General features: G+C 42.5%; 5 protein-coding genes and 33 non-coding genes across 46 annotated transcripts; 16 read left to right on the plus strand and 22 right to left on the minus strand.

The window, feature by feature from the left end:
* Window positions 1–1,721: 1,721 nt before the first annotated feature.
* tti2 (TELO2 interacting protein 2) lies at window positions 1,722–10,588 on the minus strand. The gene is made up of 10 exons (XM_070834064.1): window positions 10,490–10,588; window positions 8,547–9,036; window positions 7,144–7,334; window positions 6,842–6,899; window positions 5,712–5,840; window positions 5,507–5,599; window positions 5,198–5,391; window positions 4,955–5,098; window positions 3,757–3,916; window positions 1,722–2,832 (listed from the first exon to the last, which is right to left on the minus strand). Exons 2-10 carry the CDS (start codon window positions 9,033–9,035, stop codon window positions 2,746–2,748), a joined length of 1,545 nt encoding a protein of 514 aa, XP_070690165.1. The 5' UTR covers window position 9,036; window positions 10,490–10,588; the 3' UTR covers window positions 1,722–2,745.
* Window positions 10,589–12,937: 2,349 nt separating this feature from the next.
* On the minus strand, window positions 12,938–43,658 carry cntrl (centriolin). Its single transcript, XM_070833368.1, has 37 exons — window positions 43,617–43,658; window positions 42,435–42,513; window positions 42,235–42,344; window positions 41,915–42,045; window positions 41,288–41,429; window positions 40,544–40,730; window positions 40,251–40,444; window positions 38,784–38,906; window positions 30,229–30,346; window positions 30,024–30,112; window positions 29,272–29,394; window positions 29,032–29,178; window positions 28,626–28,721; window positions 27,782–27,996; window positions 25,092–25,434; window positions 24,888–24,959; window positions 24,479–24,658; window positions 23,721–23,933; window positions 23,383–23,533; window positions 23,068–23,300; window positions 22,563–22,675; window positions 21,677–21,806; window positions 21,485–21,573; window positions 21,252–21,389; window positions 20,805–20,868; window positions 20,333–20,443; window positions 19,468–19,585; window positions 18,370–18,776; window positions 17,899–17,993; window positions 17,545–17,660; window positions 17,255–17,328; window positions 17,049–17,129; window positions 16,359–16,458; window positions 16,025–16,221; window positions 15,829–15,927; window positions 14,958–15,020; window positions 12,938–13,839 (listed from the first exon to the last, which is right to left on the minus strand). The coding sequence occupies exons 1-37, from the start codon at window positions 43,656–43,658 to the stop codon at window positions 13,708–13,710; spliced, it is 5,115 nt and encodes a 1,704-aa protein (XP_070689469.1). The 3' UTR covers window positions 12,938–13,707.
* Window positions 25,950–26,022, plus strand: trnaa-agc (transfer RNA alanine (anticodon AGC)). Its single transcript has one exon. It is a non-coding gene; the product is annotated as a tRNA-Ala (tRNA).
* trnas-gcu (transfer RNA serine (anticodon GCU)) lies at window positions 26,804–26,885 on the plus strand. The gene has a single exon. It is a non-coding gene; the product is annotated as a tRNA-Ser (tRNA).
* Window positions 27,591–27,672, plus strand: trnas-gcu (transfer RNA serine (anticodon GCU)). The gene has a single exon. It is a non-coding gene; the product is annotated as a tRNA-Ser (tRNA).
* On the plus strand, window positions 30,658–30,730 carry trnaa-ugc (transfer RNA alanine (anticodon UGC)). Its single transcript has one exon. It is a non-coding gene; the product is annotated as a tRNA-Ala (tRNA).
* On the plus strand, window positions 32,303–32,375 carry trnaa-agc (transfer RNA alanine (anticodon AGC)). The gene has a single exon. It is a non-coding gene; the product is annotated as a tRNA-Ala (tRNA).
* Window positions 32,961–33,033, minus strand: trnaa-agc (transfer RNA alanine (anticodon AGC)). The gene has a single exon. It is a non-coding gene; the product is annotated as a tRNA-Ala (tRNA).
* trnaa-agc (transfer RNA alanine (anticodon AGC)) lies at window positions 34,684–34,756 on the plus strand. Its single transcript has one exon. It is a non-coding gene; the product is annotated as a tRNA-Ala (tRNA).
* trnaa-agc (transfer RNA alanine (anticodon AGC)) lies at window positions 35,335–35,407 on the minus strand. Its single transcript has one exon. It is a non-coding gene; the product is annotated as a tRNA-Ala (tRNA).
* Window positions 35,835–35,916, plus strand: trnas-gcu (transfer RNA serine (anticodon GCU)). The gene has a single exon. It is a non-coding gene; the product is annotated as a tRNA-Ser (tRNA).
* trnas-gcu (transfer RNA serine (anticodon GCU)) lies at window positions 36,673–36,754 on the minus strand. Its single transcript has one exon. It is a non-coding gene; the product is annotated as a tRNA-Ser (tRNA).
* trnaa-agc (transfer RNA alanine (anticodon AGC)) lies at window positions 37,531–37,603 on the minus strand. The gene has a single exon. It is a non-coding gene; the product is annotated as a tRNA-Ala (tRNA).
* Window positions 43,659–44,975: 1,317 nt separating the features above from the next.
* Window positions 44,976–79,117, minus strand: c5 (complement component 5). The gene is made up of 42 exons (XM_070833458.1): window positions 79,047–79,117; window positions 76,510–76,705; window positions 76,245–76,398; window positions 75,257–75,327; window positions 75,040–75,137; window positions 74,250–74,332; window positions 74,046–74,136; window positions 73,842–73,950; window positions 73,502–73,634; window positions 73,243–73,358; window positions 71,853–72,041; window positions 71,304–71,507; window positions 70,998–71,210; window positions 69,849–69,998; window positions 69,639–69,765; window positions 69,484–69,549; window positions 68,669–68,860; window positions 67,832–67,916; window positions 66,672–66,754; window positions 56,201–56,340; window positions 55,805–56,032; window positions 54,679–54,739; window positions 54,466–54,555; window positions 54,051–54,263; window positions 53,885–53,960; window positions 53,387–53,540; window positions 53,163–53,267; window positions 52,874–53,045; window positions 52,054–52,178; window positions 51,709–51,789; window positions 51,468–51,620; window positions 51,284–51,346; window positions 50,152–50,239; window positions 49,750–49,789; window positions 48,670–48,772; window positions 48,047–48,121; window positions 47,574–47,679; window positions 47,130–47,213; window positions 46,922–47,011; window positions 46,255–46,347; window positions 45,312–45,450; window positions 44,976–45,227 (listed from the first exon to the last, which is right to left on the minus strand). Exons 1-42 carry the CDS (start codon window positions 79,115–79,117, stop codon window positions 45,086–45,088), a joined length of 5,052 nt encoding a protein of 1,683 aa, XP_070689559.1. The 3' UTR covers window positions 44,976–45,085.
* trnas-gcu (transfer RNA serine (anticodon GCU)) lies at window positions 56,680–56,761 on the plus strand. Its single transcript has one exon. It is a non-coding gene; the product is annotated as a tRNA-Ser (tRNA).
* trnaa-agc (transfer RNA alanine (anticodon AGC)) lies at window positions 57,448–57,520 on the minus strand. Its single transcript has one exon. It is a non-coding gene; the product is annotated as a tRNA-Ala (tRNA).
* On the plus strand, window positions 57,807–57,888 carry trnas-gcu (transfer RNA serine (anticodon GCU)). The gene has a single exon. It is a non-coding gene; the product is annotated as a tRNA-Ser (tRNA).
* trnaa-agc (transfer RNA alanine (anticodon AGC)) lies at window positions 58,333–58,405 on the minus strand. The gene has a single exon. It is a non-coding gene; the product is annotated as a tRNA-Ala (tRNA).
* trnaa-agc (transfer RNA alanine (anticodon AGC)) lies at window positions 58,587–58,659 on the minus strand. The gene has a single exon. It is a non-coding gene; the product is annotated as a tRNA-Ala (tRNA).
* Window positions 58,946–59,027, plus strand: trnas-gcu (transfer RNA serine (anticodon GCU)). The gene has a single exon. It is a non-coding gene; the product is annotated as a tRNA-Ser (tRNA).
* trnaa-agc (transfer RNA alanine (anticodon AGC)) lies at window positions 59,472–59,544 on the minus strand. Its single transcript has one exon. It is a non-coding gene; the product is annotated as a tRNA-Ala (tRNA).
* trnaa-agc (transfer RNA alanine (anticodon AGC)) lies at window positions 59,726–59,798 on the minus strand. Its single transcript has one exon. It is a non-coding gene; the product is annotated as a tRNA-Ala (tRNA).
* trnas-gcu (transfer RNA serine (anticodon GCU)) lies at window positions 60,085–60,166 on the plus strand. The gene has a single exon. It is a non-coding gene; the product is annotated as a tRNA-Ser (tRNA).
* On the minus strand, window positions 60,611–60,683 carry trnaa-agc (transfer RNA alanine (anticodon AGC)). The gene has a single exon. It is a non-coding gene; the product is annotated as a tRNA-Ala (tRNA).
* On the minus strand, window positions 60,852–60,924 carry trnaa-agc (transfer RNA alanine (anticodon AGC)). Its single transcript has one exon. It is a non-coding gene; the product is annotated as a tRNA-Ala (tRNA).
* Window positions 61,211–61,292, plus strand: trnas-gcu (transfer RNA serine (anticodon GCU)). The gene has a single exon. It is a non-coding gene; the product is annotated as a tRNA-Ser (tRNA).
* On the minus strand, window positions 61,991–62,063 carry trnaa-agc (transfer RNA alanine (anticodon AGC)). The gene has a single exon. It is a non-coding gene; the product is annotated as a tRNA-Ala (tRNA).
* trnas-gcu (transfer RNA serine (anticodon GCU)) lies at window positions 62,350–62,431 on the plus strand. Its single transcript has one exon. It is a non-coding gene; the product is annotated as a tRNA-Ser (tRNA).
* trnaa-agc (transfer RNA alanine (anticodon AGC)) lies at window positions 62,876–62,948 on the minus strand. Its single transcript has one exon. It is a non-coding gene; the product is annotated as a tRNA-Ala (tRNA).
* On the minus strand, window positions 63,130–63,202 carry trnaa-agc (transfer RNA alanine (anticodon AGC)). The gene has a single exon. It is a non-coding gene; the product is annotated as a tRNA-Ala (tRNA).
* On the plus strand, window positions 63,489–63,570 carry trnas-gcu (transfer RNA serine (anticodon GCU)). Its single transcript has one exon. It is a non-coding gene; the product is annotated as a tRNA-Ser (tRNA).
* Window positions 64,015–64,087, minus strand: trnaa-agc (transfer RNA alanine (anticodon AGC)). The gene has a single exon. It is a non-coding gene; the product is annotated as a tRNA-Ala (tRNA).
* On the plus strand, window positions 64,628–64,709 carry trnas-gcu (transfer RNA serine (anticodon GCU)). The gene has a single exon. It is a non-coding gene; the product is annotated as a tRNA-Ser (tRNA).
* On the minus strand, window positions 65,154–65,226 carry trnaa-agc (transfer RNA alanine (anticodon AGC)). The gene has a single exon. It is a non-coding gene; the product is annotated as a tRNA-Ala (tRNA).
* trnas-gcu (transfer RNA serine (anticodon GCU)) lies at window positions 65,513–65,594 on the plus strand. Its single transcript has one exon. It is a non-coding gene; the product is annotated as a tRNA-Ser (tRNA).
* trnaa-agc (transfer RNA alanine (anticodon AGC)) lies at window positions 66,039–66,111 on the minus strand. Its single transcript has one exon. It is a non-coding gene; the product is annotated as a tRNA-Ala (tRNA).
* Window positions 79,118–82,595: 3,478 nt separating the features above from the next.
* Window positions 82,596–88,237, minus strand: prdm12b (PR domain containing 12b). Its single transcript, XM_070833459.1, has 6 exons — window positions 87,982–88,237; window positions 85,981–86,046; window positions 85,290–85,414; window positions 83,899–84,054; window positions 83,214–83,328; window positions 82,596–83,071 (listed from the first exon to the last, which is right to left on the minus strand). The coding sequence occupies exons 1-6, from the start codon at window positions 88,235–88,237 to the stop codon at window positions 82,596–82,598; spliced, it is 1,194 nt and encodes a 397-aa protein (XP_070689560.1).
* An 8,282-nt stretch (window positions 88,238–96,519) lies between these two features.
* On the minus strand, window positions 96,520–121,462 carry LOC139203487 (far upstream element-binding protein 3-like). Of its 9 annotated transcripts, none has more exons than XM_070833255.1 (19): window positions 121,354–121,462; window positions 114,678–114,786; window positions 112,960–112,990; window positions 112,658–112,704; window positions 111,843–111,914; window positions 111,151–111,208; window positions 110,891–111,053; window positions 110,155–110,253; window positions 109,647–109,748; window positions 109,018–109,135; window positions 108,371–108,471; window positions 108,136–108,274; window positions 103,975–104,135; window positions 103,265–103,335; window positions 102,788–102,873; window positions 102,135–102,203; window positions 101,604–101,675; window positions 100,369–100,466; window positions 96,520–99,691 (listed from the first exon to the last, which is right to left on the minus strand). In XM_070833255.1, exons 1-19 carry the CDS (start codon window positions 121,444–121,446, stop codon window positions 99,683–99,685), a joined length of 1,698 nt encoding a protein of 565 aa, XP_070689356.1. In that variant the 5' UTR covers window positions 121,447–121,462; the 3' UTR covers window positions 96,520–99,682. The 9 variants fall into 9 exon arrangements, with proteins under 9 accessions (XP_070689356.1, XP_070689353.1, XP_070689358.1 ...); XM_070833252.1 differs by having other exon boundaries at window positions 112,658–112,707; XM_070833257.1 differs by having other exon boundaries at window positions 109,018–109,120; window positions 112,960–112,993.
* Between the last annotated feature and the right edge of the window lie 434 nt (window positions 121,463–121,896).

Here is a 121,896-nt window from a genome sequence, read left to right on the forward strand (position 1 = left end):
CATTTTATACCTGTATTATTCTATTTTAGCCTGTTTTTATTCTCTGTTGTCTCTGATTTTTATTGTATTCAAATGTATAATTTGCACTTTGCTTTTATTGTTTCATGTTAAGTACTTTGAATTGTTGTATTTCTACACTGTGGTATTAATACTTTTACTCAAGTAACAGATCGAAGTATTTCTTCCTCTACTGCATTTATTTAGTGATATTTAATCATTATTTAATCAGCAGTTGTAAAGATGTTTAAATGTTTGATCTCTAGCGGAACACTTCCGGGGTAGGAACCTTTAACTGAGATATTTACAATCCAGAATAAAAGAAAAAAGTTTATAATAATATGTACAATATATAATTTGTTAAAAACTGTAATAAAGGTGTGTAGAGAGCACAAATAAAACAATAACATATTGCACAGATGAACTAAATGTGTCAGATATACTTTATTTTGAAGGTTGAACCATCAAATATTTTACTTGAAAAACAACTTAACCGACTTATAAATGATTTGAACAGTTAGTGGTTCATTTTCTGTCTGTTCTCTAATTAATTAATTCCTGCAGATTTAGTTAAATTAACATTTGGTGGATGTTTTAAACTCATTATATTTTTAAATCTTATTGGAGTTTTAGGCCAAAACATCAGTGAGGAGAAAACTGTAAAACAGCATTTAAAGCTTCATGTTGGAAATAAAACTCACAGGACTGATAAACAAAGACAAATATATATTTTTAAAGATCCAGGACTTTTTTTGTGTCTGATTTTTGTATTTTAAAAACTATTTGTCACTAACACTCCTGTGACATTTAATCTTTGTGTCTTTGAAGCAAAACAGAAAATTCTCTGTGGCTGAAAAGACTTTTCTTTAGAAAACACGAGGGAACTGAATGATGCTTTGATCTGAATTTTGGACTTTATTTTTCTTCACTTGTTTCTTATATTTATTTTATTTTGTGTCTTTATCTCAGAGGCCAAAAGAGATTTAATGGTTTTATAGAAACGTTGTGTTTTTATTGATTATTTGGCTGAAAAGACTTAAAGATTTAATCCTTTTTGTCTCCATTTAAAAGAAAACTGTCAGACATGTTTGAATGAGCAGAAATTGTTCACTGATGATTAACTGTTGATGTTTTTCCTGTTTCATTTTCTCTCTTTTCTTCCTCCTCTCCTCCTCCTCCTCCTCCTCTTCAGCATGGAGCTCTCATCTTTACTTCATGACCTTCATCTCTCCTCCTCCTCCTCAGAGCAGCCCCTCCCTTCTCCCTCTCTTCCTCCAATCACAGAGCTCCTGCTGGGAACTCTGGGAAACGTAGGCGGTCGGCCTGGTCTGCTGCTGGCTGTGGCTCCGCCCGTCTGTGTGTTCGCTGTCACACATTTCCAGGTGAGTCTGGAGTCCTTTCTTCAAACCTTTTTATTAAAGGCGTCTAAATCTGAGGAGGATTTGACAAAACTTTGGAGACTAGTGGCCTCATTTAAATCATGTTCACAACATTTAAACTGGTATAATCAGTGATCAAAGCAGTTTGTGGGATAAAAAACTGTCCTTAAATGATCAACTAAGTAAAAACAAAACAAAATAAACTCATAACTAAACAATTAACAAATAATGAAATGGTAAACATTTTAGTTTTCTGTGTCTTATTATTAAGATGTGTGTAAATCTGTTTAAAAGATCAGAAGTAAAAACATGATTGAAAAGTAAACAAAGAATTCTATACAAATACACAGAGATATTTATTTATTCATTAATTTATGCAGCAAATTGTGTTTTCATGTACTCATTTGTTTGTTTATGTATTTATGTTACGTTATTTTTCAGGTGTAAAGACGGTTATACAGCTGACGGTGTGTGTTTTCAGGAGGAGAGACGACAAGATGGACGACTGAAGGTAAACAAGGTTATTGATTTTTACATTAACACAAAAAACGCAAAAGTCCAGAGAGTCAAAAGTGACTCTTAAACACTCATCTCTAATCTCCTGTTTTAGCCTCCATGTTTACATCAGTATAAAATCACCTTCTCTGCTTCACTTGAGTCATATTTTCATTCAATAATACTTCCAATAACTTTTAGTTTCCTGTTTATTTCAATAGCTGTTAAACTTTCAATAAAAACCGACACTTCCTGCAGATGTTTCACATTAAAATCCTTCCATTGTCTGAAAGGACGTCATCCCTCCTGCTTCTGATGATCTTTTATTGTGAAAGAGCTGCAGGAAGTGTTGCATAGATAGCTGCATGATGGGATAAGAGCTGTGGAAGCATTAAACATTTCACTGAATCGTTTTTATGAGTCAGAAACTGGTAATTACGGTCACACTCATAACACATGAATGCAGCATTAATGTTACCGTTTGTGATGTGAACATGAATCCTTGTGACTGGATAATTCTGAGGTCTTTGAATGCAGCATTTGTGAGAAAACAACATGAAGCACTTAAAGAGAGTCGCCGGCTGGTGAGGATAGCAGAGCAGTGCATTCTGGGTGTTGTAGTTTTTCTACCTTTTGAGCAAAAAGGGAATATCACAGCCTTTTTTTTCTGTTTTCTGTTCATGTTGCACCAATTTCAAGATGTTTGTGCCTCTCTGCTGCTTCGACAGCACAGTTTGATTTAAAGACGTTCTTTCCAGTAGTGAAGTACTAATGGTGCCTTCATGGAAACATGGAAACGTACAGTAAATGTCCTCCACTCTGCTCTCACTGTGTTCGCCACAGTCTGACGTCCAGGTGTTCCAGGTGTGCGGCGTCACCCCTCTGCCGTCACAGTTACTGTCGCCAGGCAACGGAGCACCTCAGAGCTGACGCAGCTGCTGTCGACCTGCTGGAGGAGAGGCTGACAGACAGACAGACAGACAGACAGACAGACAGACAGACAGACAGACAGACAGACAGACAGACAGACAGACAGACAGACAGACAGACAGACAGACAGACAGACGGATGTAAACAGAGTTCTGAACACGGATCCAAAGTTTGGGAGTGAAGACGACGCGAACATCTAGGTCAGTCTTCTATTTATATTCTTTAAAGAAGGTGTGAATGTTTCTTCTACACAGATGAGTCATAAATTCAACTGAACTACATAATTAATAATGTTAATGAGAAACCAACCACAGACTAATAAGATACACGTTAATATGACCTCATTATTAGAAATAATTTACTCAGTTCGTCATTGATGCTTTTTATAAAGGTGTCGACAGTATGAGGTTACTTTTGTGACTTATGCAATCAAACACAACAGGTTTGAGGGCAAAACGTTCCACACTCTAAACAAAACATGTTTTATTTCAAGTAAAATGAAGTTATTTAAAATGTATTAATGCAAATCCAGAAATCTGAATCCAAAACTTTTACTTGTTTACAGCTGAATTAATTAATACATTTTTTTAATCACATTTATTTTAGCTGTAATAAAACAGTTTTACATTGTGGAGCATCTGTTTGCATAATAAAGACACAAAAGGAACCTCACACACGTTTGGTCTCTGGAAAACCTCCATCCTGGCCCCACTTAGATTACATGATTGCTTGTGAAGGAAAGTTTTATTTGTGAATTGTATTTACTACGTCCCCTGAACGCAGCATTAAGTCACTGTTTAAACTAACAGCAGCCGAACTGCAAAATACTTTGTTGATTTACAAAGAAGCTAAAGTTTGTTCTAGTTTCACTCTGAAGGAAAACAGATCTGAACAATATTCCCACTGTGTGTTCTGATCCCCAACAGACCAGGTGAGACTGAGCAGGTAAACACACCTGCAGGTTTCCCTGAGAGCAGCCGTCCAGAAGTTTGATGCAGAGAGTCGTTTGATTCATCAGCTTCTGTCTGACAGAGTCACTGAGCTCAGAGTCTGAAGACACGTCGACGAGCAGCTTCAACAGGCAACGAAGCAACACGTCGATACGACACGCCATCCTGAGAGAGAGAGAGAGAGAGAGGGGAGAGAGAGAGGAGAGAGGGGAGGGGGACGAGAGAGAGAGGTGTTGGCCTTGTTGTCTTTGCACCATAAAACAAGCTTCCTTGTTTCTATCTTAAAATTGTACTTTAACTGTTTAAATGTGCTTCAGGAAGTTCAATTAAAACCAAACTTTTGTTGGACACAGTTTCTTTTCTTTAATCTAAATTGCAATTATTTTGTATTTTTGATGCTTTAGCACCATTTTTCTAAACCTTTTGTGTCTCTGAACTGAACTGAACTGAACTGACTTGCTGTCCAGGACAGCAGCAGTTCCTCTGTTTGGCCTCCAGGGGTCACAGTCGACCTTTTCACTGAGTTCCTGTTTAGCAGCAACACTTTCAAACCATCAGCTCGTCTCTGAGGCAGTTTGGTCGTCACATCATGACCAGTAGCTCCTCCTCCTCCGTTAGCTTTCTAACCAGATTAGAGCTTCAGGGTGCAGCTGTAGCTTTAAGGCCCCAAAGTAACGTCTTCATCGTGTAATTTATGTAATGAGTCCAGACTGAATAGAAGAAGTGGACGTAGCTTCCAGGTCTGAACAGTGAAGCTGAAGTCTGATTAGATGGAAGTGAATGAGAAAAAGAGTCGACTTCTCTCCTGATTTATCAGCTCAGTGAACATTTTCCTGATGAGTTTATGGTCTCATGCTGTGTTGAAGAAGACTGTAAACTAGCAACTGTGGCCATAAACTCATCAGGTAAATGTTCACTGAGCTGATAAATCGGCTCATTTTCTCATTGACTTCCATCCAATCAGACTTCTGTTGCTGCCGGACATTAGAAAGAATGCAGGTTGAGACTTGTGAGCTACGTCCACTTTTACTCAGACTGTTTGTATGTTTCAGACGTGGTTTAAAGGGTTAAAGTCAGATCCTGATCCTTTCAAGCTTAGAGATTTTTTTTACCCAGTGAATTTGTGTAAGTGTGTGAGTGTGTGTGTGTGTGTTTGAGTGTGTCTGTGAGTGTGTGTGTGTGTGTGTGTGTGTGTGTGCTGACCGTGGCCAGGCGGCTCTGATGGTTTTCTGCAGCGCCTCCAGGATCTTCAGTCGACTCGTCTCTTCAGGTGGATCTCCGACCTCCAGGTATCCCAGCACTACCCGCTCCACCCGTCGCAGGTGTCTGCACACCGTCACGCCCATCCTGGCCGCACACGCAAAACAAACACACCCTGAAACCCCGCCGCAACCCGACAAACTCCACCCGCCTGCCGTACGAGGGGGAAATATCAGGCTCTCCTACCTGTCCACGTACGGAGGCAGAGCGGAGGCGTAGACGCGTCTCAGCGCCACCTTGTGCTCCGCCTCCATGTGCGTCAGGACCAGACGCAGCACGTCGTCATGGCGACAGGGCTTCCTGCGGGAGGAGGAGGGGGCGAGCGAGGATGGGGGCTTCTCCAAAACCAGCAACAGGTCCAACAGACAGGAGAGGACCGGCTACAGAGACACAGACACCTTCGACTTCAGGCTTTTGTTTTGTCGTCTGGTTTCAAAGAGAGAGTGAAAAGTGTGTGTGTGTGTGTGTGTGTGTGTGTGTGTGTGTGTGTGTTACCTGTATGACGGCAGCCTCTGTGGTGTACAGGTGTTTGAATAAAGCCTGATAGAGAACTTCAGCTCTGTTGAACTGACGGAGATCTGCAGCAGGCTGAACACACACATCAACAAAACATGCATATTTTCCACTGTGCTGTTAGAATAAATGAAAATGAATGTGTGTGTGTGTGTGTGTGTGTGTGTGTGTGTGTGTGTGTTCTCACTGTGTTGAGCACAATGTGGTGCAGACAGCGAACTCCCAGCATGCAGTTCTCTGGTCTGTAATGGTCGTTGAGGAGGAGGGAGGGAGGAAGGAGGTGGGGCAGGTGAGGGGACAGAGAGGGACGAGTCACCTGCGTACACACACACACACACACACCTGAAAAGAGGCGCTGCCTTCCCACAATCCCTTGCGTCACCAACAGAGGACTCACAATGTTGGCGATCCACATGATTAAGATCCATTCAATTAAGAGAGTTTTATATTGTACTTTATACTCCACAACACGTCATACATGTCAGTTCAAGCAGTCACAGATCAATAATCATCTTGCTGAGGTCACAAACAACCAATTTTTCCAAGTACTGCAAGAATCTATAAACATTTAAGAGCATATAATTATTATTCTAAACGATGTAAAGCTGCTCTAGTAGGACCTAAAAACACAAGTATGAGATTGAAAATGATCAGAATATGAAATGTTTAAGATTTTAAATACAGGACTCTACTTTTAGAGGAGTATTTTCACAGTGTGTATTAGTACTTTTACTTAAATATTAGTACCTGAATACTTCGTCCACCACTGAGCTACACCTGACAGTGATGTCAGAGTGCTGAGTGCACCTTTACATCAAAAACAATATTTTCAGCTACTGTTAACTCAGTACTCTTTAACTCTCACAGACGTCTTCCTGTTTAATCAATGATCAAAGTTAATAAATGTCCACAGATGTTGAATCATTTTGACAGACTGACTAATAAAGTTAGAATCAATATAATAAGTTAGTTTGCATGTGGTTTGACTGACTGCTGAGTGTTTTAAAGAGGTTCTGCACACTTTAATGTGTTTTTTGAGCCATAAACTAAATCCTATGACTGTACGGTGATGTTGACATTTCTTACCAACTTTATTACAAAAAAATCATTGTTTCCTGAGTTTAAAATGACCCAACAGGTCCCCTACTGATTTAAATCAGCCCTGAACCCTGTGAGGCCGATGTGAACTCAATTATGTCAATTTATATAAAAGAATATTAACACCCTCTGATTAGATCGACAGACTTATTAACTTATAAAACCTTATCAAACCTTTGATGGCATCATCACTCAGTGAAGGTCAAAGGTCAAACTGACCTGCAGGAGAGTCCACGCAAACACCAACTTCACTGCTTCACAACGCTGCCACGAGTCCCTGCAACACACAACACAGACCTGCATTCTTTCTAATGTCACCTGATTTATCAGCTCAGTGAACATTTTCCTGATGAGTTTATGGTCTCAGTCGCTAGTTTACAGTCTTCATTTAGTAAATTATGGTCCCATTTAGAGGAAAATAGACCACATTGGGACTAAACAATCAAGAGAGAAGGAGAGAGAAGATGTTTTAGCATTAACAGACAAACTCCCTCCTCTGACGTCCAGAAACTGATTCTCACTTGGTCAGTTGAGGCTGCAGAACGTCCAAGATTCCTCCCAGAATTCCTCTGCCCTCCTCTCCCTCCTCCTCCTCTTGACTCCCGCCTCCCATCAGGAGGTGGGGGGAGTCCTTCCAGCCTCCCGCCCTCAGCAGCGCCTCCTGCAGGCTCTGGGCCGCCGCTCTGGAGGAGGAGCTGGTCCACACCTGATCCTGAACACACACAAACACACAGAATGAAAAATGTAAAGTAACATTTCAGTTTATTGTCAATACTTTGATTTATGTACTTATTGTGGATTCATTTCCATGTTTTTGTATCCTTAAAAATTATAAGATACGTCTGAATGATACTTGATGTAGTTGAGACACTAAGACTGGAATGGAAAAACACAGAAATGGTCCTTTAAAGCCCACTCTTGTTCTGGCACTTTGAGATCAGTAACGTAAATTGGCAGCCAATCAAATCTGGTAGATGAAGTGTAAATTTCTACTGTTGTGTGCAGAGTTTGGGAGATCTGAAACTCAAATTGGACAGTTCAGACCTTTTCTACCTTTAGCTAACGCAGTGTGATCTATGGATGTTGGTGTCTGTTGGTGATTCCTCTGAACTATTGGATCAATTCTGATAAAATGTGGTTCAGATATTAATACTCTGACATTTAATTCAGCTCCATCATCGGGTCGACATTTAAATGTGGTTTTAAACACGCTACATTGAGGTGTTTTCAGTAAACACTATACCTGCTATGCATTAGCATGTTAGCATTGTCATTGTGTGCATGTTAGCTCAAAGCACAGCAGTGTCTAAGTGCAGCATCACAAAGCTGTTAGCATGTTAGCACTCTCAGTCTGGTTTAAAGGGCCAGTGTGTCAAATTTAGAGGCATCTAGTGGAGAGATGCAGACGTCTCTCCTCTCCCTTTACCAGCCTGTAGGAGAACCTACGGTGGCTGGCGAGGACTCACACTCCCTTTGCTTTTTCTTGTCCTACATAATAAGCACGACCCTCCATTTCTCACAGCACTAAATGGTATTCCTCTTCTTTTCCTCCAACAGGTGCATTCGCACCACCAAACTCAAGCTGCCACTTCTATGTAAAAATGTGGGAAGCCGTCGGACCAACTATGGCGGACCTGAAACATGGCGGACTACATGAAAGAGGACCTGCTCATTCTAAAGGACTCATTCTGAGAGAACAAAACACAATGACTCTTAATTTCAGGTGATTATAAACTACAGTTGTGAATACGATACTAATAAGATTCCTCTAACTCAGCACACTGCACCTTTAATACAGGGCGGCCATTGGTCTGGATGGTGAACAAGATTTAAATGAGGCCACTAGTCTCCAAAGTTTTGTCAAATCCTCCTCAGATTTAGACGCCTTTAATAAAAAGGTTTGAAGAAAGGACTCCAGACTCACCTGGAAATGTGTGACAGCGAACACACAGACGGGCGGAGCCACAGCCAGCAGCAGACCAGGCCGACCGCCTACGTTTCCCAGAGTTCCCAGCAGCGCTCTGAGGGCGGAGCATACCGGTCCAGCTTGGCGAGGGACGCTCTGATAGGCTGCAGCGGGCAGAGAGCCGCAGTCGTCCTCACACAGCGGCAGAGCTGCACAGCCAATCAGAGCGCAGACCAGCGAGCTGTACGCCGTCTGGAGCTCCGCCCACCCATCGTCCTGATTGGCCGAGGCCAGGGAGAACAGCCAATGGGGATCTGCCGTTTGAAAGAGCCGCTCCACACGACCAATCAGAGAGCTGGTTTGAGAGTCTGAGGATGCACCAATCAGCTTCTCCCGCAGCCGAGACAGGAGCTCTGTGATTGGTGGAAGAGAGGGAGAGGGGAGGGGCTTCTCTGAGGAGGAGGAGGAGGAGAGATGAAGGTCATGAAGTAAAGATGAGAGCTCCATGCTGAAGAGGAGGAGGAGGAGAGGAGGAAGAAAAGAGAGAAAATTAAACAGGAAAAATATCAACAGTTCATTCAAACATGTCTGACAGTTTTCTTTTAAATGGAGACAAAAAGGATCAAATCTTTAACTCTGTTCAGCCAAATAATCAATAAAAACACAACGTTTCTATAAAACCATTAAATCTCTTTTGGCCTCTGAGATAAAGACACAAAATAAAATAAACACAAGAAACAAGTGAAGAAAAATAAAGTCCAAAATTCAGATCAAAGCATCATTCAGTTCCCTCTTGTTTTCTAAAGAAAAGTCTTTTCAGCCACAGAGAGAATTTTCTGTTTTGCTTCAAAGACACAAAGATTAAATGTCACAGGAGTGTTAGTGACAAATAGTTTTTAAAATACAAAAATCAGACAAAAAAAAGTCCTGGATCTTTAAAAATATATATTTGTCTTTGTTTATCAGTCCTGTGAGTTTTATCTCCAACATGAAGCTTTAAATGCTGTTTTACAGTTTTCTCCTCACTGATGTTTTGGCCTAAAACTCCAATAAGATTTAAATATAATGAGTTTAAAACATCCACCAAATGTTAATTTAACTAAATCGGCAGCAATTAATTAATTAGAGAACAGACAGAAAATGAACCACTAACTGTTCAAATCATTTATAAGTCGGTTAAGTTGTTTTTCAAGTAAAATATTTGATGGTTCAACCTTCAAAATAAAGTACAAAGTTTCAGAGGTGAGAAGCTCCAATGCTTCAATATCTGACACATTTAGTTCATCTGTGCAATATGTTATTGTTTTTTATTGTTTTATTTGTGCTCTCTACACACCTTTATTACAGTTTTTAACAAATTATATATTGTACATATTATTATAAACTTTTTTCTTTTATTCTGGATTGTAAATATCTCAGTTTTGTTTTTATGTTTCTTGATTATGCTCCAGTGTAACAAGGTCAACTTCTTGTAATGTGAAAACTTACCAATAATAAATCTGAATTGTTTTAAATTGTAATGAACTGAATATTGTGTTTGTAGACTGCTGGTCCAAAATAAAAATATATATATACAAAAAATAATTTCCAATCATTTTAAAGGCCAAACAACAACAACAACTAGATCAGAGCAGAAAATACCGAGCAGATGGTTCAGCAGTGAAAACACTGAGTCAGCAGCAGATGATGTTTCTACTCTTCAACACGGTGAAACAAAGAGGATGAATTCAGTCCACACTGAATAAATGTGACTGTGAGGTCGGAGTTAATATAAAGGAGCTGATCACTTTGAACTGGACCCTGAAGGAGCTCCGCTGCTCTTCTTCTGACGGACTGTTTGTCGGTTTGTTCACAGTCTGACAGGTTTCTGCTCCTCTTCGCTCCGTCGCTTCACTTTCTTTCACTTTTGTCCACAAACTCTTAAGCAAACCGACCTGTAATCAGCCGCTTCGTTCACTCACCGAGCCGCTGATGATCTTCGTCCACCGACGGGAAGAAACCGCAGATTTTACTTTAATTCAGGACATTTTAATTCAGACTGAAACCTCCGGAGGTTTTAACAGGACGGACCGTGTGTTCAGGAAACGCCTCCGGCCGGGTACAAGGTCCGCGTTAAAGGTTCCTAGCCCGGAAGTGTTCCGCTAGAGATCAAACATTTTTACAACTGCTGATTAAATATCACTAAATAAATGCAGTAGAGGAAGAAATACTTCCATCTGTTACTTAAAGAGACTTAAAAGACAATATTCACATTTAAAAACTGATGTTCACCATAAATGTGCACCAGAGATTCACAGTTAAAGACTCAAGTGTTTCCTACATGTTTACACAGACACGACCACATCAGAGCTGAGACACACAGGGTTAACACACCTTTGATGAACACACACACACACACACACACACACACACGCGCACGCACACACACACACACACACACACACACACACACACACACACACACAGATCAACTGTGTTTATTCATATTTCAAAGCAGGAGGAAACGTTTTGAAGCTGTTTGTGTGTTTGTGTGGGCTGAAGCTGCTGTGATCTGTTGTCAGAGGATGTGATTAACACACACACACACACACACTGCTCACACAAAAATTATTTGATCAGATTAAAGTCATTTTCCTATTTTAAGTCTGTTTTATTTTATTTTATTTAGTTTATTAGGACAAAATGCTTCATTACTGCTGGTGTGTAGATTAGCTCAGGGTTTAGTTTAGCTAGTAATGCTAATAATTCAGGATAGCTGGAGGTTTAGTTTAGCCTGAAGTTTTACTCTGGTTTTATTGAGACTGAGGGTTCAGGCTAACTCTGGTTTTAATTAGCAGGAGTCTTAGATGAGCTCAGGATGTCGGTTAGCTCGGCGGGTAATTTAGCTTCAGGTTAAGGTAAACTAGAGGTTTAGGTTAGCTTAAGAATTTGGTTAGACTTTAGTTAGCCTTGGGTTAAGTCTGGGTTCATTTTATCTCAGGGTTCGTGTCAGCAAGGGGTTTAGGTTAGTAAAGGATTTTGGTTAGCTAGGCGTTAAGATTAGCTTGGGGTGCAGGTATGAGGTTTAGATTGAATAAAGATTCTAGTTAGCACATGGGTTAGGGTCATGGTTTAACCTATCGTTAGCCTGCTAGCTAAGAGGTGTTGTGTTTCTTTCCAAAGCATTTCAACCAGCACACTGAGTCATTTCATTGTAAAAACGATGAATGAAGCCTGAGCTGAGCTTCTTCTTCTCCTGCCTGAAGAACAGACGTCAGCTGATTTACTGAAAGTTCATCCTGTACGATGTCACAAGCTTTCTATTGTAATCTGACAGCTCGTATCAGAGCTAACGCTAATAATATCAGTGTTCGTGGTTACAGTGAAATGATTCTTTATGAAAGAAAAACGTCGCCTCTCTGAGCTTTTCATCCACTTCCTGTTTACTTTTCCATCTGAAGGAGCTTCTGTCTGTCCTGCTGTAATTTTTCTCTGACGAACAAACGAGCCGCCACAGGAAATTAGAGAGCAGATAAGAGACAGGTGAACACACACACACACACACACACACACACACACACACACACACACACACACTGATTTTTATCTGGATGGCGAAAAAAGTAAACCGCCTTGACAAACCTGCTCCATTTAAACCTGAATAAATATTAATGCCTTTATTTTTTTAAACTCTCTATTATCAATTCAAAGGGTACCAATTGAACATTGTCTTAATATTCTTTCTATTACATAGAAAATTACAGATTTCTCACCTGGAACTTTCTAGGACATTATTCAGGAATTACAGACCCATACTGCTTCAAAATACTTGATTTACATCCAACAGAAGCTGATTAGTGAATTGGGATTAATTAATTTATTATGAGGTGAAAAACGTCTACTTGAACCTGCAAAAATCTATGATGGGAAAATAAAACCAATCTGAGGATAAAAGAGCAGAGAAATCCGGAAAATATTTAATCCAAGAAGAGACTGAAGGAGACAACTGTGAACTGTGACTACAGGCTTTAAAGTTCAAGGTCAGGAGGTCGCGTGTGTGTGTGTGTGTGTGTGAGACCTCTGCAGCCTTTACTTCCAGCTCTGAGTCAAACTGCTGACGACAGCTTCGACCTCCAGGTTTTTGGTTGCGTCACAGGTTTGTTTCCTGCAGCTGAGACTCCATCACTCCATCCACTGTTACTGAATCATGCCTGAATACAACAAATGGCCAAAAGTATGTGGACACCTGAACACATCTGACATGTGACTGTGACACCGCGTCCATTAACGTGCTGCTCCAACAGACGCCACTCTGCTGACTTTTTAGTCGGAGACGTGAGAGAAAAGCTGATGTTCACTTTGAGAAAGAGACAAAACAGATGAGCTTTAACACAAAGAGTTTAATTCAGAGATAAATATCATCCTTCATGAGCTCTGGGTGCAGGCGACAGAGAAAAGTTGTTCATTTGTATACCAACAACTACCAACATTATAATGATACAAAGCTGGTGGAAAATCAGCAAAGTTTCCCTTTAAGTGCTTCATGTTGTTTTCTCACAGATGTTGCCTTCACAGACTTCATAAATATTCAGTCACAGTGATTTATGTCACCAACAATAATGTTAATATTAATACTGCATTCATTTCTTATCAGTGTAATTACCAGTTTCTGACTGATAAAAAGTTTTGTTTGCTGTTAAGAGGAATTAATCCCAAATCTGACGGATGCAGCGACATGTTCAGTTCACAGTATTTTGAACCGTCACAGGACCAACTCTGCTGTCATGGTCCCACGCTGAGTCCCTGTTACGTCCCACAGAAACAGTGTCTCTGCACTGCTGTTTATGGTTGGAAAGTTAACCAGACGTCCATTAACCATACGGTTTTAACCATACGGTTAAAAAAGCCTTCCTTTAAAGCATAAATCTCTCATTCCATCACTGTGCTGGCATCTAAATCAAACCTTTGGAATAACACTGTAGTGTTCAAACATGATTCCCCTTTTTGTGCAGCTTAGGACACTAAATTTGTCCTGCACAGCTGAAAACAACGATGTCTAAAAGTCTGGACACAACATGCAGAGAAGTTTCATGTGTTTGTAAATTAAACAAACCTGAATACTTGGATGTCTTTGGTCTCACATCAGTTAACTTAAATACACAGTACTGTCCCTGTAGGCTGTCTAACATTAGTGTGTGTGTTATGGAGTGTGTGTGAGCAGTGAGTCCAGCTGGTCCAGTCTGTGTTTCAGTCCCAGTAAACTCTCCTCAGTCTCCAGTCGTCTCACCGTCAGAGTCTCCTGCTGATTCCACAAACTGCAGCGCAGACGAGCCTCGATGACAAAACAACAAACGCTCGGTCAGGTTTTAGTCTTTAGCTCTCGCTCGACTGGAGACGACAGTTCAACAAACATTTTGGGTAAAACCTCGAGTCCTCTGTCTCCTTCAGATGGATATCAGTCTCTCTGTGTGTCCAGCACAGAGAGGTCCAGGAGCCGTTAGCCTAGCTTAGCACAAAGACAGTCTCACAACTCCAAGTCTGATTCACATGTCCTGTGTTGTTAGCTAACAGGCTAGTAGCCCTCCATCCTGTACTCAGCTGGCTGACAGAAGAGTTAAAGCACTATGACTTCAGGAGCCAGCTGCACAAAGTTTCAGACGCCCTCACCTGTCTGCTGAACTCTGTGGTGACGCTCCTGTTAAACAAGAGGAGGATGAAATATTGGTGCTCCAACATCAGGATTCAAGTGAGTTCTAGTTTTGTCTTCTTTCCAGAAGTTTAATCTTTTCCTCCTCTGACTAATTTGGTTTTTTTGGTCTTTTTTTTAATCCATTGGCCAACTTTGAGTCATCATGAGGGGAAGTACAGGTAAAACAAAATGGTCTCCATGAAAACTGTAGTTTCACTGCTGTAAAATCTCCTTCGGTGTAGTAAATGTTTTTTTCTTAAATGACGAAACCTTTTCAGAGATTCTGTGCAACACGCAAAGGGAAACTTAAGCCTTAAATATCATAGTTAAGGAGGAACTTAAGGTGTTTTGTGCAGCTGACTCCAGGACTCAGAAACACCTCTTCTCACACTTCTATTTCTACACATGTTAAATAAACACACAACATGTGAATCAGAAGGAACATCTGACTCTGAAGCAGACAGACAGCAAGAGGATTTACCCTTCATCTGTAGTTCAGTATAACTATATTCAGGTTACAAACAGTAACAGGAAACCAGCAGGTAATAAAAAGTCAGACTGGATCATGTGGATTTCATACATTATACTTTATCCCTTTAATTATTTAGCTACTAATTATTTCATTAATTTCTTTGATTAAGACTCACAAACACTTTTCCACTGTTTGTAAATCTAAATCTCTGTGTTTGGTTGGACAGATTCACCAGTCTGAAAGATTCATTAATGTTTCTTGTGAAAGTTATTAATAAAATGTTGTTTACCTTCAGTCGGTCCTCTTGTTGTCTCAGTTTTTCTCTCTGCAGCTCCACCTTCCACCTCTCCTCCTAAAAACACACACAGGCAGCTACCTGTTGAACTGTCCAATATAAAAAGCCCCTAGAGCCCCCCAGTACAGGGCTGCTCACATACTTTTAAACCTGAACAAATCATATAAATACATGAATGAATAAACATATGCTAATTTCATTTCTACACGTGTAAATGTGACTTTATGTATGCATGTACTTCAGGGCCTGTATGTAAGGTAAATGACCACTTATTTAATTATTCACATACATCTACTAATGTAGAATTTAAGTTAAGACTTTACCTCAGCATTTATTCATTCATTCATTCATCTCAATGAGTACTATCACAGGACATTTAATAGAAAAGATACAACAGAGTAGTTTTAGTTAAAGGTGCAGTCTGTAGGATTTAGTGGCATCTGGAGGTGAAGTAGCAGATTGCAACCAAACAAAAACCCCTCAGCTCATCCACCAGAAACCACTTCTTCTTCTTCTTCTTCTTCTTCTTCTTCTTCTTCATTTTACCAAATTCAAGCTGCCACGTCAAAGTAAAAATGTCAAAGGCCGTTGTTTGTCCATTCTGGGCCACTATATAGAGACATGGTGGTGTAACATGGTGGACTCTGTGGAGGACGATCTGCTCCAGAAGTAGAAATAAAGGCTAAACTAACAAAAATATAACCCAAGTTAGCTTCAGGTGATTATACGCAAATTAAAACATAATCATGAAAATTATTTTCAATTTCTGTAAAAAAAAAATCCCCCTGACTTCTACACTCTGCACCTTTTAAGTGTTAACATGTCTGCAGTTGTCAGGCTGATGGGTGTGTCTCTCAGGACTCACCTCAGAGCTGAGGGCTGATCTCAGACCAGCTGTAGACAGGTAGAAAGCTTCCTCCTCCTCCTCCTCCTCCTCCTCCTCAGACGCCTCTCTGCTGTCCTCCTACACACAAACGCACATCACATGAATCAACAGTAGATTAACTAAAAAATTAAAGACTTGTACTTAGTATTATTATTTAATCATTGTGATGCTTCACCAGCTCTTCTTTCTTGTGTAGCTCGTCTTCTTTCACACAAAGCTCATCCTGTTTCTTTTGTAGCCCCTCCTCCTCCCGCTGTAGCTCCTCCTCTTTCTGCTGTAGCTCCCCCTCCTTGTGTTTTAGCTCCTCCTCCTGCTGCTTTAGCTCCTCCTCCTTGTGTATCAGCTGTTTCTCTCTCAGCGACAGCTCTTCCTCTGCTCAGTCACAATCAAACACAAACATTTTTTTCTCACATGAATTTGTCGTCATGTATCATGTCTCAGCTTCTAAACTCATATGGCTCATAAAGTTTTCATAAATGATTGATAGAGAGATTTCTGTGATGACGGACTGAGCTGGTTGAGCTGCAGCTGCTGTTCGGCCAGACGGCGCCCCCTGTCCTCCAACTGACACACTGCAGCTTTAACATCCTCCAGTCCAACACACAATGCCTGACAGAGGGGGAGAGACACAGAGACAGATTATCATTAGACTAATATCACACACACACACACAATTATAAGATATAATAAGAAATACTGTATATGTTGTTTATGACTGGCGGATCAATTCGGATGTTGTATTGATGTTATATTGATGATGTCATATTAATGTATGGGCCTACTGTCCAAACCGTTGGACAAATTACATTTTGTGTTATGTTAAAACTTTCATGCCAAGAAAAGGCCACTGAATTGAAAAGTGAATTCAATTGATAGAGAGAGCACCAGTGAGCACTGGACTGAGATGGAGCTGAAACAATTAGTCAATCAATTGATTAGTAGATCGGCCAAAAATGAACAAGCAACAATTTTGATGATATATTAATTGTTTAAGTCGTTTTAATACAAAAATGGAAACACTTCTCTGGTTTCAGCGTCTGAAATGTGAATATCTGCTGGTTTTCTTGTCTAACTAACTATTTAATATTCCAGAGCTGTGGATGTTGTCAGTTCCTTCAACGATAACGACTTTATACTTTTATTTTGCTTACATCCAGTGAGGATTGTGGCTGTGTGTCTTTGAAGTGTGTTTGTTGTACCTGTCTGCATTCAATCTGTCTGTCCAGCTCCTTTAGTTGTTCTGCTCTCTGCTGCTGCTGCTGACTGGACACACTCAGCTCCTACAGGACACAAACACACTCATCAGGAAAAGCACGTCACACAGTCCAGTCCAGTCTGGTCTTGTCCAGTCCAGTCTAGTCCAGACTGCAGGCCTTAGTGTGTGTGTGTGTGTGTGTGTTCTCACCTGTTCCAGGCTCTGCAGGTGTTTCTTCATCTCCTCCACCCGTTCACTCAGCAGAGACAGCAGCTCAGAGTTCTCTGAAACACAAAACATGAGATGATGTTGATGTGTCTTCAACTCTTTTGTGTCTCTTTTACATTTAAAGTTATTCTGTGTGTAAAAGTTTGTGTATCATAGTAAAATCTGTATTTTATAATATATTCTTATGTATGGTGTCTTCGTAAGTTACAGTCTTAATATCATATTTTTTTATGTGATAGTATAGTATTCATGTTATGGTCTTTATGTGATACCATTAAGCTTCTCGTGACTGGCTGCTGTATCTCTGAGCACTTCCTGTTTGAGACGCTGGGCGTGGCTGTGCTCCTCCCTTTGCTTAGCGAGCTCCATCTCCACTGCTGACAGACTCCTGACACAAACACAAACTACAGTCATGCGTGCAGTCATCAACAATTTCAAAGCATATTAGATCCAGTGTAGAGCAGCTGATGATACACAACACGTGATAACATCATTCATAGCTTTTAACGCAGTGAGTGAGTTTTGTTTTACATCTTTCCACTTCTGAATAACCTGTGGGGTATTTTCTTTATCATGTTTGTATAGACAGTATGTTAACAACTTTTATATATATCATGTGGATGCACCTGTCAGCGTGCCTCCGTCTGGCCTCCAGGTGTTTACACTGCTCCTGCAGGCTGTTCTTCTCCTCCCTCCTCCTGCTCAGCTCCTCCTGCACCTCCTGCACATTAAACATTACAAACAACAACTTATCAATACATATCAATACATCTGTCCCTTGACTTACACCACTGTGAGTCATGGTCTACAGCACCACAGAGAGGTCACTATGTCGGGTTGTGTGATTGGATGAGTACACCGGACTCCAGTGGATTTTACTGTCTTCTGTTTCCAGTTTTTATCCATTGGGGATCTTTAAAGAGTTAAAAAGCTCACATAGTATTTTGATAATATTCCAGTAAAAGTCTCTATTGAAGTATATGTTTTGAATTCAAAGTATAATGTAAAATGTAACTCATTGTATGTATGACAAAAATGGGAAAGAGGGAGACCTGAGGATGTATTCTATAACTGTATTTTAAATATTTTCTACCGACCTGCAGCTCTGTTTGCTGTTGTTTTGTCTCTTGAAGACGGATTTCTGCTTTCTTCTTGTGGGACTCAGCTTCCTGTTGCAGCTCAGACAGCTCTTCCCTTTTCCTATTCACCTCCTCCTGCATTTTGTCCAGTTCCTCCTTCTTCCTGTCCACCTCCTCCAGCTTCTCTTTCAGCTCTTCCTTCCCCTTGTCCAGTTCCTCCTGTGTCCCGTTCAATTCTTCCCTCGTCCTGTCCAGGTCATGCTGCTTCCTGACCAGCTCGCCCTTTGTCTTGTCCACCTCTTCCTGTATTCTGTCCAGCTGATGCTGCTTTTTCTGGAGCCGCTGTTCACGCTGGGTGCGTTTGGTTTTCATGTCCTCCAGCGCCTGCTGCTCTGCAAGTAACTCCTGAAGGACCTGTCTGAGCTCTGGACACACACACACACATATATGTATCATGCTATAGGCTATAACATGAGGTTGAAGATTTGTCTACACTATCTACATCAATATTCTCTATACAGGATCCCAGCATCGCAGACCAATGCAAATGTCCACGGTGTCCTTCCATATCAAATAGCTGTTTAATGCTTTATTAATGTTCAGTATGTTGTGAAGACAGACTTTAAGGACAGAGGATGTTCTACATTGTACAGAATGTGAAGCACCTGTGGGACAAATTTGTGATTTTTGGTTGTAGAAATAAAACCGACTTGACTCGACACAAGGTGAGATGAGTGACCAACAACTACCGTGGCTGAGAGCCAGAGTTTGAGGCAGCTTCCAGTCAAACCTCCAAATATGATTCTCTTTAGGCTTTGACATCTCCTTACGGAGACGCAGACATGTGGAGCTGAGAGCTGAACTTGTGTTAAAACCGCACTGACTTTGTATTTGTAGCAAGAAGATGATGGTTATCTCATTAATTTCTATACAATTTGATAAGTTGTTATTAAAGGAACTGCAGCTCAACACACTTGACCCCAACAATCAGCCGTGAAGCTTGTGTTGATTGGATAACATCATAAAAAACATTTCTCAGTCATGTGACCGTTTCAAACACTGCTGCTTTATTCAGGTGCTCGTGTTACCACATCTGCATGTGTGTGTTTGTGTTACCTGCTCTGTGTGTGTTGAGTTCAGACTGAACTGTGGTGAGTCTCTGTTCGTCCTCTCTCAGAGCGGAGACTGTAGACCTCTTCTCACTCAACAGCGCCTCCTGCTGCTCCAACACCTCCTACACAAACACACACAAACACTCAAATGTATTTTCTTTGTTTCCTGAACTACCATTAAACTATTTCAGAAGCTCTTCTGTCTGCTGGGCCTTTTCCACTGCAGCATCTTTAAAAGCTGCCACCTCAGTTTTCCAACAACACATGAGACTAAAACACATTTCTCATTTAAAAGGCGACATGTTCCAGATGGTGAGAAGGTGAAGTCAGCTGCTGCTGAGGCAGATAACGATAGAATAAGAGTTGGTTGGAGGTTTACTCTAAATCCAGGTGCCTGCTGGGACAGAAACAAACAGGTCGGTATCCAGCATGTTGCACCGCATCATAGTTTTTCAGTTTGCTTCATCGCAGCACTGTGATCCTTCATTTCATATAATTTTGCTTCATGTTTGTAATATTCATCATATTGTATTATAACATCACTCCACTGTGTGGCTTCCTGCTGTATGCCCATTTCTGCAAGACTCATGTCTGTGTTTGCTGCAGTCGTCCTTGTCGTGATTTGACGTCACATCTGCTTAACCAAACCAGATTTAGAGCACTGACAGGACCTGCAATTTGGATTCAGTATCACCTCCTAAGCAGAGTCCAAATGTAGTTCAGTAACTTTCCCTCAAAGTGGACAGAGGACAGCTGAAACAAAAGAATAGACCCTGATGATGGATACAAGTTAAGTTCCTGCAGTGGAAAAGGACAATAACTGTCTCCTTCATCTCCTCCTCTTTTCCCTCCTGCTCTCCTCTGGTCACCTTGACTCTGTTCTGCAGTCTCTGCTGCTCCTCTCTGACCTCCTCCACTCTGTTCATAGCTGTTTGATGCTCCTCCCTCCTCTGAACCAGCCTCTGCTCCTGCTGCTCCACCTGCAGGGAGGACCACAGGGTTTACATGATGTTTTCTAAAACTTTGCCAAGCTCACTGACCTGCCCGAGCTAAAGAACAATGGTCCGGTATCTTCTTCCTTATTTAATTTCAGTCTTTACCTCCTCTGTTTGGCATCTCAAAAAGAGGATTTAAAAAAGACAGAGAGAGAGAGAAGGGCAACAATGCTCTGACAACTATACATAAAAAAACAGGAAAAGATATGATAATATTGACATAGTTAAGTTTATGAGCAGGTGTTGGTTTTAAGAACAAATCCAGAGAATTGCTAAAATCTTAATGGCTACAAGAACAAGAATTTAAGTAAATGCTCATTCATCTGTTTGAACAGTGATAGTTTACCTGACAGTTGAGTGAGACCAGACGCTCCTGAGAGTCCTGAAGGTCTGACAGCACATTAGCTAATCTACACACACACACACACACACACACACACACAGAAAGAGACAGAGAAGTGCGTATCATGTGATAAACTTGTGATAGGTCTGAAAACATATCAACACAAATTCAGACCAACTCTATGAGGGAACATGTTAGCATTCCAAGCTATCATGTGCATAACACCATGTACATCCAGCTGCTTCACAGCGCTCTAAAAACCCTTTTCCGATTCATACTTAGCATTTGTTACACTTCCTGTTCCTGGCAGCTTGAGGGTTTTTACTGTGAAGGGATGTCGGCCGAAGTGTAATGAACTGATATATTAGAATAGAAGGCGAACGGGTAGCTCTGTCACTTTATAATATAATAACATGAACTAAATTCACATCTTTATTTCAGTATCCCTACCTGTCTGTAGCTGTGTGTATTTTTGTGTCGAGTTGTTGTAACTCCTGATCTCTGCTTCTCAGTGCCTCCTCCACCTCCCTCACAGTCTGCTCCACCTGTCTCCTCCTCCTCAGCTCCTCCACCTCCTCCTGCAGCTCTCTGGTGATCAGTTCAAACATTATAATGATGATGATGGTGAAGAATTGCATATTGTTATGAGTGTGGAGGTCAGAGGTGAGCCTGTGAGGGTTTACCTTATGTGCTTTGAGGCCTCCAGCAGACAGGAAACGCTGTCCTGAGCTGTGCACTGTAACTCGTCTGCCTCCCGCTGAGCTGAACTGGCCTGGAGGAGATACGAGGACAGACGGGATTGAGTGTTCGAGTCCATGTCACAGTGATATAATGTGTAGATTTAGAGGAGTGTGTGTTTGTGTGTGTGTGCGCACCTTGTCTCTGGTGGTGTGTATGCAGCTCTGAGCCTCCAGTAGCAGTCGGTCAGCCTGCCGGAGTTCAGCTCGTCTCTTCAGCAGAGTTTTCTCCACACACTCCACCTCATCACACACCTGCATCACACTCCTACACACACACACACACACACACAATGAGAACCCTCATTGACACAATCCATCCCATGATCCCTAATCTTAACCCTAAAACCTTAACTTAAGTCTTAACACTTCACAGCCCTTTGAATAGCTGAGGATAAAATGCTCTCACTGTCCAGGTCCAAAACTCTTTGGAGAGAAGTTGTAATGCCCGTTGAAGTGAGCGAACAATCACGCATTTCACATCTGTCTTGTCTGACAGGTCAGAAATCTGGTTGTCCACCTGCTGTTTGAGCAGCTCCAGGGTCTGATATCCAACATGGCTGTTGTCAAAGGATCTGTTATAAACTGTGGTCAGCGTTCTCTTAAAATTACTGTATTAGTATTTTACACGATGTGTGTGACTGTAGTCTGGACTCAGGCTGTGCTATTTTTTTTCTTTCTGTGTTTCCTTAAAAGCAGACATGCTTGAAGTAAAGCTGCTTTTCTCTCTTTTTGCCGTCTTGTGTGAATAAAACTAACTGTACATGGAAAAAACCACCTGGTGGTTCTGTGTTTAAGTGAATGTGAGCAGCCATGTTGTGAGCGATCGACAGTGTGACCACAGAAGTTGTATATAGTCGTACAGGAAGATTAAAACATGTTGTGTGGGTTGGTGCAGCATACAAGAATAATATAATCCTACTGTCCAGTCTCACAAAGACACACACATATACAAACAATACACAGACCATTAGAGTAGATTAAATGAAAAGGGAGGGGTTGAGTGTGTGTATGTGTGTGTTACCGGCGTCGCCTCAGTGTTTGTCGTAGTTGCTTGGTCTCTAGTCGTAATTTCTTCTTCTCTTCCTCCAGTCTCTCTGTTTCTTTGTGCACACACTCACACACACACCTGTCTCCCTGCTGACACACACATGCGTAGAGTTGACAAATCAGTTCTGCCGGCTCGAATGAATTGACCCTGTGCTATGATCTAAATGTGACTTAGGTCGTAAATGATGCCGTGGTAGCTACGCCTTGAAGAACTATGTGTGTCCAGCAGTATTTAATTCTCCAGATTAACAAAAACAGACATAATTATCTGGTTATTTTATATATGAAGAGGTTCTCACCAGTTTTTACACATATATATTTTCATAGCTGTTATGAAATGAATCTCTGGTTCTTTGGTTCTTTCAGATTTACTGTACTATTTCCAACTGAGAATATGTTTTCCTTCTGTCATCTGCAGCAGGTTTGTGTATCAATGTGGTTCGTGGTAGAAAAGCCTGATTCAGGCTGCTGTCACTGACCATGTCTCTGTGTTCAGGGATGTTACAGTGCAGTGCAGCGCCTCCTGCTGGGGAATTGTAGACGACAGCTGCAGGTGAGCCACAGAGCAGCCAGGCGGGTCCAACCAGGGGCGTCTGATTGTCACAGAGCCCAGGAGAGACAGCTGCAGCTGGGGCAGGAGGTGGCTGAGGAGTCCCTCCTCTGGAGCTCCTGTCAGTGTCACTGCCTCCTCCGCTGTCCCTCCACTCTGCTGCTGCTGGAGACAGTTCACATCAGTCTGATGCATCTACGGTCAGACTCCAAACTTGAAAAACTTCTCAAATGTGCGTGTATACCTGTGTCTGGGTCAGTGTGTGTTGGGGGGATGTAGACCCAGTACCCTCCTCCTACGGGCGGTCTGTCCTGCTGATGCCCCCTGTCAGGAGAACTGAGGTACTGCAACCCCAAACCAGAATCCTGAGTCCCGTGAGAGCCCAGGCTGGGAGCCTGAGAGAGAAAGAGAGAAAGCTTTAGTTCCCATGATGCTCTGAAATTTGTTTTACTCCAAAAAAGAACAACATAGTGGGTGAAAATGAGAATACATGAAAGGCACAAACATCTGAAGTAGGAGTTACTGATAAATATCAGTCCAACGGTGTCTGTGTGACTGGTAAAAAATGCTGAGAAGTCTCACACTGTGTCCAGGAGGTACGAAGCACCACTGTCCTCCATCCGTGGTCCTGATCCCAGTCCTGGTCCTGTTTCTGGTCCTGTCCAGCTTCTGTCTCAGCCTCTGTGTGTGTCTCTGAGCTTTAGCCAGCTCGGCCCTCAGCTCCTCCACTGTGTGAGTGTGTTCAGACTGAACGGACGGTGTGTGAACGCTGCCGTCGAGCTCCTCCACAGAGTTCTGTCAGAAACACATAAAGAGGTCTTGTTACTACAGTTCTGGCTTTTTTTTTCTGTTTTTGTTTTGGATATCATCTCTAATAATAATGATATTGCACTACATTTTAAGATGTTTGGAGATACAAAACCAAAAAATACAAAATATGGTGTTCAGATGAGCAAACCAGAAAAGACTGTTAAATTCTGATGTGTTTAAGTTTGCTAACTTTATCTCAAGCCTGCAACAGAAAGAAAGATGGATTATTTGATTTGTATTATTCTAATTGTTCCCATACTACATAAGTAATGTTAGACAGTGATGATCTGAGGACTGGGCTGTAAAAGACTTTCTGTGTTTTTTACTCCACTTTACTGTGAGTGTGTGTGTGTGTGTGTGTGTGCTTCACATTTTCACACAGGCTCAGAGCTATTTATTGGTCTGATACAACATTTTACTGATCACACTTACGCAGTTTTACTTAACTCTTCGATGCAGGACTGTTGCTTAGAGTGGACTGTTTTACGTGGTGGTATTGTGTGTGTGTAAGTGTGTGTGTGTGTATAGACCTGCTGTGTGTGTGTGTGCAGCTGCTCCACGGTGTCGCTCAGAGCTCTCAGCTGTTCTGTGGTCGACTTCAGCTGTTCAGCTGTTAGCTGATCAGAGTCACACATGGACCTGCTGAGTTGCCATAGTTTCCCGTTCACACGGCCGAGGCTCCTCTGGTGACTTTCGCTCTGTGAATGCAGCTGGACCACAAGACACGACAGTCAGTCCCAGCCTAGAACAACTCGAGAAACACAAGCAGTGAATAAAAGAAGCTTCTGAGTCTCACAAAACAACTGCTGTGAAAAAATTCGAAGGTGGGACTGTTACAATTTTAATAGGTTTACTTTTTTAGCTTTAAAATGTGTTTTTTAAGGACATATAAAATATCAGACAGCATATACTACAATATATTGAGCCCTGTCCTCTGACCTGTTGGCGCAGTGTGTCTCTCTCCTGCTGGACGTCTTGAAGCTGCACACGGCTCTGCTCCAGCTCTGCCTCCTGGACAATATACGCAACAATCATAAATGTAATGAATAGAAATAAACACACTTCTGTACAGTACAGCTGACCAGCTGTGTGTCACACAGTAAAAACTAGTTCTGGACTGTTGCAGACTCAGCTCATACTGACCAGTTTGTGCTGAATGTGTCTGCTTCTGCTCTGAGACCTCTGCAGTCTGTCTCTGAGTCTCTCCAGCTCCTCCTTCAGCCTCCAGTCTGACTTCTGGTCCTGCTGCACGCTGCAGATCATCTCGGCTTCCAGCTGGGACATCTGGCCCTGATCCTGGGCCAGCTGGGCTTCCAAGTGGGCTATGTGGTCTTGATCCTGGGCTAACTGGGCGTGCAATCTGGTTATCTGTTCCTGGCTGTGGTTATGGTCTTGTTGAAGCTGCTCCCTGCTGGTCCTGGTCTGCTGGATCGCACTGTAGAGGTGCTCCAAGCTTCTGGACAACATGTCCTCAGGACTGACAGGACTGCAGGGGGACAGGACAGCTCTTGGACACACTGCTTGTGCACAGAGGCCTTCCAAATCTGCACCTTGGTATTTGAGTTTTCTGTGTGACGAAGTCAACTCATAAAAACACGAGTCGAGTCTGAACTAAAAGCATCACAGCAACATAAGTTTTCAGAATCTTTTACTCTGCAAACAACAAGATTCAGCTCTGCATCAGAATTTTTCTCTTCCTCATTGATATCCTGCCACACCTACAAAGGCAAAACCAATCACTTGCAATCTCACTACACACGTCATTGAACTAAATTCATAAACAGAAGTGGACACTACAACAATCATCCACAGGAGAATTTGCGGGACCAGCCACACAGGAATGTGTTTTATGACCACGAAGCTTCCAGCATGGAACTTTCTTGTAAGAAAATCTGGCCAGACTGCTGCCTTGTGGTGGAGGCAAACTTTAGGGTCTAAGTGTGGAGGCATCAAGCCTGCTACCTTCTGCAGATTTTCTGTGGAGTGTCATTTGCCAAAGGAGGGGAATTAGCTCAAATGGTAGAGCGCTCGCTTAGCATGCGAGAGGTAGCGGGATCGATGCCCGCATTCTCCAAGACACTTTTAACTCCTGCTCCACTGAAAGACGGATGCTACTAAATGTTTCACAGTTTGGACTTAAATACATGTAACTTCAACAGAAGTGAAACCTGATGCAGCAAAATGTCTATGAAGTGAAATATGTGACACCCTGAAGAATGTAGCGTTCTGCTCTGTCTCCATCGCTCTAACTCTCCTCCTAAATGTCAGCTTTAATCTCTCCCTCTGCTCATCTTGGAGCTGTTTGACCAACATCTGCTATTTGTTTTAGGCCACACATACATGGGATTATTTAAAGACAGGGGTTTGCATCTTTAAAAAAAAAAAAAAGTATCAAAAAGAACAGTAATCTAAGTAAAACATTTTTTGACCACGCTGACAGGTGATCTCATTACAGTTGTTCCCCTTCAGCATGCCGTCAAAACAGCTCACTCAAAGGCAACAGCAACAACTTTGTCCCACCAACCAGAGGTCTGACCAGGTTTAGTCCTAAACTGCTTACTGTACATTTATGTGTAAACATATAAAAAGCCTGTTTCCCCTCATGATGTTGTAAACAGAGGAGATACCAGCGCAAACTCTGATGTCACAGGCCAAAAAAGCTCACAGTTTTACCTGTTTGCCACATTATGTGCTCAGTTAAAAGTGCTCGGCAGATAGATTTACCTTTCAATACTTTAAACATTACTTGTAATACAAACTGATCATTTTATCTAAATTCTCACTCTTTAACTGCAAACTGCCAGAACTGCTAGTTCCTAGTCCCTGATACATAGTTTGACCCACTGCAATTAACAGACGAGGTGGCCGAGTGGTTAAGGCGATGGACTGCTAATCCATTGTGCTCTGCACGCGTGGGTTCGAATCCCATCCTCGTCGCTATAAGGTTAACTTTAGCCTGCCATGGTTACATGTCAACAATGTCATAAATCTGTTACAATAACCATAGGTGGCAGTTACTGCAGATTACAGTTAGCTTAAATGAGGTCCATGTTACAACAAAAAATGTAGTTTGTGTTGTGGAAGTGTTTTATGTAGCAGTGACCAGTAATACTGGAGCCAATTTTGATGATATTGTTCCTGAATATAATGTGATTTTGATGTTGACAGAGCTGAACGACTGCAGTATATTATCCTGAGTTCACAGGATCCAAAAACACTGTCCTAGATAAAGAATTAAACAAACAACAATGACTAATTATACAGATTTTCAGTGGAGTGTTCCTTTAAGACAGATGGGAATTAGCTCAAATGGTGGACTGCTTGCCTTGCAAGTGAGAGGTAGTGGCATCGATGCAGAATTTGGTATCATGTCTCTGTAGCTTCAACAGAAGTGAAACGTGGTTCAACAAGAGATGTACAAATTGAAATATGACAGACTGTGGAGAATGCAGCGTCATGCTCTGTCCCTGTCACTCTAATTCTGCTTCCAAAGGTCAGCTTTAATCTCTCTGCTTCAGATACCCAGAGAGAACATGTAGCCTCCACATAGAAAGAGTGAGGCAACACTGCTAACCACCGTGCTACCAACGTGATAGACCATCACTACAACCACATTAGTGACATGCAAATCAGCACAATAGAGACGAGGTGGCCGAGTGGTTAAGGCGATGGACTGCTAATCCATTGTGCTCTGCACGCGTGGGTTCGAATCCCATCCTCGTCGATTGGTCTGATTTTGACATGGATTATCTCATACATAGAAACTTCTGGAAAGCATCCTGTGTGATCTAATTGCATTTCAAAGATACAACAGCAGTAGTTCAGGATGGTACCTGTACTTGTTCTCGTCCAGCTCCTCTGATCCACTCCTCCGTACCTTCTGGGGATTCAACAAAGTAGCTGTAATGTGGTCCAGCTGAATTCCGGTTTGGTCTAGGTGTTCCCTGGTTTCGTTATGCTGCATTCTGGTCTGGTGTAACTGGGCTTTGGTCTGGTCCAGTTGGGCCTGAAGTCTCTGGATCACTTGCTGAAGAGATGATTTCTCATCCTGCACAAAGACAGACACAGAAAACCTAACCAAAAGGTTGGTGCTGCACATGGTTCACATGGAGAGGAGCTACACTGTACACCAACCGCAGAGGGTCAGGAATCATTTACAAACAACATTTTTCCATCAATTTGTAACTTAATGTGATTGCTGATTATGTCTAATGGTACTGATCATCGTTTATCTAAACTATTTTTACTCAGTTAGCAAATTGCTTTCATTGAGAATGCATAAAACAACTAAAGTTAGCCGGCAGCTAAGTTAGCACTCTTTAGCAGCAGCAGAGACATGTATAAAAGTTGTCCTGACACAGGATAACTGCATTTTTGTCCCTGTCCTCTCGTGTTATTCAGGCTTCTCTAACTGTCACCTGTCCGGGTCTCTCTCTGCAACTGACTTGACTTGAATTAACAGTAGGTCCTCCCCGGCCTCCGCCTTGCAGTGAGGGGTCAATGTGATAAAAGTGATGCATCAGTTTCTGTTCTGGACACTGTTATCAGGCGAGAGTGAGTTGGGTTTAACCAAACTAAGGTCCAAACTTCAGGCTGCAGCAGTTCTGGGTCTAGCCGTGGGTGTGTGTTTCATGTTTATGTGTGTGTGTGTGTGTGTGTGTGTGTGTGTGTGCTGACCTGCAGTGTGTCGATGGTTGACTGTAGCTGAGACTCTGTGATCTCTCTGCTCTGTTGCTCTTTGTCCACAACTGCCTGGAGAGCATCATGCTCCAACTAGACACACACACACACACACACACACACACACACACACACACACACACACACATTAGCTGTTTATTCATATTTCAAAGCAAGAGGAAACATTTTGAAGCTGTTTGTGTGTGTCTCTATATTAGTGTGGACTTCTCATTGACAAAATGCAAACTATAACAAAAAAAAAAAAATACTAACCTAATACTAACAACACAGTCTAGAGCAGCATTGTTCGAATCTTTAAAATGATAAACAACTTCGACAATAAATAATTAATAAAAAAAAAAAAAAAGATTTCTAATGAACCATTTCTGACACTACATGTTACCTGTCCTAGTGTGATCTGTCGGGTTAGCTCCTCCCTCAGCTCTGCCTCCAGCTCCACCTGCTGTCTGCTGCTCTCCACCTGTCTGTCCCTCAGAGTCTGGGCCTCCATCCGCAACACTGACAGCTCCTCTTGCAGGACGGACATGTCCTAAGGACGGACGGATAGACATACAGAGTCCACATGCATTACCCCGGGAGATATCAAACACTAACATTTACCCTCAAAGACACACACACTGACCTGCCTGTGTGTCCTGGAGGTGTCCTCCAGCTGTCTGCAGTGTCTCTGGGTGTCCTCTAGGTAGAACTGCAGACTCTGATTTTCACCCTGCAGACTGTGAACCTGCTGATGAGCTTGATGCGCCTGAAACACACACACACACACACACACACGCACGCACGCCCAAGCAATATTAGCAAGTCTTTACTCTTTTACACATTATTACTACTCCTAAAACAAAAGCATCTTTCATACACTTTTGTGTAATCTTTGTTTTCTAAATAAAGATTATATCATCTGAAAATACTCAATATTTTTCCAAGATGAGGGTTTTAAAAAAAGTAATAAACACATCTGTATTATAAACTACTGTACACTTCCACATGTGAATCAAAACAAACACTGTTACAGTTACTTACAGTTTTCATATCAGTTTTCATTGATGACGTTCCCTCAGCCTCAGCTGTACTGTAACTAGCGACTTTCAGTAAACTGTGCTATGCAGTATAATCCATCTAGGGTGCTGCAATAGATCTATTGTATTGCTGATATGTAAACATGACATGCCTAAAGTTAACTCCTTTGCGACAAGTATGGGACTTTAACCTACGCAACAGTCCATCGCCTTAACCACTATTTCACATTCTATAGACGTATTTCAGAGAATGTGGTTCTAGTAATTCCTGGTTTAATTTACATTTCTGGTGGACATTAATCCTATATCCTGAGCTGTAATTGATGAAGTAAACGTTTATAAAGGTTTCAGGTCCTACCTGCTCTCTGAGTCCTCTAAGATACTCCTGAAGTCCAGAGATGATTCCCTCCAAATCCCTCTGAAGAGCTTCATTTGCCAAAATTTGACCTGGAGGACGAGGAGGGGGCGAAGACAAGGAGAGGAGAACAGAGAAGAAGTTATGTCTTGGCCAATAAATGGGCTCCAGTTTAAGATAGACTCTGATTGGTCGGTGGTCTCCTCACCGTCCGTCAGCTGTTGCTCCAGCTCTTTGATCTCCTGTGTCTCCATGGCGATACGTGACAGCATGTCGTCAAGGCGACCCTCCATCTCAATCTGCTTCCGGCTCATCCTGTCCAACATCTGTCTCCAACTGGACAACTGGGTGGTCACATGGGCCTGAGAGAGAGAGAGAGAGAGAGAGAGAGAGAGAGAGAGACAGAGAGAGAGAGACAGAGAGACAGAGAGAGAGAGAGAGAGAGAGAGAGAGAGAGAGAGAGACACCTCATCAGCCAATCAGACCACATTCACCAAACACCACTTTTCTAAAGTTACTTATTATAATGATATTAGAATAATATGGTTACCTAAAGGGTCACTCCACTGATGGTGTCATCAGACAACATACAGACTGTGTTACAAAGTTCAAAGTTCAGTGGAACCTTTAAGATGCAGGGGAATTAGCTCAAATGGTAGAGCGCTCGCTTTGCATGCGAGAGGTAGTGGGATCAATGCCCACATTCTCCAAGGCACTTTTATCCCTTATCTCCCCTATGAGAAATGGTAACGCTCACCCTCCAGTCCGTGTTCTGTGTTCTCAACAGAGAACCAAAGTAAAGACTTGGTATGAATCATCTGCTCAGTATATCTAAGTACTTGCTGAAATATGTACCTACAACATTGTGCGTCTGCTGCAAGTGCAAGAACGTGTCAGAAGCATAATTCAGGCTTCATACTGGAGGGACTGTACTTGTATAGCACCTTTTCAACCACTTAAAGTGCTTTTACACTACATTCACACACTATTACAATTACAATTAAAAGTAATTACATACAATTAAAAGACTCTTGGAGATTATGGCCATCGACCCCTCTACCTCTCGCATGCTAAGCAATGCTCTACCATGTTGAGCTATCTGCCATCTAAAACTCTCCCAACTGACTTGGGGTGCACACCATGGTCGTTTTCCTTCACCTCCCCCTCTCCTTCCTCTTCCTTTCGGTGGATTGGATCATGGTTTAAAAAGTCCACACAGACAGACAGAGACATTTGTCATTTGTCTAACAAAGGACACAATGTTCTATGTAGATTTCATAAGTGATTTTGTTTGTTTCGTCCTGGCCCTGTTTCACATCCGTCCATATTTTTTTAATGCTTTCCTGCTGTGAGCCTTTCCTTTGCACTACATTGAGGGACAATGGTGTAAATCAACAGTACACTCAAAAAACAAGTGGATTTAATCTGCATACTTTTAGTACTTCATGATACTTCACTGTGGTTTAGACATAGAATGGTGTTTGTGTACTCACAGCAGTCAGCTCAGCATAACAGTCCACGACCCCAGAGACCGCACAGGGCTGCTGGGTAACACCATTTATGTCCTCCCTCCTCCTCCCCTTTCTCCCCTTCTATTACTCTTTCAGCTCACAGTAAACAACAGCATCTCATCTCTTCCTCTCTGTTCTAAAAAAAAACATTTACTTCTTCATCTTTCTGTTTTCCTCTCTTCTGTCTTCTCCCCGTTACAAACTTCTCTTCCTCTCCTCCTCGCTCCCCCTTTCTTTGAATCAACACAGGAAATCATTTACCCAGCCAATCAGAGAGAGAGCTGCAGTGACAGGCCATGCCCTGTCCAATGAGAATGAATTAAAGCTGGAAAAAGCTCTGCCCCATAGAGGGGGGTCCTGGGGGAGGGGGGCAGAGGTTCTTAAAGAGACGACAACCTGTTGCTTGCTGTTGTTTCTGCTCTCTGAACATGGATACAGAGATTTTCAACAGGAGTGTATAAGACCACTATTTACTGCCATTATTTACTACTCTTTCACATCACATAACTCCAAATCTGAATATTTGGAGTTAAGGCTATAGAGAGCTTTTCTCCTGTCAGGGTGGAAACAGCTCTGAACCTAAATATAGACTGAATACGTCAACTGCTGATAGTATACTGAGCCTGTGGACATTTTCCTGGGCAATCCCCTTGTTACTGTGCTGCATACATATTTGAGCTGTATATCAAATATGCAGTATTCAAAGTATGTGATACTCAATGATTGCACTGATTTAAGCAGATTTTCAGCAGAGTATTCCTTTAATCTGCAGGGGAATTAGCTCAAATGGTAGAGCGCTCGCTTAGCATGCGAGAGGTAGCGGGATCGATGCCCGCATTCTCCAAGACACTTTTAATCCTGTCTTCTCCCCCATTATCTGATGTGACAGCAGAGACTCTCCAGGCTGTGCTCTGGCTGGAGAATTCATACAATTATAAAACAGAAATTCCATAAGATGCAAAGTGAGATGATGTTGGAATAACTAGGGCATCCTTATATCGTTTGTTTACTTGATATGTTAAGAACTGTGTTTATACACTTAAGAGTATACTTAGAATAAATGGGTAGCGTTGAAATTTACACAGAGGTTGTTTGTGAGGCTGTTCATCAGAGTGACGGCTGTGGGGTAGCCATACATCCAAAGAACTAACCTGTTAGCACAATTTTGATTGATTTGATTTGTCTTGTGTGCTTTTTTTTTAAGCCAGATCCGTTGAGTCTTAAGCTGAGGTAGATAATAATTCACAACCACTCACTGCTTCTCTTAAGATCCCTGTAATACAGCAATATTTAAAGAAACCCGCTGGTGATACTAATGTTGTACTTCTGATTTGATATTAGATGCAGAACTTCTGGCTGGAACAGAGTACACATCACATTTAGTGTTTTCACTGTCACTCATTCAGAGAATATCAAAGGAAAAGCCTTGTGGAGAATGCGGGCATCGATCCCGCTACCTCTCGCATGCTAAGCGAGCGCTCTACCATTTGAGCTAATTCCCCTGTGTCTTAAAGGGTCATTCCACCAAAAAACTTTTTCCATCCATCAATCACTCCTTCCTGTGGTCTTGGAAAGCGACTCTTCTTCAGTTTTTGTTATGTTTGTGTCCTTAAGCGTTAAACTAGTTCAAAAGTTTGTGTTTCTCCTCAAAACTGGACTGACTGACCAGATTGCTCATGTACAAACACTCACACGTTGTGGGTCTGTGGTGTTCATATTCAGCAGTTGTGTCTCCAGCTCTTCTGTCTCTCTCTCTGTCCTCCTGCTCTCCTCCGTCTGTCTGTCCATCTGTCTTCGTGTCTCATCAGCATCGTCTCTCAGCTGCTCCAGGACGGACAGCTTACTGAGTAGATGACACAGCGCCTCCTGCTGAGTTGATAAAAATATTGACACACTCATCTGAAGCGCCTTCAATCTCTGTGTAGTGAATATGTAAATATCAGAAAGTAACTAGAAAGGTAACTACACAGGACACTGTGTGCAAGTTTAAGTAGTGTTACAATACAGATGTTTACAGAGCAGTTCTAGTTTTTGTTATACTTCCATTACTGTGGAAAACACAATCACCGCTTTTAGTGTAACTTGATATTTGCTCGATTGATTTAAAAAAAAAGAAGTTGTTATGTGTGTTGTGTCCTCTCACTCCAAACATGCATCTTTGACTACAGTATTTCTTCTGTTACCTGCGTGTGTGTTTTGACTTCCTTAGGTGCTGCTGGCTGCTGCTCTGTCTGATGGGTCAACCGCAGGAGGTCAGCCTCAGCTAAACACACACACACACACACACAAATAATAAAACATCAATCAGAATATTGACAAAGAAAAACCCAGCACATCAGCTCATTCACCTTAAGTTTATACTGCAGTTTTATGCCATGTCATATTGGCACTTCAAAATTAAGCCCACAGATGGTCCAAGCTATGCTACATGTAGCCAGAATAGAATGTGGTGGGTAGATGCATTCTGTTTTCTGGGAACACTCGACTATGTCTAATCTCTGGTCTTTGGTGGCTCAGTGTCTCTAAAATATCATGGAATTTACAATTCCTACACAGCCCAACTTATTTCAATTCAACAATGATTCTGCCCTCAGTGATAACACAAGATGTCTAGCTATAATTCATGCTAATATCCTCATTAGTTCTCTGTCGAACATACATGTTCTTGCACAAACATAATGTCTTCTTTTGATAGAATGTTTGTAGACCTACACATACATTTTTATTTGTTTTTTTTCTGCAAGGCTGTGGTGACGTATATAGTTTATATTAAATGTAGTTTAGATGGACAAGGATCTTTATCTATGCTATCATATCGCCCCATTTTTCACTAATTATCTCCTCAGGAGGAGGAGAAAGTCTTGTGGAGTCTTGTGGAGAATGCGGGCATCACTGTTAACATCACTGGTAACACTGTTATTAATACACAGCCAGTGAAAATGGACACCACGGACCCACAACAGCGTGTGAGTGTTTGTACATGAGCTGGTCAGTCAGTCCAGTTTTGAGGAGAAACACAAACTTCTGAACTAGTTTAACGCTTAAGGGCACAAACATAACAAAAACTGAAGAAGAGTCGCTTTCCAAGACCACAGGAAGGAGTGATTGATGGATGGAAAAAGTTTTTTGGTGGAATGACCCTTTAACACACAGGGGAATTAGCTCAAATGGTAGAGCGCTCGCTTAGCATGCGAGAGGTAGCGGGATCGATGCCCGCATTCTCCACAAAACTTTTCCTTTGATATTCTCTGAATGAGTGACAGTGAAAACACTAAATGTGATGTGTACTCTGTTCCAGCCAGAAGTTCTGCATCTAATATCAAATCAGAAGTACAACATTAGTATCACCAGCGGGTTTCTTTAAATATTGCTGTATTACAGGGATCTTAAGAAAAGCAGTGAATGGTTGTGAATTATTATCTACCTCAGCTTAAGACTCAACGGATCTGGCTTAAAAAAAAAATACACAAGGCGAATCAAATCAATCAAAATTGTGCTAACAGGTTAGTTCTTTGGGTGTATGGTTACCCCACTAGATCACTGTACAACAAAACGACCAGACAAGAGCAGTTTCTGCCCACAGGCCATCACTCTGATGAACAGCCTCACAAACAACCTCTGTGTAAATTTCAACGCTACCCATTTATTCTAAGTATTATTTTTATATTATTCCAACATCATCTCACTTTGCATCTTATGGAATTTCTGTTTTATAATTGTATGAATTCTCCAGCCAGAGCACAGCCTGAGAGTCTCTGCTGTCACATCAGATAATGGGGGAGAAGACAGGATTAAAAGTGTCTTGGAGAATGCGGGCATCGATCCCGCTACCTCTCGCATGCTAAGCGAGCGCTCTACCATTTGAGCTAATTCCCCTGCAGATTAAAGGAATACTCTGCTGAAAATCTGCTTAAATCAGTGCAATCATTGAGTATCACATACTTTGAATACTGCATATTTGATATACAGCTCAAATATGTATGCAGCACAGTAACAAGGGGATTGCCCAGGAAAATGTCCACAGGCTCAGTATACTATCAGCAGTTGACGTATTCTCCTGGCAGGCGCCAGAGTTTCAGTCTATATTTAGGTTCAGAGCTGTTTCCACCCTGACAGGAGAAGTGCCCTTGCCTGCACACTGCCTCTTCCTCGGTAGCCAGACTGCTGTCTTGTTGGTGAGGCAAACTTTTTCAGACTTGGGGATGAAGTCGGCGAGACTAAATTGTTGCGGAGAAAGAGGGCAGCGAACCTGCCACCTCTCGCAGCCCACGCTGGGGGGTCACTATCACTGGCACACAACAACGACGAGGTGGCCGAGTGGTTAAGGCGATGGACTGCTAATCCATTGTGCTCTGCACGCGTGGGTTCGAATCCCATCCTCGTCGTACGCAGGTTGGCTTTAGCCTGCTGGCTAGGAAAGGTGGCCCCACTCACAAGATGTTTCCTCATCCTGCAGCATACCGAAGTTCCTTTTGAACAATGAGGGACGCTTCCCTGCAATTGGTGGAGGTGAATCAGACCACTCTGGAGCAGTGGTGCAACCACTGGATGAAGAGGCCAGATGACAGGGAAACAACTTACGGAGGAAGTTTTATGGTCAGCGGTGATTAAAGCTGTCCTTTGGAAGCAGAATTAGAGTGACAGAGACAGAGCATGATGCTGCATTCTCCACAGTCTCTCATATTTCAATTTGTACATCTCTTGTTGAACCAGGTTTCACTACTGTTGAAACTACAGAGACATGATACCAAATTCTGAAAAATGAAAAATGTTGCTCTTTGTTTTCTAAATTGAAATCTCCAGGAACACTCCACTGAAAATCTGTATAATTAGTCATTGTTGTTTGTTTAATTCTTTATCTAGGACAGTGTTTTTGGATCCTGTGAACTCAGGATAATATACTGCAGTCATTCAGCTCTGTCACCATCAAAATCACATTATATTTAGGAACAATATCAGTATTACTGGTCACTGCTACATAAAACAACACGCCCACGACACAAACTACATTTTTTGTTGTAACGTGACATTGACGTCATTTAAGCTAACTGTAATCTGCAGTAACTGTCACCTATGGTTGTTGTAACAGATTTATGACATTGTTGACATGTAACCATGGCAGGCTAAAGTTAACCTTATAGCGACGAGGATGGGATTCGAACCCACGCGTGCAGAGCACAATGGATTAGCAGTCCATCGCCTTAACCACTCGGCCACCTCGTCTGTTAATTGCAGTGGGTCAAACTATGGATCAGGGACTAGGAACTAGCAGTTCTGGCAGTTTGCAGTTAAAGAGTTAGAATTTAGATAAAATGATCAGTTTGTATTACAAGTAATGTTTAAAGTATTGAAAGGTAAATCTATCTGCCGAGCACTTTTAACTGAGCACATAATGTGGCAAACAGGTAAAACAGTTTTTTGGCCTGTGACATCACAGTTTGCGCTGGTATCTCCTCTGTTTACAACATCATGAGGGGAAACAGGCTTTTTATATGTTTACACATAAATGTACAGTAAGCAGTTTAGGACTAAACCTGGTCAGACCTCTGGTTGGTGGGACAAAGTTGTTGCTGTTGCCTTTGAGTGAGCTGTTTTGACGGCATGCTGAAGGGGAACAACTGTAATGAGATCGACTGTCAGCGTGGTCAAAAAACGTTTTACTTAGATTACTGTTCTTTTTGACACTTTTTTTTTTTTTAAAGAATGCAAACCCCTGTCTTTAAATAATCCCATGTATGTGTGGCCTAAAACAAATAGCAGATGTTGGTCAAACAGCTCCAAGACGAGCAGAGGGAGAGATTAAAGCTGACATTTAGGAGCAGAGTTAGAGCGATGGAGACAGAGCAGAACGCTACATTCTTCAGGGTGTCACATATTTAACTTCATAGACATTTTGCTGCATCAGGTTTCACTTCTGTTGAAGTTACATGTATTTAAGTCCAAACTGTGAAACATTTAGTAGCAGCCGTCTTTCAGTGGAGCAGGAGTTAAAAGTGTCTTGGAGAATGCGGGCATCGATCCCGCTACCTCTCGCATGCTAAGCGAGCGCTCTACCATTTGAGCTAATTCCCCTGCAGAGTAAAGGAATACTCCGCTGAAAATCTGCTCAAATCAGTATAATTGTTGAGCATCACATACTTACAACACTGCATATTTGATATGCAGCTCAAATATGTATGCAGCACAGTAACAAGGGGATTGCACACTAAAATGTCCAGGGGCTCAGTATATATATATTCATACAGTATTTATATAGTTCTATATATTTTTTTTAAACCTAACTCACATAGTACCTTGCCTCCAGCTGGCTACCTGAGGCACACAGCTGGTTTTTATTTGAGCATGTTTTGAGACTGAATAAACACCACACAACTTAGTTTTCTTTATATGATAACAACATGGGTGTTCAGCTTCCAGACCAGACACCAAGGACAAGATGTTGGTTTCAGTAGATCGAGTTCCCTTTACAGTTTGCCACTAACTGTTTACTCCAGAGCTCTGCTATACCCATGTTCATGCACAAGACAAGGCTGTCCACTCACTCCTCTGATCTTTGTGTCTTTGAATCACTTGGAAATTCTATAAAACAAAACTAACATGTAGCTTTCACAGAGTTAAGAGGTAAAATCTTCATAGATAGATAGATACATATACAGATAGACAGACAGACAGATGTTAATTGATCCCAATTATTTAAACTTTCTCCAAGGTCTTTGGCAAATCAAGGTATATTTCTGCTGTTGTGTGTAAATATTTTCTCTCACCACTGATTACCTTTACTCTGCTCTGTTCTGCAGTCTTCTGGCAGGAGGTGTGACGACCCCATGTTGGTGTGAATGTCTAAACCTTCCTGGGTCTGCAGGGAGGAGGGGGAGGGGGGGGGAGGAGGAGTGGATGTGTTGAGCTTTGTATGGACTCTCAGAGTCGTCATTGTCGACTTCCTGATCAAACAGAGTGTGAACACACACACAAGTCTAATTCAGATCTTTGAGCTTTGTATTTGTGGTTGTTAGAGAATTGAATCAGTATGAAGTATGATCTTAAACCCCATTCATACTGGATATAAAAATGTTTTTCACATTAATATCAAAAATAAGCATCATCCAATATACTGTTATCTGATTTTTCACTCAGATATCGATATCTGCATCAACGTCAAAAATCCAGTGGTGGACCTCTAACACATTACAGCTGTGCTTCCATACAGTCTGAAGTGTGTGTGTGTGTGTGTGTGTGTGTGTGTTATTGTTACCTGTAGGCTACAGAGGTGCGGAGGGCTGAGCCTGGCGTCCTGCTTCTTGTAGAAAGTCAACTCCTGCTTCAGCTCATGCAGTCTGTGAAAGGCTCTGGTCAACTCAGCTGTTGTGTTCTCCAACTGAAGACACACAGAAAAGGCTTTTATTATGAAACAGCTACAGGAAGTTTGAATTAACAAACATTCAAAAAAACACAGCAAACGGAAACTGTTGCTAAATTAGAAGTCAGACAAAATAAGTATGTAAAAAAACATCTAAAATGCAATTCTGTTATGTCTGTTTCTAATGATGGTCAATACCTGGGAACATTATTAATTTCAGTAGTGAGCACATTTTCAGAGTTGGTCATTTCTAAGAGTTATAGCAGACATGCTGAACACTGCAGGTCAAAGCACACAAAGGGCCCATGTCCATATAGCATTTTCTTCTGAGCGGCAGCGACTGTTTTCAGTGGTCTCCAATGGTGAGAGAGCATATATTGTCACCAGATGTAATAGTTTAGGAAAAGTTCCTAAAAAGCAAAGTGACGACACAGTCTGTCACACTGCATTGTTGTAGAAACAAAACCCACGTGAAGTATTCTTTTCTCTCGCTGGACAAAGGTTCCATCCCAGTGCCATGCCAGCCCTTTTCTGCCAGAACAAAACGCTATTTGGACATCAGCTCTAAAGATATCTGATGGTCACACAACACACACACACACACACACTCCATATGAAGCTACCTGGGATCAAACAGCAGGAGTCTGAGGGTCTGAGGGAGCTAGGAGATTAACTGTTAGTGTGATGTCAGAGTACCTGATAGACCACGCCCAGGAGAGAGACAGAAGGACAGGGCTAGATGTACGGAGAGAGAAAGGTGACAAAGGAAAGAACAAGAAGTCACAGCGACAGCAGGAGTTCATAAGTACAAGTTTTTATTACTATATATTATAGTTTTATTAGGGTTGACATATTTAAATGTGACAGCTTTTAGGCAAAAAGGTCCAAATAAAATTAAGGGATTTAGTATTTAATTCAGTGGATAAAATGCTGAATTCTGCGGAAACTTGTCTAATGGGTTGGGTCAGCTCAGTATTTCTAAAATCTAAGAGGGGAATTTATGAAAAAAGAGGTAGGAGGAGTTTGACCCATAGTAGTGAAAAAAGTTGGGATATCTCTGCTGATTGAATCTGTATTTACCAAGAACAACTATTGTTTTGTACTATTGTATTCTCTGTGATGTGAACAGTGTTTTTGACTTTTTGACAGACAGGAAACAATTGAAGGAGAAGAAGAAGAAAATAGGACAGCTCTGGAGAATGACTGAAGGACAGAAGAAGAAGAAGAAGAAGACAGGAGAGGACTTTAGAGGTCAGAGGTCAAACACCTTTTCTCTCAGGAGGTCAGTCTGTCCCACTAATGGATCAAAGGTATAGTTACATACACATTGTGAGTGTGTGTGTGTGTGTGTGTGTGTCCTACCAGCTGGCTCTTGGTGTGCAGCTCTTGCTCCAGCAGAGTGTTCGTGTGTTGTTGTGTCTCTGTCCGAGTCATCAATTTTCGGTTTGTCTCCTCCTGCTGGTGGAGTTGTGCCATGGCGGCCTGATGCTCCCTCTGCAGCTGTCTCAGCTCTGATTGGCTGCCGTCCATCTCCTGCTGTAGACACTCCAGCTCCTCTGATTGTAAACAACCAAAGCAACAATCAAACTATTCTCCTGTTTTTTTGTCAGAGGTTTCAGTTTTCTTGCAGGTTTGTATGATGTCAAATGATGTACCGTCGCTAAAGCGTTGATGGGCGTGTCCTCTCTCCTCCTGGGTGACTGGCAGGTCGTCCAGCCTGTCCAGAGTCCTCAGGTGGTAGAGCAGGAAGAGGCGGGAGTGTGGCAGCGAAGAGGCAGGGTTTCCTGACACGGACAGCTCTGACAGGCTGCTCAGAGAACGCAGTCTGGACACCTCGTATAGCTGCACGCAAAGACACACACAGAAATACAGATACAACTGAAAGTTACCAACCAGAAAAATACCAACCATTATCCATTCTCTGGTTCCAGTTTCTCCAGTGTCTCAGATTTCTGTTTTTCTCACAGTTCATATGAGAAATTATTACATTTCAATGAAATATAATGTTTGTCTTGTGAGGCTTGGAGCTTCATCAAACAAATATTACCACATGTATAATGAGTGAGGTGACGGTTTAAAGCGTCATCTAGTAATTACAGTGGTAACCACATGAGAGGCGTCAAGATCTAATTCAGCTCAGGAGGAGATTGTTCAATCATATCACACTTAACAAGGGAAAAACCTTATCCGATACCTCATATAGTCTAATTATTTTTCTTTCCCCAACACAGTCTGCATCTCGTTGAATTTAGTTTAACATTTATTTTGACCAGCTGGACAAAATGAGAATTATTTGCAGCCGCACTCAGTTTTTCACATTTAACAAATAACTACAACTGAATGCAATTTTCCGTCCACACACACACACACACACACACACAGAGGCAGCCTGTACTCACAGATGTGATGATGTTGTGTTGTAGGTGGAGTGTGTGCAGTGAGTGCAGTTTCTTTCCCAACCACACGGGAATGTGGTCGATTCTGTTGAAGGACAAGTTCAGATGCTGCAGACTGGACATGAGCTCCAGTCCCTCAATCCTCCTACAAACACACGCAGGAGTCACACGTTACACATAATAGTTTTTCAGTATCTAGTTTTAGAGGTACCCTGGTAAGAGTTGGGCAAGTCGAACTTTTGAGCAGTTGGTTTCTCTAGAGAAAAAAAGAGGATCACCAATTTTACCCTCTGAAAACCATTAATGTCTGAACCAAATTTCATAATAATCCATCTGACAGTTCAGTTTAAATGAAACTGAAACTGTTGGTGACCATTCAGATACTGATGCATCTTGTCTCATGATCAATTTAGTTTGTAGAAGACAGGATTTACAGCAATCATGCTAGACATAATGTTGTGTGAAATAGTGTCTTTGTTCTTTCTTTCTGAAGGTTAACTATCATTTTCTTAGTTGTTTGTTGGTTACATTTTTGAGGATGTGTAGCCCTAAATGCACAAGTACACTGTCAATATGTCTAGTGTGTGTGTGTGTGTGTGTGTGTGTGGTGTGTGTGTGTGAGAGTCTCACTGGATGTTGTTGTGGGCCAGCTGTAGCTCTCTCAACTGTATCAGAGCGCCCAGTCTCTCCATCCTCTGGATCATGTTGTTGTTCAAGTTTAAAACCTGCAGATGCTGACAGCCATGGAGGTTCTCTATTAACTGAAACACACAGACACACACAGACACAAACTGATGAACTACTAACTCCACCAGAAGTAATAGGAGCACTAGTAATAACAGTGGTTCTAGATGCAGTATCGGTACTAGTTGTGGAGGTGGCAGTGAACAGTGACAGTAATAGTGATACGGCTGTATCGGATAGCATTTGCTGTCTGACTTTGTTCTGACCTTGATATGTTTGTCTCCAGCTGATGACGACAGATTGAGGGAACGAACTTGAGCCAGAGACTTACAGCCGGTCAGCTTCAACAACAGCTCCTCCGTTATATACCTGATACCTGAGAGGAGAGGAAGAGTCGTGATTGAAAATGGTGTCATACTGTGAGGAATGTGCTGTTACAGCTTTGTATCCAGGTCTCCTCCTCCACCTCCTCTGCTCTCCTGCGAGTCTGCGCCTCCTCCTATCTCCCTCTGCTCCTCCATCTTGAGACCAGACAGCTGGGCAGGCTGAGGAAAAAAAGACAGACAAGAGGGAAAAAAGTACAGAAAAGTTAGAAAACATTGGAGAGAGACAGGTCATGGGCAGAATATGTATAGACAGAGTGGTGAGACTGGTGGATTCAAAAAAAACTTTTTTCTGATAGTAGGATGTTTAGATGCAATTCCTGTTTATCTATTTTTTCTAACTACTATTTCCTCATCATGTAGGTAGTGTGTATTTCATTATAAGAGATGATGTATGTACCTGATATTATGTCTGTATATTCAAGATGCCGTTTTGATGTATTGAAGCATGGCTTTCTAGTGTCGTTTCTGCCCATGCACCTGATTTTATGCACTTATTACTATTGAATTGCCACTGATGATTTGGATGCTTATCACTCTGGGTGTTTAAGGTGGTGAAGCACAGCTTGTCAGCCTGTTGACATCTTTTTTTAAGCATGTTGACCAGATGAATATCCAAGTAGGATCGAAACGTTGTCAGTAATAAAAACATTTCTGTGGTATGGAGCGAGTGTGCAGGCATTACCTCTTTTTCATCTTACCTTAACCCTGACCACAAATAGTTATATCTTTGCCATTCCTGTCTATATCCTAACCCCAATGGGATCGCTTCTTTAGAGCACTTGAGTGTTCAATAACTAACTATAATTAGACATAGTGAAATAAATACTGCAAACATAACACGTAACGATGCACATAATAAACCAATACACATTTTTAAAACCTTTTATGAATGTGTGGACAGCCAAAGTTTGTCTTAATTGACAAAGACATTTGGAAAAATGGAAAGCATAGAGCATAAAAGTTGAGATACAACCTGCTGAAATGAGATAAACATCTCCTGGAAAAACAAATAAAACATTTTGACAGTATTCTCATGATTATTTAGTTCACTATGCCTGAATTATATTGAACGTAGGTCTCCAAACCTATTCCTGTTCCTGGTCAGGTCACAGAATCTGACGGGTCACAGAAAGCTGTGTAACACCTGGTCCATAGCTGTTAGCTAGCAACGGTTAACTGCTAATTAAGACTAGCTGGTTAGTAGTTGGTAAACCGAACTCGTGCTGGTCTTTAAGGGGTTAACCTGCTAACGTGACACTCACACCGACTGACTGAACGCTGCTCTCCTCCTTGTTGGTAGCCATAGTTACTTAGTTAACGTTATTTGGTGAAGTTATCAGATAGCTAATTAGCTTTAGCCTAGTTATTTGGTCACCATAGCAACCCAAAGCTACAAAGCGCTCTGACTGGCGGTAACTTTAAACTCGGTTAGTGTTAAAACACCTCCTGTAACGTTAAGTAACGGTCAGACTGGGCTTCTCACCACCGTCCCTGAAAAGTGATGAACCTGATAACCGAGACAAAGTGACGGTAAACTGTACCTTTACCTTTGCTGCCGTTAGCCAGGTCGGGTTAGTTAATCCTCAGTCACCGCTGACACAAAACAGGATAAGTAACATAAACTATGGCGGCGATTTAAGCAGGAACATCCCCTTCTGCTGTAGACACGATGTGTGTGTGTGTGTGTTTCACGGAGCGACGGAAGAGAAACAATTCAGTTTACAGAGAAAATCCTTCAGTTTTCTGAGAGGTCGAGCTGCAGGTGGATGATGCCTTCAGGGTCTGCTCAGAAATTCCCAACTCCCCTCGTATGTTAAAGTTTATGCTTGCGATACCTACGAGATGCCTTCTGTTTTTTGTTTTTTAAATGAAGACCTTACATCTCATATTGATCACACATTAACATACTAACTCTGCTTTCATAACACGTCACTGTTTTCTCGGATCGTAAATAGCCAGATTGACAGGTGGTTGTAATATATCCGACAGTACCTTAAAGCAGCACGAGTGTACACATCCCTGGTTTCCCTGGAAATAATCTTAATACTGACATATATATATATATATAGTATGTGTGATTACTTATGCACCTACATGTATTTTTAATGCTCTGTCTGGATGAATGAAGCGAATTTATGTATTGCTGTATCCATGCATCCCATTTTAAAGGGTGACCATGTGTTTAATCTTAATTTGCAAAGTTATTATAGTTGTCAGATAAATGTAGTGCAGTCAAAAGTGCAATGCTCTTCTTTTAGAGGTATAGAGTAATATGGAAATACTACCAATACTACCTAAAAATTGTACTTAAGTACAGTACTTGAGTAAATGCCGTTTCCACCACTGAGTGGATGTGGATCAGTCGTCCGTAGTTCATGAAGTGGGAGACTATTTCTGACAATTTTTATTATGTTTTCCAGAAGAAAAGTAAATGAAAACATGATTTTTTAAAAAAATTCATTTACATCCAGGTTTTACTGACTTGAATGAACCCTGTGTTAGGAGTGTAAATATCAGTTAGGCCACACAGTTCATTTATTTTACCTTTATTTGCAGATTCTATCACAGTTTGAACAAGGAGAAATAAAAATTTAAATTTACATTTAAACTGTGAGCTAACAGCCTTTCCTGAGCTGAGTAGAGAAAGCACTATTTTTCTCCCTCGTCTTTATCTTGTCAACCCCCCTTAAGTATTAAATTAAACGGTGCAGTTAAAATCTGGTCTGCTCAGTTATGAGGAGTCAGGGCAGCTGACTAACTGCAGGTCCAGAGCAAAGTCCTCCAGCTGGGAAATGTAGTCCGAACATTCAGGAGAACTACAGTCTGTCGGCCACAGCTCCACCAGCGCCTCAGAGTCGAGAGGAAGACGATACCTACAGGACGAAGCACAGCAGGTGAGATTCACATCCAACTGGAGGAAGAACTCCAGGTAGAGAGTGGTAGAGAGAGACACTGACTTGAAGCCTTGGCTGAGCGTGACCTCTGACCCGCTGGCTCCCATCACCAGGTACTGCTTGTCGTTCTGGATATCGACCGCACTGCAGGTGACCTTTTTCACCAAGTCCACCTCTGTACCTGAACTCACCGCTTCAAACTCTACAAGACACAAAGGGATGAGACATGGTGCAACATAACAACATCATAATGTGAGGTAGTTTATCATGAAGAGGAGGTAACATGAGCTACAGTCACATGACACAAATGAAGTGGATTAAGGTAACAGTAGGTCATTTGACATCATCTGGCTTCTATGAATCTATTATCACTTTATCGTTATTAATCATATTTCTCATTATTAGTCATATTCCTATTATCAGTAATATAGTTACTTCTGTTAGTTTGTGAGCTACCGTACAGACTTTAAATTACACACAGCAGAACACATCCAAAAATCAAAGCTGTCACATGCAGCCATCTGTAATTTAATCTATAACATAAAGTAAAGGGTCATTCAAATATTTATTCATCTGTTTGTTTGTTCTCGGTACTAAAGAAATCAGCAATTTTCTGAAAATACCGACTAAAAAATGATTTTGTTGATGTAAAAATGATTTTATTGCTTCCGCTATCAGAACTGCGTCCATAGCATCGGTCTGTAATACAGAAATAACAGACTGCAGAATATCAGAACCGACCGATCAGAATCAAGTATTCATCAAAGGCATGTAATAAAAAGTTTGATTCCATTTTTACTTAATAACTTGACATAAAACACCATCATACTGTAATTCAAAATCAAACAGTGCAGTTAAAAAGTCAATAAAAAGCTTGATTCCATTTTAGCTAAATAACGTGATGTTTGTTGCCAATAAGCATGAGGCGCGTGAGAAACTGATTTTCATTATTACACAACAGATGGTTTAAACCTGTGTGTGTGTCAGACTGACTGAGGTGCTTCACCTTTATCTGTGTTCTTCAGGACTTCAGCTACGGTGGCCGTGTAGGTCATAAAGTCTCCTTCTGCTGCTGAAGACTTCACCGTCACCCTGTAGGCTGCAGGGAGACGAACACAGAGCAGAAATATTAAGTACTCAGACATATGTGCTTAATCCTTTTTAGATGGAAAGCTCTCCGCCCTCATTATTTTGCACAAAGGATCAAAGAGGTGTTGATGTGATTCACTTTAAATGGATCTCTTAAAATATATTATAGAACCTGGTCTCCCTTCACTGAATATGAGGAGAATCTGTCCTTTCTGCTGATTGCTAATGTCATTCATACACATATACTCTTTTCTTCGTGCTAATAACAATTTATTTTATTGTATTTTTTCTATTCCTAGACTACATTATTTTAGCTATGGATAATTTTATTGTATTATCTTATCTGTGTATATATATTATGTATATATTATATGTGTTGGAACTGTAGCGTCCAACTGAACACTGAATAAATGAAACATTGAAAGGAAAGACAACAACTCCTTCCAATAAAATGGGAATGAGAGTGAATGAGCTCCGAGTGGTGAATTTGAGCGTTGGGTTGTTAAATGTGTCTGCTTATCTGCAGTATTTGATGTTCAAGAGGATTAAATTTACTTCTAATTAATACTGCATCTCATTCTCACCATATTTGATGTGGGGCTGGCAGGTCTCATGGGTACGTTTGGCTGCTGTCAGCGTCAAATCAATGTTTCCTCTGTAGGCAGCGCACGCAGCTGAACAACAACAACAACAGTTATCATTACAAACAGTAACAACTTAAACGTGAAACATTTTCAACATTTGCCATTGGCTGAAACAGCTGGGCTCAGCCAATCAGAGGGCAGACGCTACCTGTCATACACTGACACTGGTCACCCACACAGAGGCGCTGCAGCTTCTGCTCCTCGGAGGAGAACTGTTTGGTGCACATACTGCCTGGGGGAGAAAAGAGGTATCATTTTACCAGAATGTAATCTCGTGATTAACTAAATTTAATCTCCTAATTATTCAAACGTTAAGAAGAGGTCAACATCCACCTTAAAAAGTCAAATAATTACAACTTGTAAAGTCACGGATTGACTTACTATCCAAGTCTTTGTATTTTGAAACTTTGACTTAATGAGTCTTGATTTATTCTTATTCTTTTGGAGCTGTGTGGAACAAAAAGCAATTTCCCCCTGAGGATTATTAAAGGAATTCTGATTCTGATTCTGATTCTGATTTGACATTTTGATTTAAAAACCGACCTGATAGAGACCACAAGCCCCAGGATGCACTGCAAGTCCTGACTCTCACCTTTGTCCTGAGGCTCATAGACGCTGAACAGGGCCTCGCTGGACCCGCTCACCCTGAAGCTGGTCCTGATCCGAAATCCAACACACAGGAAGTCGTCTGAGGGAACCTAGCAACCAGACAGGAAGTTATCACAGGGAACCTAGCAACCAGACGGGAATTTATCATAGGGAACTTAGCAACCAGACAGGAAGTTATCACAGGGAACTTAGCAACCAGACAGGAAGTTATCACATGGAACATAGCAACCAGACAGGAAGTTATCACATGGAACATAGCAACCAGACAGGGATTTATATTAATGCTTTTAATTATATTACCTTAATATAACCTACATAATTTCCCAAAACATACAATTGTTTTAATTTAATTCAGTGAAGAAAACAAACCACATTCATAATCAGTCGTTCAGCAGCCTGGTAATGTTTGTTTTTTGTAGTGTTTGTATTTTTTCTTCAGGAGCTTCTGTTACTCACAGCGTCGCTCTGAATGACCACAGTGTTTCCTTGGAGTTCATAGTGGGAGATGACTGGTTCCATTGCATCTCTGAACTGCAAAACAACAGTTCAGTTATACGTGAAAAAAACTTTATACTTCAACAAACTCTCTCTTAATTAAAGAGTTTGGTCTAGACCTGCTCTTTATGTAAAGTGTCTTGAGATAACGCTGTTATGAATTGGCGCTATGTAAATAAAGATTGATTGATTGAACAAACAGAGATGTTAAAAAGATAAAATAACATCAGCCAAGTTTCCATCAAAAGGTAGCCGAACTTTAACTGAATTTGCAGAAAATTATCAAAAGAAAACATGAATGAATGCTTGTTTCCATCCAGTCATGTTGTGTGAATACAAGTTTATTGGTTGATAAACAACAGGTGGAGCTAAATCCTGTTCAACCATCGCCAGTAAACCATCGCAGAAGAAGAACACAACCAGAAGACGCCACTTAAAGAGCTCCAGTCAAAGCTCAAATGATGGAAAACCATGTGGAAATATAACATTTCTGTTAGGTTCATGTATCAGTGTGAGGAAGACTACAGCCTCATCATCATTCCAAACAGACTTTTGGTTGTATAAAAACATAAGAAGACGTTCACCTGTCTCAGGTCCTCCAGGTAAGCCTCCACACCTGTTGGCATCTGGATCTTCATCACCGTCAGACCGGACTCTGTTAACATCTCGTTAGGAGGAGGCTTATACCTGCAATATACACACACACACACATGCATAGTTCATGTTCACAGTATCTACTATGTCTACGACGATCACTAGCAGAAAGCTCCTGCTGGATATCAGCTACAGAATATTTGGAAGTTTGGATGTTTCTTCATCAAATTCAGAGATTCAATTACTTGCTCATTTACATTATTTCATGGGTTATTTTCCCCCGTGTTGCTGGGGATACTAGCATCCTTTACTAAGTAAAAGAGCTAACACAGCCTGCATCGACCATTATGAATAAAGTACGCTGTGAGAATACTCCACAATAAGTGAAAGTCCTGCATTAAGTATTATCTACAAAATGTACTTAAAGTATGAAAAGTAAAAGTCTTTGCGTTGCAGTAAAATGTTCCCTGTCAATGTTTAATTTTACTGCTGTAGATGTTTAAGGGTGAGCACATTTTAGCTACTTTATATCCTGTTGGGTAGTTTAATCTAAAGCAATGCATCATGGTCTATGAGATCATCATATGTTTGCTGCATCAGAAAAAGTCTGAAAAAACAGCCTGTTTTCAGCTTTGTGAAGATACATTTTCCAGCAGATCTGAGAGGGTTTTGAATAATCTATCTATTTTAAAAGGGGGGAGAATCTTCTCTGTCCGTAAAGGAACTCTTCATCCTTTAGTTTACCAGAAATATCCAAAATCACCACAGATGGAGATACACAGTGTTCACTGAACAGGTAGGAGATGAAAAGTTGTGATCTGTAGAGTAACTAAAGCTGTCAGAGGAGCAAAAAGTACAAAACTTACCTCTGAGATGTCAAGCACAAGTACGTTGAATTACAGTACTTGAGTAAATGTTTTTCATCATTTCCACTACAGCATTTCATAATAAAATGCAGCTCTGACAGGGCTTGAAGATAAAATGATTATTGGTTTAATATTCACTGTGACATAACGGCGTCCATGTGAAGGTCTAAAGTTAAATAATACTCGAGGTAAAAGTTTACGTACTTTGCACAGGCGACCAGGTGAGGAGCTTGCAAACTGGGATCTCCGGAGGAAAAGAAGACATTTACTCAGACAGAAACAGACAGACGGGGACACAGGTAGGCAGACAGACAGGTAGACAGACAGACAGACAGAGACAAGATGCAACAAAGTCTCTACTCCTTGAGGAGGCTGGAGGCCTTAACCTCTAAGACCCTGACCGACGTCTGCAGCAACACCACTGAGAGCATCCACACAGTATTTAAAAACTCTTCTATTCTTCTCTATTTTTGTGTGTTTACAGTGAAAACACTTTCATTACCCCAATAATGTACAATAAGTATTGGTCTGAATAGTTTTTATTATTTTAAGCAAGTTGCACTGTGATGGAATGTAAAGACGATAAAGTTGAATTTGAATACTTACTGGCAGAGTCGGCGCCAGCCACCTCTATGGTGAGGTCAAAGTTACATGTTTCTGTGGACGCGGCGGTCTCATAGTAAACTGTCTTCATCTGGAAACACAGCGAAGATTGTTTGTGATCAAATTATTTGAACCAAAGACATGCGGACATACAATCAGCAAAACAGCAGTGAATAAAAGTAATAACATGAGACACATTATTTATATGGAATGGTCATTAAAGAGTCACAGTAATATTATAGACATCACAATCTTCAAAACTCACACATAAAATGTCACTCTAATCCACTATAATAAAAGCAAATCAACACATATACATACAGACGAGTCTCAGATTGTTATTCTAAGTGTCAGAGCTGTAAGATAAACCTGTAAGATCCTTTTTGTTTGACCGGAAAATGCTATTGTATCGTTTGGTCAAAGCCACCAGACTCCATTGACAAAAACAGTAATTTTACATGGTAGTTGCAGGTCTACTACTGACTCAATTTGTTTGACACTTAATTTGTTTGTGTTATTGTTTGACTTTGGGTTAGTTCCGATCCAACACAATATCTTTGTAACACACAATAATCAAAACAAACCTAATAGATAGAGGCAACAATAGACCAGCCACTCCAGTTTTCTATGAGGTAAAATTACATTTTTGTTGATGGAGTCTGGTACATTCGGAATAGCGGGATACAGTTGTTGTTTCTGGTTAAACCAAAAGGATCTTCCACGTCTATCTCTGTAGGGATCCTTTCCATAATGTTGTCAGACACTTAGAATAACAATCTCAGCTGGAAATGGCAAAAACAAGTACTTTTAGTGGACCTACTGTGATCAGGTGCAGTTGCAGCAAAGGCATTACAGCCATTAGAGCTCATTTGCTGCTTGGACGTGATCTACTAGTTTGAAAACTTTTGCACCAACCAGTCATTTAGAACCACAATATATATAAAGAGAGGGCCCAGGTTTAAAAATGGGAACAGAGAGAGAATTAATGAATAAAATAAAATAAATTTAAATTTAGAGATAAACAGATAAATTCTGGGTCCAAAGTCTTACAGTTTCATCTGTTGCCCCATGGATGCCTGCTGTAGACAATTCCAGATAAACAATCTATCTATAATCTATAAAAGTGAGCACACACCTTCACGTTGGACACCCCCCCCCCATAACCTGTGGACGCGGTGATGTCATCATCTTTCGTCACCTGAGAGGAAAAAAACAAGCAGGTGGGCAAAAAAATAGAAACACAGTTTAGAAGAGCTGCAACCGGGCTTGTTTCCCTCCCCTAAATCTGTCTCCCTTCCCTGAACCCGTCTCACACTCACCTGGATGGGCGAGGCCACAGGTTGCCTCTGGCTGAGCTGGACTCGTCTAAGCGCTCCCTTCCTCTTGTAGCGAACGTTGATGTCCTGATTGAGAACGGCCCGAGGGACGACCCTGCTGTACTCTGTCAAGGCCTCCAGAGTCATGACTGTGTCCTGAGAGACAAACAGACAGACAGACAGACAGGTTGGAGGTCAGTGGTCAACCCAAAGACCAGAGCTGTGTGTGTGTGTGTGTGTGTACCTGAATAGAGTAGAAACCTTCTCCATAGTGCTGATCCTGGGTCAGCCAGGACAGGATGGGGTTGGCGTACTGTATTCTCCCCTTTAGTAACACAAAACAGAACGTCTCATAATCCTAGTGCTTGTTGATGTGAACCCTAAATCTGTAAAACGTTATGAGAGCGCCCTCTGTTCGTTTACGTTTGTGTGGTGGAGTCCATCAGGCTCTCATCAACTCCCATATTTGTCAACTCAACATAATTGTTGTATGTATTAAAACCTCCACATAACAGTGATGTCACAGTGCACTGACATGCTTTCATGCTCACTAATGTAAAAGTTAACGGCGAACAGGAAGCAGCAGCACCTTGAGCAGCACAGTCAGCAGGACATATGCTGTCGTCTCCACCGTCTGACCGCTGGATTGGTCGGGCGTCAGCCAATCAGCTGTCACGTTGGACTCCTGCCAGTATCTGAGCACAGCGGGGTGACCTACACACACACACACACACACACACACACACACACAAAGATTAATGCTTTATCAGAAACGTGTGTAAATAACAAAATGCTGAAACTTGAATTAGTTCAACTAAAGAGAAGAAATCACACAAATAAAAGCAGGAGGCTCAGTTGTCTGACATGATAGACCATTAATATACATCAGTTTAAAACACTTCAGGCAAAAAACGTTTTTCTGGTCAGTTTTGAGTTTTTTGGGCTATTTTGCTTCCATAACACGCCTTTTTTCAGAATAGCGGAAAGAAAATGTCCAAAATACACATTTAGGCCTTTATTTTCACTGCACTTTATGTGGTTGTGTCTGTAGATATATTTTTTAATTTATATCTTTAAAGGCATTTTTCTCAAAATGAGTTTTTCCTCACACCTTTAGCCAGAAACCTCCATTTCAGCAGCACTTACAAACTCCAAACTTTATATTTTTCTATCTGAATCTAAATTCTGAAGGTTTTTACTCAGGGGGTTTGTTCATATTTCCTTCATAGCCTAATTCATATAACATTTTATTCCTAAAATAATGGTTGTTGCCAGCATTTTCTGATTTATGGAGTGATAAAAATAAAAACAAATAAAAACAAACCTTTGGCCTTAAACATGTATAAATCTAACTTTCCAAAATGATTTTCCCCCCGATTGTGATCAATGTAAACAATTTTTGGCGTCACCTTTCTGCCGAGCCAGGCTCTCCAGAGTGCTGAGCAGCTGGGAGGCCGATATGCTGTTGGGGTCGCGGAGGGTCAGAGCGTAGGTCGCCACCGCACGCACATACACGCTCTTCACACCCAGGGCATGCTGGGAAATGTAGCTGGCTGCCGACGCCATGCTGTCATCATGGAACTGAGGGAGGAGAAGATTTAAAGAAAAGTTATGGTCAAGGAGGTAGAGGAGGTGGTAGGATGAGGAGATGACAGGAGGAAGAGGAGATGACAGGAGGAAGAGGAGGTGTGTTCTCACTCGGAGCTGCAGTATTGGGTCTTTGATGCTCGTCGCTCTGTGTAACGCGATCAGCACGAAGGACGTCAGATACACCGATTGGGCGACTGCATCCGTCCCTGCAGCCTGCAGCCAATCAGAACGTAGAAAACTTTCAACGTTACCAAAAACGTACTCTCACCCTGATGAAGAGGATGAGAAAGATTTAACAAAGAAGAGACAGGAGGAGGAGGAGAGTTTCTGGCCTTGTTGGCTCTGAAGGAGGATTTGTCAGTGAAGGATCCATCCGGCTGCTGAGCGTGATGAATCAACCAGGAAACAGACTCTGACAGGGACTGGTGGTCCACAGAGACACTGAGATCAACCAGAGAGAGAGTCTTCACCACCAGAGCCGTCAGCCTGAGGGAGGGAGGGAGAGAGGGAGGGATGAGGAGAGGGAGAGAGGAGGAGAAGGATTTTAAGAGGAAAAATCAGCGTTATCTGTGTGAGAGCTAATATTTTAACTTGAAATGAGAGCTTCTTTTGTTCCTCTTCTGTGAGTCATTTTTGAAGAACAATAACTGCGACATGCTGAATGTCAGAACTATGAAAATGAACACATAACATCTACATCTTGTCAACTCCACCTGTATAAATTTGTCTGAACCCTAAGCGTAACCATGGCCACCAGTGGGCTGGTGAGTTTTAAGATTGGTGTGTGTGTGTGTGTGTGTGTGTTTGTGTGTGTGAGTGTGTGTCCTGACCAGGTGCTGGATTCACCCCTCGACCACATGCTGTAACTGGAGTCTCCACCTCTGAATGAACTGACACTGACCAGACCTGCACACACACACACACACACACACACACACACTGTCAACAAGCAGCACATGGTTAAACTCCACCAGTGTCTCTTCGTCGTCTCCTCACCCTCTCTAATCTTTTGTCTCAGGTCTGCTGCGTTCTTCTGGATGTCCGCTCCCAGGACGTCCCAGCTCCTTGTCGTCTCCAGGTACTGGAACACCTGGGCCAGAGGGAGCAGTCCACCGAGCTCCGCCTCTGCCGACCCGGCTGGCAGATTGATGAGCTTTCTGAGACCTTCAGGGCTGTGCACCACTGTGAGGACGTCACCAAGAATCTCACCTGGTACAGACAGAGAAGATCATACATTTTAAGGCACCATACGATGGCATGTCTCAACTCTGATCCAGTTATTCTTCATTGTAACACACAAGATTTTTCTTTAATTCGTGTTTTAAGAGGTCATGGACAAATATAGACTGTCTTCACCACATGCTGCATTACTTTCTTATCTGCAGCTCAGCACCATGTTTCCACATCTTACCATTGATAGTCAGCATTCTCTCCACAGCCGTGTTGGGAACAATGTTGGACGGCAGTTTGTTCTTCAGCTCCACTATTGTCTTGTCTGAACCTACAACAGCACGAAAACACAGCAACACAGAGCAGAGTGATATCAACAAAGACCACAACAAACAGACCTGATGAAGCAGAGCAGCCTCATTCAGAGCTGCAGATCCTGGATCAGTTAGTGTACCGTAGAGTCCCTGTGGGTCGAGTCTCCCTCCAGAGTATGTCTCCTTCCTCAGTCCCTCGGGCTGGAAACACAAACAAAATAAAAGATAATGGCTGACACATTTCCTGGTTTATGTTCATAAAAGGTTCAACAAATGTTTCAGAAATTTTTTGTGAAATAAGTGTTTCTGCCCACCGACTGGTCCTATTCGTCATGGTGACACATTGCTAATGGTGACAGTCGCCTGGTAGTTTTTTACCTCAAAAATGCTAACATCTAAATTAGCTAACTAAATGACTCAGTGTGGTCCTAGTAAGTGTAAAGTGATATACTTCAGTGACTTCAGGTGAGTGATGAGTCAGGAGGTATAGCAGCAAAAAACTTTGAAAACAAAAACTGTGACTAAATACAAATTTTGTCATGAATTAAAAAATAAATAGTTACCTGAAAGAGATAGAATGAGCAAATGAACTAATTGCTGTTTTAATCTAAAAGACCTGAATGCATGTGTGGAATCAGACACTGTAGATTGTGATTGGTAACTTTATCCCACACAAAACCAAGTTCTTCTTCAGAACTTATGTTACATGATTGATCTGTGGTCCCAATAAGCAACAAGTATTACTTCACTAACATGTATCCGGAAGTAATACTAGCTGGCATTAACAGTTCTTAGAAGGAAAGAAATAACAGATTTATGGACCAACTTCATCAACAATCCTGCTGAACATTAAACAAGACAACAAAGGTGAGCTAAAGTTAGCATTAACCTGAGGCTTTGTGCTGGTGACATCTTTTCTTTTTTAAATTATTTTTTGGGGAATTTTCATGCCTTTATTAGAGATCTGACAGTTTAGAGACAAGAAAAAATTAGGGAAGAGAGATGAGAGCTGTTTCAGTTACCTATATGCATTTTCATATAAACTTATACATTTAAATATAACCTAGATGTATAGAAAACTCTTTTTTCTACCAAATGGACCAGTTGTTACCAAAGTCTTTTGACCTGCAATTTTCCAAATCAGTGCTTTTTGTGGAGGAATATTTTAGCAGGACATCAACCAAACACTGAGCCATTTAAGGGCAGTCTGTTCTTTTTATCTATAGTTTATACTCCATTTGTTTTTTCGTTTATCCATCTACGCACCACCACTCGTAACTTCTTCTCCAGGATGTCTTTGTTTCCTTCACGAGTCTTCAGAGTAAAGGTCAGAGTATGCTCTCCAGGCTCCAGGCCCAGCACAGTGAAGGTCACTTTGTGCACGCCCCCTGCAGACAGGCGGCTCCAGGTGCAGGCAGTTGAGTGCAGTCCCCCAGCAGCCGGCTGGGACTGCAGCAGGCAAACAGCTGGGCCAACTGTCAGCGTCACACAGAACTGAAGAGGAAACAACAAGGAGGAGACAAAGGGACAAACAATGACAACATTAAAATGGAAAAACGATAAAACAATCATTATAATATTAGCTCTCTGTGACGACAGCTGACTTTGACAGCAAACCATTAGCACAGAAACATGGGATATGTTGTTGACTGTGGTTGGTACCGTGATGATGTCAGCCTGCTGGTTGTACACTGAGCCCTTAAGCTCGAGCTGTTCTCCTCTGACAACTTGATAAGGCAGCGGGACGTCCAAACTGAGTGGCAAACTGACCGATACCTGAACTGGCTCTGCAACACACATACCTGCGGGAAAGACACACTGTTTAAGTACCTCAAATCTAATTAAAATAGGTCAGCTCAGATGGTTCTTACACATTTCAATAGAACGGAAGTTTCCAAAAACCTGAGGTCACTCAAAAGCATAGCTGAATCCACATCTAGGTGGACAGCATGAAGAGAAGTGCCCTTGCCTGCACACTGCCTCTTCCTCGGTAGCCAGACTGCTGTCTTGTGGCTGAGGAAAACTTTTTCAGACTTGGGGATGAAGGCGGGGAGACTAAATTGTTGCGGAGAAAGAAGGCAGCAAACCTGCCACCTCTCGCAGCCCACGCTGGGGGGTCACTATCACTGGCACTCACCAACGACGAGGTGGCCGAGTGGTTAAGGCGATGGACTGCTAATCCATTGTGCTCTGCACGCGTGGGTTCGAATCCCATCCTCGTCGTACGCAGGTTGGCTTTAACCTGCCGGCTAGGAAAGGTGGCCACGCTCACAAGATGGTTCCTCAAACTGCAGCATACCGAAGCTGATTTTGAACAATAGAACAACAATGAGGGACGCTTCCCTGCAATTGGTGGACGTGAATCAGACCACTCTGGAGCAGTGGCGCAACCACTGGATGAAGAGGCCAGATGACAGGGAAACAACTTACGGAGGAAATTTTATGGTCAGCGCTGACACTGTTTATTGGAAATGGAAAGACACATTTTCAAAGCCGTAAAACAGAGAGCATTGTAAGCACCTTTCCCAATCGCTGGCTTGCATTGAAGCCACAGTACCACCTCAGAAGGACACAGCAATGTGTGTTCGTCTGTTCAACCACCTCATGTTTTTTGCTGGTTTTCTCCTCAACACAAGAGAGGAAAGTAAAGTCTTGTGGAGAATGCGGGCGTCGATCCCACTGCCTCTCGCATGCTAAGCGAGCGCTCTACCATTTGAGCTAATTCCCCCTTGCAGGGTATTTATACATTTCAATAGAACGGAAGTTCCCAAAAACCTGAAGTCACTCAAAAACACAGCTGAATCCACACAGTACCACCTCAGAAGGACACCACAATGTGTGTTTAACCACCTCATGTTTTACATCTCACTGATTTTCTCCTCAACACAAGAGAGGAAAGTAAAGTCTTGTGGAGAATGCGGGCGTCGATCCCGCTGCCTCTCGCATGCTAAGCGAGCGCTCTACCATTTGAGCTAATTCCCCCTTGCAGGCTTCTTCCACATTCCAATAGAACGGAAGTCTCCAAAAACCTGAGGTCACTCAACAGCATAGCTGAATCCACATCTAGGTGGACAGCATGAAGAGAAGTGCCCTTGCCTGCACACTGCCTCTTCCTCGGTAGCCAGACTGCTGTCTTGTGGCTGAGGCAAACTTTTTCAGACTTGGGGATGAAGGCGGGGAGACTAAATTGTTGCGGAGAAAGAGGGCAGCAAACCTGCCACCTCTCGCAGCCCACGCTGGGGGGTCACTATCACTAACACTCACCAACGACGAGGTGGCCGAGTGGTTAAGGCGATGGACTGCTAATCCATTGTGCTCTGCACGCGTGGGTTCGAATCCCATCCTCGTCGTACGCAGGTTGGCTTTAACCTGCCGGCTAGGAAAGGTGGCCACGCTCACAAGATGGTTCCTCATCCTGCAGCATACCGAAGCTGATTTTGAACAATAGAACAACAATGAGGGACGCTTCCCTGCAATTGGTGGACGTGAATCAGACCACTCTGGAGCAGTGGCGCAACCACTGGATGAAGAGGCCAGATGACAGGGAAACAACTTACGGAGGTTTTATGGTCAGCGCTGACACTGTTGATTGGAAATGGAAAGACACATTTTCAAAGCCGTAAAACAGAGAGCATTGTAAGCACCTTTCCCAATCACTGGCTTGCATTGAAGCCACAGTACCACCTCAGAAGGACACAGCAATGTGTGTTCGTCTGTTCAACCACCTCATGTTTTACATCTCACTGATTTTTGCTGGTTTTCTCCTCAACACAAGAGAGGAAAGTAAAGTCTTGTGGAGAATGCGGGCGTCGATCCCGCTGCCTCTCGCATGCTAAGCGAGCGCTCTACCATTTGAGCTAATTCCCCCTTGCAGGGTATTTATACATTTCAATAGAACGGAAGTTCCCAAAAACCTGAAGTCACTCAAAAACACAGCTGAATCCACACAGCACCACCTCAGAAGGACACCACAATGTGTGTTTAACCACCTCATGTTTTACATCTCACTGATTTTCTCCTCAACACAAGAGAGGAAAGTAAAGTCTTGTGGAGAATGCGGGCGTCGATCCCGCTGCCTCTCGCATGCTAAGCGAGCGCTCTACCATTTGAGCTAATTCCCCCTTGCAGGCTTCTTCCACATTCCAATAGAACGGAAGTCTCCAAAAACCTGAGGTCACTCAAAAGCATAGCTGAATCCACATCTAGGTGGACAGCATGAAGAGAAGTGCCCTTGCCTGCACACTGCCTCTTCCTCGGTAGCCAGACTGCTGTCTTGTGGCTGAGGCAAACTTTTTCAGACTTGGGGATGAAGGCGGGGAGACTAAATTGTTGCGGAGAAAGAGGGCAGCAAACCTGCCACCTCTCGCAGCCCACGCTGGGGGGTCACTATCACTAACACTCACCAACGACGAGGTGGCCGAGTGGTTAAGGCGATGGACTGCTAATCCATTGTGCTCTGCACGCGTGGGTTCGAATCCCATCCTCGTCGTACGCAGGTTGGCTTTAACCGGCCGGCTAGGAAAGGTGGCCACGCTCACAAGATGGTTCCTCATCCTGCAGCATACCGAAGCTGATTTTGAACAATAGAACAACAATGAGGGACGCTTCCCTGCAATTGGTGGACGTGAATCAGACCACTCTGGAGCAGTGGCGCAACCACTGGATGAAGAGGCCAGATGACAGGGAAACAATTTACGGAGGTTTTATGGTCAGCGCTGACACTGTTGATTGGAAATGGAAAGACACATTTTCAAAGCCGTAAAACAGAGAGCATTGTAAGCACCTTTCCCAATCACTGGCTTGCATTGAAGCCACAGTACCACCTCAGAAGGACACAGCAATGTGTGTTCGTCTGTTCAACCACCTCATGTTTTACATCTCACTGATTTTTGCTGGTTTTCTCCTCAACACAAGAGAGGAAAGTAAAGTCTTGTGGAGAATGCGGGCGTCGATCCCGCTGCCTCTCGCATGCTAAGCGAGCGCTCTACCATTTGAGCTAATTCCCCCTTGCAGGGTATTTACACATTTCAATAGAACGGAAGTTCCCAAAAACCTGAAGTCACTCAAAAACACAGCTGAATCCACACAGTACCACCTCAGAAGGACACCACAATGTGTGTTTAACCACCTCATGTTTTACATCTCACTGATTTTCTCCTCAACACAAGAGAGGAAAGTAAAGTCTTGTGGAGAATGCGGGCGTCGATCCCGCTGCCTCTCGCATGCTAAGCGAGCGCTCTACCATTTGAGCTAATTCCCCCTCTCAGGCTTCTTACACATTTCAATAGAACGGAAGTTTCCAAAAACCTGAGGTCACTCAAAAGCATAGCTGAATCCACATCTAGGTGGACAGCATGAAGAGAAGTGCCCTTGCCTGCACACTGCCTCTTCCTCGGTAGCCAGACTGCTGTCTTGTGGCTGAGGCAAACTTTTTCAGACTTGGGGATGAAGGCGGGGAGACTAAATTGTTGCGGAGAAAGAGGGCAGCAAACCTGCCACCTCTCGCAGCCCACGCTGGGGGGTCACTATCACTAGCACTCACCAACGACGAGGTGGCCGAGTGGTTAAGGCGATGGACTGCTAATCCATTGTGCTCTGCACGCGTGGGTTCGAATCCCATCCTCGTCGTACGCAGGTTGGCTTTAACCGGCCGGCTAGGAAAGGTGGCCACGCTCACAAGATGGTTCCTCATCCTGCAGCATACCAAAGCTGATTTTGAACAATAGAACAACAATGAGGGACGCTTCCCTGCAATTGGTGGACGTGAATCAGACCACTCTGGAGCAGTGGCGCAACCACTGGATGAAGAGGCCAGATGACAGGGAAACAACTTACGGAGGTTTTATGGTCAGCGCTGACACTGTTGATTGGAAATGGAAAGACACATTTTCAAAGCCGTAAAACAGAGAGCATTGTAAGCACCTTTCCCAATCACTGGCTTGCATTGAAGCCACAGTACCACCTCAGAAGGACACAGCAATGTGTGTTCGTCTGTTCAACCACCTCATGTTTTACATCTCACTGATTTTTGCTGGTTTTCTCCTCAACACAAGAGAGGAAAGTAAAGTCTTGTGGAGAATGCGGGCGTCGATCCCGCTGCCTCTCGCATGCTAAGCGAGCGCTCTACCATTTGAGCTAATTCCCCCTTGCAGGGTATTTATACATTTCAATAGAACGGAAGTTCCCAAAAACCTGAAGTCACTCAAAAACACAGCTGAATCCACACAGTACCACCACAATGTGTGTTTAACCACCTCATGTTTTACATCTCACTGATTTTCTCCTCAACACAAGAGAGGAAAGTAAAGTCTTGTGGAGAATGCGGGCGTCGATCCCGCTGCCTCTCGCATGCTAAGCGAGCGCTCTACCATTTGAGCTAATTCCCCCTCTCAGGCTTCTTACACATTTCAATAGAACGGAAGTCTCCAAAAACCTGAGGTCACTCAAAAGCATAGCTGAATCCACATCTAGGTGGACAGCATGAAGAGAAGTGCCCTTGCCTGCACACTGCCTCTTCCTCGGTAGCCAGACTGCTGTCTTGTGGCTGAGGCAAACTTTTTCAGACTTGGGGATGAAGGCGGGGAGACTAAATTGTTGCGGAGAAAGAGGGCAGCAAACCTGCCACCTCTCGCAGCCCACGCTGGGGGGTCACTATCACTGGCACTCACCAACGACGAGGTGGCCGAGTGGTTAAGGCGATGGACTGCTAATCCATTGTGCTCTGCACGCGTGGGTTCGAATCCCATCCTCGTCGTACGCAGGTTGGCTTTAACCGGCCGGCTAGGAAAGGTGGCCACGCTCACAAGATGGTTCCTCATCCTGCAGCATACCAAAGCTGATTTTGAACAATAGAACAATAATGAGGGACGCTTCCCTGCAATTGGTGGACGTGAATCAGACCACTCTGGAGCAGTGGCGCAACCACTGGATGAAGAGGCCAGATGACAGGGAAACAACTTACGGAGGTTTTATGGTCAGCGCTGACAGTGTTTATTGGAAATGGAAAGACACATTTTCAAAGCCGTAAAACAGAGAGCATTGTAAGCACCTTTCCCAATCACTGGCTTGCATTGAAGCCACAGTACCACCTCAGAAGGACACAGCAATGTGTGTTCGTCTGTTCAACCACCTCATGTTTTACATCTCACTGATTTTTGCTGGTTTTCTCCTCAACACAAGAGAGGAAAGTAAAGTCTTGTGGAGAACGCGGGCGTCGATCCCGCTGCCTCTCGCATGCTAAGCGAGCGCTCTACCATTTGAGCTAATTCCCCCTTGCAGGGTATTTATACATTTCAATAGAACGGAAGTTCCCAAAAACCTGAAGTCACTCAAAAACACAGCTGAATCCACACAGTACCACCTCAGAAGGACACCACAATGTGTGTTTAACCACCTCATGTTTTACATCTCACTGATTTTCTCCTCAACACAAGAGAGGAAAGTAAAGTCTTGTGGAGAATGCGGGCGTCGATCCCGCTGCCTCTCGCATGCTAAGCGAGCGCTCTACCATTTGAGCTAATTCCCCCTTGCAGGCTTCTTCCACATTCCAATAGAACGGAAGTCTCCAAAAACCTGAGGTCACTCAAAAGCATAGCTGAATCCACATCTAGGTGGACAGCATGAAGAGAAGTGCCCTTGCCTGCACACTGCCTCTTCCTCGGTAGCCAGACTGCTGTCTTGTGGCTGAGGCAAACTTTTTCAGACTTGGGGATGAAGGCGGGGAGACTAAATTGTTGCGGAGAAAGAGGGCAGCAAACCTGCCACCTCTCGCAGCCCACGCTGGGGGGTCACTATCACTAACACTCACCAACGACGAGGTGGCCGAGTGGTTAAGGCGATGGACTGCTAATCCATTGTGCTCTGCACGCGTGGGTTCGAATCCCATCCTCGTCGTACGCAGGTTGGCTTTAACCGGCCGGCTAGGAAAGGTGGCCACGCTCACAAGATGGTTCCTCATCCTGCAGCATACCGAAGCTGATTTTGAACAATAGAACAACAATGAGGGACGCTTCCCTGCAATTGGTGGACGTGAATCAGACCACTCTGGAGCAGTGGCGCAACCACTGGATGAAGAGGCCAGATGACAGGGAAACAATTTACGGAGGTTTTATGGTCAGCGCTGACACTGTTGATTGGAAATGGAAAGACACATTTTCAAAGCCGTAAAACAGAGAGCATTGTAAGCACCTTTCCCAATCACTGGCTTGCATTGAAGCCACAGTACCACCTCAGAAGGACACAGCAATGTGTGTTCGTCTGTTCAACCACCTCATGTTTTACATCTCACTGATTTTTGCTGGTTTTCTCCTCAACACAAGAGAGGAAAGTAAAGTCTTGTGGAGAATGCGGGCGTCGATCCCGCTGCCTCTCGCATGCTAAGCGAGCGCTCTACCATTTGAGCTAATTCCCCCTTGCAGGGTATTTATACATTTCAATAGAACGGAAGTTCCCAAAAACCTGAAGTCACTCAAAAACACAGCTGAATCCACACAGTACCACCTCAGAAGGACACCACAATGTGTGTTTAACCACCTCATGTTTTACATCTCACTGATTTTCTCCTCAACACAAGAGAGGAAAGTAAAGTCTTGTGGAGAATGCGGGCGTCGATCCCGCTGCCTCTCGCATGCTAAGCGAGCGCTCTACCATTTGAGCTAATTCCCCCTCTCAGGCTTCTTACACATTTCAATAGAACGGAAGTTTCTAAAAACCTGAGGTCACTCAAAAGCATAGCTGAATCCACATCTAGGTGGACAGCATGAAGAGAAGTGCCCTTGCCTGCACACTGCCTCTTCCTCGGTAGCCAGACTGCTGTCTTGTGGCTGAGGCAAACTTTTTCAGACTTGGGGATGAAGGCGGGGAGACTAAATTGTTGCGGAGAAAGAGGGCAGCAAACCTGCCACCTCTCGCAGCCCACGCTGGGGGGTCACTATCACTAGCACTCACCAACGACGAGGTGGCCGAGTGGTTAAGGCGATGGACTGCTAATCCATTGTGCTCTGCACGCGTGGGTTCGAATCCCATCCTCGTCGTACGCAGGTTGGCTTTAACCGGCCGGCTAGGAAAGGTGGCCACGCTCACAAGATGGTTCCTCATCCTGCAGCATACCAAAGCTGATTTTGAACAATAGAACAACAATGAGGGACGCTTCCCTGCAATTGGTGGACGTGAATCAGACCACTCTGGAGCAGTGGCGCAACCACTGGATGAAGAGGCCAGATGACAGGGAAACAACTTACGGAGGTTTTATGGTCAGCGCTGACACTGTTGATTGGAAATGGAAAGACACATTTTCAAAGCCGTAAAACAGAGAGCATTGTAAGCACCTTTCCCAATCACTGACTTGCATTGAAGCCACAGTACCACCTCAGAAGGACACAGCAATGTGTGTTCGTCTGTTCAACCACCTCATGTTTTACATCTCACTGATTTTTGCTGGTTTTCTCCTCAACACAAGAGAGGAAAGTAAAGTCTTGTGGAGAATGCGGGCGTCGATCCCGCTGCCTCTCGCATGCTAAGCGAGCGCTCTACCATTTGAGCTAATTCCCCCTTGCAGGGTATTTATACATTTCAATAGAACGGAAGTTCCCAAAAACCTGAAGTCACTCAAAAACACAGCTGAATCCACACAGTACCACCTCAGAAGGACACCACAATGTGTGTTTAACCACCTCATGTTTTACATCTCACTGATTTTCTCCTCAACACAAGAGAGGAAAGTAAAGTCTTGTGGAGAATGCGGGCGTCGATCCAGCTGCCTCTCGCATGCTAAGCGAGCGCTCTACCATTTGAGCTAATTCCCCCTTGCAGGCTTCTTCCACATTCCAATAGAACGGAAGTCTCCAAAAACCTGAGGTCACTCAAAAGCATAGCTGAATCCACATCTAGGTGGACAGCATGAAGAGAAGTGCCCTTGCCTGCACACTGCCTCTTCCTCGGTAGCCAGACTGCTGTCTTGTGGCTGAGGCAAACTTTTTCAGACTTGGGGATGAAGGCGGGGAGACTAAATTGTTGCGGAGAAAGAAGGCAGCAAACCTGCCACCTCTCGCAGCCCACGCTGGGGGGTCACTATCACTGGCACTCACCAACGACGAGGTGGCCGAGTGGTTAAGGCGATGGACTGCTAATCCATTGTGCTCTGCACGCGTGGGTTCGAATCCCATCCTCGTCGTACGCAGGTTGGCTTTAACCTGCCGGCTAGGAAAGGTGGCCACGCTCACAAGATGGTTCCTCATCCTGCAGCATACCAAAGCTGATTTTGAACAATAGAACAACAATGAGGGACGCTTCCCTGCAATTGGTGGACGTGAATCAGACCACTCTGGAGCAGTGGCGCAACCACTGGATGAAGAGGCCAGATGACAGGGAAACAACTTACGGAGGTTTTATGGTCAGCGCTGACACTGTTGATTGGAAATGGAAAGACACATTTTCAAAGCCGTAAAACAGAGAGCATTGTAAGCACCTTTCCCAATCACTGGCTTGCATTGAAGCCACAGTACCACCTCAGAAGGACACAGCAATGTGTGTTCGTCTGTTCAACCACCTCATGTTTGACATCTCACTGATTTTTGCTGGTTTTCTCCTCAACACAAGAGAGGAAAGTAAAGTCTTGTGGAGAATGCGGGCGTCGATCCCGCTGCCTCTCGCATGCTAAGCGAGCGCTCTACCATTTGAGCTAATTCCCCCTCTCAGGCTTCTTACACATTTCAATAGAATGGAAGTCTCCAAAAACCTGAGGTCACTCAAAAGCATAGCTGAATCCACATCTAGGTGGACAGCATGAAGAGAAGTGCCCTTGCCTGCACACTGCCTCTTCCTCGGTAGCCAGACTGCTGTCTTGTGGCTGAGGCAAACTTTTTCAGACTTGGGGATGAAGGCGGGGAGACTAAATTGTTGCGGAGAAAGAGGGCAGCAAACCTGCCACCTCTCGCAGCCCACGCTGGGGGGTCACTATCACTAGCACTCACCAACGACGAGGTGGCCGAGTGGTTAAGGCGATGGACTGCTAATCCATTGTGCTCTGCACGCGTGGGTTCGAATCCCATCCTCGTCGTACGCAGGTTGGCTTTAACCGGCCGGCTAGGAAAGGTGGCCACGCTCACAAGATGGTTCCTCATCCTGCAGCATACCAAAGCTGATTTTGAACAATAGAACAACAATGAGGGACGCTTCCCTGCAATTGGTGGACGTGAATCAGACCACTCTGGAGCAGTGGCGCAACCACTGGATGAAGAGGCCAGATGACAGGGAAACAACTTACGGAGGTTTTATGGTCAGCGCTGACACTGTTGATTGGAAATGGAAAGACACATTTTCAAAGCCGTAAAACAGAGAGCATTGTAAGCACCTTTCCCAATCACTGACTTGCATTGAAGCCACAGTACCACCTCAGAAGGACACAGCAATGTGTGTTCGTCTGTTCAACCACCTCATGTTTTACATCTCACTGATTTTTGCTGGTTTTCTCCTCAACACAAGAGAGGAAAGTAAAGTCTTGTGGAGAATGCGGGCGTCGATCCCGCTGCCTCTCGCATGCTAAGCGAGCGCTCTACCATTTGAGCTAATTCCCCCTTGCAGGGTATTTATACATTTCAATAGAACGGAAGTTCCCAAAAACCTGAAGTCACTCAAAAACACAGCTGAATCCACACAGTACCACCTCAGAAGGACACCACAATGTGTGTTTAACCACCTCATGTTTTACATCTCACTGATTTTCTCCTCAACACAAGAGAGGAAAGTAAAGTCTTGTGGAAAATGCGGGCATTCTAAGCATGCTAAGCGAGCGCTCTACCATTTGAGCTAATTCCCCCTTGCATCGTGTAAATCCATGTTTGCATCTCCCCAAGCTAGCATCCTCCATTACAACCCTCTTCGGAATGACAAGATCAGTTTTTGCATGAGAAATGCTCCCTTGGTAACTGAGGTACTGTCACATCTACGGAGAAAAAAAACAAAACCTATGACTTGTTTCTTCTTATACATTTCAACAGAGCCAAAGTTTGCAAAAACCTGAGGTCACTCAAAAACAGAGAATAAATGGATTAAATAAAGGAAGATAATAGGGTAAGATAGGAAGAGGGAGGGATATTGGAAATTAAAGAGGGATAAAGTAAGTACAGAAACTCACCGTTCTTGAACATGCCAATGGCCTTGATCTCCCAGGTGGTGAGAGTGTCTGGTAGAGGCCTAATGGCAGACATCCGGCCTGGACTAAAAACATTAGAAATACAAAAAACATAAGAAAAGTCTCATCCTAAGTGTTGAAAGGGCTGGAAATTGAATAGTTTAGAAATACATTCATAAGCGTTACCTCCAACCTGTGTCCTTGCAAAGTTCTTTGAACTTTGAGTTTCCTCAATTTGTATGATACAAAGCTGGTTTAAAAGTATGCATTTTATTTCATTGTCCTCTGTTTAGTTGGCCAAATGATGTGCCGATTGACTTTTACACTGTGTTCTTTATCATTAGGCTTTAGTTTGTATTGTTATCCTTTCAAGCTGTTTTCTTTGCTGAGTCAGTTTGATATCCTGGGTACAAGCACATATTGTAGACCCATCTGCCTGCTTCTCTCTCTCTCTCTCTCTCTCTGCATTATTGCTTTTCCAACAATTAGTGGCAGTGCAGTCAGTGACTGGATGAGCTCCGTGCTAGTTTGGGCATCTTGACGTAGTAGCTAACAACACAAGGACAGGACTTAAAGTAATATTACTGTTCTCAAAGTATACATGTCTGTAACAGATGACATTCCTACCACACTATCACATTAAAAAAGAAAGCAGAGCACTTTTACTTCTGCAGATATGCTGCAGTCTCCACTTACACAGACACATCATATTGTTGGAAACACATCGTCAAAAAAAGTCATTGTTTCAGTTTGGTATGTCGTGCTTGCCATGTAGTTTATTCTTACACCATGAGTTGTGTTTTTCAAGCAGTTTTTAGACAGCCATAAATATATTTTAAAAATTTAAATACTCTCAACTATTTAGTGCAAGACACTAAGTCAGAGATGTATAAAGAGACCTGGATACAGCATTGGAGGCTCCATTAATTCCTATGAAAGTTGCTCAGTGACACATGAAGTCAAAAATTTTTGAGCGGTCTACCAAGCTAGCCCTCCGCTATAATGAATGGGAATAAAATTATTTAATTTTTGGTTCTTCTAGACTTCCCAAATGTTCTCTCTTTTGTGGATGCCAATGTCACAAATCAGAATATGGATCAAGGAGTTAAGCTTTTCATCCGAACAAACAAACAGAGATTCTTGGTGTGTTTTATTTGTGTCACCTGACGCGTTGCACCTCCCACATCCAGCTCTCCGGGAAGTAGCTCCGCACCAGAGAAGGAGCCATGTCGAAGTCTGCACCCAGTTCTGCAAACACACACGCACACCAGGCTCTGCTATAATTGCTATAAAGCCTCATTCAGATGGGATTAATGGGAAGAGTCATTGAAAAAAAGACACTTCATAACTTGCCTGAGAATCATGTTTTAGGTTTTCTTCAGTATCAAAGTAACCCAGTCAATTTTGTCTATACACACATGGATACACTGCAAACAGGAGCTGCTATAAGAAGAATTCAGTGTATTTTAAAGGTGCTAATTTCTTAAAATATAAGCAAATATGGGCTAAAAAATGTGGCTGAAAATAGAATAGCAGAACCTTAGCAAAAAAATATGAAAACCCTTTTCAAAAGCCAAATTTCACGCCGAGTTGATACAAGCTTAAGTAATAAAGTAAAAGGAAAAGACCAGCCAGTACACAGAAAAAAAACAGCAGGCCATAGTGGCTGTAATCAGGTTGAAAAATGACCCACATACAAGCTTTGGGCCGGATTAAAAGCCAGTCCCAGTGGGGCTTTAAACCCAGCTGAGTATAAGTTAAATCTTAACAAGGGTTGAGCTGAGCCCTGCTAATGTTAGCATAATCACAGTAGCACCTAGCATAGCTAACAAAATTGACAGCCCCACCTTCAGGTTTTCAACATCTCTGCATTTTGGCGACCCCTAATGACCACAACAGGTAGTGGATTTCATGAAACTGTTAAGGACTTATGTGACTGTCTGTCTGTCAGTCTGTCTGTGACTGTGTGATGGGGTGTGATGCGATAAGTCCACACTGACCATGGCGTCCCAGGACAAGGTTGTGGTCCTGGTCCAGGTGCTGCTGGATGAACTCACAGCAGGCCTTGAAAATCTCTCTGCAGGGAGGGTTTTTACGGACGATCTGGTGGGCAAAGTCATGGCAGCTCATACTCTTTGGGATGTATCTCATTCCATTTTCACAGCATATCTTCTTTGGACCGTAACTCTTCGCTGGACACAGACAAAGACACTCTGTTATCTCCCTGTTTTCTGCTGTTACTATTACCTTTTGTTTATAAAGGATGTAATGTCACAGGGCCAATGTGGGTAATACAAAACTAATGAGCAGAGAGATCCAAACGGTGAAGAACAAAGTTAAAGACATAGTGATGGCTAAAATAATGAAGGGTTCAATCTGAAACATCAAATTAAGTCTAAGCCAGAATAAAAAACAATATTTCTGGGAATAAATTACATTTGGAAAAGTGGGGGTTGCATTAAAGGACCAGATATACAGAGTACCAGTGTAACATTGGCTCCGACAGAGAGTGTTGCATTGTGGGTTGCCACTATCTGTAATATGAAGAAGCGAGAGAGAAGCATGCAGGTGGTTCTGTTCCTGTAAAACTGAGCGTGCAGAATGAGGCTGAAGCATTCATGTCTGGTATTAGAAAAATAATGTGTTTCTGAACGTTAAACCACGTGAAACTGTTCTAGTAGGACCTCCGAATACCTGTATGAACTTCAAAATGAGCAGAATATGGGACCTTTGAATTGATCAGTCACACTGGCTTCATTTGAAGTGATTGGGAGATGGAGAATATTTGCAGGTGAGCTGACAGGTGAAGTCGTACCTTTCTTTGCCTTCTCCTCATCAGTTAGGGCTCTCTTTGGACGCACTGCTGCCGTGCACGCTGCATCTGCACACAGACACAGTGATTTAAACACAAAACAGCAATTTATCACAAAACCACCCAGTTTGTGGTCATTGATTGATTGATTGGCTTACTGCTGGTTGCTGGTTGGGCGTTGGCATTTGTGATGAAGGTGAGGCCGGCCAATCGGAACACGTCTGCGCTGTCTTTGCCGCCGCCTCCACCACATCCCTGGTCACTTCGCTCAATGTGGCGTAGAACCTGCAGGCCATCGTACATCCCGTTACGGTTGCACGTCAAATGCAATTTCCAAATAGTGTTTGTATCTTAGGTATCTGCGTTACCATGGTAACGGGGTCCCTGTAGTTGGGTCGTAGTGTGAAGACGGCGGTGTCCACAGCAGAAAGAGCAACCAGACCCTCCTGATTAGTCTGGATGTCCAGTCGGAGTTTTTCCTTCGGTTTGTAATCCCGTTTACGATGTGACAGCTCAGTCTGAGGCAGACACACACACACACACACACACACACACACACATTCAATGAAAAACATACTTTTTACAGTGATCATTTGCAAAATGTGCACTACAAACAACACGACATAACAAATGTAAATATATTTACCGTGAGAATATAACTTATCATGAACAATACATTCATGTTGATATCAACATGAGAAATCTGATGCTGAAATATAAATCTGGTATCTATGACGGGACTCTCATTAACCTCCATTAAGTGCAGCCACAAGTGGCAGCACTTAACACACTGCTGCTGAGGAGGACTTCAGTGCTGGGCAGAAGATGTATTCCGCCATCTTTGATGTTATCTTTGGTTCATCTTGGGCTGTGGTTGAATAGTCAAAAAGTTACATCCGTGTGTCTTTTCTTCAACACTTTTCTGTGCCCTTGATGGAAAACATCATGATATCGATGTGAAGGAGAATTTAAAGGGATTGAGACAATCTCACTGCACTTACACAAGGCTATGTAATAATGACATGGCAGATGTTATTGATGTGGGTCAGCCAGATGCGCATCGCTCTAATTGTGGCTCCTGCAAGGAATTGTTGGACGTCATTATTTCCTTTTTTCCATAAATGGATGCTGAAGCACCTTTCCTTTGCATTTAGAGAATCCAACCAGCTGTTATCATGGCTTCTGCTCAGACGTTTCTCACACCTTCACACCTGGTTGACATCCTTTCTTTCCACTTCACAGATCCTTAATAAGATCACCTCCCTACCGGTGAGTTCATATGGAACAAATCTTACGAGCCATTCAATGTTTGGAGGCAATGGCATCGGACCATGACACATAACAGGGTGGCCCTAGATCAGGGATATGAATAAAATGTGAGTAAACTTAAAAACGTGGTTATTTAGCAAGAATTAGTATAAATCAAAAGAGTGAAATAAAGAAGTTCTGTCTGAGTTGAGGAATGTCTTGGCTGCCGCTGGCCCTGCTGTCTGTATGTGTGCAGTATCTCATTCTACCTGGAGTCCGTTGACACACTTGTCTCTCACGTCCAGCCAGACGGAGTCGGCCACCAGCTCAGATGTCCCTTCTCCGAACAGGATGTAGTAGACCAGCAGCCTGATGGACGGGGCCATGGAGGACGTCACCTGGAAGCTCAGAGTTTGTTTGTTATCTGAGCCGGAGACGAACTTCTGACTGCCGAAGTCCACCACCGTCCCTTTGGAGAGAATCTGAGGAAACGCACATGGGAGGCACAGTGTCATCAGTAACTATGGAAACAGGACAAACTCCATTGACATGCACCACCAGCTCTGTTTTCCCACCATGTAGCTGAGCGCTTTCACAGGCACGTAGGAGGGCGTGGCCGAGTACACCTTGATGCTGGCGAATCTCCCAACCTCCAGGCCGTGGCTGGGCAGCGGGGGGTCGATGTAGAGGTAACGCTGGTTTGGGGAATGATAGGCCACCGCCTCCAGACTCAGACTGGCCTGACTGGCTGCTGGGAGGGTGAGGTCTGCCGTCTCAAACTGTGTAAACAACAGGAAGAAGGCAAGTAAACAACAACATATAACAGGAAGAAGACAAGTAAACAACAATGAGTACAACAGCAAGAAAACGAGACAGAGGACAAGTACACAACAAGTAAACAACAGGAAGAAGGCAGGTAAACAACAAGTACAACAATAAGTAAAGTACAACACATAAACACCATGTAAACCGTTAAAAAAAACACCATGCAAACAACGTGTAAATAACAATAACACCAATAAGTATGACGAGAATGAGGATGGTGACTACAAAAACAAGATGAGAGCAGAAACACCAATAAAACAGTAAATCTTCCTCCTCCTCCTCCTCCTCCTCCTCCTCACCTTCAGTGCCACCTTAATTCCTTCTCTCGGCGTGTTGCAGATGAAGACAGCGAGGCCGTCTGATTGGCTGTTGGCGCTGTCAGGACAGGGGACTTCCTCGTTCTCCTTCCCCTGTATGAAAAGTTGCCGCTCCACCAGACGGACCGGAACCCGGTTCACCGGTTTGTCCAGGTGATCCTTCACCAACACCTGCAGCGACATCATAAAACTACTGAGTAATTTTGGGGCCCAAAGTTTACACTTGACCTTGGAAACAGCAGCTGATCCGACGGTCTCACCCAAAGGTCCATTTAGCAGCTGTTCTGGAAGCTTTGACTGCATCACAAAATCTTCTTCCATGTTGCCTCAAAAGCTTCGATTATAGGGTGTTTATTTTAATTCAGTCCAAACTTTTATTTGATTTTCCAGTCGGTAATTTGCTTCCATAGCTGAGAGTCGCTAATGATGCAACAGACCACACTGATAAACACCTCGCAGGATCTGAAGTCAATAGGTTGTTGACGTAATTTTCATTTTGGTGAATATTCTCAAAATCTGTGTGTAAGATTTTCTGCCATTAAGCCATGAAGGAAATAGAAATGGAAATGTAATGATACATCAGTGCTAACCTGTTCCTGAGTTTCGCCATTTGTTCTGGTTGCAAAGAAAAGTTCATTACTTCTGTTAAATCTGAGATTTTCCTTCATTTGCATATTTTCTGACTCACTGCAAGGAACTAAAAGAGCAAGAGTGTGGTCTGATTGTGCCTCGTCCTGCTCTTATAGAGAACAAACATGCAGATCCTGATGCCTGATGTGGCTGGTGTCTCTTCGGCCTGTGAGCAACCATTCTGCAGCTCTTCCACAAACAAATTTGGCTTCACAAACTGTTCTTATAAGTGCAGTTAATAAACTACAGTTGCAGTTAAAAACCGCTTCTGTTCACAATCTTGCACGTGAACTCGTGGATCTTAGTGCTACATTTTGTTCAGGTGTGTTCACACCAGACTAAAAAGCAAATGAGCACAGGTGAAGATGTGTCTGTAAAACAAAACATTTGCGTTCATCCCAAAACTGTATGAGCCCACGTCATGAACGCACAGAGAGATGATGTGTAGGAAAATTATGTATCTTTGAAAAATTTGACACACAAACATGATCCACGGCCACAGTGTTGGTGTGTGTTGTCAGCTACAGTTACATATATGTGTAATTCATGGCACAATTCAAATAGGATCAAAAGATTAATTGTTCCTCACCGTTGACTACTATACATATTTTTTCTGGAATAAGGTCCCATGGCGCCCACCAGAAGTGGAGGGACTTTGCCTCCCTGTTTAGCTAAAGCTAATTAGCAACTTTTCATCTTTACACCTGGTTTGGCTGTGTGAGTGTGACGCCCTGACACACACCTGGACGTTATAAGGAAGTCCAGGTTTGATGAAGGGGGGCGTGGACACCAGACTCAGGCTGTAAGGTGATTTGACGAACTTCACCGCGGCAAACTCCGCCTCCTGACTGATACCACCTGAGAGACAGAGAGGAGGGGTGAGGAAACCTGCGGCCATGTATTCCTGAAGTAAACTGACACCATGTGACAAAGTAAATCTTTAAATCTCAGGTTTAAGACTTGGATTAAGCTCAGGGTAAGTGTTGGGGACATGTTCGTACCCATGTCCTCCTGCAGCAGCACAGTGATGTACAAGTACTTCCCCACCAGACTGTTGAGGTCTTTCAGTCCGTTGTGTTTGGACAGGACCTTCTCCATGTTAACGGTCACGTCCACTTCACCTGTCAGGGACAACTGAAGCACACAGAAAATACTAACGCACGCTGTATGTGTACGTGCTGTTTATAACAGTGGCACCCAAAACTGGGTGTTAAATCTCAATATATTTATTTTTTAATAATGACCGAAATCTGTCCGAAGCATCAGCGTCAGATATTGAGAGTCTTTGATCAGATATTTCCAGATACAAGTCGGGAAACTTTAGTTATTTATGTTCCTCACTCTCTCTCTGGAAAAGGAGCTGGGGATGAGAACAGGATTGTTCTTCCCGCTAACGTAGCCGTAGCGCAGAAACACTTCGCCATCAGCCACCGGAGCACCGTGGAGATACCTGAGACAAACACACGTGTGGTCAAATTGACAATTAAGTGTGCTTTTTATTATAATCTTTTGTGGGCTGGACATGGCGTCAGCATGTTTATTCACCTGGCAGAGACCTTGAAGTTGAAGCTGTTGAAACTTCCATAGCTGATGTAGTTCGCTTCTGGCTCCACGAGGATGGAGATACTGGGAAGAACTGACACGAAACAGTTAATGATTTTAACTCTACGGTTCATATGATACGAACCACCAATGTGGCTCAGACCATATCTGATGGAATAGATGAAGTAGGTTTTCTTGTGGTGTTACCATATTCTTTAACTTCAAAGTCCGTTTTCGCTGTTGTGGTGAAGTCGTCAGAGTAGGATGCTTCGATGGACCAAATCCCCAACCTGGAATCACAATAACAACATTTCAAACAGCCTGTATTAACTTTAAAGGCATTAAAAAACAAATAGCCTGAAACCGCATTAATAACATTATAAACAGAATCACTCTAATAACATTCCCAACAGCCTAGAGTCACATTAATAACATTAATGGCATTAATGGGCAGCCTGGAATCACAATAATAACATTAGAAACAGCCTGGAATCACATTAATAACATTATGAACAGCCTGGAATCACATTAATAACATTAGAAACAGCCTGGAATCACAATAATAACATTAGAAACAGCCTGGAATCACATTAATAACATTAGAAACAGTCTGGAATCACATTAATAACATTAGAAACAGCCTAGAGTCACATTAATAACATTATGAACAGCCTAGAGTCACATTAATAACATTATGAACAGCCTGGAATCACATTAATAACATTATGAACAGCCTGGAATCACATTAATAACATTAGAAACAGCCTGGAATCACATTAATAACATTAGAAACAGCCTGGAATCACATTAATAACATTATGAACAGCCTAGAGTCACATTAATAACATTAATCGCATTAAGGAGTAGCCTGGAATCACATTAACAATTTTACAAACACCCCTGAATCAACCATACTAACGTGACAGGCAGCCTGGAATCAGAATGTGTGCAGATAAAATATCTCAGTCGAGGAAAGTTTGGTTTTCAGTTCTCTCACTTTGGCTTAATGGGGATCTTGAAGGGGTTTTGCATTGATGGGATTCCGTTGTTGACATCAATCATCTCCACGGTGTCCACTGTCATCTGATCTGGGTCCTGTGGACGACAAAAGTCACTGACCTGGGATCGCGCTGACATGAAAAAACATTCAGCCTGTAGAAACATGCTGCGACGTGCCGCTGCAGCCTGGCGCTCCTGCAGGTAGTTACACTCACCTTGAAGGTCAGGAAGACACTGCGATTGGCTGGCCTCAGCTCCTGGTTCAGAGAAAATGCCCTCACTTTAACTGGACACACACACACACACACACACACACACACACACACACACATGGGTAAACGGGTGAACATATACAGTGGTTGAATATAACCAAGTTAATGTACCTAAGTCCTCTACATAAATATAATTTTGAGGTGCTTGCTTTAGTTGAGCTACTTTCACGTTACTTCCTACTTCATTTATCTGACAGCTTTAGTGAACAGTTATTCTAAAGGTCCCATATTGTGCAAAATACACTTTTTAATGTCTTTTGAACGTGAAAATGTGTCCCCTGGTGTGTCTAGACACCCTCAAACTATGAGAAAAGACCGTCCTCTCTCTGTTTCTTCTGCTCCATCCTCATTTAGATTTGTCTCCCTTTATGATGTCATAAGGGGATCTGTTGCTCATGTGACCCCCTGCAAAGTTCTTATAAGTTCTTCTCACATGGTTTAATTTAAATAACTGTTTCAGGGCCAAAGAGTTCAAACGCTCATATACTTCACAACAGTTAACAACAGTCTAAAAATTAGAGAAATGTCCAAAAAACTTGTTTGTTTTTATGCTTTCCTTCCCCATTAATCATCCTAAAACCCTTCATTTTATTAATTTCTTATTTCAACTTGACACGTGATCAGTCTGAGGCTGCAACTAACAACTGTTTTCATTACAGACACATTTGCAGATTATTTCTCACTTAATCTGGTACTTAATCAGGTCAGAAAGTAGTACAAATCTTTCTGGAAGTAGAATAGATGATGAAATTTCTGTTGATCTGTCTGTGATTTTATGATGTGACACCGTAGAGTTGAGTCTAAGTTTGTGACTTAGTGAGTTCCCGAACACGCAAACACTATTAAACAGTGTGCAATGCATTGTGGGACACCGAGGATCAGTTATGATATATGCAGTCAGGAGCTGTGGACTTTCAAGACACACTCTCACCGCTCTGATACGGGGTGTACAGCGGTTTGTCAGTCTGGATGAACAGGAAGCCGTTGGTGCGGCTGACAGGGACAGACAGGTGCTGGTTGATCTCTGTTGATTGGATGTGGAGGATCACATGACTCACACTCTTATCCACCTGACCTGGGAGCAGCTAGAGAGAGAAACAGAAACGGAAGCGACATCCCGGTTAAATTCTCACCCTAAGATGAGTTTTGATAGATCACAGTTTTCCAGCTCTGTGTGTGTGTTCTGTCAGACCGACCCGGACTTTGGCGGCGCCCTGGTGGTGGTTTGCGGTGTTGAGGGTCACGACATCCTGAGCCAGAATCACATGACTGGGAGCCATGGAGGTCTTCAGGAATACATGGACAATCACTTCCTGGTTAAAACCAAACAACTGCAGCAACACCGTCTCCACAGCATCCAGGCGCAGAGAGAGAGGAGCTGTTATCAGATACCTGAGAGAGGAGGAGACACGGAATCCTTTAATGTGTCCAACACTTTATGACCAAACACCTGCAGGTAGTCTTCCTCAGTTATCCTCTTCCTCTCCTTTGTAAGCACGTTGCTACTTGCAGCTGAAACCCTCGGCAGGAATGTGTAAATTGCATCTTTGTGCACGAGATGCAAACAAAATAAGAACCTGCTTTTAAAAATATGGCTCGATACGACTAGTGTCCGAAAAGTGCCTTAAACATGCAAACTGTGGGTGAGTTTAGGTGTTAAAGTAAAGAGTTGTGAAGTGTGAGGGAGCTGCAGGTTACGTAAGGTTATGTAAGAAGAAGATACTGGATCCTCTTGTCCATGTCAGAGGCATCACAGCAAAACTAGCACAGTAAAGGAGGCGACAACGTGACCTTTCCTCTTTTTGCCTGCGAGTAAATGTGGTGGAAATTCTACAGTTGAATGTCCTTGGTGAGATATGAGTGAAATAAGATGTTCAACGACAAAGTTGCCTTTTTAATTTCATCAAAGAATCAACTGGAAAATATAAAAGTCTCAGCTGAGAGGACAGACTTCCCACATCAGCTAGTGCTGCAGGAAGCTGTGTCCAAACTACAGTCAGTGTCTGCAGTCAGATATTTCTCATACACTCAAGGTCGCATTACGGTGCCAATTAAAACAGAGTGCATGTTTGTTCCACAGGCAGACGAACAGCTGTGCTCAGTGCCAAAAATCATGGTTTAAATAGGTTTATATATGTGCAATAGACTACTACTATTTATTACTGCCTTTTTACAATTTGAAGTTTCTCCATTCTACGCACCTTGCACATTGTTTTTAATGCACTGTTTTTGTCTGTTTGCTTGTTTGTCTGTCTGTTATTTATTTATTATTACTGACTCAGGGACATGCACAATGAATTCCAATGTACCTGTTTTTAAACTGGTTTTAAGCTTGTACAAATGGCAATAAAATTCTATTCTATTCTTTTTACAACAGGTAGTAAAGGTAGAGCATAAAAAATAATGTGTTGTTGATTTACATTACAGTAAAGACCTCAGACCATCAGACTTTTGATGTGAGAGTGAAAGTGAAGTCACTGTTTAAGAGTCTTAAACCTGCATTTTGCATTCAAACCACTGGCTCCAAACCATAGATTGTATATAGGAAGTGGACGTTGTCACTGTGATGTCACTGGATGGTTTGTGGACCGTTGTTTTGAAGCCTCGAGTGTAGGCTTTATGAGTGTCGCCATCTTGGTTTTTTGGAGCCAGAACATTCATTCCACTAAGGCGTCTGATTGGTTAGTCACAATGTAGTCCCGCCCTAAAGCCTCCCCTGCTTTATCGTCTATTTTCCTCTAAACAGGACCATAATTTACTAAATGAACAACATGCTTTTTTGAAGAGGACTTGAAACTAGCGACTGAGACCATAAACTCGTTAGCAAGGCTAATTTTCTCATAGACTTCCATTAAATCAGACATCTCTCTGCAACCAGCAGAGTCGCCCCCTGCAGGACATGAAAGTTTAAGGCTCTTCAGCGTTGACCTCACTTTTCAGACCCGGAAGCTTTGTCCACTTCTTCATACAGTCTATCTTACAGAAGTCTGATTGGATGGAAGTCTATGTATGTATGAAATGAGCTGACTTCTCACTTGATTTATCAGCTCAGTAAACATTTTCCTGATGAGTTTCTGGTCTCAGTCGCTAGTTTACAGTCTTCTTCAACACAGCAGGATGTTCATTTAGTAAATTATGGTCCCATTTAAAGGAAGATAGACGATAAAGTAGGGGAGGCTTTAAGGCGGGACAAGCTCGTTTAGAAAGGACTTTGATTAATCCACATGTGCCAGATTGGCTATCATCTATTTATTGTGTCAAAATTGCCCTTGTAAGTCACTTTTTGTTCTTCATTCAGCAAAAAGTGCCCTACAAATACAATTTACTTACTTACATGTAACTAACCAGTGAAAGGTGGGGCAAAAAAAAAACCATGTGTCACTTTTGGCTGCAAAGTCAAGATGGCGATTTTGAAAAATGCCAAACTTGGGGCTTCAAAACAGCAGTGCACAAACCAATGGGTGACGTAATGTTGGCTACACTTTTTTTTTATACAGTCTGTGTGTGTATAGCATTGGTGTGTTGGAGGTGGAGGAAGTGTCCCTGTCTGGTTTTCCCTCCTCGATGTTCACAGAGTCTGAGCCCCCCACCAACAAACAGACGCTGGATAAAGATGGAGCAGCGTGGAGCCCAGAGCCCGACTGTTTATTAACCTCCACTCAGCTGCACCACTTGGTTTGATGTTATGGCGTCTACACGTGAAAGAGTTAGAGATGGAAAAAAGTTGACTTACGATCTGGACTCGTCGGCCACTGTCCTCCAACAGAGACAACACAGACACATCAGGACGACACACACCTTCATCCTGAGGGTGAGGAGGAAACACACACACACACACACACAGACTCTGAGCTCTGGAAGCACACCACTGACAGAGAAAACTGCCTGAACAGTTGACAGACAGTGAGTTTTTATTAGTTATTGGTCAACTCAGCTATTGGCAAATACCTGTGAGTCATCAGACAGCAGGACAGAGTGGGAACATCTTCTGTGTGTGTGTGTGTGTGTGTCCCAAAGGTGAGTTTACTCAGCCTGTGTTTTCTGATCTTACCCAACCATGTTGACTCTGAGCTTTCCAGTTATCAGCTCATCAGTCGGTCATCAAAACAGTAGTTTTCTCTTTGCTCTGCAGTAATAGCATAAATATATAGATATATATATATATAAATATCAGGACAGAACATGTCTGGGTCACCACAGATGGTACCGATCACTTGCTAAAGGGTTCATCTTCCCAAATACACTTAAAGCTTTAATAATTGATTTTTGGCCTCTAGGGGGCAGCAGAGCAGCGTAGAAAATAGTTGATGTTCACATGTTGTAAGTTGCACACACACGTTCTGTGATCTGACAATTCTAATTTTGTTTGCATGAATATTGATTATGAATATAAAGTCATTATTAAGGGAAGTCAACAGCTTTACATGTTTGCATTATTTGCATGAGTCAAAGCTAAATTGACGTGAAAAGATAATACAGTGTGTTCTTATTTGGTGTTTATTGCAGCTTTGAAATATTTCTATCAGCCTGTAAGTTATAAAAAACGTGAAATAATATTTTCATTTTAATGGTGTGTATGTGAAATACTACAGTATATGGGAAAAAGTACCATATACTGGCATGTACTGTGTTTGAACCTAGTACAAACATTAGTGAGAGAAAAGTCATGTTAGCCCCAAAATATAAAGTTAGAAAAACACATTTAGAACCTAGTAGTGCAATAATGATACCACAATTTAAAAATACTGTTACAAGCACAATTTTAAGTAAAGCATGTGAGAATTATTAGCAAAATATACTGAAGTATTAAAGTAAAAGTAAAAATGTCAGTGCATACAGTTTGTTAATTCATTCATTTTATATACTGTAGGGTGGCTATATTCTGTTTATAACCATACTTCTTTGTATTTTATGTCTAGTATAGGTTTTTAAAATCTTCGTTCACAAGATAATTAGTAACGAAAGTTACCAGGTAAATGTGGTGCAGTAAAAAATACGATACAGCAGAGTATTGCAGAGGTTAAAGGTGAAGTAATACTTTATTAGGAGTATATAGGCTCAAATACAATGTCCTTTATAGAAGTCAACATAGCATACTTCATATACCGATACATGTATCATATATGACCTTGTACATATACATATACAGAGATAAAGTGACAGCTGAATTATATTCTGGGCATAAAGCACATTTTCATGTTTATATTCACATTCTTTTCTTTAACAGTTTGAAGCTTATTTACATCACACAAAAAGAAAAAAGGCCAACAAACAGCCGTCAACCAAAGAGACTCATTGATTCTTAATTTCTATTCTCATTAATCTGGTTAATTAACAACATGTTTATACAGAAAGAAAGAGTCTGTGGGGGGAAAAATCCTGTAGAAACATTTACAAAGATTAGAAATTTACTAATATTTTCTAACAAGAGTCAACCTGCCTGAGACCCAATTTGGGCCTCAACCCACAGCTTAATAACAACAGACATAAACCAATAATAATAATTATAAAAATAATAATAATAACATATTTTAGATTTTAGGCGCTGCCTGTTTTAATAAGTGATGAGCTTCTTTAGAGGAATCTGGTGAGTTTTTATTTACTGATCGTTCACTCCCACTAACATGTTAGCATCAAGCTAACGTTGCGCAAAGCAGCAAAAATCCCAAAAGATTATTTTTGTTTTTCATTACCGTTTGCATAAAATATCTTTTAGGATTTTGTACCATGCTAATGTTTTAGCTAATGGGCGGGTGACAAACTTTATGTCACGTAGACGGTCGCAGCTACGTAGCAAAGTGTGACAATAATTTGAGCGTTAGCTGCTATCACTCAGCAGCATGTATGCTAACCTGTTAGCATGGTAATAACGGTATGATGGATGTTTCCTCTGAAGAAGCCTCTGTGCTCAGACTGTAGCGCCTCCTAGTTTTCACACACACATTACAACCTTTAACAGAGAACCACTTGCATGCAAACCAAAGCACGACATCATCATCATCATCGTCGTCTCAAAGATACATGATTTATACTGACATGATACGCTGCAGTTACAGGCTAACACTGTCCCATCATGCAACTGTTATATGAATCATTATCATGAGTTCCAGTGTCTCTTCATCCTGGTGAAGAGACACTAAAACCTTTAAATTAAGAAGCAGCAGACTTTAATAGGCGCGTCTCTAAATGTGTGTCCACATGCATATAATGTACAAACGTGTTCAGTTTATATCTGACCCATCTGATCGATTGATTGATTAATGTTTACATAACGTAACTTGTGGTCAAGCTAACCAGAGCTAACAGCAGTCTAGCTGTTGGAGTGTGGAGTCGTCTTTGTAAATTATTACCCAGGTAGCTCAAATCCAAGTCCAACTGTGCCCTGATATATGATCCCAGTGATGAGGAAACCAAACCTGAACCACCCTGAACCAGGGTGCTGAAAATGGTTCATTGATTCAAAGTGTTTTTGGGGACATCTACTGGCCAAAGTTCAGTATTACATTTATCAATAAAGGATTGAATGACCTCATGATGAAACCACTGACCACTTTAAGGCTCCACTGCTCTGAGTTTGGGCTCTGACTCTGGTCCAAAGTCGGCCTGAGTGCCACGAACTGGAGCCGATTCTCAGCCCAGTTCTGCACCCCGAAATCTGAGCCGTATGTGGGCCAGAGTCAGACCAGAGTCAGACCAGAGTCAGACCAGAGGCCCTGATAATCCCCTGAACGTCCACGCTGAGCGACATGGTGGTCGTGGTCGTCTGTTTGGGGGTTATTTTGCTGTAACCAATCAGCAATGACTGAAAGCAGGCAACTGCCCAAAAGTCTCAGGGTCAGTCTTGGTTTTGGTAATTTGATAATTATGAATTTGTTTGGGAATTTGCACCAATAAATGATGATATCCAGCTAAAGTGGGTCCGACACTATGACCTAATGATGACGCCCTGTTCCAAAATGTAGTTTTAAGACATTTTATACTGATCTCATAAGTTTGGTGGCTTTTTTTAGTCACAGTAGTTTTTCGATCAACATTTTAAGAACAAGAAGGCGATGTCCCCCATTCTCAATCGCACTGGCAAAACTCTGATTGGCCGATTGGAAACAGCCACCAGGGAGCTCAAAAACATGCCGACACTCAACCAATCTCATCAAGCTACCTGGGTAACTAGATACACCTGTGTGGGGGAAGGTTTCTGTCTAAGTTTGTCCAAACACTCCAGCTTGTTTTTTAGTTAAAATCTGTCTCTATCTGTCTGTCTGTGTTTTGGTGTTTACCCCCGTCACAGCACCATGGTGGGGATATGGTGAACCAGTGATGCCGGGTGAGGCATGGCGGTCATCTGCGGTGGGTGAGGAGGAGGTGAGTGAGCCGCATGCACCACCACGCTTCCCCCGGCGACCCCGGCGTCTCCGGTGGGCCGGTGCCTGGCGCTCTTCTGGTGCGCCCGCAGGCCGGCCAGCTGCGAGTACGCAGACTGGCAGACGTGGCACTTGTACGGGCGCTCGCCGGTGTGCAGCCGGACGTGGTTCCTCAGCGTGGACGACTGGCTGAAGCGGCGGTTGCAGAAGCGGCAGACGAACGGTTTGTCCAGAGTGTGGATGCGCATGTGGGAGCGCAGGTTGCTGCGGGAGTTGAAGCCGCGGTGGCAGATGACACAACGCATGCGACCCAGACTGACGGAGGTGGTGGAGGAGGAGGAGGAGGAGGAGGAAGAGGAGGACACAGAAGAGGCGCCTTCACAGGTGTGGAACTCATCTGGGAGGAAGAGGAGGAAGAGGAGAAATGATTCAGACTAATGTATGAATGTGGAGTTTGGTGATATCATACAGGCCTCTATATATTTAAATTATTACAGATCTGCAGATGAATTCACACATCAATAATCAATAATATTTACCAGTTTTGGTCTTCTTCGCCTGCTCTTCGTCTCCTCCTGGAATTCCAGGGATTCCCAGGAAGGTGTTGTGGGAGTTTCCGTACCAGACCAGCAGCTCCTGGTCCGGAGGGATCGTCTGAGGAGAAAAACATGGCGGTCACTCATCTCCTGCCTTTAAATCAAAACACCAAAATCTATCTATAAATCTATCAATCTGTCAATCAGTCAATCTATCTATCAATCTATGAATCTATCTATCAGCCAGCAGGGGGCGACACACACCTGAGCTCCTCTGAACTGCTGCTGACAGTAACTCAGTTTACTGCAGCAGTTAAAAACCTTAAAAACTTTTCTACTTTTCCTTCTTTGTGATTTCATCCCTCTTTATGAAGTCCTGCTTTACTGACTCTTGGATATTTGTGGAACTGATTCTGCTGTTTTTACTCCTTAATATTCAATATTGTATTAAGCACATTTACAATATAGATAATTATTATTATTGTCATATATATTAATATATTAAATCAATTAAACGTCTGCAGGATTTTCACCATCTGAGGAAAATGAAGCACCTCAGCAGACCTCAGTTAGACCTTTTAGTCCTTTTGCCTTTGACCTGGTTCTTCATAACCTGAACTGAACATCATGTCCTGTTCTACATCTCCTACATGCTGCCTCAGCAGACAGAGGTGATGCGTTCACTGACCTCCACAGCCTTGTAGAAGATGCTGCTGCCGATCTGAACCACCTCCAGGTTCTGCTCCTGCTCGTTCCTCGCGCACTTGATGTACGTCATCCAACTCCTCTGGTCCTCCTGACTGGCGTCGATGAAATACCGGACCGTCCCGTCCTCGTTAAACACCTGAGGAGAAAACACGACATATCCATTTACTCCTTCGGCTAGAAGTCAGCTAGACAGTTTGTTTCCTGGGCGGTTATTAGGGTGGTTAGTTAGCATGATAGCCAGCTAGTAAACAGTAAGCTAGTGAGTTGGTTATGGTTCAGTCTAGATAGTAACTAGATAGTGTTTAGGGTTGGTCTTAAGGTTATGACTATGGTTCGGGTTAGTGATGACAAACAACACGCACAATGAAGAAGCAACACGTTCAAATCTCACAACAGTCACAAATAAAGGTTATTGGCTATTTAGCTACATTAACCAGAGCTAATAATCAGTTAGTTGGTTACAGCTGGTTGGATAGTTACCTACAGTTCTGTCAGCTAGCCAGTTATTTATTTAATTAGCTACCTGACTGGAGACCAATCAGTCAGATAGGCAGTCTGGTGGTGATGGTAGTCAGCTAGTGTGGTAAAAACCAGCTAACCAGGTTACTTGACAAGTTTGTTAGCATGCCAGCTAGCTAGCAGTCAGTCAGTCAGTCAGTTAGTTAGTTACAGGAAGATGGCTGGTTACCTAATGTTACAGGAGTTGATTACAGATAGTTAACCAGCTAGCCATGCAGTTAGTGACTTAGTTATCTAGTTTGGTAGGTGGCCAGCTAGTTAGTGTCATATAAATCAGCTAGTCAGTCAGGCAATCTATTAATTGATTAGCTAGCAAGTTTTAGTGAGCAAGGTCATTGGTAATTCAGTCAGAAAACAAGCTGGTAGTGCAGGTAGTTGTCTTATTGTAGTTAGTTACATTGTAAGTTAAGTATTCATGGAGTAAGCTAGTTAGGTACTTAGCAAGCTAGTTAGCAAGTTTGTGGGTTCAGTAAGAAAACAAGCTAGCTGGCTAACACTGAGTCAGGTACAGGTAGCTGTCTTACCTTAGTTAGTTAGTTAGTTAGTTAGTTAGTTGGATGGCTAGCAATCATTGAGTCAGCTAGTCAGGTAGTTAGTAAGCTATGAGTCAGCATGGTGTTTGGTTAGTCAGAAAGTGAGCGGGCTAGCAGTCAGTTAGCCAGTAAGCTAGTTAGTATGATAGTTAGCTTCAGTGGCTAATTAGAGCTACAGTCAAGTGTGTAAATGTTTTGTTACTAGTCAGTCAGAAGCAGAAGCAGAGGGCCGACACCATCTGCTAGATGTCCTGTGGTCCTGAATATAAACGTACATGTTGCTAAATGTGAATGAAGAGTTGCAGTGAACTTTGTTTACCTCCCACATGAGGTTGTTGTTCTTGTACAAGTCGATGTGTTCAGGTGCGATGAGGCGTCCGGTGAACGGGCCCATCTCTGTTCCTGCTTTAATCCAGGTTTTAGAGAAAATACCCAAACCTTCTCCTGAAGCACAACAACACGACACAGAGACACACTGAAGTTAGTCAGACTCATCTATTGATCACATTCAACTGCACACACACACACACGTAGGAGCTTACATACACACAACATACACCCCTGAGATTACAGAGAGAAGAAGAATTAAAGTAAGTGTAAAGGCTAACTAACCTAACTAGTTAGGCTAACTCACATTAGTTCTTTGCAGATTTGATCCAAATAGTTAGTCTGTTTCTCGACTGACTGACATTGGACAGAAAAGTGCTTTGTAATGTCGTCTGGATTCAGGCCAGCTACCACTTATCAATACACATCTTATTTTGACAATGATGCAAATGCACAACTCACTGGTGCAATAAAAATGTAATAAAACTTCCTGCACCTGATGAGACTTTACACGACCGATTCCTCTTATTCAACTTCAGTTTAAGTGTTTTAGATCGAGCTTAAATCGCCTCAGTAACTTGAGTTTTTGCTCACTAAATAGAGACAAAGACGAGGATGTAAAAACAAACACAGGTGATGTGTCATCTCATTTAAAACACAGAAACACAGAGAGCGTGTTTTACCTGGGACTGAACTCTGGGCGATGATCACCTCGCTGGGTAAAACCAGACTGGACAACTTCTGCACCTCTGAACACAAACACAATAAAAAATACATTAATGGATTTTTACTTTTAAAGCAAGTCTGACATTGTTTTCTTCTCTTAACAAACAAAACATTGACGACTGAAATCTGAAAACTAGAATAAGGCAAAAAATACAACAACTAACAAACAAAACTAACAAAAACATTATTCCCCCGTGTTGAACTCCATTTAAATTTTTGCAGATTTAACAGCACACCATGACTGCTCAGACTATTTGGCTGCAGCCCGGTTCTGTGAGTTTTATTGGAAAAAGTCCTGATGCTCGGGATGCTGTGAGGGTGAAGTTTCCCACAAACAGTGAAAGCAGCATGAAACTGAGCTGAAAACACAGCCTTGGCAAAGAGAAAAACGGAGGTTAAATGCTCTTTTTTCTCCTTCAGTAGCCGCATTATGTCGACACAATCCCCTCCTGCTGCCCACTGAGCCGCAGAGAAGAGAAATCTTAATTCATGACCGCTTTTAGGAAGCCAGAAAATTCAAAGTGAGAGAGATTTTACGCGTAAAAATCTCTATGAAGAACTGCAGAGAAAGTTTAGGAGATTCCTGACACAATAAAAAGTAAATTAAAAGAATTGAGTTTAACATTAAAATTCAAAGGGAAACAGAGAAATGTCACAACCTGTTTCACGCTCAGGACGAAGCGTGAAACTGGTTGTGACATAAAGGAGAAAAGAGATTTAAATGGAGATAAAAGTGCTGGAAGATTATCCGAATTTAAAACTAGAAAAGAAGAAAAGAAAAACCTCATAAATGCCATCAGGAGAAACGTGAGGCGCGTCGAGAAGTTCAGCGGATTCAGTTCACACGACGGAGAAAACGGATTTAATTTCCCGCGGAGGGAAATAAACCAGAAATAATCCGTTAAAAATTAAACCAGAGGGTCAAAACAGCAGGTTCAACCTCTCGCGGCTTCTCTGAAATTATCTCTAACGAATTTCACCCCAAACGGAAACGAATTTCACAATAAAATGTCATTTAAAAAGATAAAAAAAACGTGAATAAAAGAGAGAAAAAGGCCACAAGTGAAGCTTTATTTTAGTTTATTTGAGCTTCAAAAGCGCAGACAGAAAATGTGGCAATTATTTATTAACATCAGCAAGACGTTCAAACATTTTTAGTTATTAATTAACGATCGTCACATTGCTGATTAATTGATTCATTATTTGATTTTAAGTTTTTTAATGATTTTGTAGTCTGGAGCTCAGTGGCAATCTGACCGGTAACATCAAGCAGTCTAATTGGTTATTAATAGTTTAATTGTTAAGATAATTACTGAACAATAATTGAATGAACTTTGCTTCCAAACAGCCGGGAAGATTTTAAAGATATTGGCCTCAATTAGCCGATTGGTTGATTGAATCTGAAGCTGTTTTATCTGTTTGACTTCAAATAAAAGATCTAAAAGTGATCTGAGGAATCAATTAACAGAAATAAAAGCAACTTGATTTATTTATTAGCCTGTTGTTTAGTAAGGGAACAGAATTAGTTAATTTCTTAATTAATAGTAGATTAATATTTTGAAAGCGTCTTAATGAGGGTTTAAAGAAGAATCAAGATATTTTAAGTATCCTGTTATCAGCATTAAAGGTGAACTGTCCTCCTCAGTATTTACCTGATAATGATTATGGCACTGATGAATAAACAGCAGGATTTTAAGGTGTAATTGTAGGTTATTGGTCGGTAGTTTCACATATAACAACACTTCATAGTTTATTAAAAGAAAATATAGTTTCAAAATAACCAGAAACTATTTTTGAGTAAATATAATGTTTCTCTGTGAAATGTGCAGGTGAGCAGAAGTGATGAAAAGGAGTGAATTTCTCTCTTTCTGAACCTTAGACTGACTTTATTTTAAGGGATAATTAAAGGTGCGGAAGCTCGTGAAGCTTAATTGGTTAATTGAAGTGTCGTCACTGACCTCCGGAGAAGGACTGCGCGAGCACCTCGGCGGTGAACGCGGTCTTGGGGCTCGCGCTCGGAGCGGTGCGGTCCTCGTGCTGCAGGTGATGCTGGTGCGAGTGGTGGTGGTGCTGCTCGCCCAGCACGTGTCTCCAGCGGCCGTACAGGAAGCTGTGCAGGATGTCCGAGGTGATGATGTCCGCCAGGGAGAGCGGCTGCTGCGGCTTGAAGCCCGGCTTCAGGCCCAGCGAGGAGCCGGGCAGCACGGAGCCCATGGCGGGGAAGAGGGAGCCGGGGGCCGGGTAGGAGCTGCGGCGGGAGCCGGTGTCAGGGGACCGGAGGAGACAGACTCCTCCAGGTGAACAAAACTTTTTTTTTTAATTTTTTTTTTTAGAAAAATCCAAAAAACAAAGCGTCAGAGTCTTACTGGAATAAAAGCTCCACTTGTTTTTAATTCTTCTTTTTGAATAAAAGCAACGGAAACTGAAATTTAAGGCATAAAACGGGTCCTTTAATGTCGCTGCAGGTTGTTTCTTCAAATGGTTTAAATGAAGTTAAATTCATGAAAATAAAAAAAAGTGTGATGTGTTAATAGAAGTTATGAGGAGCTGAAATAAACCTGCTGATGGCCGCAGAGTGTGTGTGGGTCTATATACACTCTGTAATGAGCTGTAATCACCTCCTACAGCAGTCTGTAAGGAGAGGAGGGAGGGGAGAGAGAGAGGGGAGGGGAGAGAGAGAGGGGGAGAGAGAGAGAGAGAGAGAGAGAGTGTGTGTGTGTGTGTGTGTGTGTGTGTGTGTGTGTCCTGCACGCGCTGTTGGCTCCGTTTACAGCTCTGGCTCGTGACACCGTAGAGACACTCAATTAGGACTTAATGAGAAAACAACAACAGAACAAACCTCAAACCAGCATTTGGAGACCTGGACCAGGTCCTGGTACTATAGTACTAGTTCTAGTCCTAGTCCTGGTCCTGGTCCTGGTCCTAATCCTGGTCCTATAGTCCTAGTCCTGGTCCTGGTCCTGGTCCTGGTCCTATCATACTAGTGGTCCTAAGCACTTTTACATCTTTCACACATCGTTCATTCAGGAGGAATCGATTCTTTCTCACACTGAAGCTGCTTCAGGAGCCGGGGATCAAACCAGCAACCTTCTCAGTGATGGACGACCCACTCTACCTCCGAGCCACAGCCTAGTTATGGTCCTGGTCCTGGTCCTGGTTCTAGTCCTGGTCCTGTAGTGCTAGTTGGATAGTTAATCTATAATAATTTATTGGTTGATTATATTTTTCAGATTAATAATAAAATAGCTAAACTAGTAAACATGAAGGTGGAAATATGAAAGTAGCCTGAAATTTAATACAAAATACAAAACTGTGCTCAAGTACTTTCTTTGTCTGTTGGTACATTCTTGTCTCACCTGGTCACCTGAACCTACCTGGGCAGGTGGGCGGGGCCATTGTGTCAATGTGTGTGTGTGTGTGTTTCAGTGGCTCCAGCAGCGTCTCCTCTTCATGTGGATCTTAAAGCTGCAGGTCTCTCAGACCTCCTCCAGGCTGGTTAATCTCAGGTGTCCTCTCTCTCTGTCTCAGGTGACATGACTGCTGCTCTCTGATTGGACGAGGGGGAGAACACCTGGCTCTGACTGGACTGGAGGCTCCGCAGGGAACTCAGGTTGCTGCTGGTTGGTCTGTTTTGCTTCCTCTGACTGTGCAGAGGCTGCAGAGGGTGGCGGACCCCGCCAGCACAGGTAGAGTTCGGTCAGGTGTTCATCAGGCGCAGCAGCATTTCCTGTTAGTACAAATTCAAGGTGCTGTGACTTTACGTCCACTCCACCACATCCTTTTCCTCCACTACATTTGTCTGACAGCACCTTTTTACATCACAACTTTTTTTTTTATACATTGAAGGACGAAATGTTCCTTTACGCGTCCTTCTTATTTAAAACCCTTTTGGATCAGCTGGAAAATGAATCGTCACAAAGCTGAAAACAGCCTGTTTTGCTGACTTTTCTTGTGTAGCGACACTACAAACACATGATGACTTCATATCCCACAATGCATTGCTGTTGATTAAACTACCCAACAGGATATAAAGTTGTTTAGAATTAACTTTTTGGGAAAAGAGTTTGATGCTTTTCTCTAAAAAAATAAACAATATTTAAAAAAAAAAAAGGTTAAAAGTCAAATGTGCAGCAGTGGAATGTGAGCTGAGGAGGAGGAGGAGGAGGGGGAGGAAGAGGAGGAGGAGGAGTGCAGTAGTGTGAGTGACAGAGCAGGAAAACAGATTAGAGGACAGATTACCAAAACAGCAGCTGCTTTCTTCATCCCTCCATTCACCCTCCTCCTCCTCCTCCTCCTGTCGTCTCTCAACAGGATTATTATTCTCTCTTTCACTCTGATCTGTATTTATGAGCTTTTAAACATTTATTGTCGACACTCGTGAACGCGACACACACACACACACACACACACACACACACACACTCCTATTGTCGTCAGTCTTTCGGTTGAAACATCAGAATGAATTTAATTTGGTTTCATGCAAAATGTTTTGCGCACAAGATGAAGAAAAAAAAAACTGGACTCGATGAAGAAAAAAAACAGATTAAAAAACAGAAACTCATATAAAGTTCAGTCCAGATGTGACTGAGTGAGTTTCTGTGTGTTAAAAATGGATTTTAAGGATCCTGAAACAGGTGAAATCTTCGATAAATGAGACATGATCGATGCTTAAAGCTGATTAGTTTCTGTGATTTGGGATTTTAAGAGCAGATTCCTCTAATTTCTTCTGAAATGATTCAACCTGTTGATGTTTCTGGATTCATGATGATGGTAATTATCAGAAAAACAGACAGAAAGACACTGCAGACACTGTTGGAATATAAGATGTGTTTATGTGCGTGTTTGAGGAAGAGGAAATTATGTTTTAATCATTTTTTCTCTTCTCTTTCTAATAAATAAGCCTCTAGGTCATTTAATATGAAATACACCAGCGTTATTATAAAGAATATAAGAATACACACACACACACACACACACACACACACATATATATATATATATATATATATATATATATATATATATATGTATATTGCCATGTTTCATGTATTTTTGGGGATGAATTTAATCATCGTGTGTTTTATTTAATCATCTACAGTTTTTTTCCCCCTCCACCGGCTTCCCCTTCACCTCTGCCGGCTTCAGAAGCTTCAGGCGGCTCGGTGAGTCCTCCAGCCGGCTCTCCACTCTCCTCCAGCGGCTTCACCCCCGGCTCTCCCCCGCCGGGCTCCCCGGAGCTCCGTGCGTAACGGATCCGTGCCAAACACGGAGGCTGCGCGCTTTTGTCTCGAGAGACAGAAGAGAAGAAAAGAGAGAAAATCCGGGAATAATGGCAGATTTGCAAATGTTTTTCAATTGATTTGACTCAATGAACGCTGGATTTTCTCTTTTTTTCTGTCTCTTTCTTTCTTTTTGAGGAGCGGAGGAGAGTTTGGCTGCAGCCGCCACGCACGCGGGCAGAGCGGGAGTTTATTAATGGAGAGCCGCGTCTTTATTGAAGGAGGACACGCTTTAATGGGCTTTTTACAACAAAAAGCCCTCAGTGAGTGTGTCCCGGTGTCCTCTCCGCCTTTATACTCGCTCTATACAGCCAATAAGAAACCACTTTAGTCCCGAAAAGACGACGGGAAGTCAGGAGGCGGAGGGAGCGGCAGGTGACTGGCACGCGTAAAGACAAGAGGACAACAGGAGGAGAGGAGAGGAGAGAGGAGAGGAGAGGAGAGGAGAAAGAGTCCAGCGGACGAGCTGCGGATGGACAGGAGGTGAATGGAGAAGAAAAAGAAGTGAGGAGGTGGAGGTGGTGGGAATGAGCCCAAATGGCGCACTAATATTGTTCCGCTAACGTGATTAAGCGCTGCGCTGCGGCCTCATTAGTATTCATGCGGGCCGGACAGACGCAGCATGTGCGCCGCTAATAATCCTCCTTTAAAAAGCCTTTTAATAATCATCAGCAGGCTGAGGGGAGAAAAGCTGTCAGCTGCTCGGGAATCAAAATCAAACGCTCCTTCTTCGCCCTTCTTGTTCAGGGCTTCTGTGTCGTTGTTTTTTCAGCAGCTTGTCTCCGTTTTCTCACCGCTCTTCATCTCCATCATCCTCATAATCTGTTTCAATTAGTCTAAAAACACAGGATGCAGGCTCGCCTGCCGGGAAGACATGTTTTATTTATCACCTTTATTTATTAATCTTTACCTCAGATATCTCCAGCGTGTGAAAAGCTGCAGGACCAAACGTGTTAAAGGATTAAAACAGAGGATTCATATTTATTTGAGGGCAGTTTATTCACAGGATGATGAGAATAATGTGTGAATTATGTAGAAATTACAAGTTAAATTATAAGTGTGCAGACAGTCCTTTATATTTTACAGAGAATATATGACTGTAATTTAAACTTTAGATTCTTATAATGATGTGATGTCAGTGAGCCAATCCGGATAAATATCACCAAATATTCTCTAGACAATAAATCAGTTGTTGGTTTCTCTATTTCTACAGTTTCTTTGCAGAGAACCAGATAAAATGTTTATTTCATGAGTTTGAGACCCAACAAACATCCTCTTTATCTATCTGACTTTGACTGATTAAATGTCTGAGGTGAGAGATGCTGAGCAGGAACATCCAGAGGTGGAGAAAACCACTCAGAGCCTTTACTGAAGTAGACGTACTAATACCACACTGTAGAAATACCACACTGAAAATGTTACTTAAGTAAAAGTATGTGAGTCTAGTCAGGAAAATACTAAAGAGTCCCCTCTGACTGTTGTACTGTCATATGTTCTATCATTAGATTATTATTATGGTTCACGTGGAGCTGATTTTGAACTATTTATTATTTGCTTGGTGAGAACCGTCGTCACAATGAGTCGTTTTGTCCAACCAACAGTCCAAAACTCAACTTTATTAAAAAAAAAACAAATTTAAAATTATCAAAATAATTAAAAGGAAAAGCAGCAAATCGTCACATCTGAGGAGCCGGAAATGTTTTTGAATGATGAATAACAAACAATTAAAGAAACAGAAACCAGTCAAAGCAAATCTTATATGTTTTACAAACAAAACACCCACTGGTTATACTGGTTATACTGGTTAGACTGGTTAGACTAGTTATGCTGGTTATGCTGGTACAGTGGCTGGTGTTACAGATCCAATGTTGTATTAAAGGACTGATTGATTGATTGATTGATTGATATATAGGTAATGTGCTGATGACTAGTGGTTCAAGACCTTTGGCCCGATAGTGGTGAGTGCTGATTATCGGCTGGTCACCAGTAGCTGGTGGCTAATGGCTGGTGGCTGCTGGTTGGTGGAACGTAGCTGGTTATGGTTGAACGTTGACCGGTGGCTGATAGATATCGGCTTGCACACATTTCATCGGTTTCAGGTTCATGAATCCTGATGAATGATGTTTTAGAACATCTTTGGCTTGGCGTCTTTCCAATGAGGACTTTGTTGCTCTTTGTGCAACATCACCTGACCTCCTCCTGTGCTCCCGCTCCAGTTACTACGCCCACTAGAGGTCACGGTGGTCGTTGTCAGCACGAGGACGAGCTGCTTCTACTAGCTGAAACATGACAGGATGTGAACTCGCTCTCTGACATCACGTCCTGTGTATGAATACATTTCCAAAACCTCTTTGGCAAACAGTAAATGAAATATTTTTTCCACCCTCATGAAATGGTTCTTCCTCTGAGGAGCAGGAATATCCACAGCAAATTTAGTTTCCTGATTAAACAGATTTTCAACTTGAAACCTCTTCTTTACTGTCCAGTGAAAAACACAAAAATTGGTGATTTTGGATTTTTCAAAAACGAACAAAAAGATTTAAATGTTACTTTGTTGGTTGAGAAAATGTTTTTTCTTAAGATAACAAACAGTTGGAAGGACGTCAGAGCAGCACGTTAGCGAACACACGTGTCACGTTCACATGTTAGACTGAGCCCACATACTTTTGGCCATTTGGTGCGGTTAATTGAGACGGACATTTTATTGCTTCTGTTGGTCCCAGAGCATCATGGGAAACATTTGGACCTGATCCAGATCACCATCACTTTAATCTTTAATCAGGTCTGAAACACACACACACACAGAGTTCATCTGTACTTACCGAGCTCCTTCCTGTACTTTATGACCACTAACACTCGAGACCGCAACACACACACACACACACACACACACACACACACACACACACACACACACACACACACACACACACACACACACACACACACACACACACACACTGCCAGTAACAGTGGTGTCGACAGCTCTTATTTCCTGTCTGATTTCTCCATCAGTCATTATCTCGTTCTTCATCCCTCCATCTTATTCCTCCTCTCCATTGTCTTCCACAATAAAAGTCCCTCTTCCTCTCCGTCTCTATCCTCTTCATCTCCTTTAATTCCAATCTCTCCATTTTGTCAAAATAAAAGCCCTGCATGCATTTCTTTAACAATAACTGTCTCGTCTGATAGATTTAATCCACCTGCAGAATATAAATACAGTCTCAGCTGCCACTAGAAACTTGGGAAGATGTTACAAGTCCCTGTTTGAGTTGGTGATGGAGGAGAGGAGTCCTGAGCACCCGGTGGGGTAACACTGATTCACTTCCTCAAATGTTAACAAGTCAGTTTACGTGATATGAAATTGTGGAACAGTTGAACGGCTCAAAAGTCGTCTGGAGAACTGGGGGAATGTTCACGGTGAAGAGTCACAGAACAGAAACTGCCATGATACATTTTAGGTGAGTTCTTATCCCCTCGGTTTATCCACAGGGGCTCATGATGCACCTGAGGCTGTTCTGGTCAGCTGTGAATGTGCAACTGTGACTCGACCTGAAGATCGAACTCTCAGAGAGGAAGAGGAGGAGGAAGAGGAGATTTCATCAGATGTAGAACTGAATATCAAATCTGATGGATTCATGTGAGTCACCTGAACACCTGAAGTCACAGAAATCCTGCAGCTCGTCTTCCTCTCTGTCTGTTCTTCATCCCTCAGTGCTGTTTCATTGATCCCCGGAGGTCGGTCAGTCAGTGTGTGTGTGTGTGTGTGTGTGTGTGTGTGATTACAGTAATGCCTTAATGACAGATGACATCACATCATCAGTCAGACCATCTGTCTCCGCTCTGGGAACATGAATAAATGATAAATCCCACTTTTCATGTCATGACATGAAGAGATGCTGTGACGGCAGCTCAGACACACTGACCCCTGAGTCAGCCTACACACACACACACACACACACACACACACACACACACACACACACACACACACACACACACACACACACACACACACACACACACACACACACACACACACACACACACACACAGTCTGTGGTGGGCAGTGTACACTCTGATGGAGGAGCTTCAATAAAGCTAAGGATATATTCTCTGTTCGCTCAAAGATCATCTCTGTCATGACGGCTTGTTATTGGTCAATGGCATAAATTCAAAGTTCACCAAAGTTGGACTGAGTTAGTCTGAAGTAATAAAAAAATGTTCAAGAAAACTGGCTCAAGACATCCTGATCTTTAAATCTGACTTCATGTTTAAAAATGCATTCATTTGCTTTCAGTGTGTTTTCTGGTGGGCAGTTAACTGACAGCAGCTGGTTAGCTTAGCTTAGCTTAGCATAAAGAGTGGAACCAGAGGGAAACAGCGAGCCTGCTCCCTGATTCACAGGTTATATCTTGTTTGTTCGACCTGTAAAATAACGTTTTCTGGAGGGATATTGTGTCGGACTGTTTCTTGGTTGGAACCAGTTGCCGGCAGCCATGAAACGGGCTGCAATGTAACCCTTTGGGGCAACTTAGCACGTCCACTAAAAGTGCTTGTTTTTGCCACTGACAGGCTCAGATTGTTATTCTAAGTGTTTGACAACATTAAAGAAAGGATCCCTACAGAGAGAGACCTGGAAGATCCTTTTTGTTTAACCACAAAAAGCTGTAATATCTCCCCCTCTCTTAAAAACTACCAGTCTCCATTGACAAAAACAGTGATTTTATCTGGCAGAACAGAGGGAGCCGCTTGTCTACTGCTGACTGGACCAGTTCGTGTGTTTGTGTTACTGTGGGACTTTTCGAGGGTTCGTGTCGATCCAACATAGCATTTATGTAACACTGAATAGAACAAGCAAAATCAACTGATCATGGCAGCGCAAGACCAGCAACTACCATGTTCTGCAAGGTAAAATTACCGTTTTTTGAATGGGGTCTGGTTTAAAAGGTTGTTATAAAAAAACAAGTGTAACCTCTGACTTTTCTTCAAATATTTAAACATGATTTGTGAGATTTCAGCTTTTTGTTGTCATGTGACCCCTCTGAAAGTTCAAACCTGATCATAACAACTCATTTAGGACATCACGTCAGTTCCAGGACTTTTTGACAACTTTTCCCATAAATTCAATGTAGTTCACTCACATTTTTCTTGCATTCGTGCAGCACAGACTTTTAGTTAAACAGATTCTGTATCAGCAGATAAAAACACAGTGAGTCAGAAAGAATGAGCCTGTTTATTAGCCCTCATGTTAATCATCATCATCATCCATCTTCCTCTTCCTCGGCCACCGACAGTCTCGTGGCTCGGGTTCATACACAACTCTATCTGTCAATAGAATCTAATAGAAAAATCTGCAGGTTACAGTTAGGACGTCTGTCCATTAGAAAAACAACAGAAACCATGAAACCAAAAAGCTCCCCGTCACCCCTTCAGGACGAGGGGTCAGGACTAGGAAGATCTAAACCGGAGTGGACGGTTCGACGTTGTGTCCAGTCCAGGTTCTGGGACGTTTGGAGGCTCGGCGTGACCCTGTTGACCACTTAGCTGCCGGTTTAGACCCAGCGCAGGTTCCAGCAGCCAACACCGAGCCTCGAACTGGGCTGGACACCACACCACCGTCCACTTCGGTGTTTTTAATAATTTTCAGGGAGTAAAACCCCCTCACTACAGCTCTCCCCGCCTCGGAGCCGCCATGCTAACAAGCTGCAGGACTGCTCAACACGCCAGTGACGATAACGCTCAGCTGTATTTCTCATGGTCCGATTACAGACGTGTTGAAAAATGACAAATCCTGCACACTTTTTAACGTGGCGGCATCCAGACAGACAGAGACAGAAAGACAAGGAGAAGAGATAGAGACAGTTAGCCTAGCAGTCTTGAGAATATAACACATACTCAGCTTCACTTTGCAAATCGGTTAGACACAACATGTGAATTAAACAATCATTTTTAACAGGATAACAAAGTACATTTTTAACTGGAGAGCACCCGCCAGAGAGTGGAAATTTACACAAACCATATTATCTTATTGACAAACTGAATATTCATAACTGGATGAACAGATTTAAATAGACCCCTGTACAGGAGAACTCATTATTATCGTCGTCATTATTATTATCGTCATAATCATCGTCACACATACAAGAAGCAGAACCACTGATTCAATATTCAACTCAACAACAGCCAGATCTCCCTCAACACAAGACAAACCTCTCTGTGGTCCGACACGCACAATGTTCAGCTAACACGAAGTACACACCAGACGGACAACACACAATGCTGACAGACACACAGCAAAGACTGGATTTACACTTCTGCAACGATACACAAGTGTTTCTGAATTTGAGAGAAGGAGGGTGTTACGTCTTCCAAATCTAAAACAACGTGCACTAAACAATCCAAGTTTTGGATCCAAAACCCTGTTGGGAGGTGGGCTCGAAAAAGGAAAAAAAAAAAAAAACTTTCACATTTGAGTTTTTACAACGGCCGCACAAGCAGCCGTGCGTGTTCGCGAAGCATTATCCAGCCTCAACAGACACACAACATACAGCAAACACACGCCGCACAAGTTTAGCCAAAAGTCATGCAACACACAGTTTAGCTAATGAATATAAACTATTTCGCTAACGCACATTCAGCACCATTGAGCTACAACACACGCACAGTTTAACAAATGTACACAGTTAAGCTAACCTATTCATACTGTCTGCGTACGCCGTTTAGCTAACGGACATTCGGCTAACAGACGTTCAGCTAATGCTACAGCTTTTTTTGGAGAATCTGGGAATGCTGACACATTATTCAAAGACGTTAACCCTTTTTCCAGCCATGTAGTTATATCAGATAAATGGATAATGAGCCTAAATGAGCTATTTCTTAATTGTTTTACATGGTTATGGAAGTTTGTTAGCAATTAAATTGGACGCAAACAGTGCATAGCTTCTCTAGAATTTACGTAAGAGATCATATTAGTGTTTATATTGGGCTTTATTTAAGTTACTGAAAGTGAAGATTCTTTGGAGCTATTTTATCACTGGTTTGCTGACAGTTATGTAATTTTTGGAAATGCAAAATATCTCCGACCTTCACCAAACAAAAATTAGCAACGCACATGTTCAGTAAAAACTAACTTTAAATGCTCACACCGCTTAGCTAACACACATATTGTTCAAACAACGCATCTTTTCACTAAGAGACCTCTTTCAGTTAACTTGTACATTCAGCTAATAATACACAGCTAACAAACAGTTCAACCATCATTCATTCAGCTAACAGTAAGATAACACACACACACACACCACACAGCTCACAAACATTCGCTCGGCTAACACACTGTTGAGGTAACACACATCTTTTTGCTAACAAACGTTTAGCTAACGCGCTTGTTTAGCCAATACATCGCTAATAGAACCGATAACTTCATTGTTCAGCTCCTAACACTTCCTCTACAAACAAATCGGCAAAGTAGAAATGCAGAACTAAGTTACAACAACAATAATAAAGTTTCACTCTGTAAGAAAATAGTAATTTTCCCCCCTTTTTGTAATGAAAGTTGAGGCGGGGAGACATGGTGTCGGCTGGAGGTTAAATCCTGTGGAGGACACAAAGTGTTTGACCACAGAGAGATCTGGCTTTAGACAACGCAATATAAATCGTCATTTATTCATCATTACATCATAAAAACTAAAGAATCACTATAGAGATACAGGAATAAGAACTATCATCAAACCAAAAGAAAACAAACGCGTCATTGCACCTCCAAGATGGCGACTAAACAGGTAAAATTAGATCAAGAACAAACAGACCCAGCGAGCACAAATTTAGTACAAAAAACAGTTTTGTCTCTGACGGTAAAACATTAAATTTCCATCTGACGCTATTAAAATATTTCTATGCCAAAATAAAAAAAAAAAATAACTGAGAGTCAACACACACAATCTGACGCATGCTTTAAAACATTATCATAAACAAAATAATAATAATAATAATATCTGATTTTCTTACTCAAGACTGCTAAGCCTTATACCGTTTTCTTATTGGAAAATAAAACTAGACAAAATATAGATTATACTGGATTTTTTTTTTTGTTCAAAGCCACACTGATACATCTTTAAGTTCAAGTTTGATAAAAAACAAAACAAAAAGAAAAACCAGGTCTACACTGTGAGGAGACCAGAGGCTAGTCCAAAAAAATCTGCCCGACAAAATATCAACTTTGTAAGGTTAAAAAACAGAAAGAAAAGAGTTCGTGATTTTTCAGTTAATCCTTAGTTTTTCTCTACAAAAGGAAGGAGGAAGCGGCAGAGCGTTGCTAGGAAACCCCGATTCGGTTGCCGTCGACGACCATCCGAGGCCTTCACCGGTGAGGGAGGAGCCTCTAGTGATCCTAAAGAGACAGGAAATCACGTCATTGTTCAGGGTCGTTTACGGGTTTGTACTGAGGTTTAAATTCCTCACCAGCGGCTCCTCGACCGGCAGGAAGTCAAATTATTTTTTATACTTTATCAAATCGGGCAGGTTTAAGAGAAGAAAGCAGCAAATGGCCGCAGGCTGGACTCAAACCTGGGCTGCTGCGGTTAAGACAAAGCCTTACGCCGGGGACACAGTGCCCACCTGCGTCCCTGTTAACTAGAGTTAACTAGTTATCTAGAGATTTGGAGTCTCGCCTGTTTTTTTCTGCGACACGTGCGGTCCAAATCAGCAAGAGTATAACTTTATGTATTTCTGAAACACTTTCCCTTTCAAAGTAAAGCCATGTAGCGTTTCTGTGGACAGAATCCCTTCATTTGTTGTTATTATTATTATCTATTTACGTGACACTTATAATGAAATGGAGTGAAACATTTGATTATCAAAGACGAACTCAGTGTGGAAAGATTAGCGCGGTAGCTGCCAAACAGAGGTGAGGCAGGCTGTGTGTTCCCGGCCGTCATGGCACATGCTCTACCAGGTGAACCACCTTGGCGTCCCACCACTTTCCCATGTAAACTACAAACCAGAACCAGTAACAGACGAGGTACAGGTGAGCTGGCGGTGGTTTCAGATCAGCTTCCTGTGTGTTACCTGTATCTGGGCGGGGTTCCACAGGTAGGGCTGCTGTCTGTAGTATTCTGCTAACGCTGCAGTGTAGTCTGGCACCGAACTCTGCTGAGACGACTGACCTAAACACACACACACACACACACACACACACACACACAGGAGAACATGAGGACATGTCGACATCTCTGTTGGTGTTTTTAGAAGTTTGGAGCTTCACTCTGCAATAACTGCAGAAACCAATTGTGAACGCTGACACCTTTCTCATGGTGCCTGTGATTGCAGACAGTTGCTCATTTCCACATCCAACAGATATAAAACACGATCACTCAGTTGGAGTCGTGTTAAGTTCAGTATTCGCTCTCTTTTAGCTCCGTTTTTGGTCTCCACCACCTCCTGAGAGAAATCTCTGGCTCTTTAGCTGCTGAATGCTCCGCTACGTTTACCAGCTAGTCTCCATCGATGTGTTTTCACCACGTAGTGAGGACCAGCTCGACTGTACTTGCAGAGAACGACTACTCCTAAAAGTGACGACTAACATTTCCCTCCACCCACAGGCATTCTAGCAGCTCACTTTCTTTCACTCGCTCAACCACACACACACCTTATGCTCTTCCCCAATCCTTACAGCAGCTACGCTAGTCTTATTAACAGAGGAGATCCAAGATGTTGTGTTCTTGATACGTCTGCACTTTGTGGCCTCTATTGATGGTAACTTGGCTATTTTCAGCATCACTTTAGTGACACTTCTAGTGACGATTGTCTCTGATCAATCAGTGGCCTCCAGCATCACTTTTTATTATCGGTTCAGGTAGCTTGACACATCGACAAAGGTGATACCAAAACAGGTACCGGGTATCGGCTACTACTTTTTCAGATGGAAAACCAGATCAAGCGAGCAGAGTTGAGTTGACTTGAGTTGGTACCATGTGGTGGAAAAGGGGCTTAACCATGTCTGTGAGCAGGTACAGTGGGACTTTTACAGCTTTTTCTCTGAGAATGACGCCGTGAGACTAAAGACTAAAGTTCTGGTCCAGACAGCTAAACAATGAGCTGAAACTCAATAAAAACCACCATTAAGACTAATTTATATACACTAAATGGATTACAAAAGCTTGGTTAACACAACAAATCTACTCCCTTGGTTGTTCAATGGCTAATAACCGAATTCTCTGTGTTTAACTCTAATTTTTTTTTATCATTTGCTCTGTTTTGTTACAGGAAGCGCAGACAGACAGACAGTCAGACAGACGTCGTACTCTGTTTCTTGTAGTAGTCCTCCCAGGCCTTACTGTAGTCTGTCATCAAGCTCTGAGGCTGGTTCTGCTGACCTACAAATACAGAAAACCAGTCAGTGAGTCTGACAGCGTTCATGCCGAACTTGCTGCATCGTCACTAAGATCAACCAGAAATCACAAAAATTTGCTGCATATTGGTTCATATTTTTTTTTGGAGGGGGGGGGGGGCCTGGTAGGACGACTGTGTTCAGACACAACGCAGCGTGAATTTTAGACGTGAAGTGTTGGGTCGTTTTTTTATAATGAAACATATTTTAGAAACTATTCATGTTTTGTGTACAAAACTTAAAGTAAAATTTTAGTATTTTCAAACTGGGGGCCTATTTTTTTTTTATATTTTAGATTTGAAACGACTGATGGATTCAAAACATTTTAAATTGGACCAGCAGATCGCTTCAGCCGGCGGTCGCCTGCTCTAATATGACAATACTGATTTTATAACCTGTGTGTTTTTGGGTGGTTGTGTCTATGTTGGTGTGTGTGTGGACTTGCCTAGCTTCTTATAGTACTGCTCCCATGCTTTAGAGTAGTCCATCTGTCCTGTCTGAGCCATACTGTGACCTACACACACACACAGACACACACACACACACACACACACACACAAAGAGAGTCTTAACTACTGGACTCAAAACCCAGTGTGTGTGTGTGTGTGTGTTTGTGTATGAGTGTCCGATTGTGTTTATGCATGTACCTCCACTGTAACCTCATGTGTACTAAGACAGATTCTCATTATAGAGTTCTTTTTTACATTTATTGATCGTTTTGCAGCACTTATTTATTTTTCTTGTTTTGCACCAAACTACCAGGTGAAACCAGGAAAACCAACTCGGCAGTAAACCTGATTCTGACATACTGTCGGCCCCCCTCAGCTCTAAGAAATGTGCAGAACCTGCATCAATACCTGCTCGTAGTGATCATGTACAGTGTGTGTGTGCGCGCGCATGTTTTTTTGTGTTAGACCATCCTTGTGAGGACATTTTGCCTGGTCCTCACAACTTCAAAGGACCATGTCAAGGTTTTATGGTTATGGTTAGAATGAGGTGAAGGTTAGGGCAAGGGGCTGAGAAATGCATTATGTCAATGAGTGTACTCACAACTATAGAAAGGACCACTGTGTGTGTGTGTGTGTGTGTGTGTTTTACCAGGGTCTTGTTGTCCAGGGTTCTGCCAGCTGGTCTGGTAGGTGTTTCCCCAAACGCCAGCCAGGAAGGTCTGACCACTGCCACAGCTACACACATAACACACACACACACAACTCAATAAAACACACTCCGCAGTGTACAGGCACTCAAACACACACCAGCTTTAAATGTACAGAATATCTACACACACACAAACATTCATTATGCTTAAACGGACAACTGGGTGGAAATGACTGCTGGGTACAAAAGGTTTTGGAACTGGTCCAGCAGGTTGCCTCAGCCGGCAGAGCGGGCTAAACTGGCTGAACTGGCTGCAGTGTAATCGTTTAGGGCAACCGAGCCTGTCAAAGTTTGTCCACTAATGGTGTTTGTTTTTGACACTGACAGGCTTTTTTCTTGTTATAAAAACTGTGCTGTCATTCACACAACAGCCTCAGATTAAAAACCAATATCAAAAAGTGTGTGTGAGGGTCTTACTTCTGGTGTGTAGCCGGGCCCTGGGTGAAGGGACTGAAGCCAAATCCTCCATTACTCATAATACCTGAACCCTGAAGCAGAGAGGGGAGAAAAAAGCAGAATTTATTCTGGTTACGGTGTCTTGTTTCACCGCATTTAAGCCTAACATTTAACTAAGTCCACCTTAAATCTGCCTACTTGTTCCTATCACTATATCACAGTACAAAGCCTGTAAATCTGTCATTTTTTCTGGGTGTGTTTTGGTCAATAAATGAGTCTCTTAAATAGCATGACTTTTGAGTTGAGTTTGGTGATCAAAAACCAGCGCTGAACTACCCTTTTGTGTGTTTTTAATCAAATTATTAGGCATCCTTGTCTCTTGTGCAATAATTCCTTCAATCCACGACTGATTTCTCTCTTGAAAGACAATGAAGATCAACCTTGATAATAAGATTCAGACTGTTTATGAAATAAAACTTGACATTAAGCAGATCTTGTGGCTGTCATGTATTAAGTTGAGCTTTTATGGAACGCAGAAAATCAAACTGTTGAAATTAAACAAAGATCAGGTTATAAACTTAATCCAGACTCATTGACAATCAGCCTGGACTAACATCTGGCAGGTGTAATGAGTTAAACCCTGGTAAAGAGGTGTGTTTGATTAGGGACTCAGCCCTCAGGCCTGTTTGGTGAGTAGTGTTACAGCCTTGAGGTGCGTTTGTTTTGTTTACCCCGATCTTGTCGTCTATGAGCTGGCGGGCCAGGTCCATCTGCTGGGCGGTGCCTCTGATGGTGAAGACCCTGGTGTTGGGGTCGGTGGAGGGTGGAGGGTTCCTCTGCAGCTCCACGTGAGCTCCAGACTGCTGGTTAATACTCTTAATGGTTTCTCCGCCTACAGACAGACAGACAGACATGTTGACCACTTTGTGTGAAGCGTTATTATATTTTCTTCCATAGCCACAGTGACTGCGTGTTGAGCTCACAGCAGGAGTGACCTCCACTCAGTACTGGAGTGAGGAAATGTTCCCACTCGTTAAACTTTTGCCAATCGATTACACTGAATAGACAGGAATCAATAAGGCTCAACATCTGTGGAGCTCTTCCTTTAAACTCCAACATCTAAAATCCAAAATACTGCAAAACAAAAAAATCATCATCTTGACGGTCAGACTCCTGCCACTCTGCTGCTCTACGAAGCCACTTTCAGTTTATAACAATGAGTCTGTCGTACGACTAAGTATTGATAACACACTCAGTATTTTACAAATTACACTTGTTTTATTTGATGAATGTGTGTGCTGCTACACTAGAGTGAAAAAGGGATTTATTTCCTCTCATCCATAAACACTCAGTCTGTGCCGAACATCACGCAACACCGACTAACGCGCCAAGCTTTGCCTGAATGCATCCTGTGAAGCGCCGATACTGCCGCTCTGCTAACCTGCTGCTTTCACAGCGATCGATCTTCCACATGTTGATAAAATGTTTCTGAAGAACTTTACTTAACTTAATTCCCGTTAGTCACTGCGTCATTATTAGAGAAACAAATAACCAAACAAGAGTCCTCCACAGATGTATCATCACACACAGAACCAGAGACTTCATCGCTTGTCTTCCTTGTCAAAACGTGTCGCTTATATTACCCACGATGCACCTGGACATCCGACAGATGAACCCCACATGCACAGACGTATATACACTGACTGCTTCTGTAGCTGTAGGCTGTAAATCAGTCTGTGTGCTCCGGTCCTTTCTTTTTCTCTGAAGAAAACAATTATATGAATTGATTCAGTCGGTGGTTTGAACCACCGAGTCTGTGAGCAGTACAACCACCCTCCTCCCTCTTCATCCTCCTCCTCCTCCTCCTGCAGGTCAGCAGAATATCCTGAGGTCATTAACTCTTTGTAAACCAAATGAAGAGAGCATTTAGAGAGCTTTTATGAGGTGAAATGGGGGAGAGCGAGTCTGAATGTTCTCACCCTCTGAATAAATCTCCATATTGTTCCGACTACATCTGACATTTATTCTATTTTTTATTCAAGTCTTATTTAAATCCCACCAGGTTTTGTTTGATTTTCATCTGAACTGTAACATGACTTGTTTTGTTTTTACCAAATTTATTTATTTTTCTTTGTTGCGATACTGTTTTATTCTAATTACTAGTCAATTATCAATTCTTATCACTTATTAGTCAATTTATTGATGAAAACTTTCTAATAGTTTGGATTTGGATTATGATGTTTATTACAATTTGTTATATATTATACTATATTCATTATACTCCATTGATACTAAATTTCACTTTAAATTCTATACTATTATACTGCACTTTCTTATGTTATATTGGTTTGATTACTTTATATACTATATTAATACAAACAAAAACCAAGTATAATTACTTAATCATATTCTATATTCTGCCGATTTAGCAGATGGTCCCTACAGTACTGCAGTATTAGTATTATAACACTGGTCAGTACTGTGTATATATTTGTGTACTGCTTGCCTTGTACTTTTCACTGTAATAGCTCTTGTATCTTATTTCTATTCTTATTTTATTTACTTGTAATATATTTCTATTTTAAATTTCTCTAGTTATTTGTACTCATTTCTGTCCTTCACCTGAATTTCACCTCTGAGGATCAATAATAATTTAATCTAATAATTTATATTATCAATATCTTCATATCTTTTCTTCTGTAAAATGTAAAGTGAATCTCTTTTCATCTTTATTTCTGATATGGTCTAAATAATTAGCTGGCAAAGCCAAATTACTCCACAGGTTAGTGGTTAATAGACCAATTCTAACTTTTAGCACTAAATCAAATACTTGTCATCTAATCTTTATTTTTTCTTACTTTGATGTCATCAAATTAAAAATCACTTAGTTTAACGACACTTTGGACGTACTGTGAACAGGCTTTAGTGTGTGTGTGTGTGTGTGTGTCTGGTGGTCTATTGTTTGTCAGGACTTTCTATTGGACAATGCTGATGAATGTCCTACTGTCTGCACACACACACACACACACACACACACACACACACACACATAAACAGACCATATGGTGTCTAAACATTGGGTGCTTGACATTTCTTTTTTCTGTTGCTTTTACTTTGGAAGCTGCTGCTCGACCCTCTTGACCTCCATCACACACACACCGGCTGCTGAATGGTTGATGTTTTTTAAAAGGGTTTTTAAAGAGAGTGAATGGCGCTGATGGAGCTCTCGTCCTGAATCTTTCGCGTTCGTTGTTCCTTGTCATGGGATTTTTTTTTTTTTTAAGGCTTCGGCTCCAAGGAATTTCTCAGCAGTTTACAGGCAGCAGAGTCTGAATTAAGACCAAATAAAAATATTAAATCCTCAGTTTTACCTGGTGTTTAGTGCAACTTAGCATTAATACTCATGTACAGCCAGTAACAGAGTGGAAATATACTGTTCACACAGTCAAATGTAAAATTCCCTGACGCTTCCATGACCTAGAGAGTATAAAGCAGATTATAAATATACTTTAGATGAAGGATCTCAGACTCTCAGCATTTCTGTCGTATACTGTGATGCCCACTTTGTACCCAAAGCTGGGGAAGAAACAGGCTCTAAAATTGTAACCATATCCAACAACCAAAACCAACCGGAAACAACATGAATAAGAAAAATGTACCATCATTACAGAAAATACTGGTTTGGCGAAAAATTATTTAAAACATTTTTTAAGACGACTCATAAAAAAAATCCATTATTTTCCGTGACTTGTCTGTAATAGACTTTTCTTAATTCCATGACCTGTGGACCCTGTAAACTTCTAAAATGTCTATGCTATTACAAAAGTTTGCAGGTCGAGACAAACAATCGCAGTAGATTTTAATGGATCGCTGATCAGATCCGTCATGGCTCAACAACAAGGTTTGCCTGCTTGCCTGAGGAGAGTAAATCACCACGCCCAATTTATATTTCTTTATAATTGTAATTCTTTTTTAACTACATGAAATTATTTTGCTAATGTTACATGTGAAACACTCCTCCTACTCAGCTGCACGTTTTTGTTTGAGATGTTGGAATAAACGAGTCCCGCTGCTCCTTTTAGTCGTCACAGACTTCAAACTGTCCAGCCGACAGCTGCTTAAGGTTGAGACGCTGCAAAACTGAAACCCTTCAGCCAACTGAGGAGCAAAAAGCCTTTTTGGAGACGAACTCCTCACTTTTATTAGCACATGTTGATATTTCACCTGTCTGAAGAATAAACTCTCTGCAGTGACGTTCATGTACAAACTGGGGGAGCTCAGCGGGGGGATCGCCCTGAACCAGAAATCTGAGATAGTTAATAAAATTGATTTATAGTTTTTGTTTATCTACAGTGAAATATGTTTTTTTTCTATTTTTTAATAAATTTTTTTCTTGTGTTTGCTTGTGGGGGCAGAAAAGTCTGGTTCACACTCCAACAACTGCTTGGTTTAAGTAAATAAAGATGAAACATGACATTTAACTTTGTTGTTATTTGATAACCGCTAATAAATAAAACAGTTTTTATGGGGACAAGTAAGAGCTGATTTTGGGAGAGTCGATTTCGGACCCACTTAACTTGGTGAGTGTAAACAAACCCTAACATTGAATCCTGTCCCTTCTTTACTCTGCTGCTTTTATTTACTTTACTATAACGCATTTCTTTACTTCAGCCTGCCAGAGCTGCTCTACACCGATGCTCTTGGTGGGTTTTAGCCGTCATGCTCACAACACGATGAACCCTCTTGTCACAGAGGTTTTACCGGGCTGCTGTCACAGGTGGTAGCACAGCTGAACATTCCCGAACACAACCACGTCAGCAACCACAACACGGCGAATGCTTTCCTCAGAGGGTTTCTAATCAGGGTGAAATGTGACAGATTTCTTCTCCTACCTTTGCCGATGACCAGGCCACACTTGTCAGCAGGGATGGTGTAGGTCACTTCCTGTAGGGGACCAGGGGAGCCCATGGTCCAGTCACCGCGACCTCTGACTCTCCCGCCCCGCAGGGCCGAGCCAAAACCGTCACGCTCCTACAAAAACACACACACACACAGATAAAAATGAGGAGCGTGCTCAGTGTAAACTCCTAAACCCTACCTGTGTGTGTGTGTGTGTGTGTGTGTTACCTGTGCGGTCTGGATGAGCTCATTGATGAGGTGGACAGCATGCTGGCAGCGGTCTGGCTGACCCATCACCATGGCAACACGCTCCGGACTGATGCCATCATCTGGAGGGGACACGGAGAGGTCAGAGGTCAACACCCTTTATGGTGGTTATATTGAATTATATTGGTCTAAATACACAAATCCTCCCTGTAACTTCTTTATAATTACATAAACAAAGAGTCGATGTTTTTGTCACACAGACCTGCTTTAATCTGAATTACACCAGTGTAAACAGAATGCAAAATGCTTTATATCATCATGAATTATAACAACGAAATGGTTTATCAGACATATTCTAAAGTGACTTCCACCAGTGCAATCCAGTTTAAAATGTATCTAATTGTACTGGTGTAAACAGACCTACTTCAATGTGGATTACACTGATGTAAACAGACCAGTTGTACATTGTATTACTGGTGTAAACAGACTATTAAATCTGGTCACGGTTAGAGTTTTGAAATAGATTAAGATGGTGTAAATGGACCACTTTAATTTGGATTAGTTGTTGTAGAAGAACTAGTTTTATCTCGGTCTAAACAGACTAGTTTGTGCAGGATTATAGTGTTGTAAGCAGACTCCATTATCTGGATTTACTAGTGTAAACAGACCTGCTTTAAACTGGATTCGGACTCCAGCGTCATTCTGGATCTTCTTGATCATTTCTCCATTCCTGCCAATCACGATGCCAACAGCAAATCTGGGAACTGGCACCTGCAGAGGGACAGACTACACATGAATGTATCTTTTAAACTGTGATTTAGTGGCTGCTCACACATGCTAAATGCTAACAAATGCTAACTGTGCGTATGTCTGTGTTTCTTTGTATGTGTCTGTTTGTGTGTGTGTGAGTGTGTGTCTGTGTGTGTGTGAGTGTGAGTGTGTGTCTGTGTGTGTGTCTTTGTCTGTGTGAGTGTGTGTGTGTGTGTGTGTGTGTGTGAGTGTGTGTCTGAGTGTGTGAGAGTGAGTGTGTGTGTCTGAGTGTGTGAGAGTGTGTGTGTGTGTGTGTCTGAGTGTGTGAGAGTGTGTGTGTGTGTGTGTCTGAGTGTGTGTGTCTGAGTGTGTCTGTGAGAGTGTGTGTGAGTGTGTGTCTGTGTCTCTGTTTCTTTGTGTGTGAGTGTGTGTGTGTGTGTGTGTGTGAGTGTGTGTGTGTCTGTGTCTGTGTCGGTGTGTGTTTGTGTCTGTGTCGGTGTGTGTGTGTCAGAGTGTGTGTGTGTGTGTCGGTGTGTGTGTGTCTTACATCCAGGTTGGTTCCTCCCAGTCGGGCGCTGAAGTCGTTGCGTCCTGACCTGAAATCTCCGTCCTTCTCCCTGATCACCTCCAAGACCAACTCCCTCGCTGCCTGCAGCAGGAAAACAGAGGAAACAAATGTCAGAGTCACGTCACACGTTTAAGGTTTAAAGAATACGTTTGTCTGTGTGAACATTCGTACTTCAACCTCTGTGGGGACCAATTTAAGTTAAAATATTGAAAGTGAAGACTTTTTTTTTTAAAGATTAGACATTTGAGGATCTTTTGTCCAGTTTGAAGGGCTCTTTGATTGGTTCAGACTTGGTTTAGAGTTACTGTAGATTTGGGTCAATAAAACTTGCTATGACAGTGTTTTCCGAAAGGTGTACATAACACTGTATGCTATGACTAAAATATCATCTCCAGCTCATTTCATGTCCAGATAACAACCCGTAAGACTAAAATGTGGATATGGTGATTATTATATGGTAGTTATCAAAACCAAACAGTATTTTTACCTGCACTTTGTACGGGTCTCCAGAGATGCGGAGAGGTTTGTCGGCTCCTGTCGGCATTGGACCATCCTGGATCATCATCATCTTCACCCCCGCTCGCTCCTGACACACACACACACACACACACACACACACACACATCAGAGATATTCAAAGGATGGATGCTACCTCAGTAGTTTGTATCAGGGTCCCCACACATTTTTATTTATCTGATAAAAATGTTAAACCAGAGGTGGTGACTCTGAATTAATCCCATAAACTATCACTACACTGGACAAACAGGACACGCCAGAATCACGGCCTCATGTTACATGGAAGCTATTAAAACAAAACATAACATTTCCATAACCATATTTTAAAAAACAAATGGCACAAACATACAACATTAAGTGTCCTATTTTTCCAGTGTAGCAATAATATCTGGTGTTGACTTAGTGTCACATTACTGCACAGAGAAGCAATTGGGAGAAAAACATTTGATTATTAATGTCAAATAAATTACACATTAGCCATTAAAATCAGTGTGTTACATGAAATATAATCATTTACCATCATTTGTTAATCATGACTTTATCTAATATTGTCAAGCCAGCATGGAGGCATTTAATGATCATTTATATTGACTGTTTTTGTGTAAATCAAACTAATTTATTGACGGTCCCTAAGTGATGCTGCTGGGTCCAAAGTGAACGACTGCAGTGGGTGCAGTTGTCCCAACACAAGCTGTCGGCCACGCTACCTGCAGCTGTTTGATGGTGTCTCCTCCTCGGCCAATCACCAGCCCCACCTTACTGGCTGGGATCAGCATCTCCTGCACGGAGGCCCCGCCCTCCCCGTCACCATGGAAACCCGGACCGTTTCTACAGCGATCAACAATCTGGACCAGCAGCCGCTTCGCCTGCCTGTAACACACACACACACACACACACACAGAGGAGGTAAGCAGCAGGTGGAGGTGACATCATCAGAGGAGGTGAAGGTGGATGTCTAGAAACTCACTCGATGCTCTCTGGAGTACCAGTCAGGGAACATGGCCGCTCCATCAGACCTCCGCTGTCTGCACACACACACACACACACACACACAGATATATGCATACATTAACATCCACAACTGAGCAGCATTACTGTAAAGGTAAACCTGGATGGTGTAACGTCAGAAGACTTGTGTGGGAGAAGTCAGACGGTCTCACCAGTAGTGATCGGAAAACAAGACTCACTTGAGTATCGTGATTTTATTTTTACTGTTTTTTTATGCCTGAATAAATACTTTAGCCTACACAGAGGAGGAAAGTAGGTGCTGCTTGTGTTGTTGTAGTCTGTGAGTAACGTTGCATCTGCTTCAAGTAAAACAAAGCTGAAGCAAGAAAGCGGACAGATACGGATACGACCTGCACCTTCACATTTTAAATCCAAAGTATGTGGATGTGGATGTGAATGCACATAAAAACTGCGCTCCAAAGCTGGACTTTTGGTGGAGCAGATGACGGTGACCCAGCTCACGTGACGCCAACTCTTCGCCACAACCCCACTGGAGAGGAAGCGACTCATTCATTCACTTTTGATTGAGGCTTTTTTTTTTTTTTTTTTTTTTTTTTTTTAAAATCACAGTACATATCGAATCAGTACCCAAATATGGCGACAGTCTCGATTCAGGAGATAAACTCATTGCTCGTTGGCAGCTCTACTCACCGGCAGCAATCTGGATCTTACAGCCGCTCTCCAACTGGATCCTGGTGATCTGTTCTCCTCCTCTACCAATAACTGGAGAGAGGACAGAAATGTTACGTCGATGTTATGGACAGACATTTTTCTATCCTTACGTCAGGTTCACTATAGATCAGGTGAAAAGGATCTACGTTAAGTAGCTTTGTGAAGTTGTTCAAAAATGTGAAAACAGCTCAGATGAGCGAAGGTTCTAGGTCACTGGCACATCTGGTGACTCTTTTTAAAAGGTTCTAAGTTATATGGAAGATTGTAGGTAATGTGAGACGGTTTTAAGTCAGATGGAGAGGCTGCATCTCTGGGTAAAGGTCCTAGTCTTTGCAAAAAAGGGTTCTAGCTCAGGTTTGGGGCTTTAAATCAAGTGAGCTTTCCAAGATCAGACCCAAGTGATGAAAGCTAAAAACCACTAAAACTACCAGCACTAATTTTACTATCAACATCAACATGTGAATAGGCTCCTGCACAAGTGTTTGCAGGCTACTTTTAAGGAACGACTTACAATTACGTTAATTACATAAAACAGTTTTCATAGTTGCACCATGTCTTAATAGAGGCTCAATTATATGGTTTGACCTATTGATTACACTGCAAGTTAGCATTAAAGGTGCATTTTTATTTCTATTTTCATTTTCTATTCCTAAGAAATGTTTAGGCCATGTTAGGAGATAATACTCTGCAGGCCTCAGATCAGCTGCTCTCAAAAACTACAATCTGATTGGACGACGGACCCTTCAAGACACATGACCAGCAGGAAGGACTTAAAGGTCGGAGGTCATACTCACTGAAGCCCACCATCCTGTCGGGGACCTTGTAATCCTCTGTGATTACCCTGCTGCAACATACACACACACACACAACACACACATTAAGATCCCATTCGCTCAGAAAACCCACAGTGAGAGTGTGTGTCAATAAGTGATTATGATTGTAGAACAGATCTATAAACACTTATCTACTGCTACACCCCAACGCCTGCACACTGATGTCTATTTGCAAACAAGACTATGATGCTGAACACACGTCATTATGAGTGCTGCCCTGCTGTGCGCGTGTGTGTTTCATCAATATGAACCGCTGCTCATACCTTTGATGCCCCATGGCTGCTAGCTGGTTACCTACTGAGAGACAGAAACAGGGATTAGACACGAATGCACCTTTCGCTCCGGTAAAGGTGATCTGATGGAGCTGCCGAACAAACCGAACAGCGAGTCTGGCTGGACTGACGCGTTTCTGCTACACAACACAGAAGAGGAAACAGGACACGGTAGGACCAGACTGGCATTACCCTGCCACCATAAGGACTTTTATATCTCTGGATAGATCATCTCTGGAATAATTAATCAATAATTGCAATACATGATATCGTTGTCAGGACAGCGCACTGATGGTGGTTAGCACTGTTTGCCTCACAGCAAGAAGGTCCCAGGTTCAAATCCAGGTTTGAACGGGGGGTCTTTCTGTGTGGAGCTTGCATGTTCTCCCTGTGCTTGTGTGGGTTCTCTCTGGGTTCCTCCCACAGTCCAAACACAGGTTAGGTCTCTTTGTGTCAGCCCTGTGATTGACTGGTGACCAGTCCAGGGTGAACCAAAGTCAGCTGGGATTGGCTCCAGCCCCCCTTCGTGTATACCACTGAGGGATAAGTGGTATATACAATGGATGGATGGATATTACTGTCATTTCAAGGCCAATTTAGGCCACTGATATACTGATAATATGATAGCATAGTAATCTAAGCACACCCATTCAAAGAGCACTGAATTTTGAATTCTCTGAGTTTTCTCATGTTGGAACTGGTGTTCACCTGGTTCATTGTCGCCGTGTACATGTGTGTGTGTGTGTGTTTGTGAGTGTGTTTGTGAGTGCCTGAGCGTCGCCCATGGTGAAACTCTGACGCAGAGAGCAGACGAGAGGACAGAAGCAGCCCAACCAGAAATGACAGCAAAACATGTCTCAGCATAGGACTTTTCTGGTTATTCAGCTGAGTCTTACTGGTTTATTCTGACATCATCTCCGCTAAGATGTTGGCGACATCCTTATGTAGACAAACACGTATGTAAACGTCCATATAAACTAGCCGATCACACACCCACCTCCGAGTTTTATGAGGTAGAATTACTTGTCAATGGAGTCTGGTGCTTTTAAAGGGTGCCATGTAACAACAGTTCTGGTTTATCCAACAAGGATCTTACAGGCCTTTCCATAATGTTGTCACTCACTTAGAATAGCAAGCTGAGCCAGTCAGTGGCAACAACAACCACTTTTAGGGGACGTACTTTGTTGATTTCAGTTGCACCAAAGGATTACCATTACTGGCTTTGTAGCCCATTTTGATCATGCCAGCTAAGGTGATCTACTGGACCAATTCCAAACCCTCAGTCTCCTCCAGTCATGTCTAACTCAAAATGTGGGTTAGAAATAGGGCCAGGTTTTAAAATAAAGAAGGACTTTAACTCTGGCTTTCAAACTGTGCAGAAACAAATATCTTATGTCACATCCATAAATTTAAATTAGTATGATTCTCTACTTCTGCTGCACAGATGCAAATAGATGGAAAAGCTACCGAATCATCCAGTTCAACATCCGTGTGGACATGTGACCCTTCTCTCGACTCAGTTGAACTCCAACGGGACAGATTTTAACACAAGTACCTAAATGTTGTTTTCTTAAACATTTTGCACCATATTGAGTTGAAAGTGTTGTACAAGTGTCTCCACGGATAAATCAAACATCTATAATACACATTTAGACTTTTACAGGGTGCATTAAATGGTCCCCCTCCCCCAATCACTCCCTCCTCCTCACCTCCGTCCTCTCCTGGTCGTTTCTGGCCAGGGTAGTACAGCGAGGGCTCGACACTTCCTGAGGAGCTGTTGAGGTGGGACATGGCTTCTCCGCCCATCTTTCCCACCATCTGACAGACACACAGACAGACAGAAACAGCTGTAACATCTGGATATTAGAACAGACAAAAGTCCTGGCTGGACAAGCAGCTCAATGCTGACAAATGATGTCTGAGTGCAGACTCTGGCTCCAAACAACGTCACCAGTGCACCATGGCAGCAGCCAAACCTGGGATATTTTGGCTAAATTTTTGTGGGAGTGGGAGGAAGCAGAAACATGGCGTCAGCCTTAATATACAGTATAAGAATCCCAATTGTTTGAACACATGGAAGAGGCACAGTCCATCCTAAGAGTGATATTCGTTAGCTTGCCAACCCATGGCAACAAACCAAAAAGTCAGTCGTTTGTAGTTTTACCTTCCAACAACTTCATCCTCTGCTCTGTAAATCCAACAGCAAACCACCTGACTTTTCAGGCTGTCCATCCCCGGGAGCCGACTACGGCGCGCTGGCCAGATTTCACCTTAGCTTCACTAAGCTTCACTAATTAGTTGCAAGAAGCCTCTTGGTTGTGTTTTCGCTGGCCAAGTTTTGCATTAGTCTCAAACTGAGTATTTTTAGGCTGCTCCTACAAAAAAGGTACAACAGTATCTTTTTTATATACTTTCATGTTTTTATTTTGTACCCAGTCTGTGTCGGTTACGCCCCATAAATCTAGCCTTGATTTTTCCAGTTGAATCCAGCGCGGTAGCAGTAAGATTTGCATAGTGAAAGTGAAACATCCAGAGAAGCATAATAAAGCATAAAGAAAGCATAATAAAATGTCAACGCAAAAAAAGTTGTCTCCTTCTTCCAGAGTCAAGACAAACAAGTGCTGAGACAAGTTCCAAGCAAAGACCAACAGGTCCGAAATCAAGTCTGAGGTCAAGACAAACTAGATCCAAGTCAAGTCCAGTGTTTTTAAATCGGCCATTCAAACTGAATTTACAATGCAAACAAAAGTGAAATACAAGGTTTCAGTGTAACGTGGTCGTTCTGTTCGTTCCGTCAGAGTGAGCTCGTGATCTGCGTGTCTGAACTTTCTTCCTCCCTCTTCGCTCCCTGACCAGGAAGCTTTCCTAATAAGGTTCCGTGTTGGGCTGCAGTCGTGTTAGAGTGAGCACACTGCACATGTTCACTGCTGTTAGGTTTGTTTAAAGGCCACTGTGTGATGGATAGGACCAATAAATACGAGAGATGTCACAAGCAGATAAAGTCTCACTATCGGGCCGATCCAGGCATATTTCAAAAGGATGGTTAACAGGATTCCAGCTGTAGGTACCTACTGCATAGATGTTGATTTATGGTCGAAGATCAGATTTCAACTCCATGACACCAGACACACGTGCTGTATATGATCAGGCCGTGTTGTACCGTATATAACCTACAGTAACTGTGTTTACCTTTCTGTGATACAGAGTGATGCTGACCGACACATAGAACTGGAGTCACATCATGGGAAATTATAATTTGGCTGTTTCATGACTGAACAGTAGATGAGCGCAGTGTAAATCGCTGTGTTTATGTTCATCCATTCATTCATACAGTAATCGCTTTGATAGACTCCTGAGGGTCTTTCTATAGCGTCTTTCATGTCATCTTCACTCTCAACAAGCTGCACCGGCACCAGAAACATGAAGGGGAGAACACGAGTAGCCAGTGTCAGTTCCTACAGGGCTCGATTACACGTCTGTATTAAACGTTTGAATTAAAGAGGCCAATCACAGCACAGAACGTCTTCTACAGAGAGCTTTGATCAGAGCTACGCTAACCCAGGCTCTACCTAAGGATGCTCCGAGCTAACGTCCAGTCGTGGGAAGGTCGAGTGGATGAAAAGGGCCCCGGGCTGTTTAAGCAAACTCAGACATTGTTTGTGCCCACATCTACAGATATGGAGATCTGGCTTCATCTCAACGGCCCGTATAAATCTACTGCTCCTGACAGCCTGGGAGCAAACAAGGGGAAATATGTTTTCAAAACAAGACAACATTCGCATAAACAATTAGATTTTTTTTTTTTTATATATAATTTCATGACCATTTGAATACTTGAGAATTATGACCCATCCCTAGTAGGTATGCCCCGAGTGTCTTACTGTGGAAATAAAATTCTAATTTTAGCTTTGCGCTAATCCTGGAAACCACTAGCAAAAACAAGGAGAGTCTTTTAACCTTCAAGAGTCTCACGGACATCTGCGAGTACCGAGGATGGCAGCAGGTCTTTTCTCACAGCGCTGGTGGAGGTGAAGCAGCTGCATCCAGTGGACATTAGTCACTGGGCGCAATAGGTCCTAATGGCCTGTTTGATTACACTGAAGCTCATCTGCTCCTTCAGATGGAGCTAAATTAATGCGACATTCAGATGAGTCAATGGTAAATTTCTTTGGGTGGATTTTGCTCTGAAGGGCAGTTACCAGCTACCAGCTACAGATATTAGCGTCACGTCGACCTGCTGCTTCCAGTCAGATATGTCAGCAGGGTTTTTCAGAGTTATTTGGGTCTTTCTCATCGGTCTATTGATTGAGTCAACAGCATTACAGCTCATTCACAACTATTAGCTTATGGCTGCTAGCTGACCTCACTTTGGCTGAGAACACTCTGCATAACGCTGCCAACAACACACACACACACACACACAGGCAACCTTGAGCGTCTTCGTGATAAAGAGAAGATAAAATAGCAGCAGAAACCAGTGGAGGAATCTGCTGCTCTCAACAAACATTCACAAAGAACGACCTGTGCTCTGAATCCCAGTTCACACCTGTTCACACCTGCTCACAGCCTCACTCCGACAAAACCACTGACATCGACACTTTAGCGAGACGACTGACATGACAGAGCTGCACAGTTAAATACTTTAAACTCTCAGGACCTCCACGTCTAGATTCACGCCATATTAGAATTAGCAGGGAGATCCTTCGCGTCAAACCAAGCGCTCCCAATTTCTCCGTAGAATACAAACAAATGACAATCGCGACGTTCTGCTTTAATATGACTGTGACCTGAATGTATTGATCGGTCACCTGATGCGTCTCATCTTTTGTGATTCGAGTCTCTTCACCCTTTTACATACGTGACCTGTTCCGTGTGACGAAGCTCCACGGCTCGTTTTCTCTGGAGCTTAAGAAGACCAATGGTGCGTTTCTTATAACTGTCATAATGTCTTTTGACGTTAGCAGAGGCTAAAGCTGACTCCATTAGTCGATTAAACGATTAGTCGATGGACAGAAAATAATCAGCAACTGTTTTTGATGATCAATGAATCATTTCAGGCATCTTTCAAGCAAAACAGCCAAAAAAAAATCTAAGAATTTCTTTTTTTTTTGCTTTTTGGGCTGTTGGGAGGACAAAACTAGACATCTGAAGACGTCAGCTTGGGCTCAGTGTAGTTCTGACTTTTCACTATTTTTTAAGACTTTTTTAAGCCAATTAAAGGAATAATCATTTGATTAATCATTAATGAAAATAATCATTAGGAGCAAACTTAGTCGAGGTGGTTTTTATTCCAGGAGAGGCATAGTGCCTTCACTAACAAATCAAACGCTGAACTCAGAACATACTGATACAGTTGCTGTCACACATGACGACTTCTGATAAGCATAAGAAGGCTAACGAGGCTACGACTTCACCGCAGACACGACGTACAACAACAGATTAATGCTGCGCTACTCAGTGCCTCCTGCAATTACTTTGTTTTTTGCGTGTCGAGCAAGAAATTAAAAAAGACACAACAGACACGACAGATTTACAACAAAGAAACTCTGGAACTGTTCTCATCTCTAATGGTATTTGTCCCGGTGTGACCATAATTAAAGAAGGCGCTGACTACAATAAAACTCTCATTTAAACTTTATAGAGGGAATATTTTAGTATCAGTATCGGTCTGTATATGAATCAATTAGCTTGTGTCAGATTTAGTATCTACGGCTGTTTTTTCCCAATGTGTCAGATACATAGAATAAAGTACCTTCCTGGATTTGGAATCAGCAAACACAAAACACAAAGAGGATTCAGATCGAGGTGCAAAATACCTTATATACAGCCCTACTTGTTAGCTTTCAAGAACTACAACTCCCATGAGTCTTTTACAGCACTGTGGCTGAGGCTCATGGGATATGTTGTAGTTAAATGCTTGTTTACGCTGATAAATGGACCGATTATCAAAATTATTGCCAGTTAAGAGCATCGGTTGCTTAAGAGACTTTTGTCCCTGCAGACATTTGGAGAACCACAGGTGTAAAAACATGAAACTAAAATGTCTGAATTCAGTTTCAGTGTCCTAATATTGTTGGTGCTGCTTCAATGGGACACTTAATTAATTCTATTAGTGACACCTGTGCTTTTCCTGCTGTGGCAAATCAAAATCTGTTGGGAAAAAAGCTTGTTTCAGCTCAAATGCACATTACAAAGTCACAGAAAACAGTTTCAAAATGTGATTTACTGTCGTCACTTAAACGGTCTGTGAAGCCAGCGACAAAGGGCTAATGTGTAGCTATGGCTAACTATCTCCGCTATCACTCATCTATCTTTTAATTTAATCATTATGTGTCAAAGAAAGCCTCACTGAGATAAGGCCGCACTGACACAAGACAGATAACACAAAACACACCACAAAATCAGAGAGACACACAGAAATGTGATTGTTAAGAACGTTTCTAACGCAAATCAATAATTCTGACTAAACACCAAAACCTGAGCTCACCGTCTGAATCTGTCCACCCGCTCTACAGCTGGAGACCCAGTATAGAAGTACAGGGTGGATGGATACTACAAGAAATAGTTCCAGCATGTAACGCCCTCATTAAATGAAGAGAGGCAGCCTGATAATTGGTGCGCAGACAAATTAGACCTCTGGCTAATTTCACAAATCAGGACAAATTTCCAGACCGATTGTTGTTCATGTTCATTTTGGACGCAGTCAGAACTCCTGATCAGACATTTTAGTCGTCTGTCTGCAGTTTGAGATGTTCAGTGATCTGATCCCAACATGGCTGCTCTCAAATCAGCTGCTATGAACTGAAGAACTTGTTTTAAAATCACTAAACTATGCGACGCGCTTGGCAGCCGATGACTCAGACTGAACTACGACAGAAAGACGCCTCGGTTCTCTTCCTCGGTTCTGAGTCGTCCGTAGGTCCATTTCTGAAGCTCGGGCAGGGCCAGGCTAGCAGTTTCCTACTGCTTCCAGTCTTTATGCTAAGCTAGGCTAACCACACCCTGACTCACAGCTCTGGAGTGAACACACACACAGATGATACTGATATCCATCTGAACCTATAAATTAAAGACAATAATAAAGCCCTCTCATTTATTTGAGTGGAGCGGACGGCTTTGTGGCGTGAACGCTGTATTTCCACATGATTGTGGTGACGGCAGATAAAATAACTGCTGCCATGACAACTTTCCACAGCTGTAAAATCCTGTGTCCGAGCATCATGAGACTCTGTGCAGAGTTCAGGTGTCTGATAAGCCTTCAAATTCACAGATCTGTTACCCAAACTGGACTTCCTGAATTTCACTTTGTGTCTCACTAGGCCGATTTCAGTCTTAAAACGCATTAAGGCTATTTCCCAAAATGTTGAGTTGTTAGCAAATTAAAGTCAAACAAACCCTCACATTAGGAAGGCTTTGAGGAATTTAGTAATGTGATCCAATTTAAATTTGTGCCCAGTTTCTGAACAGGTACGGTTGGAGGTAAGTGGGCCTGTCAGTGTCAGCCCACGGAAGTGTCTGTAAAACACACAAACACATCAGTTTAAACACTCACACCATCGTCACCGCGACCCTAAAAAGCACCTGCATGTGAGAAACTTCACTTCAGAGATGAGCCCAGTTTGTCAGAGACTGTCTGCACACACAGAAACATCCTAATGGCTGCAGCTCAGACACACAGAGGTGGTTTAAAGTCTCAGTACCTGTCTGTCTCTCTATAGGAAGCAGACACACCTCCACTCGGCTGTATATGGCTCTGAGGCTGTTGCATAACGCCAGCCTAGTTTCTAACCAACTTACAGTAAACAGCAGCCTATAAGGGGAGAGAGAGGGAGGGGGGGGGGTCCAACTCTCATATTAACTGCTGGAAAGCGGATGAGGCTTTAACACAGTATGAACACCCTCATTTCCCTGCGCTCCCCCCGGCCTCTGTAGGACACTTTGGGGGCCGTTGGAGCAAAGTGAAAAGAGTTGACTTGTTGCCCTCCTGGCTGGTTTTTGACCGTGTTTCTGTCTCGCAGCCCAACAGGTTGTCTGCCCCAGTGACACGTGTGGCCAAACTTCTGTCCTGCTCCCCCCCCACCCCGGTCCCACTGCGCTCCCCTCCGGGTGACAGCTCCACAAACTCCCCCTAAACTAACTCCCGGACCGTGTCAGCCCCGAGAAAGTGTGCAAAACCGGCCGCAAGTCCAACTCCGAACTGCTTTCCGAGCTAGTTAGCATGCTAGTGTGTGTCCGTGTGAGTGTGAGTGTGTGTTGACGGAGCGCATAAGTTAGGAGTAGCAGCAGCACAACACGGGCGAATTCGAATAAAAGTGCTTTGGCTCGATCTAAACGGCCCGGTTCGGCCCCGAACGGATGTGTGCCGAGCCCCAGTGGAGTTGTTACCTGCCGGGCCCTCTGTAAAACATCGGCTAGGCCGTCTGATTTCAGCCCCGGCTGGTTCATCGAGGCCTGTCCCTGCACCAGCTCCGCCATCATAGCGCCACTAGCTAGCCGTTAGCCGTTAGCAGTTAGCCGGATTAGCTCGGGCTGCTAACTGAGCTGAAGCTGCCGTCAGAGAGCGGACAGAGAAGAGACCTCTCACTCTGGAGGTATTTCAGGAAACCAGAAGGAAGTGGATTCTGAAGATTTCTCAAAGGAAAGATAAATAAAATGTGAAAAAAGTAGCGGTAATGTGAACTATATTAGTTATACACTTACTCAAGATGATATTAACGTCCGTAGTGAAAAATATTTCAATAAAATCTATTTTTTTAAAACCCCTTTTCTTGTAGATTGACTTTATTGATCATGAAACATAAACATTCATTAGTTGTAACAGCGCAACATTACGGAAAAACCTGTCAAGGAAATAACAACAATTAGCTGATAAATAATTACGCTAAGTAAATGAAATGACAACAAATAAAATATCCAACTATGAATTAA

This window comes from Pempheris klunzingeri, chromosome 7 (genome assembly GCF_042242105.1).
Source record: "Pempheris klunzingeri isolate RE-2024b chromosome 7, fPemKlu1.hap1, whole genome shotgun sequence".
Lineage (NCBI taxonomy): Eukaryota > Metazoa > Chordata > Actinopteri > Acropomatiformes > Pempheridae > Pempheris > Pempheris klunzingeri.

Coding starts and splice junctions, on each gene's coding strand:
- tti2 (XM_070834064.1), bottom strand. CDS start 9,035: ATGGAGCTCTCATCTTTACTTCATGACCTTCATCTCTCCTCCTCCTCC. Junction 6,900..7,143: donor CTGCAGCCTCAACTGACCAA/GTGAGAATCAGT, acceptor TGTGTGTTGCAG/GGACTCGTGGCAGCGTTGTG. Junction 5,600..5,711: donor ACCACATTGTGCTCAACACA/GTGAGAACACAC, acceptor GTGTGTGTTCAG/CCTGCTGCAGATCTCCGTCA.
- prdm12b (XM_070833459.1), bottom strand. CDS start 88,237: ATGGGCTCCGTGCTGCCCGGCTCCTCGCTGGGCCTGAAGCCGGGCTTC. Junction 85,415..85,980: donor CGCCCAGAGTTCAGTCCCAG/GTAAAACACGCT, acceptor GTTGTGCTTCAG/GAGAAGGTTTGGGTATTTTC. Junction 83,072..83,213: donor GGCGAAGAAGACCAAAACTG/GTAAATATTATT, acceptor TCTTCCTCCCAG/ATGAGTTCCACACCTGTGAA.
- c5 (XM_070833458.1), bottom strand. CDS start 79,117: ATGAAGGTGTGTGTCGTCCTGATGTGTCTGTGTTGTCTCTGTTGGAGG. Junction 73,635..73,841: donor GCTCCTTTTCCAGAGAGAGA/GTGAGGAACATA, acceptor TGTGTGCTTCAG/TTGTCCCTGACAGGTGAAGT. Junction 49,790..50,151: donor GGCTGGCGCCGACTCTGCCA/GTAAGTATTCAA, acceptor TTTCCTCCGGAG/ATCCCAGTTTGCAAGCTCCT.
- cntrl (XM_070833368.1), bottom strand. CDS start 43,658: ATGGCTACCAACAAGGAGGAGAGCAGCGTTCAGTCAGTCGGT. Junction 28,722..29,031: donor GACAGATCACACTAGGACAG/GTAACATGTAGT, acceptor GTGTGTGTCTAG/TTGGAGCATGATGCTCTCCA. Junction 19,586..20,332: donor GACTGCAGAACAGAGTCAAG/GTGACCAGAGGA, acceptor GTGTTTGTGTAG/GAGGTGTTGGAGCAGCAGGA.
- LOC139203487 (XM_070833251.1), bottom strand. CDS start 121,446: ATGATGGCGGAGCTGGTGCAGGGACAGGCCTCGATGAACCAGCCGGGG. Junction 112,994..114,677: donor ACGACCAGGAGAGGACGGAG/GTGAGGAGGAGG, acceptor TCTGTCTCTCAG/TAGGTAACCAGCTAGCAGCC. Junction 104,136..108,135: donor TGGCCTGGTCATCGGCAAAG/GTAGGAGAAGAA, acceptor GTCTGTCTGTAG/GCGGAGAAACCATTAAGAGT.